Raw genomic sequence first — 144,179 nt, 5'->3', positions numbered from 1 at the left:
ACTCCCCAAGGTCTCCCACGAGACTTGGCCATGACAAATGACCTCAAAAATGTTTTTTTGGTGTGCTAACCACTTGGCAAGACGGCCCCAATGCATTGCTAACTGCTAGGCCCAGCCAAAACTGTCGACAAACTAGTTACCTGAAGAGATATTGTCTCACATTGAAAAAAAATGAGGGGAGGTCAGTCTCTCCCATGTTCTTCCACAGAAACAGCCTCGCATCTTCTATACCTGATGGCCAGACTGCCTCTACATATCGTGCCATGGAACTCACAGGAGCTTGGGTGAGACAGCTGTCTAGATGGTAGACTGAGCAGTCATCTCTCTCAGTTTAATTGATACTGAAATTCATCTAGATTATCTTTCTCAAGTCTCTGATCACATTGACAGCAAGCTAATGGGAGCTTGACAGCTAGAAGACAAATAAGTCCACTGCTAGTTCATTAGTAAATCCATCAGCTAGTTTAAACTATTAGGTACTAAGTTTACATAAATCTAAATATATACATTTTAAGTTATAAAAATCTGAAAAACGTCTACAGAAGATCTAAAAAGATGTGTTAAGGTTGGTAAATATTATTAGTTAAATTATCTAAAGGGTCTAAATAAGATGTTTTAAAATGTATAAAATATTAACATTAATCAATAAAGTTCAGATAAGCTGGTAAAACACTGACCATTTATTATTCAGTCACCAACTCAAGGTTTTCATTTCCCTTTGGTTGTTTTCTGAATATAGACTTGTGTTTCTCATTACTGGGTCTCAAAGACATGACTCTACTGCTGCTGTGTTCAAGACACCTGTTAACTGCTTTTTTCTAAAAACTGGGTCCACCTACCACAGATCAAATAAACTCTAGATAAGTATACCTGATTCTAAAAATACAATTTTTTCCTGGTCTTAAGATTCTTTAACTTCCCTTTTTTTATTTTTTGTTAATTTATTCATATTACATCTCAATTGTTAGCCGATCCTTTGTATCCTCCCATTCCTCCCTCCCTCCCACTTCTCCCCCTAGTCCCCTCCCCTACGGCTGTGACTGAGAGGGACCTCCTCCCCCTCTATATGCTCATAGGGTATCAAGTCTCTCCTTGGTGACCTATTACCCTTCCTCTGAGTGTCACCAGGCCTCCCCATCCAAGGGACATGGTCCAATATGGGGCACCAGAGTTTGTGTGAAAGTCAGATCTCCTTCTCCACTTAACGGTGGAGAATGTCCTGTCCATCGGCTAGACTGGGTAGGGGTTTGAAGTTTACCACCTATATTTTCCTTGGCTAGTGCCATAATTTGAGGAGGACCCCAGGGCCCAGACCCGCCTGTAGTTTTCCAGGACCCTCTGGATCCTTCCCCAAATTACTAAAAAAAATATACTTTAATTCTGTCCCTAGTATATATTTGTCCCAACAGATTTTCACTTAGCTGACAGACTCAATCCAAATATCACATGAAGACTACAAGCTGCTAAGCTCTGGACTTTCTAAAAGCTGATGTTAACCAGTCCAGGCGATGTGATTGCTCCATGTCGCTCAACTAGATTATCAAAGCAGATGCTTCTGATAAGTGCCCCATTGCCCACCCTTTGACTTGCATTTTTGGCCTTACTTGGCCCCTGATAACAAAGTCCTAATGTCAGCTGGAAGAAACTACAGAAGAGGGGCTGGAGAGATGGCTCAGAGGTTAAGAGCACTGACTGTTCTCCCAGAGGTCCTGAGTTCAATTCCCAGCAACCACATGGTGGCTCACAACCATCCATAGTGAGATCTGGTGCCCTCTTCTGGCCTGCAGGTATACATGCAGGCAGAGCACAGTATACATAATAGTACATAAATAAATCTTTAAAAAAATACAGAAGAGACTATGGCACCCATTATCCCACCTAATAGGCTGAAACGCTATGTCAAAACAAAACAAAACAACACTCTCCAACATGAAGGACAAATGGGCCCTTAGTCCTGTTTATCCTGGTTACATCAACTCTGCTGTACCCACCAGGAAATCTAAATCAAGGATTTGATTTAGGTACAACTTCAAAGGGGGGAAATGAAGGAACCTAACCCCAGGGACCACAGGGACTCCAAACCCACCAAAAACCTCAATTGCTTGACTAGACCAATTCCTTGACAGGCTTCAGGTTTTCACTCTGCCTAACGAGGCCAAGTTTCTAACAATTTCTGGGGGGAAAAAAAACACAAATTATGGCTAGTTCATGGACAGCTCTTGGGCAGCTAATCAGCTTATAGAACAAAATGAACAGATATCATGTTTTTATAACTCCATGGCCTTGGTAAAGAACACAGCTGGCCCCACCCAATCAAAATAAAAGCCAACTCCTGAGTAAGAGCCAAAACTTCAGTGACTCAAAAGTCTCCAATAACCAAACAGCCAGTCCTGAATCCCCTCGTACACTCTGACTCAGTTCTGTCATCACAGATCCCTCCAACTGTCTACACATTGAGCCTGCATGCTCATTTCGGGGTCGCCCTCTAGAGGAGAGAGGCAGCCCTAGCATGCTAGAATAAAAACACTCTCGGTTTTGGCATACTTACTGCCTTCGAGTCTTTCTTCAGCAGATAACCCAACCCCTAGCAGTACATACATTGACCACTGACACACCCATCCTCAATGGAGACGCTTCTTCTCATTAAAACATGGAAACACAATTTGCAAGAAAGTTTCCCTTCTATAAAGATACTAAGCAAATTTTGACAAGAGCTGTGAGTCCCCTGACCATGACTTCTTGTCGCACCCAAACAGTCTCAGGATGCAGAGGAGTTGGGGACCAGGGGAGCAGACTGTGGTGACCATGATTGGTATGATTGACCCGGGAGACTTTTTTGGAGGACATCACATTTATCGACGTAATGAGGCTAGCTTATGTAGCTGGATTCATGGAGGAGAGCGGGACAAAGGAGCAATGTTTTGCCTTGGAGGTGAGTGTTCAAGGAGAACAAGAATTTTTGTTTCCCTTTAGGAGGTCAAGAGACTGTAGGGGTTTTTGTGAGTTTAGGCAGCCACAGCCAGACACAGTTGAGGTTTCCAAACAAACTTAGAGATATTGAGATTTGGAATTTGCAGGTTGTTAGAAGAAATTTATGAGGATGGACTGAGGTTAAAGAAGTTTCTGTATTCCCAAGAAGGTGCTGGAGGAGAGGATGAGTTGTATCTTATTCAGGGATATTTTGAATTATATTTTTGTTATAGTGGGGACAAGTAGCATTTCAAGTCATGGGGTGAAGTTTTTTATCTCCTCAGGCTGAGATATCATCCATAGGCTCACAAATGTGTACCCCCTTTTCTAAATATGGATTCACAGTGGCAGCAACTGCTTCCTGGAATATCATGGAGGAGGACTCCATATTCTCATTTAGAGGCTGGCCCAACCCTGTTAATTAAAGAACTGAAAATGCAAAGATGACAATATTTGGAGTCGAGAGGGATAGAAAAATATCTGTATATATATATATGGCCTATAGTGGAATGTTGGATGGTAAAATAGAGACATGGGCAAAGCCATTCAGGAGGGGAGGGGTGGTGGGCCTGACAGATCTTCTTGAAGGTCTTCTTGTTGGCCCATAGGTCTTATAATAGATGATATCCTCTAGGAATCTTTTTAATTGCAAAGATGGATGTATTGCATGGTCTTCAGTATGGGAAGATATGTTGGAGTTGTTATTCTAAAGGCCATCGTTCAACCCAGACAAGCTCATCTGAGCCCCAGTCAAAGTATAGGAGATTCTAATAAACAGTTGCTCTTAGAGGTCAGATGACACCTGTGAGCATGTTTTCTCTAGGTCCTTTATCCATATTACTGTCACGAACCACAACTAGGGCTTTTAAAATCTCTCCACAAACAGCTTGGTGGCCCTGTAGTCAATATGAAGACTGAGAAGGCCAATGGCACCATCAGGATGGTCCTCACATTTGAAGGCCTCTTTTGTGATATACACCCAAGTGGAGTTTCATACGCCCATTGTTTTGACTGAGGTATTAGTTTCCTGAGCTGTGAGACTTCAGATAATTTTAAAGTAGTTCTTTCTCCTCTGGTATAAATTGGGCATTTAAGAGTGAGTGTGTGCTATGGAATACTACTCAGCTATTAAAAATAAGGAATTTCTGAAATTTGTGGACTAATGGATTGAACTAGAAATGATCATAATAGGTGAGTTAACCCAGAAGCAGAAAGACTCAAATGTTATATACTCACATATATCTGGACACTAGCCCAAGGGGCATGTCCTATGAAAGTCTTCACTTACCAAGAAAGTGGGACAGTGGGGAGGATATCCTATTGGGTCTCTAGGTGAGAGAAGCATGGGAGAATGGGGAAATAGAAGGATCCAGAGTGTCCTAGAAACCTGCAAGAAGACCAATATGATGGGCAGATCTGGGCCCAGGGGTCGTGTTCAAATTATGGCACCAGCCAAGGACAATACATGCAGTAAACTTTGAACCCCTACCTAGATCTACCAAATAGACAGGACATTCTTCACAGTTGAGTGGAGGGTGGTATCTGACTTTCACACAAACTCTGTTGCCCCACATTGCCACGACCCCTGGATGGGGAGGCCTGGTGGCACTCAGAGGAAGGATAGCAGGCTACCAAGAAGAGACTTGATACCCTATGAGCATAGACAGAGGGAAGAGGTCCCCCTCAGTCACAGTCATAGGGGAGGGGAGTAAGGGGGAAATGGGAGGGAGGGAGGAATGGGAGGATACAAGGGATGGGATAAAAATTTAGATGTAATATGAATAAATTACTAAAATAAATTCAAAAAAGAGTGACGGAATGAGGGTGTGTGAGAGAGAGAGAGAGAGAGGAGGGGAGAGAGCATAGGAGCTGGCCTGGTGGAGCAGTGTGTTGAAATATGCCCAAACCCAAAATATCTCATCCTCAGACCAGAAGCAGTGGAAAGTCTATTGTTCCATGTTCTGAGTATGCAGGCTCCAGTGGTCCATATCTCCCTCCTCTGCCATATCTAAGGCAGTTATTTAGTCTATGGCCAAATGACAGTTTCAAATTACTCTCTCCTGATATGAACCTGGCTGGAAAGCATCTGGAATTCCTTCTTTATGCAAATGAAGCAGAAAGATAAAGCACCTTATCCCCAGACAATAATGTATGTCCACCCTAAAAACCCCTACACTTTCCCCAATGTCTGTATGGCCCTTGTTCACCTCAAATAAAAATGAGCTGGCTCTTTAAAAGCTGACTCCTGGAAGTCTCTCCACCATACTCACAGCCATCCAAACCCTGATGCCACTGCTTATGTTCCTGTCACCCTCACAGGCTTCTGCAAAATGACTCCCAAGGAAGAGGAGAACCCCCAATTTTCCCCTATTTTTATATTGAGTTTGAGGTGTGAGTATTTAAAAATGGTACTGAGGCAAAGCATTTTTGAGTTTCCCTCTTATTATCAGTGCTGGCAATATCATCTGTGGAACAACAACCCTTTTCAGTGAAATCCCTTATGAATCTGAGATAGGCTCACGTCTCAATAATTTCTATGTGTAAAAATGTGACAAGACATTCTCCCACACCATGCATATACAGAGCTCTAATGTGTAACATAAATCTTAATATGGTAAATGTAGGCTTTTATCCCAGACCAGGGGAGGCAGAGGGAGGTAAAGTCTCTGTGCACTGAGTCCGTACTCTTCTACACAGTATGTTCCAGGACATAAGGGGCTACACAGTAAATCCTTGCCTTAAAACATTAAAAAAAAAAGAACAGGAAAAAAGGCAACATATGAAGACATATTTTTGAATGCTCTATTTACATTACAGATTGCATTTATCTTATAGAAAATTAGGGCTGGAGAGATGGATTCAAAATATATTTTGAATCCTCTTCTCAGAGCACAGGCACCATTATTTCAGCAAAGAAGATGGACAGCAAGAGCTCTGGGATAACATTCTGGTGGGGAAATTATGGCCGAGTTTGAAGTAAGAAACTCTTCACAACTTTGGCTGATGAAAACATTCTACTTCAGAGGTGGCCAGTGTAGGTGAACTGAAAAAGGGCTAAAAGTCCCCATGCCATGCACACACAGGAAAAATAAGGTGGACTATTCTTTAAACCACATCAACTGATGGAATCAACCCTTCCTACTGACTCTGAGTGTTTCTGAATTTTTATATGATACATAAATCTGTATCTGCAACACATTATGATGTCTTCACCCGACAGAATAAGCTTCTTTCCCACTTTGAATGTCCCAATACAGAAATCTTTCTACTAATAAAAAGATAATTTTAAATACATGAAAAACCCAGGTAACACGTCTTCTCCAAAATTTCAAATCCCATGGAAGTGAATCCCTAGTAAATGACATGCAAGACATTAAAAACAAAGAAGTCAAAACAATGACTATAAATATGGTCAAAGTACTTGAAGAACACTAATACAAAGAAAATTCTATAGGGAAATCTCTCCAGGACATGAAAATAGAGTTTGAGTTTTTTAAGAAAACCCAAACTGTAACAATAGTGGATAGGAAAATGCAATAAAGCAAATATAACCCTTAGCCTAAGGCCACACTAACAGCATTGAGAATTGAGGATAGAAGACTAACTTGGAAATTTAGGTCTCTCACAAGAAAAGAAATTCTCCATGCACTATTATAGTTAAAACATTAGAGACTCAAAGATTTTAAAAGATATTGAAAGATGCCTTGAGAAATGTCAAGTAACTTAAAAGACCAAGCCAAATACTATAACAGGTCACTGTTTGACAGAAAATTTAAGCTCTCAAGGAAAGACAAAGATGTACTCTAACCTCTGAATCATCATAACATATTTTAGGCTGTAAGAGTCAGAAAATGTATGTATTAAAACTGAAGGCAGAATACGCTTTTATGGAAAAAACATATTAAAAGAGTTTACGTGTGCAAAAACAGTTCTCCAGAGAAATATAGAATAACTTCAATCTGAAGAGGAGAATAAACACATCTAAGATGCCACAAGGTACTAATAAACATTGCAAGTACAATGTTTGTTTATTAAGATAGATTCAAGAAAACAGCATGAAATCAAAAAAATGACAAGAATCAACACGAATCTTTCACTAATCACTACATTACTTGTCTCAATCTCTCAATGGGAACACACAGAGTACCACACTGAATAAGAAAGGTGGTTCATGTGTTTCCTGAAACTAACAAGCTCCCATCAACATCAAACATAGACACTTGCTTGTGGGATTAGCTTCAAGTGGATTCCAAGAATATAGAACCAGATATTTACCATGTGTATAGATATTCTGATGGCTAACAAAATATACTTCAAGCCAGAAGCTGTCAGTAGATTGAAGGGGAGACTCTTCCTAATTACCAAGAAAATTCCACCAACAAGAAATTACTAACCTAAGATTACACCTACCAAACAGAACTGCACGCAGCTTCATAAAAGAAACAAAATTAGATATGAAACAACAGATTTACCTCCAACATAGTGATCATCAATAATCCACTTCTGCCAATAAAAAGGTTATCTGGAAATAAACTAACCTGAGGAAAACTGGAGTTAAAAGACATCATAAGTCAAAAGTACCTAACAGATACAAGAAAAACATTTAGACACTGGAGAAAACTGAAGATGGAAAGACTACATATACTAATGGATTGACAGGAACAACCACGTGAAAATGTATTCTCTACCAAGATCTAGCTATATATTTGAAGCAATATCTACCAAATTTCCAAAACCATTTCTCAAAGAAACAAAATATGTTGATGAAGTCCGTATTTAAATAGAAAATGCCCTGAACCCCAAAAACTATCCTTAATGACAAAAATGACTCTGGAGATATCTCAATTCCATTTCTCAAGTTATATTATGGAGCTAAATTTATTAAACAGTATGATACTGGCTTAACAATGGGTTCACTGAATATTGGAATAGAACTGAAGTCCCACACACAAAACTGCATTCCTTACAGATGTATGAGCTTTGAAAAATAAGCTGGTGTATTAAAGACAGCCTCTTTAATAATACTTGCTAAACTACACACATACACATAAAAATGAAAATACATCTGTATCTCTCAAATTCACAAAACTCAACTCCAGAAGTATCAAAGAATAATTTCAATTTAAATTTTTATTATGATTTATTCATATTACATCCCTATTGTTATCCCCTCACTTGAGTCTTCCCATTCAAACCCTCCCCTTCCTCTCTCTCCCTCGTGTCTTATTCCCCTATCCTAGACCTTTCTCTTGGATCCCTTCTTCCTCACAATCTTACCACATCCTATCAGGTTTCATCCAGATAGTCTACTTCCCCTTCCTCTATGTGACCCCATGCCCCCCCCCAATCAATGGGAAGTTATCAATCAAGAGCACCAAAGTCATGTCAGAGGCAGTCCCCACTACCTGCACAGTGATGGAGAATGACTGTACATTGGTTATATCTGAACAGGGGGTCTAGATTCAGTGCATGCACTGTCCTCGGTTGATGCAACAATTTGTGCAGGGCTGTCTCTTGTTCCATCTGTGCTCCATTGCGTGGAGCATCTGAAGCCTCTGGGAGCTGCCATACTCCCATTCTTCCATACCACTCTCAGCACTCCACACAGATTCCTGCAGCATGTCCCAACATTTGTTCAAATCCTAGGATGAGTAGAGTCACTCAGAAGACATCTGTCTTGGACTAGTATCCACTTATAAGTGAGGGTCTACCATGCATAACTTTATGGGTCTGGGTTAACTCGCTCAGGATGAACATTTCCAGTTCCATCCATTTTCCTGCAAATTTCAGGTTTTCCATGTGTTTAATGGCTGACTTGTATTCCATTTTATAAATCTCCCATAGTTCTTTATCCTTTCTTCAATTTAAAGATGTCTAGGTTGTTTCCAGGTTCTAGCATTTACAAATAAAGTTGTCTTTGTTGTATGGTGGAGTATCTTTCAGGCACATGCCCAAGAGTGGTAGCTGGGTCTTGTGTTGACACTATTCCCAGTTTTCTGAGAAAGCACCCAATTGATTTCCAAAGTGGTTGTACAAATTTGCACTGCCACCAGCAGTAGAGGAGTGTTTCCCTTTTTCCACATCCTTGCCAGTGTGTGCTGTCACTAGAATTTTTAATCTTAACCATTCTGGTATGTGTAAGATGGAATCTAAGAGTCCTTTTCATTTGCATTTCCCTGAACATTTCTTCAAGGATTTCCTGACCACTTGCTATTTTTCTGTTTAACTCTGTACATCATTTTTTAATTTGATAATTTTCTTTGATGTTGTTTAATTTCTTGAGTTCTTTATATATTTTGCATATTAGTCCTTTGTTAGATGTAGGCCTAGTGAATACCTTTCCCCAGGCTATAGGCTGTTGCTTTGTTCTGTTGACAGTGTCCTTTACCTTGCAGAAGATTTTAGGGTTTCTGAGGTCCAGTTTATTGATTGCTGATCTTATTGCCTGATCTACTGGTGTTCTGTTCAGGAAGTTGCCTCCTGTGCCAATGAGATCTAAATTACACCCCACCTTTTTCTTCTAACAGATTTAATGGTTTTATGGTAAGGTCTTTAATCGACTTGGAATCTAGTTTTGTGCAGGGTGACAAATATGGCTTTATTTGCATTTACCTACATGTAGACATCCACATAGAACAGCCAGCACCATGTAAGAGAATGATTGGTATGAAAAAACTAAAAGACTCTGAAGAAATAAATAGAAGATTTCAAAAGATGGAAAATCTCCAATGCTCTGGATTGGGAACATCAACATAGTAAAAATGTCTATTTTACCAAAAGAAATCTACAGAATCATTGCAATCACTATCAAGATACCTAAAAAATTCTTTACAGACCTTGAAAGATCAATTCTCAAGCTCAAATTTTAAAAAAATTGTTGTAGTTAGTCACTTTGGGTTGGAGTTTTCCTTCTAGTAACATCTGTAGGGATGGATTTGTGGTTAGCTACTGTTTGAATTTGTTTCATCATGGAATATCTTGTTTTCTTCATCTATGCTTATCCAAAGTTTTGCTGGGTATAGTAGTCTGGACATGCATCTGCGGTCTCTTAGGGCTTGCAAGACCTCTGCCTACTCTCTTCTGCCTTTTATTGTCTCTGCTGAACTGTCAGGCATGGCTCTGATATGTTACATGGCATTTTCCTTTTTTGGATTTAATATTTTTCTTAATATTTGTTCTGTACAGTTTTTGTTTTATTATTGTCAGGAAGATTTTTTTCTGGTCTATTCTATTTGGTGTTCTGTGGGGCTCTTCTATGGCTTGCCTATGGTTCTCAAGCTCTTTGGATGCATCTTCCTGTGTTTATTTTAATTTTTTCTCAATTGCCATTTTCATTATGAAATATAAGAGGTCATTTTCTTGTACTTTAGTGGTGTTTAAACATCCAGAGTTGATTGCTTTGGGATACATGGGTGCTGATTTGCCATCGTATTTTGACTGTTGTTTGTATTTTTTATGCTGGCCTTAAGTCATCGTGTTGGTTCAGAAGTTGGATGGTTGTTTCTGGTGTCCTTCACAGGCCATTAAGAGCAGTTCGTAACTGAGTGACTAGAGGATGAGAAACCTCACCTCTGGGGATCAGGGAACTCTTCCCTGGATCATTAAAGAGACGTGCATTCAGGTCTGGGTGACTTTGCTCCACACCCTGGGCTCCCCACTGGAACAGCATACACTGATGCTGGTGCTATGCAGTCCAGTGTTCAGGCCAAGAGAGTGTAGGTACAGCCTGCTATCCTGCATTTGGCTGAGTTTTGGATACCCTGCCCATGACTACCAGGGCCTGTGGGCCTTGGTTCAGTCCTCAAGATAGTGCTGGTACAGTGTGCTATGACGCAGTGTTTGGCTGGCCTTTGGAGACCATGTCCACCCTTACCTGGGTCCTGGGTTCCATGGTAGACAGGCAGAGAGATCTGAAGTCTCCTCTATCCAATATCCATACTCTGGGCTCCCTCTCCTGGGCTAGCAGACACAGAACTCTAGCCCGCAGTTCTGTCAGAGTGCAGGTACATCCCAATTAGCCTGCATTTGCCTGGGCTTTGGTGAGCTTGCCTGTGTCTGCACAGGACTTGGGGTTTTTATAGACTGTTGCATGGGCTGAGATCATATCTACCCATTCTCCAGAGTTCTCCCCTGGGACACCAGATCCAGATACTGGGACTTTACCAGCCAAAGTCCAAACCAGATACAGAGTCTGATATATAGAGCTCAAGTGCAGCTCAAAGGCAGGTATGCATCCAGACTCTAGAGACTGGGCACCCGTCATCCTGGGCCAGTTAGATGGCCAGAGGCCACACCCACCTGTGCTTTACACTATGTGGACTCCTCTCACCAACATTTCCTCAGGACTTGTTGTTGTAGCTCTCACCCCAGTCCCTAGACTCTGTCCTGCCAATCACATGCAGTACGTGGTCAGCACTACCATTTGGATCCTTCAGGAGATAACTTTTTCAACAGATCATCAACAGCCTAGGCTATAAAATCAACAACTAATAAATGGGACCTCATGAAACTGAAAAGCTTCTATTAAAAAAGGACACTGGCAATAGAACAAAATAAAACACACTAGGAAAAGTTGTAACAAACTGTATATTCTCCTTTTGTTTCGTTTTTTGTTTTTCGAGACAAGGTTTCTCTGGGTAGCCCTGCCTGTCCGGGAAGTCACTAGTAGACCAGGCTGGCCTCGAATTCTGGTCAATCTGCCTGCATCTGCATCCCAAGTGCTGGGATAAAACGCATGCACCACCACACCCAGTACCAACCAAACATTCTCAAGAAAGCGAATATCAAAACTCATGAAACTTAACACCACAAAACCACATAATCCCATTAAAATGGGGTACAGAGCTAAAAAGGCAATCCTCAACAACAGGAATATCAAATAGTGGAGAAATACTGAAGGAAATGATCAATGTCCTTAGTCGTCAAGGAATTGCAATTCCAAACAACTCTGAGAGTCTATCTTACTCCTGTCAGAATGGCTAAGATTAAGACTCAAGTGACAGCATATGCTGGTGAGGATGTGGAGAAAGGGAAACACTTCTCCGCTTCAGCAGGGAATGTAACCTGGAAATCAATCTGGCACCTTCTCAGAACACTGGGAATAGATCTGCCTCAATACCTAGCTGTACCACTCATTGGTATGTATGAAGAAGACACTCTACCATACAAAAAGGACATTGGCTGAACTATGTTCATACCTATTTTATCCATAATAGCCAGCATTTAGAAACAACCAAGATGTCCCTCAACCAAAGGATGATGAAGAAATTATGGTAAACTTATACATAACTCTTCCATGATAAAGACGGAATCTTGAAATTTGCAGGCGAATGCATAGAACTAGAAAAGATCATCCTGAGTGTTGTAACCCCTGAACCAGTAAGACAAATATTTTACATACTTACATATGGACAGAATATATATATATCTGTGATACAATCCAAAGATCTAAATAAACTAACGAACAAGAATTCCTCCTAGGGAAGCTACTTGATTCACATTTATAAGGGCAAATAGAGTAGAGACAGTAAGAGGTTGAAGAGAGTGAATAAGATGGGACTCTAACATAGATGTCTTCTGCAAGATTCCACCCAGCAGTGCATCAATGAAGATGCTGACTCACAGCAGAGCAATGGGCATTATATGAAAGAGTGGAAGGAACCAAAAAGGAATGGAAGCTTCTTAAGGAGACCAACAAAGACAAAAATTCTGCATTCAAGGTGCCTTCAGAGACTGATGCACCAACCAAAAGGAATGCATGGTGAGAAATTTGAACCCTGTTCAGATGTAGCCAATGGGCAGCTCTGTCTCTATGAGGCTTCCCTAGTAAGAGGTACAGAGTCTATTTCTGAGATGGACCCTGGTGCCCAATGTTTGATCACTTCCTCTGGTACAGCAGCCTTGCAAGGCCATAAAGAAAGAGGATAAAGGTTGTACTAAGGAGACTTGATAGGCTGCAATCAGATGGTAGGGGAACAAAGACTTTGAAGAGCCTCCACCTGCTTGATGACCCACAAGATCCAGTACCCACAGGACTAGGAGGCCATCCATGCCTTGATGACCATCAAAACTCTGTCAAATTGAATGTGAGCATGAGAGTTGGGCCTGTTCTAATGATACTGGAGCAGGGAAGGCAGTCCTGCTCTCAGAACATGGGAGTTGCAGAGCAAACCCTGCCATGATGACACCAGATTGGGAGAGTGGGCCCTGCCCTGAAGAGTCTGGAGCAGGAGAGCCATCCATCCTTGCCCTGGGAAAACCAAATCCTGCCCTGAAGACATGGGGGCCGGTCAGCTGGCCCGGCACGGAGGACACAGGAACAGGAGAGCAGGATAGGCCCTGAGGACAAGGGATCAGACCCTGCTCCAGACTTCTAAGTCATCCTCACAAGAACATCTACCTCATGGATGACCTGCTGGAATACATTAAGGGGCCAGATCTGTAGATTCAAAGATTAAGAATCTCTTTGACAAGACAACAACAGGATATCCTAGAGAGTCTCAGTGAGGATCTGGTAATGATAGTGTAGGACTCAAATCAGACCCATGATTCATAGGAATGTACACTTGAAAGTAAACATATGTGAACAAAAGGCTATGTTGCATGATGTTCTATAGCTTCTGTGATACGATGTTTGTTTGTTTCTTTGTTTTATTTTACTGGAGAGAGGTTGCCCTAGCAGAGGGTGGATATGAGGGGATGGGCAGAGGAGAGGGATTTTGGTGCATGACATATAAATCATAGACATTCAATAAAAGTATAGAAAATAAAAATAAATAATTTTAGTTAATTACAATGATGAACAAAACCTCAATATAATTCTTATGTTGCATTTTAATAACTCCATCTTCCATAATATCTTTGTTCACACTGTGTGCTTCTGCTTCAATGCATTGTGCTCATAACAAGTCATGAACTACCTGAATAATCACATCCCACTTCTGAGTTCAGTATATCTAAAAGCTACTAGTTACAAATCAGGCATCCAATGTAAAACAACAAAATAAGAGACTTCATTGTTTTTGGCATGTAATAAATAATGAAATTTGAAAACAAGAGATTCTACATTCTTTCAGAATCATGAATTTTCTTCTCAAAATCATTGAAAACCAAGAGCATTAAAACTGATGCGTGAGAAACAATCTGCTGCCGTAAATTTCAATTTACATGGTAGAACATAACAGAATCTTCTGGTGTTCAAAAATAAAAAAGTAACTTACATGAAATTTAATGGGTTTTAATCAATGAAGGATCACATGAATACAACATGTCTAAACATGATGGTACATTTTAAGTACAGCACTCTGTGGGCAGGGAAAGGCAGATATCAATGAGTTTATTCTACAGTGTTATAATAAAGATGCTGAAGGCTAACAAACTATACATAGTGAAATTCTACTACTGAGGAAAGGATAACCTGGATATTATATATGAAAATAATAATGGTCCCAGTGCAAAGGGACTTTAGTACGATTGAATGAGGACTTATGAAACCTCATACTCTTATCCAAATACACCTAAATAACAGAAATATAATGGTGTGGCACTGGTTTCAACCATTGTCTTTAAATTATCAACATAAATTAATATTAATTTTAACTAAAGTTTAAATGGCTATTATTTCTTGAATGGATTTTATGCCTGATGTCAACACAGGAGTTCTTATCTGGCCTTAACAAAATGATGTAGCACTTGGGGACAAAAATCAATCCAAGGAGTGCTGAACTGGAAGCCAAGATAGAGAAAACCTCCATAGCCACCATGACCTTCCCCTTCGTGCTGTGGTAGACAGGGAGGAAGGTGATCCAGACACAAAAGAACACCTGCATACTGAATGACAGAAACTTGGCTTCATTGAATGTATCAGGCAGATTCCTGAACAAGAAGGCCATGGTGTAGCTCCCAAGTGCCAAGAAGCACAGATACCCCAGGACAGAGTGGAAGGCGACTGCTGAACCCTTGTTGCACAGAAGAATGATGTGGCCACGTTCCGCATGAGCATCTTGATCAATGAAGGGTGGAGAGGTAAGCAGCCAGATCCCACAGAGAACAAGTTCAATCAGAGTGCATACGGGAATAATAAAATTAGGGGCCCTTGATACCATTAGCCACCTCACCATTCTAGCTGGAACAGTGACCCTGAATGCAATAACCACTGTAATAGCTTTGGCCAACACTGTGGAGAGAGCCACAGTGAACAAAATTCCAAATGTTGTCTCCTGCAGGATGCACGAAACTGTGTTGGGCTTTCCAATGAAGAGCAAGGAACTGAGAAAACAGATGATGAGTGTCAATAACAGGGTGTAGCTGAGGGTCCTATTATTGGCCTTGACAATGGGTGTGTCTCTGTGCTTTACAAAGACTGCAAGAACCACAGCTGTGAGAACAGAGAAACACAGCGCTGTGATGGTGAGAGCCATACCTAAGGGGTCATCAAAGGCCAAAAAGCTCACAGATTTCTGGAGGCAATGGTTCTTCTTCAAGTTTGCATAGTGACTTTCTGGACACTTCACACACTGATCCATATCTGTTCAGAAATGAAGGTGACTGTGAATCAATCCTCAGGATTTGTCCTTCACTATAAGTTGTTACACAGCCCTAGCTTGTTGAAATACTTTTTCACTCGCCTTTTTTTATTGTTTCAGAAATTTTTAAATAGTCTGTGAATAATTTCAAATCTATGCAGCCATCATTGTCTATGTTAACAAATATGGAAGCAACCCAATGTTTTTTTTCCTTATCTTTGGATCCCTTCCCTGAATTTGCATCTATTTTATAAATCATAAGGTCAGAGAATAATATGGTATAAACATGATTTCACTCAAACATTACCTTATTAAAATCATGAATTTTTGTACATATATAGTTATTTGTGTATGTATTACAATATAGACAATAATATTTGAAATTCATTTCTTATATGGTGTTCTATGCCTAGGGTCACATATTTACTTCTTTACATATAATTCTTTGTGTACACTAGTTTGCTTCATACTATGAATGATTTTGAAATAAATGCCATTACATCCTTGAATCTAAGTCATTCACTAGTAGTTTGTTGATATATATATTATGTTTTAACAGATAGGGAGAGAATTCTTGAAATATTTTTAGGTATTAAAAAGAATACCCAAATATTCTACTCTTAACATTTGCGTCTTGGCCCTGTTTTCCTGTTATTTTCTAATGAGAGATAGAGAAGGAGTTGATATGGGTCAGAGAGGATGTGGGGAGGACTAGGGAGACAGAGGGAGGGGAAAATTGATTCAGATTATATAGTGTGATAAAAGTCTGTGTTCAAAAAAAAAAGGAGAGACAACATCTTTAGTGATCAGAAAAATGCAAATAAAAATGACTCTGAGATTCCATCTTACACACATCAGAAGGGCTAAGATCACAAATTCAAGTGACACCACATGCTGGTGAGGATGGAGAGAAAGAGGAACACTCCTTCATGGCTGGTGGGAATGCAAACTAGTACAACCACTTTGGAAACCTATCCGATGATATCTCAGAAAACACGAAATGGGGTATCCTCAAGACCCAGCTATTCCACTCCTCAGATATACCCAGAAGATGCTCCAGCACACAACAAGGACATATGTCCATAGTGGCCTTATTCATAATAGCAAGAACATAGAAACACCCTATGTGTCCCTCAGTAGAAGAATGGATAAAGAAACTGTGGTACATTTACAGTATGGAATATTACTCAGTTATTAAAAACACAGCATCCCCAAAATTTGTGGACAAATAGATTGAACTAGGGATGATCATAGTGAGTGAGTCGACCCAGAAGCAGAAAGAGTCAAATGGTATATACTCACTTTTAACTGGACATTATCCCAAGGGGAATGTCTCATTAAAGTCTTCAATTAGAAGGAAAATTGGATAGAGGTGAAGACATCCTTTTGAGACTCTAAGGGAGAGAAATAGAGGTGATAGGGAAATAGATGGAACCTGAGGATCCTAGAAACCTACAAGAAGAACACTATGATGGGTGGATCTGGGCCCAGGGGTTCTGCTCAATCTATGGCACCAACCAAGGGCAATACGTGCAGTCATCATCAAACCTCTACCATGATCTAACCAATGGACAGGACATTCTCCACAGTTAAGTAGAGACTGGGGACTGTCTTTCACATGATCTCAGGTGCCCCATAATTGTCCATGTCCCCTTGATGGGGAGGCATGATGGCACTCAGGAGAAGGATAGCTGACTACCAAGAAGAGACTTGCTACCCTAGCATCATATTCAGGGGGATGAGGTCCCCCTCAGTCCCAGTCATAAGGAAGGGGAATGGGGTGAAAGAGAGAGGGAGAGAGGAATATGAGGATGCATGGAATGGGATAGCAAATGAGATGCAACATGAATGATTTTATTTTTCAATAAAGAATAAAAAATTAATAAAAAACAAGGAATTCACAAAAATTGTGGAAAAATGGATTGAACTAGAAATGATCATAATGAGTGATTTAACCAACAAACTGAAAGACTCAAATGATATATACTCACTTATAACTAGACACTAGCCCCAGGGACATGTCCCATGAAAGTCTGAACCTACCAGGAAACTGGGATAGATGTGAGGACATACTTTGGGGACTCTAGGTGAGGGAAGTATGGGAGAATGGGGAAATAGAAGGACCAGGGGGTCTTAGAAACCTACAGGTATAACATTATGATGGACAGATCTGAACCCAGGCATTCAGCACAGACTATGTCACCAATCAAAGACAATACATGCAGTAAACATTGAACCTCTAGCCAAATCTAGCCAAAGGACAGGTCATTCTCTAAGATGAGTGAAGAGTTGGGACTGACTTTCACACGAACTCTTGTGCCCAATATTTGACCAGGTCCCCTTGATGGGGAAGACCGATGGCACTCAGGAGAAGGATAGCAGGCTACCAAGAAAAGACTTTATACCCTCTGAGCATATACAGAGGGAGAAGGTCCCCCTCAGTCAGAGTCAGAGGGGAGGGGAATAGGGTGAAAGCAGGAGAGAGGGAGGAATGAGAGGATAGAAAAGAAGGGATAACAATTGAGATCTAATATGAATGAATTAATAAATAAGTAACTTTTAGAATAACAAAAACAAAAAAGGGAGAGAAAGATGATTAATTATATTAATTAATATATTTTCTGTTAAACAAAAGAAACTTAATCAGTAAAGATATAATATACATGTACTGAAGATATCAAACAAACTCTCCAGTCAAATGCTGTATTAAACAAAGAAAGAAAGAAAAAAAGAAAATCTTTTATCAGGAGTAATCATGAAAAAGATGTGAGAATTCCAAACTTTAAGTGAATCCTACATTTGACTGAGCATGCCTTGAAAATACAAAAAAAAAGGTGCTCAACATACTGCGCTTATGGTGAAATGAAACAGTCTGTCCATTCATGGACAAGGTGGATCTCTTGAGGGATCAATGCCTGCATTGCAACAACACTGTAAATCCTACTTCTCTCAAGTCTCATTCCATTTTCTTAGGTATCGCTGACTCCTGCAGATGGGTTAGAAAGTTGTCAGTACTCCTGTAATTACCTGTCTCATTGGATATCTCGTTTTCTGCACAAGGAATGCAATCAAAGCAGCAGGCAGCCTTGCCTTCCTGGGCAGCTTTCCGGAATCCAAGTCTACAGCTCTCACTGCACACCGACTGAGGAATCTAAGAGACATGAAAGCTGTTAGAAAATGTATGAACTATTGTGAAAAATCTGAGTAAATGGAGTATTTCTGAGTATAATTGAATGTTGGTTTGGATATGCTTACACTTTCAATTAATATAATATGTTTTGGTATTGCTAATTTTGGCAGCTTTGGGGCTTACATTACACACATGTTTAACTACTAGTCCAATACATGAAGCCACTGTTAAGAATAGGTGGTTAAAGTAGTGTTCTAGAAGGCCATGGTATGACTTCAGATTCAATCTACCTCTATACTTACTGGCTACTAGGCAGAGCTTTTATATTAATGAACTTGAGAATGTTGATTGATAACTTTACAGGTCTTGGATTCATTATGGAAACAAATCTCTGGGCATTTCTATACAGAATTTTATATTAACATTTATAAGAAGATGGGAAACCTCATCCAATGGAGTCAGTATTTCATTGTTTATTGTCACAGAAATCATGGAAAGTAGATAGAAGGTAAACAAACACACTGTTTGATTCTGTTTCTGGTCTGGGAACATGATGTCATCACTTCTTTAGGCTCCTGAAACATTTTTTCAACCATGATATACAGTATGGTCACAGTATTACTCAAAGAAGAAAAGCAAGTATACACACACACACACACACACACACATGCACACACACACACACACACACACACACACACACACACACACACACCTGTCATGCTATTCTACCTTTTCAGAGGCTGACAAAATAGGAAATCTCACCTTACGTTTCTCTGACTTTCTTAGGATCGGTAAAAAAAAAAAAAATAAACATATCATTGTTTTGCATCAGTGAGAAAAACCTAACAGACACTCGATGCATAAGAAATATATGTTCAAGGTAATTCCTAGCCCACCTAAGAAAGACAGTCCATGACACTATTGATGATGTTCTCCTATGATTGCCTACAAAAACCTACCATGACTGTTTCTGAGAAGATCTGACTAACAATAGATTGAAACACAAACTAAGAGTCACAAGGAAACATTGTACAGAGCTAAGGGAGCCTTGTCAAAGAGTGAGGTGAGATAAAACAGATAGGAGGGGAAAAGAACTCTACAAGAAGACCAACAGCCCCAAATAATCTGGGCCCAGAAAGGCTACAAGAGACTGATGCACCAACAAAGGACCAGGAATGGATGAGACCTAAACTTTCTATACTTATATAAGGAATAGGAACCTCAGACTCCATGTGGGTCCCCCACAAATGGGATGGGGGCTGTCTCTGATATGGTCCCAGTTGGATACCTTTCAGTCCCTTCACTGTGATATGGCTTTCTTGATAGGACACTGTTTAAGAGGATCTACACAGTTCTGCTGAGACTTAAAAACGTTGTACCAGATCTGTAGGGTGAGGTTTTCCCTTTTCAGAGGGGGAGGGGGAAGGGGGAACAGGGAGATGATGGAAGGACAAGAGGAGGGACTTAAAGGAGAGAGACGAGCGGCTACAACTGAGATGTAAAGTGAATAACTAAATAAAATTTAAAGACAAAACAAAAGAAATGTATGAGCACCAATAAAATGTGAAAATAAGCTTTTCCATTGATCAATCAGAGAATAAGAAAATAGTCTGTGTTGGCTGATTTTATGTGAAGATCCCTATCAGTAGCTGAATATTGGCTGGTACAGAGTGAGTGTCCAAGGATCATTACATCTTGAAAATTGTCTTTGTTTTTATGAAGTGTCAAAGTATAGAGATAAGTCTCTACTCACCTCTGTAAACCTTGTAGGCCATTGAATCATCTGCTCAGATAAAGAGAGCTGTTGTCCAAAGGGATCAGATGGAGAAAAGGTTCCTACTTTCACATTTAATCCAAGACCCTTTGGGAAATTCCAAAAGTTGAAAATGTCATACTGTGAATCTAAGTTTTTTCTCCCATCCATAGCTATGTGACCTCTAACATGAGTGTTCAGTAGGGTGTCCTTGAGGAAAGGAAGGAACTGAAAGAGATGTAGGAACAGAGTACAACTAGAATAAGAAAAAGAAACGGTTTTTAGTAATAAAAAAGACTCAGTGTTTTTAGCCTAACATAATGAATACCCTCTCTAAAAGAGGCATCAATGTGGCTGGGTAAATAAAGACTCTTAGATTAAAATGAACTAAAATTTCAAAATCTCATTCTATTCAAGAGAAATCATTGACCTAAACACAGCTAAGTCAGCAAGACAAGTTATGGTGATTCCGCTGACTCAAATTTCTTTGAAAATCTAGCCAGTCCTAGAACATTTGGATTATATATGAGACTTCCATTCTTAATATGAGAGCCCTGAAGTCTCATGTAAACTTTAAAGTGATCCCTCGTAACCCTGCAGTATGGCTTAGAAACATTCTAACCCTTAAGTATCTACTGTTCCTTCCTCTGCTTTGAAAAGTGTATCTTTGCTTATTGGTAAGAGATTTTTAGACCTATGATGTTCAATTTGAATATCTTGGAAAAATAAGATATAAAATGATATATCACATTGCTGAAATTAAAACACATAAGAAAGGCTATTACCTGCCAGGGATGAAATTCCACTCCTCCTTGACCATTTGGCTGTATCTCTACCTGTTGAAGATTCATCTTGTGGAGACTGTAGGCCACAGCATAAACAGCATTATATATACTGTAACCTTCTTCACTCATAGATGGGTCAAAAAGGTGTCTGGGCAGTAACTCCAAAGAAGCATTGGGTTGGCAGTTCTCCAAAAGTTGACAATCAACCTCAGAAAATGAGCACTTGAAAAACAAATACCAAAACTTGGGAAGATAAGTGTCTGCCGGGTACTTGTAGGGATTAACTGTTTGGATAAAATTTGTAAAGTCAACCATCTCTTTATGGTGCTGTGAAAACATGAGACTCCCATGAAACGACTCTACCATGAAAGAATCAGAATTGTTATCAACATCCCACCGAGAGTTCAAGATCCACACTTTCCATGTCACTAATAGTTGCAGAATGTGTCGCATTAAACCTTGTAAAGAAGCAACGTCCCCATAAATAACTATTACATTTGCTGATGATTCCTGAATATTCACCAGATTTTTCCATACTGCACTAGAAAATGAATTCCAGGTGCCAGGGATCATTTTCAAAAAGGCTATGCAGATGTTCTTACTCTCTATAGCTTCTCTCATCTTTGAGAGAAACTGAATCCCTCTGTGGTCATCTGGGAGGATCACACCAACCCAGGACCAGTTAAAATGAAACATCAAAGAAACTATGGCAAGTGACAGAGATGTGTCTTTGTGGGACATCTGGTAGAGGAATTTAAACTGATCTAGGGTGTTTAAGGCAGGATCAAATGGCCCAAAAGTGAGCTGTAGGGGGGGAAAATGGAAACAAGAGGAAGAGCATTGGCAGCACTTGCATGAAACACAATATCACTCCTGAATAAACAAATATCAACAGTCAGGATGAAGATAGTTTTGTCATATTTAAAAAATCAAACACAATATAGAATTTTCCAAAATAAAATTACTGACATGCATCCAGTTTCAGTGACCTAGCTGGCCTCATCTACCTCTCCTTCCTTTCTATTTCAAATATTTTAAATATGGATCTATCAAGTACTGTCATGCTTTCCGTTGGTAGATGATTTCTCCAGTTGTCCCTATTTAACATTTTATGACATCCAATAATGTCAAAAAAGGATAATTGACTCCTATTTTCCAAACCTGAGTCCTCACCTGAGGTACTTTGTAAAGTTGTAACAGATTCCCTATTTGGGCAGATACTGTCATTGATGTTCCTGTGAGTGCAGCAGGTGACATTCTCTTCCTTACACAGTTGTAATTAAGTAAGGCTTGCCTCATCCTTGTAAGCCAAAAAATGGGAGGAATAAGGATCGTCAATTCAGAAGATGCAACGTTATAGAGATCAAAGCCCAGAGTTGTGTTGGGTAGAAGATGAAGGTTTCTGTTGACCTCCTCAATGGCAAATACCAAGGCCAGAACAAACTGGTAGTTCTTAAACTTATACCTGCACAGATTTCATAGGTTATACAGGAAGGAAGACAAAGACCATAAACCATCACATTTGGTGAAATAGCTATTATAATTCAAATGCCAATGTTCCTATGAAATAATTATTTCATCATCTTCTCATGAATGACTTGAATTAGCATGGGTATTTTAACTAGATAGGATTACAATATCTACAGTATTAATACTAATTAGTTATGGTGTCAGTAATTTAATTTGCTATCATATTACTTTATTTATATTTTATACGTGGAAAAATAAACTGTCCAAAAATAAGGAATTATACTCTGACAAAACATCGGAAAAATTGGTGTCTGTATCTTGGCCCTTCAACCTGCACAGTTTTGAAACATCATTATATCTTGATCCAATCAACCAGTTTTTTGTGATAATATCCTGTGTTAAAAACAGCACAAAGTTAATTCAAATCACTTATTGCCACAACTGTAATTTCTATTATATTTTTAGTAAGGTGGCTTCAAAGACACTTTGGAGACCAGGCTTTCCTTCAATTCATCAGGATATTTTTTACTCTCCCTGTCAGTTGCTGAGATTGATTTATATGACTCCATATCCATTTTGTAACATTCTGTGTATTGATGAGCTGTGTACATCATGTATATGGGAATGAGTCTCAGTGCAGGGTTAGGTACATGGATGTCAAAAGCTTGAGTGCAAGACAGTGAAGGATATCTAGGGTCAGTCCAAGATGTACACATTATTTCACACAGTGTCTCCTAATCTTTTGTTTAGTTACTTCTCAATTTTAGTCATGTTCTTTTTATTTTGTTCTTCATTACTTGTTTGCATCTCTGATTCTTTGTGCTTTCCTACACCTTTTTGAAAACTTTTTCCCATTGAGTAAATGGTGGTGTGACATAACTGACATGCATGCTGGCTGAAACAACATTAAAATGTTTCCTTCCGTCCTCTGTACCCCTTTTCCTGGAAGCTACATAGGTTTTAAATTTGCATGCTCTGAGGTTGTGCCTCTTTTAAACTTAATGGATTTGTCTAGAAACCTATGTGAAATAAAACAAAACAAAAGATACTGCATATGACATAATTTAAAGCTAAAAAATAAGGATGCACTTGTACTGGCCAAAGTGAAATCATGAAAACCACAATATTTAGCAACAGTGTGACAGGCTACAAAGACTAAAGTAGGAATGCAGAGACTAGCAATACAAATATTTTAGGTAAAAAAAATCTTTTATACAGAATTCTCATATCAAAAACACCAGGATCCAAAATTAACCAGACCACAAGCCTGTACATCTTTGTGAACTTGTATCCAATAAGAATAACCATCAGACTCACATATCATATATATCTTTCCTATTCCGTCTCTAGAATATATATCAGGAAGGGACAAGATTGGAACCTGCAGAACTTGGTGGTAAAACTGCATTACTCCAGATTCTAGAAATTTGAATTATTAAACTCGGAGAAATCAAGCCATCACACATCTGGAAGCCTGATATTTCCTGTCTACATTTCATAGTTCTGAAAGGAGGTGCTTGGCATAGTGAGGAAACTTGGGAAGAAAGGGTTTATTTGGTGTCTTTATTAAGGTTAAAATTGTGTCATAAAATACCGTGAAAAAAATGAGGATGAAAATGTTTATTAGGCCTATACTTCCACCTCATAGTCCATCACTGAAAGAAGTAAGTACAGAAACTCAAACAGGGCTAAAATATAGAGGTGAGAGGTGATGTATTTTAATTACATAAACAAAAAAAAACAATTTTTTGTGTAAACTAAGAAAAATGTTTGTGATTAAGAGATTGTTAATCTCTCATAGTAAAAACATTGTTTTTCTTTTGTGAACTACTTAGATATTATTGCTGGCTTTATAAAATGTTGAATAATACTTATAGAACACAGGCCTTTCATTCATCAAGAGCAAGAAAGACATTGATAGCTCATAAGGAAATGAAGGTGTGATTTCACATATGGGCATGTTGCTTCATATAAAGAAAATACAGATACACAACGGTGCCTGCGCTGCTAAAAGTAAAGACAAAAAAAGAGAGTAACAGACACATCAGCTATGAGGAACTAAGAAGAGCACCACCCAGCATCCAAACTTCCCACTCTGCTAGGCTTATGAGACAAATTTGTGATCTTATTTGACATGAAATATGATCCTCAAGAAAGTGTATCTGCCTTGAATTACTACCGTGAAGTACAGATTATTGCATCTAGATATAAAATTTTGGATTTTTGGACATCAATACTATGCTAGTTTCAAATGATGACTTAGTGTAATGATTATTTTAAATGTGTTGTCACCCACAAATATCTGATTTTCTTTTACATCTGAACATATTTCTACCCCCACTGTTCCTGAATTTTTACTTTACACCTCATTAAGGTATTAACAAATACACAGTAATGTCACTTAGAGTACACTTCACCTTCATAACTATATTTTCCTACTACCTTTCAACCAAATTTTCCTATGTTAATATATTTCCAGGTCCTGTTACATTGTCTCAGGGACATTCTAATTGATCCACAGAGTTCTGGGATGTCTGTACTGGACCAAAACACTTTATTTCCTCTATAAAGACACACACTTGAACATTTGTTATTAATTTGTCTAAGGAAATCAGAATTTTCTGTTGTTATTACTTAACCTTGCATATGTCAGAAAAGCTAAAAACAGCCTTATGTGTCCACTATCACATAAAAGGCGTATTAACATGTGCATCCATATAAATAAGGAAAAACAATGAAGCCTGTAACGTTTATAAAATCTATCTGACAATAAATATAGATTAGCTAGAAATACTAAGATGCAAATAAATGAGTTAGAAAAATATATATGTAAAGAAGAAAGTGCCTCCAAAATTTAATGGTGATAGACCTCTTGTGAAATCAGCTGTATGTAACATAGCTACTATTCATCACTATAGCTACATTCTAGGCACTTAGGAGACTTGTGATTCAGGGGCATCCTGTCTTCTGACAAGAGCACATTGGACTTGAAGAAAGCCTCAGAAGTACCACTAACTTATCCATGCTCTGAAATAATAACACTGAAAATATTCAAATTTTCTGGCATTACAAGCATGACAAAAGAAGATCCTGATGTTCCAATAATATGTGGGGAAAGCAAAATGAACAACACGAAAATGATCACGTTTCCTTTGAAAGAAGACACATTTGATAATGTACTTGACTGTACTTGAGAACAGAAAGTGATTGTGGAAAACAGTTTCAATTCTTATATCATTGAAGTTAGAAGAATTCTGAACCATTACAATGAATAATTCTACTTACTGTATAAGAACATCCTGGAAATACTCTATTCGTGTGGTAACAGGAATATTTTTCCTTGTGTAGTAAATATGAAGGGGGAAAAATGCACCAAGTTTCACATCTCCTTCACGGGAAAATCCATCCTTGATTGTTACGTAGCAGTCATTGTCAGTAAAGGCACCAACAATATAGGGAAAATACAGGAGCCCAAAGGTCAAAACCCAGAACATATTATCAACACAAGTATATGCCCAGCCAGGAGAATGGTGTGTTACAGTTATCTTTATAAAACTGTGCTTTTGGGGAGTAGATACAGATCTAACAATGCCCAGCAGGGATCTATTCAGCCCAAATGTTTGCGAACATGTGTGCTTCAACTTTGTTAATGAGTGCAGCAGTTATGATAATCACCCCAAGTTCCTTCTGGCACTTCCTCCAATATCATGGAGAGTTCTGAAACTCTTTGTTCCCTTAGGCTCTGCATCTGAGGCCCTGTGTTCTGCTTTAAAAACACGTTGGAAAATATGTTTTGAATCTTCTTCTCTGGGCATAGGCACCATTATTTCGGCAATGAAGATGGACAGCAAGAGCTCAGGGATCAACATTCTGGTTGGGCAATTATGGCCGAGTTTGAAGTAAGAAACTTTTCACAACTTTGGCTGATGAAAATATTCTACTTCAGAGGTGGCCACTGTAGGTGAATTGGGAGAAGGGCTGAAAGTACCCATGCCATGCACACACAGGAAGAATAAGGTGGATTATTCTTTTCCAAACCACGTCAACTCATGGAATCAACTCTTCCTACTGACTCTGAGTGTTTCTGGATTTTTATATGATACATAAGTCTGTATCTGCAACACATTATGATGTCTTTATCCAACAGAATCAGCTTATTTCCGACATTGAAAAAGCCAATATAGTCATGATGGTTTCCTCACGACTTAATTTCAGAGCAAATATCAGTTTATGCTTTATAGTCTGAGATCTGAACTTCTCAACATATACTCTTTTCTTTTATCCTGTTTTAGTTTTTGTGTAGACATGCCTTTATGATCTGTCCCTGAATCTAGAGCAGTATTCACCTAATATATTGAAAGGAGTTATTCTGAGCAAGGATCTGCTTCCTAGCCACCAGGAGTTTAGGGAAATGAAGGGACTGTGTATTGCATTATGGTAATGAAAGGATGCCTGCTAAATTAATACACTCCACTAAGAAAGGATGGGTGAGTAGAGTGAACAAAAATCAGATGAAACAACAACAAAAAGTATCAATGATAAGATGTGTTAAGAGGTCAGACTATAGATTGGTGGGACTTTTTTGTTCAGAATAACAAGATGAAAAGAGATCATCATAGCCAGATCCTGTCTATTATAAGACTGTAGGCAATGAAAAGTCAGAATGAAACCTGCTTCTCAGTAATTCACAGTTCAGTGCAATTGTTAGGAATACAGAAAATCTCCATGTCAATCAATTCAACGCTGCTCCTCCCTTAGACACATAGTATTAAATCTGCAGAAGAGGAAATCAGTTGAAAAATTCCTCCAGAAGATTCTTTGATTCAGGTTAACCATAGTATTTAAACATGTGTTATTGGGGAGTGTCCAAGTAAGAGCACTGGGTATTTATTAAATACTGTTGTTCTTGACTTTTTCTGACAAAAAAAATTGTTACAATGTCAGAAGTGAGTGAATCTGAAAATGAAATCTATTTCTGTTCCTGGATATCATAATGCAAGAAAAACATAAGAGACAGAAAACAATGTTCTCAGAATAATATAAGGATGAACATTGAAGAAAAATAAGTTAGTAAACAGATGGACTGTAATGTGAAAATGGGTTTGTCCATACTTTTAAGGTGTAATTGAGTAGCCCTGAGTCCCATGGCCTCATCTGTTACTATGACAGCAGACTATGATAAAACTATATATACTTTCACTGTGTCCGTTTCAGAGTTATGAGAATAAAGTTAAAATTTTAAATCTATTCTTCCTTTCAACCCATATTACTCTGGGTCTCACTCAAAACTTGTGCAACCACAGACCCTGCAGCAATGATAACTGGCAGAACCAAGAGATCTGTAGGCATCGCAAATGACCCAAAGGCACATATACCTGCAAGATGACTTACTAACATCCTTTAGTTTCCTTATACACATTGAAAGCCAGCACCACTCCACATTCATTGGGGCTTTTTTACCTAACTGCTGGAAACACTCTGCTGTAGCCATAATAAGGCCTGAGTCAAGAGTGTATTTTTAAATATTACACAGAGTAAGTCAAGTCATCAGCATTGTTGCTAGAGAGCTGATTTTATCATTTAAAGTCACTGGCTGCTCTTCCAAAAGACTTGTTATATACTCACAGCACTTATAAGTGGCTCACAACTTTTTATAAATACCAGTCCATGGAATCCCATGCTATTTCTGGCCTCTTCAGATAACAGGCATTCATGTTGTGTACAGCCATACATGTGGGAAAACACAAATACACATAAAAATAGTAAAAGCATATTTCCCCATTCTGAACACTGAATATTTCTGGTGAAAGATCAAAGGTGATTTGAAAAAAAATGTTTCCAGCAAACCAGCTGGCAATGGGAAAGTACCAACGCAGAAATCTTTCTACTAATAAAAAGATAATTTTAAATACATGAAAAACCCAGGTAACATGTCTTCTCCAAAATTTCAAATCCCATGGGAGTGAACCCCTAGTAAATGACATGCAAGACATTAAAAACAAAGAAGTCAAAACAATGACTATAAATATGGTCAAAGTACTTGAAGAAAACTACTATAAAGAAAATTCAATAGGGAAATCTCTCCAGGACATGAAAATAGAGTTTGAATTTTTTAAGAAACCCAAACTGTAACAGTAGTGGAAAGGAAAATGCAATAAAGCAAATACAACCCTTAGCCTAAGGCCACACTAACAGCATTGACAACTGAGGATAAAAGACTAAGTAGGAAATTTTAGTCTCTCACAAGAAAAGAAATTCTCCATGCACTATTACAGTTAAAATATTTGAAACTGAAAGATTTTAATAGATATTGAAAGTTGCCTTGAGAAATATCAAGTAACTTAAAAGACCAAGCCAATTACTATAACAGGAGACTGTTTGACATAACTTTAAGCTCTCAAGGAAAGACAAAGATGTACTCTAACCTCTGAATCATCATACCTTATTTTAGGCTGTAAGAGTCAGAAAATGTATGTATTAAAACTGAAGGCAGAATGAGCTTTTACGGAACACACATATTAAAAGAGTTTATGTGTGCAAAAACAGTTCTACAGAGAAATATAGAATGACTTCAATCTGAAGAGGAGAATAAACACATCTAAGATACCACAAGGTACTAATAAACGTTGCAAGTACAATGTTTGTTTATCAAGATAGATTCAAGAGGGGACGTATAAGTGAGTATATACCATTTAGCTCTTTTTACTTCTGTGTGAACTCACTCATTATGACAATTTCTAGTTCAATCCATTTGTCCACAAATTTTGGAAATTCCTTTTTTTTAATAGCTGAGTAGTATTCCATACGTCCCCATGAAAAACTGTACCTACCAGAATAATGGGTAAGAGGGGAAGACATCCTATTGAAACTTTAGGTGTGAGAAGCCTGGGAGAAAGAGGAAATGGAAGGATCCAGTGGGTCCTGGAAAACTACAGGCGAGTCTGGGCCCTGGGGTCCTCCGCAAACTGTGGCAACAGCCAAGGAAAAAATAGGCAGTAAAAACCTTGAACCCCTACCCGGACTAGCCGATGGACATTCTCCACTGTTGAGTGGAGAAGAAGATCTAACTCTCACACAAACTCTGGTGCCCCATATTTGATCATGTCCCTTGGAAGGAGATGCCTGGTGGCACTCAGAGGAAAGATAATAAGTCACCAAGGAGAGACTTGATACCGTATGAGCATATTCAGGGGGAGGAGATCCCCCTCAGACACAGACATAGAGGAGGGGAGTAGGGGGGGGAAGTGGGAGGAAGGGAGGGATGGGAGGATACATGGGATGGGCTAACAACTGAGATGTAATATGTATAAATTAATAAAAATGTATTAAAAAAATAAAAATAAAAATAAAATAAAAAAAAAAAAGATAGATTCAAGAAAACAGCACGAAAACAAGAAAATGCCAAAAATCAACACGAATCTTTCAATAATCACTACATTACTTGTCTCAATGTCTCAATGGGAACATACAGAGTACCAGATTGAATAAGAAAGATGGTTCATATGTTTCCTAACTCTAACAAGTTCCCATCAACATCAAACATAGACACTTGCTTGTGGGATTAGCTTCAAGTGGATTCCAAGAATATAGAAACAGAAAATTACCATGTATATAGGTATTCTGATGTCTAACAAAATATACTTCAAGCCAAATCTGTCAGTAGATTGAAGAGGAGACTCTTCCTAATTACCAAGAAAATTCCACCAACAAGGTATTACAAACCTAATAGCACACGTACCAAACAGAACTGCACGCAGCTTCATAAAAGAAACAAAATTAGATATGAAACAACAGATTTACCTCCAACATAGTGATAATTAATAATCCACTTCTGCCAATAAAAAGGTAATCTGGTAATAAACTAACCTGAGGAACCCTGGAGTTAAAAAAAAAACATCCTAAGTCAAAAGTACCTAACAGATACAAGAAATACATTTAGACATTGGAGAAAAACAGAAAATGGAAAGACTACATACCAAAAATTATTAAGAAAGCCAACATCAAAACTCATGAATCATAACATCACAACACCACATAATCCCATTAAAATGGGGTACAGAGCTAAAAAGGCACTCCTCAACAACAGGAATATCAAATAGTGGAGAAATAGTGAAGGAAATGATCAATGTCCTTAGTCGTCAAGGAAATGCAAATCCAAACAACTCTGAGAGTCTATCTTACTCCTGTCAGAATGGCTAAGATTAAGACTCAAGTGACAGCATATGCTGGTGAGGATGTGGAGAAGGGGAAACACTCCTCCACTTCAGCTGGGAATGTAACCTGGAAATCAATCTGGCATCTTCTCAGAACACTGGGAATAGATCTGCCTCAATACCTAGCTGTACCACTCATTGGTATGTATGAAGAAGACACTCTACCATACAAAAAGACATTGGCTGAACTATGTTCATACCTATTTTATCCATAATAGCCTGCATTTAAAAACAATCAAGATGTCCCTCAAACAAAGGATGATGAAGAAATTATGATAAACTTACACATAACTCTTCCATGATAAAGAATGAATCTTGAAATTTGCAGGCCAATGCAAAGAACTAGAAAAGATCATCCTGAGTGTTGTAACCCCTGAACCAGTAAGACAAATATTTTACATACTTACATATGGACAGAATACATATATATATCTGTGATACAATCCAAAGATCTAAAGAAACTAACATACAAGAATTCCTCCTGGGGAATTTACTTGATTCACAATTTAAAGGGCAAATAGAGTAGAGACAGTAAGAGGTTGAAGAGCGTCAATAGGATGGTACTCTAACATAGATGTCCTCTGAAAGATTCCACGCAGCAGTGCATCAATGAAGATGCTGACTCACAGCAGAGCAATGGGCATTATATGAAAGGGTGGAAGGAACCAAAAAGGGATGGAAGCTTCTTAAGGAGACCAACAAAGACAAAAATTCTGCATTCAAGGTGCCTTCGGAGACTGATGAAACAATAAAAGGAATGCATGGTGAGAATTTTGAAACCTCTTCACATGTATCCAATGGGCAGCTCTGTCTCCATGAGGCTTCCCTAATAACAGGTACAGAGGCTATTTCTGACATGGACCCTGGTATCCGTATTTGATCACTTCCCCAGGCAGGGCAGCCTTGCTAGGCCATAAAGAAAGAGGATACAGGTGTACTAAGAAGACCTGATAGTCTGGAATCAGATGGTAGGGGAACAATGACTTTGAGGAGCCTCCACTTGCCACCTGTTTGATGACCCACAAGATCCAGTACCCACAGGAGTAGGAAGCCATCCATGCCTTGATGACCATCAAAATTTTGTCAAATTGAATGTGAGTATGAGAGTTGGGCCTGTTCTAATGATACAGGAGCAGGAAAGGCAGTCCTGCTCTGAGAACACAGAAGTGGGAGAGCAAACCCTGCCATGAGGACACCAGATTGGGAGAGTGGGCCCTGCACTGAGGACTGGGGAACAGGAGAGCCAGACCTGCCATGGCAACACCAAGCCCTGCCCTGATGACATAGGAGCAGGTGAGCTGGCCCTGCCCTGTGGATGCAGGAGCAGGAGAGCACGACAGGCCCTGAGGACGAGGGATCGGACTCTGCTCCAGGGTTGTAAGTCATCCTCACCAGAACATCTACCCCATGTATGACCTGCTGGAACACAGAAAGGGGCCGGACTCGCAGATTCAAAGATTAAAAATCTCCTTGACAAAACAACAACAGAATATCCTAAAGCAGTCTCAGTGAGGATCCTGTAATGATACTGTAGCACCCAAATCAGACCCATGGTTCAGAGCAATCAACATTGGAAAGTAAAAATATGTGGACAAAAGGCTATACTGCATGATGCACTACAGCTTCTGTGTCAAGATGTTTGTTTGTTTGTTTGTTTGCTTGCTTGCTTGCTTGCTTTATTTTACTGGAGAGAAGTTGCCAGGGCAGAGGGCTGGAGTGAGGGGATGGGGAGAGGTGAGGGATTTTGGTACATGACATGTAAATTTTACACATTCACTAAAATCATGGAAAACAAAAGTAAGGAAATATCACTTATTACAATGATGAATAAAACCTCAATATAATTCTTCAATAGTATTTTAGTGACTCAGTCTTCCATAACATCTTTTGTTCACACTGTTTGCTTTTACTTCAATGCATTGTGCTCATAACAAGTCGTGAACTACCTGAATAATCACATCCAACTTCTGAGATCTGTATATATAAAAAAATACTAGTTACAAATCAGGCATACACTGTAGAACTACAAAATAAAATACTTCATTGTTTTGGGCATGTGACAAAATAATGAAATTTGAAAATAGGAGATCCTACATTCTTTTGGAACCATGAAATTTCTTCTCAAAATCACTGAAAACCAAGAGTCTTTAAAACTGATGTGTGAGAAACCAACTGCTGCTGTAAATTTCAATTAAAAGAGTAGAACATAACAGAATCTTCTGGAGTTCAAAAATAAACAAGTAAGTTACTAGAAATTTAATGGGTTTTAATCAATGAAGGATCCCACAAATACAACATGAGTAAACATGATGATACCTTTTAAGTACCAGCACTCTGTGGGCAGGGAAAGGCAGATATCCATGAGTTTATTCTACAGTGTTATAATTCAGATGCTGAAGGTGAACAACATATACATAGTGAAATTCTACTACAGAGGAAAGTATAACATGGATTTTAAATATGAAAATAATAATGATTCCAGTGCAAAGGGACTTTAGTACAATTGAATGAGGACTTATGAAACCTCATACTCTTATACAATTATACCTAAATAACAGATATAGAATGATGTGACTCGGGTTTCAACCATTGTCTTTAAATTATCAACATAGATTAATATTAATTTTAACTAAAGTGTAAATGATTATTTCTTCTTGAATGGATTTTATGCCTGATGTCAACACAGGAGTTCCTATCTGGCCTTAACAAAATAATGTAGCACTTAGGGGCAAAAATCAAGCCAAGGAGTGCTGAACTGGAAGCCAAGATAGAGAAAACTTCCATAGCCACCATGACCTTCCCCTTTGTGCTGTGATAAACAGGGAGGAAGGTGACCCAGACACAGAAGAATACCTGCATACTGAATGACAGAAACTTGGCTTCATTGAATGTATCAGGCAGATTCCTGGACAAGAAGGCCATGGTGTAGCTCCCAAGTGCCAAGAAGCACAGGTACCCTAGGACAGAGTGGAAGGCAACTGCTGAACCCTTGTTGCACAGAAGGATGATGTGGCCATGTTCAGCATGAGCATCTTAATCAATGAAGGGTGGAGAGGTAAGCAGCCAGATCCCACAGAGAACAAGTTCAATCAGAGTGCACACGGGAATGATAAAATTAGAGGCCCTTGATACCATTAGCCACCTCACCATTCTAGCTGGAACAGTGACCCTGAATGCAATAACCACTGTAATAGCTTTAGCCAACACTGTGGAGAGAGCCACAGTGAACAAAATTCCAAATGCTGTCTCCTGCAGGATGCACGAGGCTTTGTTGGGCTTTCCAATGAAGAGCAAGGAACTGAGGAAACAGACGATGAGTGTCAGTAACAGGGTGTAGCTGAGAGCCCGATTATTGGCCTTGACAATGGGTGTGTCTCTGTGCTTTACAAAGACTGCAAGAACCACAGCTGTGAGAACAGAGAAACACAGCGCTGTGATTGTGAGAGCCATACCTAAGGGGTCATCAAAGGCCAAAAAGCTCACAGATTTCTGGAGGCAGTGGTTCTTCTCCAAGTTTGCATAGTGACTTTCTGGACACTTGACACACTGATCCATATCTGTTCAGAAATGAAGGTGATTGTGAGTCAATCTTCAGGACTTGTCTTTCCCAACAAATTCTTACTCCACCCTAACCTGTTGAAATACTTTCTGACTCATCTTCTTTTATTGTTTCTGAAAAATTTAAATACTCTGTGAATAATTTAAAATCTATGTAGTCATCTTTGGCTATGTTGACACAAATGGAAGAACCCTAGGGTTTTTTTCCTAATCTTTGTATCCTTTCCCTGAATTTGTAACGCTGTTGCATCTATTTGGTAAGTCATAAGATTAAAGAACAACATATATAAACATGATTTCACTCAAATACTACCTTATTAAAATCACTAATTTCTGTATAGATATTTGTGTGTATTAAAATATAGACAATAATATTTGAAAATCATTTCTTATATGCTGTTGTAAGCATTGGTCACATATTTCTTTATTTTCATAAACTCCTTTGTGTACATTACTTTGGTTCATTGTATGAATGGTTTCGAAATAATCTATGCCATTACACCTTGAATTTCAAATCATTCACTAGTAGTATGTTGATACAAGTAGTAATAGCATTATATTTTAACATATAGGGAGAGAATTCTTGTAATATTTATATGTATTAAAAAAGAATACTTGAATATTATGCTCTTAACATTTGTTAATTTTATCTTGAATTTTAAAAACCAATACTTCATAGGGCGTGGTTGTGCATGCCTTAAATCTGAGCACTTGGGAGTCAGAGGTAGATGGATCAATCTGAGTTCCAGGTCAGCTTGGTCTACAAAGGGAGTCCCAGACAGCAAAAGCTACACAGAAAAACCCTATCTTGAAGAAAAAACAAAAATGATACAAAGAAAAAACAAAAAGAAACACATACACCATGGTATACAACAAAATGTTTCTGTTGCATTAAATCATTGTGTATCTGAGAACTATCACCTCATCAAAGAAGTTTCTCTGTTTTACAATATGCACTGAATGTTTATCAACTTTCCTGTCAGGTGAATCAAGTGTCTATTCTGATAGATTGGTTTGTTTCTCTCTAGTGATTATGGAACCCTAATAATTTTTCTCAAGATACATTCTCAAGCTAATCACACACAGCTTATTTCATTGCTTCTATTATGAGTGTTTTGTTGTAACTTTTTTGTTGTACAATGTGTGCTTTAAGTGGACAATTCCAACTCTGACTTAATTTAGGTCCGTGATATATGTTTCATTAACTAATTTTTATATGAATAACATTTCTTTATTAAAAATACATTTTACTTACTCCATAATATTGAATCACTGATATTTTCAAATTTTAATTTTGATCACATATATGTGGTCAGCCTATTTTGACTTACATATGGTTTCAAAATATAGTCACTAACACAAAACTGTGTAGGTTATTGTATTCATGACTGTGGTATTCAAACTGGGTATATTGAATGAATTTACGGACTTAGCATATAGCTAAAGTGCAGGGGACTGATATTTATCAAAAGATTATTGCTATGAACACACTTGAAATTTCATGGTCTGAGTGGAGCATATCACATAATGAAAAATTTGATGCTCAAATTTAGCTTCATCTGCTTACTCTAAAACCACATTGTAAATGGTTTTATTTTTACATTAAAACTCAAAGAACCCTCTCTTTATGGTGATCTGTGATGATCTAAGAATCTGTCGATGATCCTAAGTATAAGTGATGCTTGAATCCCCATCCATAAAGGACATATAAAACATCTATTTCAACACTCAAGAAATATAATGGAAGCCTGCTACCAAGAAGAGATTTGATACACTATGAGCATATACAGGGGAAGGAGGTCCCCCTCAGTCACAGTCATAGGGGAGGGGAGTAAGGGGAAAATGGGAGGGAGGGAGGAATGGGAGGATACAAGGAAGGGGATAACCATTGAGATGTAATATGAATAAATTAATAAAATAAAATATAAAAAAGAAATATAATGGAAATAAAGGCAAAATGGTTGCAGGGTGAAAGCTTCCAATTGTTTCCTTCTGGAAAACATGTGCATGTCACTGAGGGACTCTCAATAACTGTGCATAAGTTCACTGGTTGGTTCTGATTGAGGATGAGATGAAGAAGAATGAGGGAATTATCTTCTCCTTCCCTGCTAAACTATATTCCGCTTGAATAACAACTGATGAGTATATCCAGCTCCAAGATACAATCCGAGTTCAACAAACGAGAAAATGTCAGTGATTGAACAAAATATGTCCCCCAGAGAAGTGAAAACAATCAGGAAACTTGTAAAGAGATAATTAAGGATGAGATGAGTTTTAAAGTTCGCGAAGGAGGGAGCATAGTTCAGATATATATCTAGGACATTTGGAAAAATACAAAACAGTGAACTGGACAAAAATAAACAAAGTAGAGGTCATGTCTGCTAGAAAGCCAGGTGCCCTGCCAGGACACCATCTCCTCTCTCAGTTCTTCCAGATCCTATCCCATAATATCACCCTTAGTGCCACAACAGAACATCAAATACAGCCTCCCTGTGTCCCTGCCCAAATTTTTGGATCTCACAGATCATCCTCTCCTACTCTTACTTTTGCACTCATCACTGTGTCCTAGGTTCCAACTCAAGCAGGCAACCCCTTCTACATCACAGGTCACACCTACCATAAAACCAGGTAGGCTGCCTACAGACACTTTCCTTTCTCTGTTTTCCTTGAATGAATGCCTGCTAATTTTTAACTATAGCAAGCAACATATAAAATGTAGGGAAACTTAAAGTAATTTCGTTAAACTTGGGATCAAAACCAGAAACAGAAGGTGGCTAGAAAGCCACAGTCACCCTGACACCGAAACAAAAGAAAATCCCAACAGGGAAGAAAATTTCAGACCAGTTGACCTTATGAACACTGGCACAAACATAGGCAATAAAATGTCACAAACACAATGGCATTTCAAAAATATCATGCACCATGATCAAGTAGGCTTCATTTTAGGCTTGTAGGCATAATTCAACATACAAAATCCCTTCAATTTGTTCTGTCATAAGCAAACTGAAAGAAAACTGTTACATGAAGATTCTAATAGATGCTGAAAAGCTTTTGACAAATTCCAGCACTCCTTTGTGTTAAAAGTCTTAGTATGATCATGGATACAAGGTGCATAAATAAGCACAACAAAGGTACTATACAGCAAGCCAATAGCCAACATAAAATGAATGGAGAGAAACAGAAATGAATTTCACTAAATTCTGAGACAAGACAAAGCAGTCCACTTTCTCAGGATCTACTCAATGTAGTACTTGAAATTTTATCTACAGCAATAAGACCACTAACAGATATCAAGGGGATATACAGTGGAAGGAAGGAAGTCAAAGTATCCCTGTTTGCAGTGAATATGATAGTGTATATAAGTAATCCCCAAAATTATGCAAGAGAACTCCTATGGCATATAAACACCATCAGGAACGTGGCTCACTATAAAATAATTCAAAAATTAGTAATGCCACTTTATACAAATGAGAAAAAAGCTGAGAAACAAATTAGGGATGCAATACCCTTCACAATATCCACAGGTAATATAAAGTGTCTTGGAGTACCTCTAACCTAGTAAATGCATGACATATATGACAAGAACATCAACTTTCTGAAGGAAATTTTAAAGAAAACCTCAGAAGATGGAAAGATATCCCATGCTGGTGCATGAGCGGGATTAACATAATAAAAATTGCCACCTTACCAGCAGCAATCGACAGATTCAATGCAATTATCATCAGCATCAAGCACAATTTTTTACATAACTTGAAAGATAAAATCTCCACTTTCCATTGAAATATGAAAATCTCAGGATAGCTAAAGCAATTCTTTACAACAAAAGTATTTCTGCGATGTCACCATCTCAGAGATGACTCAGTTTTCTTTGAGTAGAGAGTTGCTCAGTTTCAAGGTGTATTTTGGATTTTTCTTATTTCTGTTATCATTTAAGTCCAGCTTTAGTTCATAGTGATACGATAAGGGATTATTTCAATTGTCTCATATCTGTTTATTCTTGATATGTGACCATTTATATTGACAATTTTGTAGAAGGTTCCAGGAGATGCCTAGGAGCATATATAGTCTTTGGTGTTTTGGTGAAAAGTTCTGTAGGTGTCTGTTAGGTCCGTTTGATTCACGATATCTGTTAGTTTCATTATTTCTCCAGAATGTTTTTGTCTCAATGATCTGTCCTTTGTGAAAGTGGAATGTTGAAGTCACTCATACTAATGCATGGACTTCAATGAGTGATTTTAGCTTTAATAATGTTCCTTTTACAAATGTAGGTGCTCTTTTCTTTGGGGTGTCGATGGTCAGAATTCAGATGTCATTCGGTGGAATTTTTCATTGATCAGGATGAAGTTTCCTGTCTCCTCTCTTTTGATTAATTTTAGTTGAATGTCTATTTTATTGTATATTAGAATGGCTACTCTAGCTTGCCTCTTAGACCTGTTTTCCAGTTACTTTTCTAATGAGAAATATGATAGGAGTCGATATGGGTGGGCGGGGATATGGGGAGGATTTGGGATACATAAAGGGAGGGGAAAATTGATTCAGATTATATCATATGATAAAAGAGTCTATATTCAAAAAAAGGGAGAGAAATATTTAAAAAGAAGTAATTATTTTATTTTTTTCCTCCTTTATTAATTTATTCTTGTTACATCTCAGTGGTTATCCCATCCCTTGTATCCTCCCATTCTTCCCTCCCTCCCAATTTCCCCTTATTCCCCTCCCCTATGACTGTTCCTGAGGGGGATTACCTCCCCCTCTATATGATCATAGGGTATCAAGTCTCTTCTTGGTAACTTGCTGTCCTTCCTCTGATTGCCACCAGGTCTCCCCGTCCAGGGGACATGGTCAAAGGTGAGGCACCAGAGTATGTGATTATTTTAAATAACATTTCTTTAACATACTTTCAGTTAAACAAAAGAAACATAATCCTGAAAGATATAAATATATATGTGTACTGGAGATATCAAACACAATCTACCGTCACATGCTGGATTAAACAAACAAAAGACAATCTTGTCTTGGGAATGATCATAAACATGATGTGAGATATCGAAACTTTAAATAAATCCTATATGTGACTGAGCATGGTCTGAAAAAATGAAATGGTGTTCAACACACTGTGTTCATGGTGAAAGGAAACAGTCTGTTAAATTATGGGCAAGGTGGTCTCTTCTGGGATCAATGCCTGCAACAGACAATTGCTGTAATTCTTATCCCTCCAGTCTCATTCCATTTTCTTAGGCATCGCTGACTCCTGTAGATAGGTTAGAAAGTTGGCTGTATTCCTGTATTTACCTGTCTCGTTGGAAATCTCGTTGTCTGCACAAGGAATGCAATCAAAGCAGCAGGCAGCCTTGCCTTCCTGGGCAGCTTTCCGGAATCCAAGTCTACAGCTCTCACTGCACACAGACTGAGGAATCTAAGAGAAGTGAAAGCTGTTAGCAAATGTTTGCATTTTTGTGAAACATCAGAGTAAAGGGAGTATTTCTGAGTATAATTGAATATTGGTTTGAATAGGCTTTCACTTACAATTAAAATAATATGTTTTGGTATTGCTACTTTTGGCAGCTTTGGGGCTTATGTAACACACATGTTTAAATATTACGCCAATATATGAAGCCATTGTTAAGAATAGGTCGTTAATGTAGTATTCTAGAAGGTCAATTTATGGCTTCAGATTCAATCTATCTCTATACTGCTATGCTGTATACTCTGAGATTTTATCTAAATGAAGTTGAGAATGGTGATTGACAACTTCACAGGTCTTGGATTCATTATGGAAACAAGTCTTTGGGCATTTCTATGCAGAATTCTATAGAAACATTTATAAGAGAAGAAAATCACAAAATGGAGTCAGTATTTCATTGTTTGCCGTCATAGAAATAATGGAAAGTAGATAGAAGGTAAACAAACACATTTTTTGATCTCTTATTCTGCTCTGTGAATATGACAACATCACCTTCTCTGGCTCCTGAAATGTTTTTTTCTTTGTACCATCTTACAGAGCATGGTCACAGTGTCAGCCAAGACAAGCCTGTCCTCCTGTGAGTGGCTTCTGTTGACTATTTACTCAAAGGAGAAAAGCAAGTATAACACACACACAAAACATACACATGCACATGCACACACAAACACACACACACACACACACACACACACAAAGACACAAACACATCTGTCATGCCATCCTACCTTTTTAGAGGCTGACAAAATAGGAAATCTAACCTTACATTTCTCTGACATTTCTTAGGATTTGTAAACAAAAAAAATCATTGTTTTGTATCAGTGACAATAACATAACAGACACACAATGCATAAAAAACATGTGTTCAGGGTAATACCTGGACCACCTAAGAACTACTCCAATGTAGAGAGAGAAGACATGACACTGTTGACAATGCTCTTTTGTGATTGCATACAGGAACCTAGCATGGCTGCCTCTGAGAGGATCTGACTATCAATAGACAGAAAAATGAACTGAGACTCACAACCAAACATTAGGCAGAGCCAAAGGAGTCTTAACAAAGAGTGGTGTAAGATAGAACAGTCATGATGGTAAAAGAACTCTACAAGAAGACCAATAGACCCAAATAATCTGGGCCAAGAGTGGCTAAAGGAGACTGAAGCAACAACAAAGGACCAGGCATGGACTACGCATAAACTTTCTATACTTATATAGGCATAGGAAGCTTAGACTCCATGCGAATCCCTGACAAATGAGACAGGGGCTGTATCTGATAAGTTACCAATTGGATGCCTTTCAATCACTTCACTGTGATGTGGCTATCTCACTAGGACACTGCATAAGAGGACAGACAGACTCCTGCTAAGTGTTGTAACAGATATCTAGGGTGTGGTTTTCCCTTTTCTTAGGGGCAGAGGAAGGAGATTGGAAGATGATGGAAGGACAGAGGGGAGGGAAATAAAGAGAGGAATTAGCAGCTACAATTGAGATATAAAGTGAATAATTAAGTAAAATTTTAAAACAAAACAAAAGAAATATGTGATCATCACTGTGAAAATAAACTTTTCCATTGATCAAGCAGAGAAGAAAAATAGTGTGTGTTGTCAGTTTTTATGTGAAGACTATATCTGTAGCTGAATATAGGCTGGCAGTAAGTGAGTGTCCAAAGATCATTACATCCTCAAAATTGTTTTTTGTTTTTATGAACAGTCAAAGTATAGAGGTAAGCCTCTACATACCTCTGTAAACCTTGTAGGCCATTGAATCATCTGCTCAGATAAAGAGAGCTGTTGTCCAAGGGGAGCACTTGGAGAAAAAGTTCCGACTTTTATGTTTAATCCAAGACCCTTTGGGAAATTCCAAAAGTTGAGGATGTCATACTGTGAATCTAAGTTTTTCCTCCCATATATTACTGTGTGACCTCTCATGTGACTGTTCAGTAGGGTGTTCTTGAGGAAAGGAAGGAACTGGAAAATATGTAGGAACAGACGTTGAGGTACAACGGGAATACTAAAAACATTTTTAAATAATACAAAGAATCTAAATGTTTTTAGCCCCTTATAATGATAACCTTCTGTGAAACAGGAATCAATGAGGCTTATTAAATGAAAGATTCTTGGATTAAAATGCATTAAAATTTGAAAATCACATTCCATTCAAGATAAATCATTGAACTAAACACAACTAAGTCATCAAGACAGCAAGTGATCTGGATTCAGCTGATTCAAAGTCCTTGGGAAACGAGCGACTCTCAGAAACATTTGGAATATATTTAGCCCTTCCACTCTCAACATGAGGGCCCAGAACTGTAATGTTAACTTTAAAGTGATCCTTCATAACCCTGTAGTAGTGCTCAGAAACATTTTTACCCTTAAGTATCTACTGCTCCTACCTCTGCTCTGAAGAGTACATCCTTGCTTATTGGCAAGAGATTCTAAAAGTTATGATGCCGAAAATGAATGCCTTAGGAAATAAAAAGATATGTAATAAGATATCATATTGCTGATATTACAATACATAAGAAAGGATATTACCTGCCAGGAGGAAAATTCCATTCCTTCTCCTTTAGCATTTGGTTGTATCTCTACTTGTTGAAGATTCATCTCATGGAGACTGTAGGCCACAGCATACACAGCATTATATATATTATACCCCTCTTCGCTCATGGTTGTGTCAAAAAGGTGTCTGGGCAGTAACTCCAAAGAAGCATTGGGTTGGCAGTTCTCCAAAAGTTGACAATCAACCTCAGAAAATGAGCAGTTGAAGAACAAATACCAAAGCTTAGGAAGGTAAATGTCTTCAGGGTACCTGTAGGGATTAACTGTTTGAACAAAATTCGTAAAGTCAACCATCTCCTTATGGTGGTGTGAAACTATGAGACTTGCATGAAACGAATCTAACATGAAATAATCATGATTGATATCAACATCCCACGGAGAGTTCAAGATCCAGATTTTCCATGTCACTAACTGTTGCAGAATGTGTCGCATTAGACCTTGTAAAGAAGCAACATCCCCATAAATAACTATTACATTTGCTGTTGATTCCTGAATATTCACCAGATTTTTCCATAATGCACTAGAAAATGAATTCCAGGTGACAAGGATCATTTTCAAAAAGGCTATGCAGATGTTCTTACTCTCCATAGCGTCTCTCAAACCTGAGAGAAACTCAGTCCCTCTGTGGTCATCTGGGAGGATCACACCAACCCAGGACCAGTTAAAATGAAGCATCAAAGAGACTATAGCAAGTGGCAGAGAAGTGTCTTTGGGAGCCATCTGGTAGAGGAATTTAAACTGATCTGGGTCATTTAAGACAGGATCAAACGGCCCAAAAGTGAGCTGTTGGGGGGGAAAATGGAAACAAGAGGAAAAGCATTGGCAGCACTGCCGTCAAACACAATATCACTGCTCAATAAACAAGGGTAAATAGTCAGAATTAACATGATTTCTCATATTTTAAAAACAAAACAGTACAGAATTTTCTAAAAATAAAATTACTGACATGCCTCCAGTTTCAGTGGCCTACCTGGCCTCATCTACTTCTCCTGCCTTTCTATTTCAAATACTGTAAATATGGATCCATCAAGTACTTCTATGCTTTCCTTTGATAGGTGATTTCTCTAATTGTCCCTATTTAACATTTTAAGACATCCAATAATGTTAGAAAAGGATACTTGATTCCTATTTTCCACACCCCAGTCCTCACCTGAGGTACTTTGTAAAGTTGTAACAGATTCCCTATTCGTGCAGATATGGTCATTGATGTTCCTGTGAGTGCAGCAGGTGACATTCTCTTCCTTACACAGTTGTAATTTAGTAGGGGATTCCTCATCCTGGTAAGCCAAAAAATGGGGGGAATAAGGGTACTCATTTCATAAGGTGTAGCATTGTAGAGATCAAAGCCCAGAGTTGTGTTTGGTAGAAGATGAGGGTTTCTGTTGACCTCCTCAATGGCAAACACCAGGGCCAGAACAAACAGGTAGTTCTTCAATTTATACCTGCACACATTTCATAAAAGTATACAGAAGGAAGACAAACACATGAACCTTAATATTGGTGAAATGGCCATTACAATTCAAGTGCCAATGTTCCTGTAATACAATTATTTTAACATTGTCTCATGAATGACTTGAATTAGCATGGACCTTTTAAGTAGATATGATTAATTATTAGCACTAATTAATTATGGTCTGAGCCACTCTACTCAGCTGGTAGGCAACTCTTGATCTGTCTAATTATAATGTGTTGAGGAAGGAGCACGCACTCTGTAGGATGCCAAAAGACCACTACACAAAGAATAGCATTTCATTTTAGTGTCAGGTGTGCTGTTCATAAAACAGTTTCCTTAAAGTTACATGTATTAAATTTTTCTTCAACTGGATATAAAATGCTTCATAGTAAAACTTCTACAGGATTTTCAGGAAAAGCAATGTAATTATTTTATATTATAGAAAGATCTATAGAGAAAGAAATTAATTCTACATTAAGCATACTAGAAAACAATACAAAAATTTATCTTTAAATATAGAATTTTTCTGCTGTGTTCTGAACTTTTAGTCACATTGGGTTTTTTTATGGTTTGCTTTGTTTTTTCTTCATTAATTATTTGCATCTCTAATTCTTTGTGCTTTCTTACTCATTTTTAACAACTTTTTCCCCTTTGAGTAACTGGTGCTGTGACATATCTGACATGCATGCTGGCTCAAACAACATTATATTGTTTCCTTCTCTCCTCTATGTCCCTTCTTTTGGAAGGTACTGAAGCTTTCAATTTGCATGCTCTGAGCTTGGGTTTCTTTTGACCTTAACGGATTTGTCTAGAATCTTCACATTATATAAAACAAAAGATGCTGCATATGTCATAATTGAAAGGTAATAAGTAAGGATGCAATTGTACTGAGCAGAGTGAAATCATGAAAAAACACAAAATGTAGGAGCAGTCTGACAGGCTACAAAGACTAAAATAGTAATGCTGATAGTAGCAATACAAATATCTTAAGTAAAAATCTATTATAAAGATGTCTCAATTCAAAAACACCGGGCTGCAAAATTAATCAGACAAGAATTTTGTACACCTTTGTGAACTTGTGTACAATTAGAATAACCATCTGAGTCACGTTAAGAAGGCCAAATGATCTGTGTGTGTGTGTGTGTGTGTGTGTGTGTGTGTGTGTGTGTGTCTACTTCATATTCATTGTCTAGCATATATATCAGGAAGGGACAAGATTGGATCCTGCAGAACTTGATGGTAAGACTCCATTACTCTGGATACTACAGACTTGAATTATAAAACATGGAGAACTCAAGCCATTACTCATCTGGATGCCTTATATTTCCTGTCTACATCTCATAGTTTTGAAAGGAGGTGGTTGGCATAGTGAGGGAACTTGGGAAGAAAGGGTTTATTTGGTGTCTTTATTATGGTTAAAATTGTGTCATAAAATACCGTGAAAAAAAAGAAAATGATGAGGAAAATGTTTATTAGGCTTATGCTTCCACATCATAGCCCATCTCTGAAAGAAGAAAGTACAAGAACTCAAACAGGGCCAAAATATGGAGGTGAGAGGTAATGTATTTTAAGTCCATAAACAAAATAACACAAATTTGCTTGTATAAACTTAGAATAATGTTTCAGATTAAGAGATTGTTAATCTTTCATAGTAAAAATACTATTTTCCTTTCATGAACTACATAGCTATTGTTTTTGGCTATAGAAAGTACATATAAAAGACAATGCTTTCATTCATCAAGGACAAGAAAGACAGTCATCACTCATAAGAAACTGAAAGTGTGATTTTTTCACATATGGGGTTGTTGCTTGATACAGAGAAAATACAGATTACATGGGTGCCTAAGCTGATGAGAGTGAAGAGCAAGGAAAAGGAGAGTAACTGACACATCAGCTATGATGAAATAAAAGGGGCTCCACCCACCATTCAAAGTCCCCCACTCTGTTAGGGCTATGAGATGAATTTGTTATCTTATTTGAAATAAAATATGATCCTCAAGAAACAGAATCTGCCTTGATTTACTGCACTGAAGAATAGATTTTTGCATTTACATATAAAATTTTGGATTTTCTGATATCTATACAATGCTGGATTCAAATTATTACCCAGTTTAACAATTAGTTTAAATGTGTTGTCATCCTCAAATATCTGATTTTCTTGTACACTTGAACATATTTCTTCCACCACAGTTCCTGAATTTTCACTTTACACCCCACCAAGTTATAAACAAGTATGCAGTCATGTCCCTAAGAGAACAGTTCACTTTCATAATTATATTTTCCTCCTATCTTTCTACCAAATTGTCATGTGTTAATATATTTTCACATTCTATTGCTTTGTCTCAGGGACATTTTAATTGATCCTTAGATATGTGGGATGTCTCTGTTGGACCAGGACACTTCATCTCCTCTATAAAGAGACACACTTGAACATTTGTTATTAATTTGTGTAAGAAAATAGGCTTTTCTGATGTTATTCTTTAACCTTGCATATTACAGAAAAGCTAAAAACAGTCTTATATGTCCACTCTCACATAAAAGGAATATTATATTGTGCATCCATATAAACAAGGGAAAAAATGAAACTTGTAAATATTTATAAAATCTATCTGACAATGAACATGGATTACCAAAGAAATACTGAGGTGCAAATAAATGAGATGGAAAATATATATGTGTAAACATGAAAGTGGTCCCAAAATTTAGTGGTGATAGATCTCTTCTGAAATCAGCTGTATGTAACATAGCTACTATTCTTCACTTCAGCAACATTCTAGGCACTTAGGAGTCTTTTGTTTCAGTGGCATCCTGTCTTCTGACAAGAGCACATTGGACTTGAAGAAAACCCCAGAAGTATCACTAACATATCCATGCTCTCAAATAATAACACGGAAAATATTCAAATTATCTGGCATGACAAGCATGACAAATGAAGATCGTGATCTTCAATAACATGTATGAAAGCAAAATGAATAACATGAAAATGATCACGTTTCCTTTGAAGAGGAAACACTTGATAATATACTTGACTATACCTGAGAATGGAAAGTTACTGTGGAAAACAGTTTTCATTGTTATATCATTGAAGTTAGAGGAATTCTGAATCATTACAATGAATAATTGTACTTACTGTGTAAAAACATCCTGGTAATACTGTGTTTCCTTTATAACAGGAATGTTGTTGCTAGTGTAGAAAGTATGAAGAGGGAAAAATGCACCAACTGTCACATCTCCTTCACGGGAAAATCCATCCTTGATTATTACATAGCAGTCATTGTCAGTAAAGGCACCAACAATATAGGGAACATACAGGAGCCCAAAGGTCAAAATCCAGAACATGCTATCAACACAAGTACATGCCCAGCCATGAGAATGGTGTGTTACAGTTACCTTTATAAAACTGTGTCTGTTTTGGTAGATACAGATCTAACAATGCCCACCAGGAATATACTCAGCCCAAGTGCTTGAGAACATGTGTGCCTCAACTTTGTTAATGAGTGCAACAGTTACAATAATCACCCCAAGTTCTTCCTGGCACTTCCTCCACTTTCGTGGTGAGTCATGAAACTCTTTGTTCCCTTAGGCTCTGCATCTGAGGCCCTGTGTTCTGCCTAAAAACAAGTTGGAAAATATGTTTTGAATCTTCTTCTCTGAACACAGGCACCATTATTTCAGCAAAGAAGATGGACAACAAGAGCTCAGGGATCAACATTCTAGTTGGGCAATTATGGCCGAGTTTGAAGTAAGAAACTTTTCACAACTTTGGCTGATGAAAACATTCTACTTCAGAGGTGGCCACTGTAGGTAAATTGGGAGAAGAGCTAAAAAGTCCCCATGCCATGCACACACGGGAAAAATAAGGTGGACCATGCTTTTCCAAACCAAGTCAACTGGTGGGATCAACTCTTCCTACTGACTCTGAGTGTTTCTGGATTTTTATATGATACATAAGTCTGTATCTCCAACACATTATGATGTCTTCATGCAACAGAATCAGCTTATTTTCCACTTTGAAAAAGCCAACAGTCCTGATGCTTCCCTCACGACTTAATTTCAGAGCAATCACCAATTCCCTGCTTTATAGTCTGAGATTTAAACTCCTCAACTTCTACTCTTTTCTTTTATCTTGTGTGAGTCTTTGTGTAGACATGCCTTTATTATCCATTCCTGAATCTGGAGCAGTCCTTTCACCTAATATACTGAAAGGAGTTATTCTGAGCAAGGATCTGCTTCCTAGCCACCAGGAGTTTAGGGAAATGAAGGGACTGTGTATTGTGTTATGGTAATGAAAGGATGCTTGCTAAATTAATACACTCCACTAAGAAAGGATGGGTGAGTACAGTGAACAAAAATCAGGGAAAACAACAACATAAAGTATGAATGATAAGATGTGTTAAGAGGTCAGACTATAGATTAGTGGGACTTTTTTTGTTCAGATTAACAAGATGAAACGAGCTCATCATAGCCAGATCCTGTCTATTATATGATAGTAGGCAATGAAAAGTCAGAGTGAAACCTGCTTCTCAGTAATTCAAGTTCAGTTCAATTGTTGGGAATATGGAAAATCTCCATGTCAATCAGCTAAACGCTGCTCCTCCCTTAGACACATAGTATTAAATCTGAGGAAGAGGAAATCAGTTGAAAAATTCCTCCAGAAGATTCTTTGATTCATGATAACCATGGGATTTAAACATGTGCTATTGGGGAACGTCCTAGTAAGAGGACTGGGCATTTATTAAATATTGTTGTTCTTGACACGTTTTCTGACAAAAAAATAATTGTTACAATATCTAAAGTGAGTGATTCTGAAAGTGAAATCTTTTTGTTTCTGGACATCATTATGCAAAAAACCGTAAGAGACAGAAAACCATGTTCTCAGAATAATATAAGGATGAACATTGAAGAAAAATAAGTTAGTAAACAGATGGACTGTAATGTGAAAATGGGTTCGTCGATGTTTTTAAGGTGTAACTGAGTAGCCCTGAGTCCTATGGCCTCATCTGTTACTAGGACAGCAGACTATGATAAAACTATATATACTTTCACTGTGTCAGTTTCAGAGTTATGAGAATAAATTTAAATTTTAAATCTATTCTTCCATTCAACCCATATTACTCTGGGTCTCACTCAAAACTTGTGCAACCACAGACCCTGCAGCAATGGTAACTGGCAGAACCAAGAGATCTATAGGCAACACAAATGACCCAAAGGCACATATACCTGCAAGATGACTTACTAAAATCCGTTAGTTTCCTTATACACATTGAAAGCCAGCACCACTCCACATTCATTGGGGCTTTTTTCACCTAATGATTGGAAACACTCTGCTGTAGCCATAATAAGGCCTGAGTCAAGGTTGTATTTTCAAATATTACACAGAGTAAATCAAGTCATCAGCATTGTTGCTAGAGAGCTGATTTCATCATTTAAAGTCACTGGCTGCTCTTCCAAAAGACTTGTTATATACTCACAGCACTTATAAGTGGCTCACAACTTTTTATAAGTACCAGTCCATTGAATCCCATGCTATTTCTGGCCTCTTCAGATAACAGGCATTCATGTTGTGTACAGCCATACATGTGGGAAAACACAAATACACATAAAAATAGTAAAAGCATATTGCCCCATTCTGAACACTGAATATTTCTGGTGAAAGATCAAAGGTGATTTGAAGAAAAATGTTTCCAGCAAACCAGCTGGCAAGGGGAAAGTACCAACGCAGAAATTTTTCTACTAATAAAAAGATAATTTTAAATACATGAAAAGCCCAGGTAACATGTCTTCTCCAAAATTTCAAATCCCATGGGAGTGAACCCCTAGTAAATGACATGCAAGACATTAAAAACAAAGAAGTCAAAACAATGACTATAAATATGGTCAAAGTCCTTAAAGAAAACTACTATAAAGAAAATTCAATAGGGAAATCTCTCCAGGACATGAAAATAGAGTTTGAATTTTTTAAGAAAACCCAAACTGTAACAGTAGTGGAAATAAAAATGCAATGAAGCAAATACAACCCTTAGCCTAAGGCCACACTAACAGCATTGACAACTGAGGATAAAAGACTAAGTAGGAAATTTTAGTCTCTCACAAGAAAAGAAATTCTCCATGCACTATTACAGTTAAAATATTAGAGACCAAAAGATTTTAATAGATATTGAAAGTTGCCTTGAGATATATCAAGTAACTTAAAAGACCAAGCCAATTACTATAACAGGAGACTGTTTGACAGAAACTTTAAGCTCTCAAGGAAAGACAAAGATGTACTCTAACCTCTGAATCATCATAACTTATTTTAGGCTGTAAGAGTCAGAAAATGTATGTATTAAAACTGAAGGCAGAATGAGCTTTTACGGAACACACATTAAAAGAGTTTATGTGTGCAAAAACAGTTCTACAGAGAAATATAGAATGATTTCAATCTGAAGAGGAGAATAAACACATCTAAGATGCCACAAGGTACTAATAAACGTTGCAAGTACAATGTTTGTTTATCAAGATAGATTCAAGAAAACAGCATGAAAACAAGAAAATGCCAACAATCAACACGAATCTTTCAATAATCACTACATTACTTGTCTCAATTTCTCAATGGGAACACACAGAGTACCAGATTGAATAAGAAAGATGGTTCATATGTTTCCTAACTCTAACAAGTTCCAATCAACATCAAACATAAACACTTGCTTGTGGGATTAGCTTCAAGTGGATTCTAAGAATATAGAAACAGAAAATTACCATGTATATAGGTATTCTGATGTCTAACAAATATACTTCAAGCCAAATCTGTCAGTAGATTGAAGGGGAGACTCTTCCTAATTACCAAGAAAATTCCACCAACAAGGAATTACAAACCTAATAGCACACGTACCAAACAGAACTGCACGCAGCTTCATAAAAGAAACAAAATTAGATATAAAACAACAGATTTACCTCCAACATAGTGATAATCAATAATCCACTTCTGCCAATAAAAAGGTAATCTGGAATTAAACTAACCTGAGGAACCCTGGAGTTAAAAAAAACATCCTAAGTCAAAAGTACCTAACAGATACAAGAAATACATTTAGACATTGGAGAAAAACAGAAGATGGAAAGACTACATACCAAACATTCTTAAGAAAGCCAACATCAAAACTCATGAATCATAACATCACAAAACCACATAATCCCATTAAAATGGGGTACAGAGCTAAAAAGGCAATCCTCAACAACAGGAATATCAAATAGTGGAGAAATAGTGAAGGAAATGATCAATGTCCTTAGTCGTCAAGGAAATGCAAATCCAAACAACTCTGAGAGTCTATCTTACTCCTGTCAGAATGGCTAAGATTAAGACTCAAGTGACAGCATATGCTGGTGAGGATGTGGAGAAGGGGAAACACTCCTCCACTTCAGCTGGGAATGTAACCTGGAAATCAGTCTGGCATCTTCTCAGAACACTGGGAATAGATCTGCTTCACTACCTAGCTGTACCACTCATTGGTATGTATGAAGAAGACACTCTACCATACAAAAAGGACATTGGCTGAACTATGTTCATACCTATTTTATCCATAATAGCCTGCATTTAAAAACAATCAAGATGTCCCTCAAACAAAGGATGATGAAGAAATTATGATAAACTTACACATAACTCTTCCATGATAAAGAAGGAATCTTGAAATTTGCAGGCCAATGCAAAGAACTAGAAAATATCATCCTGAGTGTTGTAACCCCTGAACCAGTAAGACAAATATTTTACATACTTACATATGGACAGATTTTATATATATATATATATATATATATATATATATATATATATATATATATCTGTGATACAATCCAAAGATCTAAAGAAACTAACTAACAAGGATTCCTCCTGGGGAAGTTACTTGATTCCCAATTAGAAGGGCAAATAGAGTAGAGACAGTAAGAGGTTGAAGAGCGTGAATAGGATGGTACTCTAACATAGATGTCCTCTGAAAGATTCCACGCAGCAGTGCATCAATGATGATGCTGAGTCACGGCAGATCAATAGGCATTATATGAAAGGGTGGAAGGAACCAAAAAGGGATGGAAGCTTCTTAAGGAGACCAACAAAGACAAAAATTCTGCATTCAAGGTACCTTCGGAGACTGATGAACCAATAAAAGGAATGCATGGTGAGAATTTTGAACCCACTTCACATGTAGTCAATGGGCAGCTCTGTCTCCATGAGGCTTCCCTAGTAACAGGTACAGAGGCTATTTCTGACATGGACCTTGGTATCCATATTTGATCACTTCCCCAGGCAGGGCAGCCTTCCTAGGCCATAAAGAAAGAGGATACAGGTGTACTAAGGAGACCTGATAGTCTGGAATCAGATGGTAGGGGAACAATGACTTTGAGGAGCCTCCACTTGCCACCTGTTTGATGACCCACAAGATCCAGTACCCACAGGAGTAGGAGGCCATCCATGCCTTGATGACCATCAAAACGTTGTCAAATTGAATGTGAGTATGAGAGTTGGGCCTGTTCTAATGATACAGGAGCAGGAAAGGCAGTCCTGCTCTGAGAAAACAGGAGTGGGAGAGCAGGCCCTGCCATGATGACACCAGATTGGGAGAGTGGGCCCTGCGCTGAGGACTAGGGAACAGGAGAGCCAGCCCTGCCATGGCAACACCAAGCCCTGCCCTGATGACATGGGAGCAGGTGAGCTGGCCCTGCCCTGTGGATGCAGGAGCAGGAGAGCAGGACAGGCCCTGAGGACAAGGGATCAAACTATGCTCCAGGCCTCTAAGTCATCCTCACCAGAACATCTACCCCATGTATGACCTGCTGGAACACAGAAAGGGGCCGGACTCTCAGATTCAAAGATTAAGAATCTCCTTGACAAAACAACAACAGAATATCCCACAGCAGTCTCAGTGAGGATGCTGTAATGATAGTGTGGCACCCAAATCAGAACCATGATTCATAGCAATCAACATTGGAAAGTAAAAATATGTGGACAAAAGGCTATACTGCATGATGCACTACAGCTTCTGTGTCAAAATGTTTGTTGGTTTGTTTGCTTGCTTGCTTGCTTTATTTTACTAGAGAGAGGTTGCCAGGGCAGAGGGCTGGAGTGAGAGGATGGAGAGGGGTCAGGGATTTTGGAACATGACATGTAAATCGTACACATTCACTAAAATCATGGAAAACAAAAGTAAGGAAATATCACTTATTACAATGATGAATAAAACCTCAATATAATTCTTCAATAGTATTTTAGTGACTCAGTCTTCCATAACATCTTTTGTTCACAGTTTGCTTTTACTTCAATGCATTGTGCTCATAACAACTCATGAACTACCTGAATAAACACATCCCATTTCTGACACTTGTATACCTAAAAAACTACTAGTTAAAATCAGGCATACACTGTAGAACTACAAAATGACAGACTTCATTGTTTTGGACATGTAACAAAATAATGAAATTTGAAAATAGGAGATCCTACATTCTTTCAGAATCATGAAATTTCTTCTCAAAATCATTGAAAACCAAGAGCCTTTAAAACTGATGTGTGAGAAACCATCTGCTGACATAAATTTCAATTTAAACAGTAGAACATAACAGAATCTTCTGGTGTTAAAAAATAAACAAAGTAAGTTACTTGAAATTTAATGGGTTTTAATCAATGAAGGATCACATAAATACAACATGTCTAAACATGATGCTACATTTTAAGTACCAGCACTTTGTGGCAGGGAAAGGAAGATATCCATGAATTTATTCTACATTGTTATAAATAAGATGCTGAAGGCGAACAACGTATATATAGTGAAATCTATTACAGAGGAAAGGATAACATGGATTTTAAATATGAAAATAATAATGATTCCAGTGTAAAGGGACTTTAGTACAATTGAATGAGGACTTATGAAACCTCATACTCTTATCCAATTATACCTAAATAGCAGATATAGAATGATGTGGCACCGATCTCAACCATTGTCTTTAATTTAGCAACATAGATTAATATTGATTTTAACTAGAGTTTAAATGGCTATTTCTTCTTGAATGGACTTTATGCCTGATGTCAACACAGGAGTTCTTATCTGGCCTTAACAAAATGATGTAGCACTTGGGGACAAAAATCAAGCCAAGGAGTGCTGAACTGGAAGCCAAGATAGAGAAAACTTCCATAGCCACCATGACCTTCCCTTTCATGCTGTGGTAGACAGGGAGGAAGGTGACCCAGACACAGAAGAATACCTGCATAATGAATGACAGAAACTTGGTTTCATTGAATGTATCAGGCAGATTCCTGGACAAGAAAGCCATGGTGTAGCTTCCAAGTGCCAAGAAGCACAGGTACCCCAGGACAGAGTGGAAGGCAACTGCTGAACCCTTGTTGCACAGAAGGATGATGTGGCCATGTTCAGCATGAGCATCTTGATCAATGAAGGGTGGAGAGGTAAGCAGCCAGATCCCACAGAGAACAAGTTCAATCAGAGTGCACACAGGAATGATCAAGTTAGGGGCCCTTGATACCATTAGCCACCTCACCATTCTAGCTGGAACAGTGACCCTGAAGGCAATCACCACTGTAATAGCTTTGGCCAACACTGTGGAGAGAGCTACAGTGAACAAAACTCCAAATGCTGTCTCCTGCAAAATGCATGAGGCTGTGTTGGGCTTTCCAATGAAGAGCAAGGCACTGAGGAAACAGACGATGAGTGTCAATAACAGGGTGTAGCTGAGAGCCTGATTATTGGCCTTGACAATGGGTGTTTCTCTGTGCTTTACAAAAACTGCAAGAACCACAGCTGTGAGAACAGAGAAACACAGCGCTATGATGGTGAGAGTCATACCTAAGGGGTCATCAAAGGCTAAAAAGCTCACAGATTTCTGAAGGCAGTGGTTCTTCTGCAAGTTTGCATAGTGACTTTCTGGACACTTGACACACTGATCCATATCTGTTCAGAAATGAAGGTGACTTTGAATCAGTCCTCAGGATTTGTCCTTCGCTATAAGTTGTTACACAGCCTTAGCTTATTGAATAGTATTTGACTCGCCTTTATTTATTGTTTCAGAAAATTTTAAGTAGTCTGTGATGACGTTCAAATCTATGCAGCCATCATTGTCTACATTAACAAAAATGGAAGCAACCCAGTGTTTTTTTCCTTATCTTTGGATCCTTCCCCTGAATTTGCATCTATTTTATAAATCATAAGGTTAGAGAATAATATTGTAGAAACATGATTTCTTTCAAAAATTACCTTACTAAAATCATGAATTTCTGTACATATATAGTTATTTGTGTATGTATTACAATATACACAATAATATTTGAAACTCATTTCTTATATGGTGTTCTGTACATAGGGTCTCATATTTACTTATTTTCATATAATTCTTTGTGTACACCACTATGAATGATTTTGAAATAAAAAATGCCATTACATCCTTGAATTTTAAGTCATTCACTAGTAGTTTGTTGATACATATAGATATAGCATGTTTTAACATATAGGGAGAGAATTCTTGAAATATTTCTAGGTATTAAAAAAGAACACCCAAATATTCTACCCTTAACATTTGCTTCTTGGATCTGTTTTCCTGTTATTTTCTAATGACATATAGATAAGGAGTCGATATGGGTCAGAAAGGATGTGGGGAGGATTAAGGAGACAGAGGGAGGGGAATTCAGATTATATAGTGTGATAAAAGTGTGTGTTCACAAAAGGGAGAGACAAAGTCTTTAGTCATCAGAAAAATGCAAATCAAAATGACTCTGAGATTCCATTTTACACCCATCAGCATGGCTAAGATCACAAATTCAAGTAACACCACATGCTGGTGAAGATGTGAAGAAAGAGGAACACTCCTTCATTGCCAGTGGGATGCAAACTAGTACAACCACTTTGGAAATCTATCTGATGATATATCAGAAAACAGAAAATAGGATATCCTCAAGACCCAGCTATTCCACTCCTCGGAATATACCCAGAAGATGCTCCAGATCACAACAAGGACATATGCTCAACTATGTTCATAGCAGCCTTATTCATAAGAGCTAGAACGTGGAAGCAGCCTAAGTGTCCCTCAGTAGAAGAATGGATAAAGAAATGGTGGTACTTTTAAACTATGGAAAACTACTCAGCTATTAAAAACAAGGAATTCCCGAAATTTGTGGACAAATGGATTGAACTAGGAATGATCATGAGTGAGTCAACCCAGAAGCAGAACGAGTCAAATGATATATAACCACTTCTAACTGGACACTATCCCAAGGGGAATGTCTCATCAAAGTCTTCAATTACAAGGAAAATGGGATAGAGGTGAGGACATCCTATTGGGACTGTAACTGAGAAAAATATAGGAGATAGGGAAATAGATGGAACCAGAGGGTCCTAGAAACCTACAAGAAGAACACTACGATGGGTGGATCTGGGTCCAAGGGTTCTACACAATCTATGGCACCAAGCAAGGACAATACCTGCAGTCATCATCAAACCCCTACCCAGATCTAGCCAATGGACAGGACATTCTCCACAGTTAAGTAAAGACTAGGAACTGGCATTCACATGATCTCTGGTGCCCCATATTTGCCCATATCCCCTGATGGGGAGGCCTAATGGCACTCAGGAGAAGGATAGCACACTACCAAGAAGCGACTTGATACCCTTGCATCATATTCAGTGGGATGAGGTCCCCCTCAGTCACAGTCATAGGAAAGGGGAATGGGGTGAAAGCGAGAGGGAGAGAGGGATGGGAGGATGCATGAACCGGATAGCAAATGAGATGTAATATGAATAATTTTACTCTTCAATAAAAATTTAAAAATTAATAAAAAAACAAGGAATTCCCAAAAATTTTGGACAAATGGATTGAACTAGAAATGATCATAATGAGTGAGTTAACCCACAAACTGAAAGATTCAAATGGTATATACTCACTTATAACTAGGCACTAGCCAAAGGGACATGTCCCATGAAAGTCTGAACCTACCAAGATAGTAGGATAGATTTGAGGACATACTTTTGTGACTCTAGGTGAGAGAAGTATGGGAGAATGGGGAAATAGAAGGATCCAAGGGCCCTAGAAATCTGCAGTTAGAATATTATGATGGGCAGATCTGGACCCTGGGGTTCTGCACAGACTATGACACCAACCAAGGACAATATATGCAGTAAACACTGAACCACTACCCATATGTAGACATAGAACAGGTCATTCTGTAAGATGAGTGAAGAGTTGGGACTGACTTTCACAAGAACTCTGGGGCCTCATATTTGACCAGGTCCCCTTGATGGGGAGGACTGATGGCACTCAGGAGAAGGATAGCAGGATACCAAGAAGAGACTTTATACCCTATGAGCATATACAGAGAGAGGAGGTCCCCCTCAGTCACAGTCATAGGGAAGGGGAATAGGGAGGGATAGCAATTGAGATCTAATATGAATGAATTAATAAATAAATAAATTTTAGAAAAACAAAAACAAAAAAGGGAGAGAAAGATTTAAAAAGAAGAAATTATATTAATTAATATATTTTCTGTTAAACAAAAGAAACTTAATCAGGAAAGATATAAAATACATGTACTGAAAATATCAAACAAACTCTCCAGTCAAATGCTGTATTAAAACAAAGGAAGGAAGAAAAAAAAGAAAATCTTTTATCGGGAGCAATCATGAACAAGATGTGAGAATTCCAAACTTTAAGTGAATCCTACATGTGACTGAGCATGATTTGACAATACAAAAAACATGGCGCTCAACATACTGTGCTCATGGTGAAATGAAACAGTCTGTCCATTCATGGACAAGGTGGATCTTTTGAGGGATCAATGGCTGCAATGCAACAACACTGTAAATCCTACTTCTCTCGAGTCTCGTTCCATTTTCTTAGGTATCGCTGACTCCTGCACATGGGTTAGAAAGTTGTCAGTATTCCTGTAATTACCTGTCTCATTGGAAATCTCGTTTTCTGCACAAGGAATGCAATCGAAGCAGCAGGCAGCCTTGCCTTCCTGGGCAGCTTTCCGGAATCCAAGTCTACAGCTCTCACTGCACACTGACTGAGGAATCTAAGAGACATGAAAACTGTTAGCAAATGTTTGAGCTTTTGTGAAAAATCTGAGTAAATGGAGTATTTCTGAGGATAACTGAATATTGGTTTGGATAGGCTTACACTTACAACTGAAATAATATGTTTTGGTATTGCTAATTTTGGCAGCTTTGTGGCTTACATAACACATGTGTTTAAATATTAATCCAATACATGAAGCTACTGTTAGGAATAGGTGGCTAAAATTGTGTTCTCGAAGGTCACGGTATAGCATCAGATTCAATCTATCTCTATACTTTACTGGCCATCAGGCAGAGCTTTTATATTAATGAAGTTGAGAATGTTGATTGACAACTTCACATGTCTTGGATTCATCATGGAAACAATTCTTGGGGCATTTCTATGCAGAATTTTAAATAAATATTTGTAAGAAATGGGAAAAAACATCACAAAATGGGGACAGTATTTCATTGTTTACTGTCATGGAAATATGGAAAGGAGACAGAAAGTACACAATCATATTCTTTGATCTCTGATTCTGGTCTGTGAACATGACATCATCATCCCCTCTGGCTCCTGAAACATTTTTTCAACCATGATATACAGCATGGTCACAGTGCCAGGCAAGACAAACCTGTCCTCCTCTGAGTGGATTTTGTTGACTATTTACTCAAACTAGAAAAGCAAGTATAAAACACACACACACATACACACACACACACACACACACACACACACACACACACACACAACACACACACACAACTGTCATTCTATCCTACCTTTTCAGAGGCTGACAAATTAAAAATGTCACATTACATTTCTTAGGCTAGGTGATAAATTAAACATATCATTGTTTTGCATCAGTGAGGAAACCCTAACAGACAGTCTATTCATAAGAAATATGTTCAAGGTAATTTCTGGAACAACCTAAGACCCACTCCATGGGAGAGAGCAAATCCATAACACTATTGATGATGCTGTACTGTATTTGCATACAGAAACCTAGCATGGCTGCCTCTGAGAGGATCTGCCTAGCAATAGATTGAAACATAATCCTTAACTCACAACCAAACATTGGGCAGAGCAATGGGACCCTTGTCATCAAGTGAAGTAAGATAGAGCAGACAGAAGATGAAAAGAACTCTACAAGAAAACAAACAGCCGCAAATAATCAGGGCCCTAAGTGACTTGAAAGACTGAAGCACCACCAAAGGACCAGGCATGGAATAGACCTAGGCTTTCTACATGCATATAACCAATTGGAAGCTTAGACTCCATGCTGGTCTCCCACAGAAGGGATGGGGCTGTCTCTGATATGGTCTCAGTTGCATGCCTTTCAATCACTTCTCTCTGGTGTGGCTTCCTTGCCTGGACACTGTGTAAGAGGATGTACACAGTCCTGAGAAGACTTGAAGGGCTGTACTAGACCTTTAGAGTGTGGTTTTCCCTTTTCTGAGGGGCATGGGAGGAGGGATAGGAAGATGATGGAAGGACAGTGGGGAAGGACATAAAAGAGGTGCTGTAAAGTGAATAACTAAATAAATTTTGAATACAAAACAAAAGAAATATGTGAGCATCAATATAATGTAGGAAGAAACTTTTCCATGGATCAGCCAGAGAATGAGAAAATAGCCTATGTTGACTGTTTTTGTTTGTTTGTTTGTTTGTTTGTTTTTTGTGAAGATCCTTATGAGTAGCTGAATATTGGGTGGTACTGAATGAGTGTCCAAGGATCTTTACATCCTGAAAATTGTTTTTGTTTTTTTAATGAACAGTCAAAGCACAGAGATAAGTCACTACTTACATCTGTAAATGAGGTAGGCCATTGAATCATCTGCTCAGATAAAGAAAGCTGTTGTCCAAGGGGAGCATATGGAGAAAAGGTTCCTATTTTCACATTTAATCCTAGACCCTTAGGGAAATTCCAAAAGTTGAGAATTTCATACTCTGGATCTAAGTTTTTTCTCTCATCCATTACAATGCGACTTCTCACATGATTTTTAAGTAGGTTGTCCTTGAGGAAAGGAATGACCTGAAAGAGATGTACAAACACACGTTTAAGTACAACTGGAATAGTAAAAACATTTTTTAAGTAAAACAAAAATCTCAGTGGTTTTAGCCCATCCTAATGAAAGCCTTCTCTGAAAGAGGCATCACTGTGGCTGAGTAAATGAAAGATTATTGGATTAAAATTCATTAAAATTTGAAAATCATATTCTGTTCAAATGAAATCACTGAACTAAATTCAACTAAGTCTGCAAGAAACCAAGTTACGTGGATTCCGCTGATTCAAAGTTCTTTGCAAACCTAGACACTCCTAGAAACTTTTGAACTATATTTAGGCCTTCCATTCTTAACATGAATGCCCTGAAGTGTAACGCTAACTTTAAAGTGATCCCTCATAACCTTGCAGTAGTGCTCAGAAGCATTTTTGCCCTTAAGTATCTACTGCCCCTAACTCTACTCTGAAGAATACATCCTTGTTTATTGCCAAGAGATTGTGGGGACCTCAAGATGGTGGTGAGCAGTGTGGACTGTGTTTAGAAGCTCTAGTAAATGGTTCAGGGAATTGCACAGAATTCTTCACCAGAAGCAGAAAGAGTCAAATGGTATTTATTCGCTTATATCTGGACACGAGCCCAAGGGGCATGTCCCACAGTAGTCTTCACATACCAGGAAAGTGGAACAGAGGGGAGGACATCCTTTTGAGATGGTGAGAGAAGCATGGTAGAATGGGGAAATAGAAGGATCCAGAGGGACCTTGAAACCAACTAGAACATTATGATGGGCAGATCTGGGCCCAGGGGTCCTGATCAAACTATGACACCACCCAAAGACAATACATGCAGTAAACTCTGAGGCCCTACTCAGATCTAGACAATGGGCAGGATATTCCCCACAGTTGAGTGGAGAGTGGAGACTGACTTTCATACAAATTCTGGTGCCACATATTTGACCATGTCTCCCGAATGAGGAGTCCTGGTAGCACTAAGAGGAAAGATAGCCGACTATCAAGAAAAGATGTGATATTCTATGAGCATATACAGGGTGAGGAGGTCTCCGTCAGTCACAGTCATAGGGGAGCAGAATAGGGGGAAGTGGTAGGGAGAGGGAAATGGGAAAATACAAGGGATGGGATAACAACTGAGATGTAATATGAATAATTTGAATATATAAATATATATATAGTTAAATTTTATAAAGAGATTCAAAACCTATGATGCTAAATTTGAATGCCTTGAGAAATAATAAGATATCACATTGCTAATATTACAATACATAAGAAAGGATATGACCTGCCAGGGGGAAAGTTCCATTCCTTCTCCTTTAACATTTGGTTTTATCTGTATTTGTTGAAGAATCATTTCATGGAGACTGTATGCCACAGCATAAACAGCATTATATATATTGTAACCTTCTTCACTCATAGATGAGTCAAAAAGGTGTCTGGGCAGTAACTCCAAAGAAGCATTGGGTTGGCAGTTCTCCAAAAGTTGACAATCAACCTCAGAAAATGAGCACTTGAAGAACAAATACCAAAGCTTAGGAAGATAAATGTCTTCTGGGAACTTGTAGGGATTAACTGTTTGAACAAAATTTGTAAAGTCAACCATCTCCTTATGGTGCTGTGAAAACACAAGGCTTCCATGAAACGAATCTAACATGAAATAATCATGATTGATATCAACATCCCACCGAGAGTTCAAGATCCAGATGTTCCATGTCACTAACTGTTGCAGAATGTGTCGCATTAGACCTTGTAAAGAAGCAACGTCCCCATAAATAACTATTACATTTGCTGTTGATTCCTGAATATTCACCAGATTTTTCCATAATGCACTGGAAAATGAATTCCAGGTGCCAAGGATCATTTTCACAAAGGCTATGCAGATTTTCTTACTCTCCATAGCTTCTCTCAACCCTGTGAGAAACTGAGTCCCTCTGTGGTCATCTGGGAGGATCACACCAACCCAGGACCAGTTAAAATGATGCATCAAAGAAACTATGGCAAGTGGCAGAGAAGTGTCTTTGGGGCCATCTGGTAGAGGAATTTAAACTGATCTGGGTCATTTAAGACAGGATCAAATGGCCCAAAAGTGAGCTGTAGGGGACAAATGGAAACCAGAGGAAAAGCATTGGCAGCACTGGCATCAAACACAATATCAGTTCTGAATATCTTACACCTATCAGACTGGCTAAGATCAAAAATTCAAGCGACACCACATGCTGGTGAGGATGTGGAGAGAGACGAACACTCTTTCATTGCTGGTGGGAATGCAAACTGGTACAGCCACTTTGGAAATCTATCTGGCACTGTCTTAGAAAACTGCGAATAAGGCTTCCTCAAGACCCAGCTATTCCGCTCCTTGGAATATACCCAGAAGATGCTCCAGCACACAACAAGAAAATTTGCTCAACCATGTTCATAGCAGCCTTATTCATAATAGCCAGAACATGGAAACAGCCTAAGTGTCCAGCAGTAGAAGAACGGATAAAGAAACTGTGGTACATATACACTATGGAATACTACTCAGCTATTAAAAACAAAGAATTCCCAAAATTTGTTGACAAATGGATTGAACTAGAAATGATCATAATGAGTGAGTTAATCCAGAAGGAGAAAGACTCAAATGGTGTATACTCACTTATATCTGCATACTAGCCCAAGGGGCATGTCCCATGAAAGCCTTCACCTACTAGGAAACTGGGACAGAGGGGAGGACATCCTATTGGGACTCTAGATGAGAAAATCATGGGAGAAGAGCAAAGTAGAAGGATCCAGAGCGTCCTAGAAACCTACAAGTAGAACATTGTAATAGGCAGATTTGGGCCCAGGGGTCCCGCTCAAACTAAGGCACCAGCCAAGGACAATACAGGCAGTAAACTATAAACCCCTATCCAGATCTAGCCAATGGGCAGGGCATTCTCCACAGTTGAGTGGAGAGTGGGGTATGACTTTCACATAAACTCTGGTGCTTCATATTTTACCATGTCCTTTGGAGGGGGCACCTGGTAGCACTCAGACGAAGGATAGCAGGTTACCCAGAAGAGACTTGATACCCTATGAGCATATACAGGGGGAGGATATCCCCCTCAAGAACAGTCATAGGGGAGGGGAATAAGGGGAAAATGGGAGGGAGGGAGGAATGGGAGGATACAAGTGATGGGATAACCATTGAGATGTACCAAGAATAAATTAATTTAAAAAATGAAGATATTTTTCTCACATTTTAAAATTCAACACAGTATAGAATTATCCAAAATAAAATTACTGACATACTTTCAGTGACCTAGATGGTCTCATCTACTTCTCCATCGTTTGTATTTCAAGTACCGGAAGTAAGAATCTATCAAGTACTGTCAGACTTTCCTTTGATAGATGATGTCTCCAGGTGTCCCTATTTAACATTTTAAGACATCCAATAATGTCAAAAAAGTATACTTGACTCCTATTTTCCAACCCGAGTCCTCACCTGAGGGACTTTGTAAAGTTGTAACAGTCTTCCTATTTGTGCTGAAACTGTCATTGATGTTCCTGTGAGTGCAGCAGGTGACATTCTCTTCCTTACACAGTTGTAATTAAATAGGGGTTGTGTCATCCCTGTAAGCCAAAAATTGGGAGGAAGAAGGATACTCATTTCATAAGGTGTACCACTGTAGAGATCAAAGCCCAGAGTTGTGTTGGGTAAAAGATGAGGGTTTCTGTTGACCTCCTCGATGGCAAACACCAGGGCCAGAACAAACCGGTAGTTCTTCAACTTATACCTGCACAGATTTCATAAAAGTATACAGGAGGAAGACAAAAACATAAACCTTAACATTGGTGAAATGGCTATTATAATTCAAGTGCCAATGTTCCTATAATATAATTATTTTAACATCATCTCATGAATGACTTGAATAAGCATGATGGACCTTTTGAGTAGATATGATTAATTATTACCACTAATTAATTATGGTCTGAGCCACTGCACTCAGCTGGTAGGCAACTCTTGATCTGTCTAATAATAATGTGTTGGGGAAAGAACATGCACTCTGTAGGATGCCAAAAGGCCCCTACACAAGGAATAGTTTTTCATTTTAGTGTCAGGTGTGCTGTTCCCAAAAGTTTCCTTAAAGTTACATGTATTAAATTGTACTTCAACTGGATATAAAATGCATAATAATAAAACTTTTATAGGATTTTACTGAAAAGTAATGAAATTATTTTATATTTTAGAAAGATCTATAGAAAAAGAAATTAATTCTACATTAAACGTACTAGAAAAGAATACAAAAATTTATCTTTAAATATAGAATTTTCCTGCTGTGTTTTGAACTTTTAGTCACATTGTTTTTTTTAATGATTTGCTTTGTTTTTTTTCTTAATTAATTATTTGTATCTCTAATTCTTTGTGCTTTCTTACTCATTTTTAAAAACTCTTTTCCCTTTGAGTAACTGCTGGTGTGACATATCTGACATGCACGCTGGCTCAAAAAACATTATATTATTTCCTTCCCTCCTGTATACTCCTTCTCCTGGAAGCTACTGGGGCTTTCAATTTGCATGCTCTGAGATTGGGTTTCTTTGGACCTTAATGGATTTGTCTAGAATCTTCACATGATACAAAACAAGAGATGCTGCATATGTCATAATTGAAAGCTAATAAGTAAGGATGCAATTGTACTGAGCAGAGTGAAATCATGAAAAAACACAAAATGTAGGAGCAGTCTGACAGGCTACAAAGACTAAAATAGGAATGCAGAAAGTAGCGATACAAAATCTTAAGTAAAAATCTATTATAAAGATGTCTCAAATCAAAAGCACCGGGCTGCAAAATTAATCAGATGAGAATTCTGTACATCTTTGTGAACTTGTGTACAATTAGAATAACCATCTGAGTCATGTTAAGAAAGCCAAATGCTGTGTGTGTGTGTGTGTGTGTGTGTGTGTGTGTGTGTGTGTGTGTGCACTTCATATTCATTCTCTTGCATATATATCAGGAAGGGACAAGGTTGTATCCTGCAGAACTTGATGGTAAGACTCCATTACTCTGAATACTACAAACTTGAATTATAAAACATGGAGAACTCAAGCCTTTACTCATCTGGATGCCTTATATTTCCTGTCTACATCTCATAGTTCTGAAAGGAGGTGGTTGGCATAGTGAGGGAACTTGAAAAGAAAAAGTTTACTTGGTGTCTTTATTATGGTTAAAATTGTGTCATGAAATACCGTGAAAAAAGAAAAAAGTGATGAGGAAAATGTTTATTAGGCTTATACTTCCACATCATAGTCCAACGCTGAAAGAAGTAAGTACAGGAACTCAAACAGGGCCAAAATATGGAGGTGAGAGGTAATGTATTTCAAGCCCATGAACAAAATAACACAAATTTGCTTCTATAAACTCAGAACAATATTTCAGATTAAGAGATAGTTAATCTCTCATAGAAAAATATTGTTTTAATTTCATGAACTACTTAGATATTATTTTTGACTATAGAAAATACTTATAGAACACAATCCTTTCATTCATCAAGACAAGAAAGACAGTCATCGCTCATAAGAAACTGAATGTGTGGTCTTTTCACATATGGGCTTGTTGCTTGATATAGAGAAAATACAGATGTACATCGGTGCCTGAGCTGCTGAGAGTAAAGGGCAAGGAAAAGGAGAGAAACTGACACATCAGCTATGATGAACTAAAAGGGGCTCCACCCACCTTCCAAAGTCCCCACTCTGCTAGGCCTATGAGACAGTTTGTGATCTTATTTGAAATGAAATATGATCCTCAAGAAACAGAATCTGCCTTGAATTACTGCACTGAAGTATAGATTATTGCATCTACATATAAAATTTTGGATTTTTGGACATCTATACAATACTAGTTTCAAATTATTACTTAGTTTAACAGTTAGTTTAAATGTGTTGTCATACTCAAAAATCTGATTTTCTTCTACATCTGAACATATTTCTTCCACCACAGTTCCTGAATTGTTCACTTTACACGCCACCAAGTTATAAAAAACCACACAGTAATGTCACTTAGAGACTATTCACTTTCATAACTATATTTTCCTCCTATCTTTCTAACAAATTTTCATGTGTTAATATATTTTTACATTCTATTGCTTTATCTCAGGAACATTTTAATTGATCCTTAGATATGTGGGATGTCTCTGTTGGACCAGGACACTTTACTTCCTCTATAAAGAGACACATTAAAACATTTATTATTAATTTGTCTAAGAAAATCAGGCTTTTCTGATGTTATTCTTTAACCTTGCATATATCAGAAAAGCTAAAAACTGGTCTAATGTGTCCAATCTCACATAAAAGGCATATGTTATTGTGCACCCATATAAATATGGAAAAACAATGAAATCTGTAAATGTTTATAAAATCTATCTGTCAAAAAACAAGGATTAGCAATGAAATACTGAGCTGCAAATGAATAAGATAGAAAAACATATGTGTAAATATGAAAGTGCTCCCAAAATTTAATGGTGATAGACCTCTTGTGAAATCAGCTGTATGTAACATAGCTACTATTCTTCACTTTAGCATCATTCTAGACACTTAGAAGATTTTTGATTCAGGGGCATCCTGTCTTCTGACAAGAGAACGTTGGACTTGAAGAAACCCCAGAAGTACCATTAACTTATCCATACTCTGAAATAATAACGCTGAAAAAATTCATATTATCTGGCATTACAAGCATCACGAATGAAGATCGTGATGTTCCAATAACATGTGGGGAATGCAAAATGAATAACATCAAAATGATCACGTTTCCTTTGAAGAGGACACACTTGATAATATACTTGTATATTTGAGAATGGAAAGAGATGGTGGAAAACAGTTTTAATTGTTATATCATTGACATTAGAAGAATTCTGAACCACTACACTAAATAATTGTACTTACTGTATAAAAACGTCATGGAAATAGTGTGTTGCCGTAAAAACAAAAACGTTTTTGCTTGTGTAGTAAGTATGAAGAGGGAAAAATGCACCAATTGTCACATCTCCTTCACGGGAAAATCCATCCTTGACTGTTACATAGCACTCATTGTCAGTAAAGGCACCAACAAAATTGGGAGCATACAGCAGCGCAAAAGTCAAAATCCAGAACATCCTATCAACACAAGTATATGCCCAGCCATGAGAATGGTGTGTTACAGTTATCTTTATAAAACTGTGTTTGTTTGGGTAGATACAGATCTAACAATGCCCAGCAGGAATATACTCAGCCCAAGTGTTTGTGAACATGTGTGTGCCTCAACTTTGTTAATGAGTGCAGCAGTTACGATAATCACCCCAAGTTCTTTCTGGCACTTCTGCCACTTTCATGGAGATTTCTGAAAACCTTTGTTCCCTTAGGCTCTGCATCTGAGGCCCTGTGTTATGCTTAAAAACAAGTTGGAAAATATGTTTTGAATCTTCTTCACTAGGCACGGGCACAATTATTTCTGCAAACATGATAGACAGCAAGAGCTCAGGGATCCAGATTCTGGTTGCGCTATTTTGGCCATGTTTGAAGTAAGAAACTTTTCACAACTTTGGCTGATGAAAAAAAGCCACATCAGAGGTTGCCATGGAAGGTGAATTGAGAAAAGGGCTGAAAATACCCATGCCATGCATACACAGGAAAAGTATGTGCAACACGCTTTTCCAAACCAAAGTCAATCAATGGAAACAACACTTCCTACTGATTCTGAGTGTTTCTGAATTTTCATATGATAAATAAACATGCATCTGAAGACAATATGATGTCTAAACACAACACAGTCGGCTTATTTCCAACTTTGGAAAAGCCAATTGTTCTGATACATTCCTCACTTACTTAATTTCAGTGTAGAATCAAGCTCCTCTTTATATTCCAAGATTTAAACTTCATTTCTACTCTTTTCCTTTATCCTCTCCTAGTCTTTGTGTAGACATGCCTGTGTGATCCATCCCTGCCATCTAGAGACGTCCTTGCACCGAGTATACAGAAGGAAGGTAACCAAAGCAGGAATCTGCTTCCTAGCCACCAGGAGTGTAGGGCAGTGAAGGTACAGTGTATTGTGATGTGGCAATGAAAGGATACCCACTAAAATAAATAGACTACACTAAGTAAGGATGGGTGACTAGAGTGAACAAACATTCAGGTGAAACAACAATAAAAAGCACCATGACAAGACGTGTTAACAGGACAGACTGTAGCTTGGTGGGACTTTTTTGTTCAGATTAACAATATGCAGTGAGTACATAGCAGCCAGATCCTGTCTATTATAAGAATGTAGGCAATGAAAAGGCACAGTCAAACCTGCTTCTCAGTAATTCACAGGTCAGTGCAATTGTTGGGAATAAGGACAACCTGAATTCCAATCAACTAAAAGCTGCTCCTCCTTTATACACAAGCATTAAATATGCAGAATAGGAAGTTAGTTGAAACATTCCTCCAGAAGATTCTTTTATTCAGGGTAACCATGAGATTTAAAACACATGCAATTGTCCCTAGTTTGTTCCTTGCCTACTATCATTCTCCCACTGTAGTGAGGTGAGACTTGGGGTTCCTGAATAAGAAATAAGTCCAATTTTCAGACTTGATTTCTATGGCTTCTAAACACGGTCCACACCGCTCACCACCACCTTGGAACATCAAAAGGCTAAGAAACAGTTAAAGAAATGCTCAACCTCCCTACTCATCATGGAAATGCAAATCAAAATGACCTTGAGATTCCATCTTACACCTATCTGATTAGTGAAGATCAATTACTCAAATGACAACACACGCTGGCGGGGATGTGGTAAAAGGAGAACACCTCTCCACTGCTGGTGAGAGTGCAAACTTTTTCAACCACTCTGGAAAGGAGTATGGCACTTTCTAAGAATATTGGGATTAGCTCTACTCCAAGCTATACCACTCCTGGGCATATACCTGAAAGATGCCCCTCCATGCAACAAAGACATTTGTGCAACTATGCTCATAGCAGCCTTATTCATAATAGCCAGAACCTGGAAAAGACCAAGATGTCCCTCAATTGAAGAATGGATTAAAAAAACTGTGGCCATCTACACAATGGAATACTATTCAGCTATTAAGAACAAGCAAATCTTGAGTCTTGCTGGCAAATGGATGGAATTAGCAATGATCATCCTAAGCAAGATAACCCAGACCCAAAAAAGACATGCATGGCATATACTCACTCATATGTGGATTTTAACCCAACATAGACAGCCTAGGAGAGCCTCCACCCAGCAGGATATACGGTCAGTTACAGTTATTTAAAGCTAGACATTGAACAGAGTCCCGAGAGTGTAGGTTGGCTCTGTCAGGCCACAGAGGAAGAGGTCATATGTAGTACAGGGGATAGTAGATAAACTAAGGTCAGATGTTAGGTGAGGAGAGCTCTCCTATCTAAGGACTAAGGGAGGGAGGGAAAGGAAATGAGAGAGGGCATGGGATCAGGGGCAGATGAGTGAGGGGGTTGGGTCAGGAGGGGATGAGAGAGGGGGCTGCAATTGAGATGTAAAGAACTCAAACTACAGAACAAGTAGGTAATTTATATTCCTGATCCCACTACATGGGCATAGTTCTGAACCTGCAGAGGTATGAATGTAAAGACATAGAGAGACCTCATGTTGACCACAGATTCTCTGTGACTTAGTATTAGAGGCCACTACTAGTAAAGCATGAAAGAAGATTTGCAAATGCCTTACGTCGGCCAATACAATGACAAGAAAATTACCTTTAATTGTTCTGTGCATCCTGCACACCTCATACAATTATACTATTGGAACTGTATAATGCTTGAGAGAAATTATGTTTTCAGAACAAAAGAACCAGCTGGATCAGACCTGACAACAATCATTTCTCTCAGCACAATGGACACTGACATCCTGCATCTCCTAGTTCCATCCTCTGATGATTCTGTGGCTGTTACCCATCAGATTTGGACAGCTTCCCAAAGATTGTTGGAGAAAACCTCTGACCCAATTTAGACCATGATTTCAATCTCCTACTAAGCCTGGAATCTCTCAACATTTAAAAACTGAACCACAAATGCAATCACTAGATTGCTTACGTATTCTCTCCAATTTTGGGGGGCCCATTCCTAGGTATTATTCACCCCAATTCAACCTGAAGAAACCTTAAGAGAGTGATGCCACATTCCCTCTAGGGGAGGGGTTGTATTGTTTTTTGTTTCTTCGCTTGATCTACAAATGCTTATTCTCATCGGGAGGTGGTCATAAGTCATTATTGGCATTATACAGAGAAAAGTTAGGGGGAAAGCAGGAATATTTCTCTTTGCCTTTATCTTGCATATGTAGGCAAGGAGATGGGAGTTGAAAGGGAAGGAAGGGAGATTTAGCAACATAGAAGGTGAATAGAACAAAAGCTAGATGTTTGAACCTACGCTTTAATTCAAGGCCTTAATTGCTACTTATAATGAAGGTTATGTCTAAGTCATCACTATAGAACTCAGTATATTGATACAAAACATGGGCATGTCAGATACTTGGCAGATTTTAACACAAGAATATATATCCTAAGTCTAACAGATAGTTATGATTCTATCAATACATGTGGTAAAATAGTTGAATAAGTTCTACAAAAGCCTAAGAAACACACAGAATATAGCATTTAAACTTGTTCTTCCAATCCAAAATTTCTTCGACAACAAAACAACGTAACTCCTGACAACACCCAACTGACCTCAAAGAAGATGATGAGCCTCATTATCGACATGGTTTCATAGGTGGCAAACCAGCCACTGAGCAAAATGTCCTTGTTCCTGCCACGAATAGAATCTGCCTAAAAATGGGCAATTTAGTTGCAGGCAGAGTCGACAGCCACACTCTGTCAACACTGGGTAAGCAAGTCCTCAATAGTTCCTGCCCTGCGAACCAGTCTGGCAGAGATATGAAGCCAGAAAACTGAAGATGAGGCTCTTACATTATATAGTGTATTGGGTGACTGGTCAGGCATTAAATGTTCTTTAGTCAATTTGTACATTTTGGAAGCTGCTAACTCGCACTGCTGGTTCACTTAGGAATTTAATTCCTTCTTAAGTCTCTGAGGGGCACTGAAGACAAGATAGTATAGTTTTACAACCAAGTTTAGGTCATTAGGGGACAAGGTCATTTTAGATCAAGATGAAGAAGTTAAGCTATTAGAGTTGAGATAGGACAGAGACTGAATTTCATTCAGAAATTTAGACTCAACAAGACAGGAGAGACACTCACTTCAAACAGGACGAATGCAGATGAGCAATTCACTATGAATGTAACATGTATAGAACTCATTAGTCTCATGATTGTCTCATGGTTCTCCCTGCTATTGTAGTGTATTTTTCTTTTGTACATGTGTAATAAAATAAATGTATCATAAAAATGCAATTGGAGAATGTCCAGGAAAGAGGACTGGGCATTTACTATGTATTGCTGTCCTTGACTTTTTCTGACAAAAAAAAATCACTGTTATAATGTCTGAAGCAAGTGATTCTAAAAATGTAATCTATTGCTGATACAGGATATCATAATTCAAGAAAAACATAAGAGACAGCAAAATAGGTTCTCACAATAATATAAGAATGAACATTGAAGAAAAATAAGTTAGTCAATAAAAAGATGGAATTGACTGTGAAAAATGGGTTTGCCCCTGCATTTAAGGTGTAACTGAGTAGCCGAGTCCCATGGCCTCATCTGTTGCTAGGAGAGCAGACTATGTTGAAACTGTGCTTACTTTCACTCTGTTCGTTTCAGAGTTAGGAGAGCAAAGTTATTATTTTAAATCTATACTTTCCTTCAATCTGTATTACTCTGGGTCTCAATTAAAACCTTATACAAAAACAGACGCTGCAGCTATGATAACTGATTCCCTAATTTTTTTTATTTTTTCTATGATGAAGTCGTCATTGAGTAGAGTTCTTCAGTATCCATGTGTGAGTAGTCTTTTTGCTGCTTCTGTTGTTGTGGTTGTGGTTGTGGTTCTGGTTGTGGTTGTTGTTGGTGATGTTGATGTCCAGCTTTAGTCCTCGGTGACCTGACAGGATACAATGTATTATTTCAATCTTCTTGTATTTCTTGAGGGTTGCTTTGTGACCTACTATATGATCACTTTTGAAGAAGGTTCCATGAGCAGCTAAGAAGAAGGTAGAACCTTTTGTGTTTCTGTGAAGAAGTCTGCAGATATCTCTGAGATCTACTTGATTCATGACATAGGTTAGGGTCATGATGTCTCACTTAAGCTTCTGTCTCACTCACCTATTCTTTGGTGTAAGGGGATGTTGAAGCCTCCCACTAATAATGCATGGGTAATGAAGTGTGGTATAAGATACATTAATATTTCTTTTACATATGTGGTTTAACTTGCAATTGGTACATAGATGCTCAGAATTATGATGTTATCTGGGTTGAATTTTACTTTGATGTATATGAAGTGTCCTTCCTCATCTCTTCTGATTAATTTTGGTTGAAAGTCTATTTTAATGCATATAAGATTGACTACAGCAGATTACTTCTTGTGTCTGTTCTCTTAGAAGAACTTTTTCCACCCTTTTACCCTGAGGTAATGTCTATCATAGTGACTGATTTGTGTTTCTTGAATGCATCTGAATGTTGAGTTTATTTGTTCATCCATTCAGTCAATCTATATATTTTATTGGAGAGTTGAGGCAGTTGATGTTGAGAGAGATTAATGACCAGTGACTATTAATGTCCCTTGATTTTGATGTTGCTTGGAGTAGTGTATTTGTGTGTTTGTATGGTTTTTGTTTTGCTGAAGTGAAGTTATATATTTCTTGTGTTATCCTTGTTGTAGTTAGCCACTTTGGGTTGGAGTTTTCCTTCAAGTAACTTCTCTAGGGGTGTATTTGTGGATAGGTACTGTTTGAATTTGTTTTTGTCATGGAATATATTATTTTCTCCATCAATGCTTACTGGAAGGTTTACTGGGAATAGTAATCTGGACTTATATCTGTGGTCTCTTAGGCTTTGCAAGACCTCTGCCTAGGGTCTTCTGTCTTTAATGGTGTCTTCTAAGAATTCGTGTGTCACTCTTATATGCTACTTTGTCTTTTTCCTTTTCTGGTATTAATATTTTCTTTGTTCTCTACATTTTTTTTGCTTGATTGTGTGTCAGGAGGATGTTTCCTGGTCTGTTCTATTTGTTGTTCTGTAGGCCTCTTGTTTGGCTACTCTAAAGTCCTCAGTCTATTTAGATGCATCTTCCTGTATTTATTTCATTTATTTCCTCAAATATCATCTTCATTATTAAATATATGAGGTCATGTTCCTGGGCTTCAATTGTGTGTGAATTTCCAGAGTTTATTGCTTTGGGATAACTGGGATCTGGAAATGCCATAGCATTTTCACTGTTTTTGTGGGGGTTTTTTGTTTGTTTGTTTGTTTCTTTGTTTGTTTGTTTGCTTTTGCTGACCTTTAATCATCTTGCTGTTTTTAATTTTGGATAATAGTTTCTGGTGTCCTTCACTAACCAATGAAAGCAGATCAAGAGTGAGTGGCTATAAGATGACAACCCTCAACTGTGGGGATCAGATGACTCCTCCCTGGATCAGAAAGTTGACGTAGGTTTAGGGCTGGGTGACTTTTTTCCACACCCTGAGTTCCCCACTGGGACAGCACACACTGATGCTGGCCCTCTGCACTCCACTGTTCAGTCCAAACGAGTGTAGGTACAGCCTGCTATCCTGAATTTGTCCGAGTTTTAGACACCCTGCCCATGGCCGCCAGCATCCGTGGGCCTTGGTTCAGTCTTCAAGAGAGCACTGCTGGTACAGTGTGCTAGTCTGCAGGTTTGGCTCGGCTTTGGAGACCGTGTCCCCACCCGCGTGGGTCCTGGGTCCCTTTGTGATCCAAAGTCAGATCTATCCCACATACACACTGCGTTCTCTCCCCCCAACTGTGTCAGTGGACACTAATACTGGTGCTCTGGAGCCCACAATTCTGTCGGAGAGAAAGAGTGTGCAGGAACAGTCCATTAGGGGGTGTTAGCCCACCGCACTGGGGCCCTTTGTTCTTGTTCTGTCTGCCATAGAGTGCACTACTGTGCCATAGCCTGTGGCATTTGGCTGAGCTTTGGAGAACATGTCCAGAGCTGCCTGAGTCCCTGCCTGGGGCCTCCGTCCTGCGGTGAACCAGCAAGGTGATCCAAAAGTCAGATCTATCCCATAGCCACACTCTGGGATCACTCCTGGGCCAGCAGACACTGACACTGGTGCTCTAGCATAGCATAGCCCGCCATTCTGTCAAGGACAAGGCAGGTACATCCCACTTAGCCTGCAGGTCTCTGGGCTTTGGTGAGCTTGTCTGTGTCTGCACATGTCCTGAGTTTCTCTATGGACTGTCTGGTGGTCTAATATCAAATCTACCCATTCATCTGGAGTCTAGCCTGAGCCAGCAGATCCAGATACTGACACTTCACCACACACAGTCCAGAACCACTTACAGATTTTGAGATGTACAGCTCAAATGCTGCTCATTTACATGTCAGCATCCATACTCTGGGGACTGGCCATCTATCATCCAGGGGCCAGTTAGATGGCTGGAGGCCAGACCCACCTGTGCTCTGCACCTTGTGGACTGCTCTCACCAATGGCTCCTCGAGTCTTGTAGTTTGTAGTTCCCAGCCCAGTCCCTAGGCTCTGCCCTACCAATCAGATGCAGTCAGTACCATCATCTTCGATCCCTCAGGTGACATTTTTCAACAGATCATCAATAGCCCTGGCTATAAAATCAAGGAGTAATAAATGGGACTTCATGAAACTTAAAAGCTTCTATTAAGAAAAGGAAACTCTAAATAGAAAAAAACAACACCTAAACACATGCAAAAGTCATGACCAACCATACATACTAAAGAAAGCTAATATCTGAACCCATGAAACTGAACACCACCAAACATAATCACATTAAAATGGGATACATAGTTATGAAGAGAATTCTCAACAAAAGGAATGTAAAATAGTAGAGAAACAGTGAAAGAAATGATCAATGTCCTCATTCATCAAGGAAGTGCAAATCCAAACAACTCTGAGAGTCTATCTTACTCCTGTCAGAATGGCTAAGATTAAAACTCAAGTGACAGCATATACTGGTGAGGATGTGGAGAAAGGGGAACACACATCCATTGCAGATGGGAATGCAACTTTGCACTACAACAGTGGAAATCAATCTGGCATCTTCTCACAACATTGGGAATAACTGTACTTCAATACTTAGCTGTACCACTCCTTGGTATACATGCAGAAGACACTCTACCATACAACAAGGACATTTGCTGAGCTACATTCACACCTACTTTATTCATAATAGCCAGAATTTTTTAAAAACCAAGACATCCCTCAACCAAAGGATGGATAAAAAAACTATGGGAAATTTACTCATTACTCCTCCATCATTAAGAAAGAAATCTCGAAACTTGTAGGCAAATGCACAGAAGTAGAAAAAATCATCCTTAATGAGGTAACCATGAACCAGTAAGACACATGTTGTATATACTTCCATATAAGCAGTTAATATATATATATCACAGACTATCTGTGATACAATCTAAAGATCTACAGGAACTAAATAACAAGGAGGCCCCTAGGGATGTAGCTTGATTCATATTTAGAAAGACAAATGAAGTAGATACAGTAAGAGGTTGAAGACAGTGAACAGGGTGGGAGTCTAATACAGATGTTCTCTGAAAGATTCCACCCAGCAGTGCATCAATGCACATGCTAAGATGCACAATAGAGCACTGGGAATTATATGAGAGTTGTGGAGGGAACCAGGAGGGACAGGAGCTTCACAAGGAGACCAGCAAAGAAAAAAGATCTGCACTCAGGGCACCTTCAGAGACTGATGCACCACCCAAGGACAAGCCATGGTGAAAACATAGATTCCTGTTCAGATGTAGCCAATGGGCAGCTCTGTCTCCATGAGGCTTCCCAGTATGGGATGCAGAGCCTATTTCTGTCACAGACCCTGGTGCCCATATTTGATCGCTTCCACTGGCAGGGCAGCCTTGCCAGGCCACAAAATAAGATAATAAACATTGTACTAAGGAAACTTCATATGGTGGGGTCATACAGTAGTGAAACAAAGACTTTGAGGGGCCTCTACTTGCCACCTGTTTGATGAGCCTCATATCAAGTACACAGAGGAGGAGGAGGCCATCCATGCCTTGAAGGAAAGCAAAAATTCTGTCAAATGGAAAGGGAGCAGGAGAGCTGTCACTGCCCTGACATGGGAGCAAAAGAGCCAGCCCTGCCCTGATAATACGGGAGCTGTAGAGCCAGCCATGCCATGATACCAAGTGCCCCTTCCATGTTAACATGGGAATTGGAGACCTGGCCCTGCCCTGAGGATAGGGGATTGGGAGAATGGGCCCTGCCCTGATGACATGGGAGCAGGTGAGCTAGCCCTGCCCTGACAACATGGGAACAGGAGAGTGGTCCTTGCCCTGAAGAGAAGGAAGTGAGAGAGCAGGCCCTGCCATGATGACACAGGAGTATGTGTAGGCTCTGCCCTGAGGACAGGGAATCAGACTGTGCTCCGGGGCTCTGAGTCATCCTCACTCCAGCATCGATCCCATGTATGACCTGCTAGAACACATGAAGGAGATGGACTTGCATATTCAAAGATTAAGAATCTCCTTGACATGACACACAGCAACAATGAAATTTCTCACAGCAGTCCCACTGAGGATCCAGTAATGGTAGTGTAGGCCTGAAATCAGACCCATGACTCATAGCAATGAAGATTTGAAAGTAAAGATATGTGGACAAATGTCTATACTGCATGATACACTACAGCTTCTGTGACAAGATGTTTGTTTGTTTGTTTGTTGTTTGTTAGTTTGTTTGTTTTCTTTTACTGTGGAGAACATGCAAAGCAGAGGGAAGATATGAGGGGATGGGGAGAGCAGAGGGATTTTGGTGCATATGTGAAGATCATAGACATTCAATAAAAGAAAAAAGCAAAAATAAAAACACTCAGTTTATTACGTTGAAGAATAAATGCTCTTCTGCAGAATTTTAGTAATTCCATCTTCTGTAATGTCTTTTGCTCACACGGCATACCTCTGCTCCAATGCATTGTGCTCATAACAACTCATGAACTACCTGAACAATGACTCACATCCAATTTCTGATCTCCATATCTCTAAAAAATCTATGAGTTACAAATTATGCATCCACTATGGAACTGTAAAATAAGAGACTTCATTGTTCTCCTCATGTAACAAAATATTGAAATATGAAAATAGGAGATTCGAAATGCAATTTATATCATTAAATTTATTCTCAAAATCACTGACACAAAAGAATCCATACAATTGATGCTTGAGAAACAATTTGTTGTCATAATTTACAATTTAGGCAGTAGAGCATAACGGAACCTTCTGTTGCACAAAAATATTTTAAATTTATATGAAATTTAATATGTATTAATCAGTGAAGGATCAAATCAATATAACCTGTCTGAATGTCAGGACACATCTTAATTACCAGAACTTTGTAGGCAGGGAAAGGAACATACCCACAGTTTATTCCACACTGTTGTATTAAGGGACTGAAGGATAACAAAATATACATAGTAAAACTTTCTTCCAGAAAAAAGTAGAGCATGGATTTTAAATATAAAAAGAGTAACAGTACCAGTGAAAAGGGACATTAGTACAATTGAATGAGGACTAATGAAGCCTCATAGTCTGATCTCATTATACCTAAATAAGACATATAGAATGGTGTGGTACTTGTTTCAACCATTGTCTTTAATTTGTCAACATAGAATGATATTAATCTTTAACTAAAATTTAACTGACTCATTCTTTTTGAATGGATTTTATGCCTGATGTCAACACAGGAGTTCCTATCTGGCCTTAACAAAATAATGTAGCACTTGGGGACAAAAATCAAGCCAAGGAGTGCTGAACTGGAAGCCAAGATAGAGAAAACTTCCATAGCCACCATGACCTTCCCCTTCGTGCTGTGGTAGACAGGGAGGAAGGTGACCCAGACACAGAAGAATACCTGCATACTGAATGACAGAAACTTGGCTTCATTGAATGTATCAGGCAGATTCCTGGACAAGAAGGCCATGGTGTAGCTCCCAAGTGCCAAGAAGCACAGGTACCCTAGGACAGAGTGGAAGGTGATTGCTGAACCCTTGTTGCACAGAAGGATGATGTGGCCATGTTCAGCATGAGTATCTTGATCAATGAAGGGTGGAGAGGTAAGCAGCCAGATCCCACAGAGAACAAGTTCAGTCAGAGTGCACACAGGAATGATCAAGTTAGGGGCCCTTGATACCATTAGCCACCTCACCATTCTAGCTGGAACAGTGACCCTAAATGCAATAACCACTGTAATAGCTTTAGCCAACACTGTGGAGAGAGCCACAGTGAACAAAATTCCAAATGTTGTCTCCTGCAGGATGCACGAGCCTGTGTTGGGCTTTCCAATGAAGAGCAAGGAACTGAGAAAACAGATGATGAGTGTCAATAACAGGGTGTAGCTGAGGGTCCTATTATTGGCCTTGACAATGGGTGTGTCTCTGTGCTTTACAAAAACTGCAAGAACCACAGCTGTGAGAACAGAGAAACACAGCGCTGTGATGGTGAGAGCCATACCTAAGGGGTCATCAAAGGCCAAAAAGCTCACAGATTTCTGGAGGCAATGGTTCTTCTTTAAGTTTGCATAGTGACTTTCTGGACACTTCACACACTGATCCATATCTGTTCAGAAATGAAGATGACTGTGAATCAATCCTCAGGATTTGTCCTTCACTATAAGTTTTTACACAGCCCTAGCTTGTTGAAATACTTTTTCACTCGCCTTTTTTTTATTGTTTCAGAAATTGTTAAATAGTCTGTGAATAATTTCAAATCTATGCAGCCATCATTGTCTATGTTTACAAATATGGAAGCAACCCAATTTTTTTCCTTATATTTGGATCCCTCCCCTGAATTTGCATTTATTTTATAAATCATAAGGTCAGAGAATAATATGGTATAAACATGATTTCACTCAAACATTACCTTATTAAAATCATGAATTTTTGTACATATATAGTTATTTGTGTATGTATTACAATATAGACAATAATATTTGAAATTCATTTCTTATATGGTGTTCTATGCATAGGGTCACATATTTACTTATTTACATATAATTCTTTGTGTACACTACTTTGGTTCATACTATGAATGATTTTGAAATAACTGCCATTACATCCTTGAATCTAAGTCATTCACTAGTAGTTTGTTGATATATTATGTTTTAACAGATAGGGAGAGAATTCTTGAAATATTTTTAGGTATTAAAAAGAATACCCACATATTCTCCTCTTAACATTTGCGTCTTGGCCCTGTTTTCCTGTTATTTTCTAATGAGAGATAGATAAGGAGTCGATATGGGTCAGAGAGGATGTGGGGAGGATTAGGGAGACAGAGGGAGGGGAAAATTGATTCAGATTATATAGTGTGATAAAAGTCTGTGTTCAAAAAAAAAAAGGAGAGACAACGTCTTTAGTCAACAGAAAAATGCAAATAAAAATGACTCTAAGATTCCATCTTACACACATCAGAAGGGCTAAGATCACAAATTCAAGTGACACCACATGCTGGTGAGGATGTGGAGAAAGAGGAACACTCCTTCATGGCTGGTGGGAATGCAAACTAGTACAACCACTTTAGAAATCTATCTGATGATATCTCAGAAAACAGGAAATAAAGTATCCTCAAGACCCAGCTATTCCACTCCTTGGAATATACCCAGAAGGTGCTCCAGCACACAACAAGGACATATGTTCATAGTGGCCTTATTCATAATCGCCAGAACATTGAAACAGCCTATGTGTCCCTCAGTAGAAGAATGGATAAAGAAACTGTGGTACATTTACAGTATGGAATACTACTCAGCTATTAGAAACAAGGAATTCCCAAAATTTGTGGACAAATGGATTGAACTAGGAATGATCATAGTGAGTGAGTCAACCCAGAAACAGAAAGAGTCAAATGGTATATACTCACTTATAAGTGGACACTATCCCAAGGGGAATGTCTCATGAAGGTCTTCAATTACGAGGAAAATGGGATAGAGGGGAAGACATCCTCTTGGGACTCTAAGTGAGAGAAATATAGGAGATAGGGAAATAGATGGAACCTGAGGGTCCTAGAAACCTACAAGAAGAACACTATGATGGGTGGACTTGGGCCCAGGGATTCTGCTCAATCTATGGCACCAACCAAGAACAATACATACAGTCATCATCAACCCCTACCCCGATCTAACCAATGGATAGGACAATTTCCACAGTTAAGTAGAGACTGGGGGCTGACTTTCACATGATCTCAGGTGCCCCATATTTGCCCATGTCCCCTTGATGGGGAGGCCTGATGGCACTCAAGAGAAGGATAGCTGACTACCAAGAAGAGACTTGATACCCTAGCATCATATTCAGGGGGATGAGGTCCTCCTCAGTCACAGCCATAAGGGAGGGGACTGGGGTGAAAGCGAGAGTGAGAGAGGAATGGGAGGATGCATGGAATGGCATAGCAAATGAGATGTAACATGAATGATTTTATTTTCCAAAAAAAAATTAATAAAAAACAAGGAATTCACAAAAATTGTGGACAAATGGATTGAACTAGATATGACAATAATGAGTAAGTTAACCCACAAACTGAAAGACTCAAATGATATATACTCACTTATAACTAGACACTAGCCCCAGGGACATGTCCCATGAAAGTCTGAACCTACTAGGAAAGTGGGATAGATGTGAGGACATACATTTGGGACTCTAGGTGAGAGAAGTATGGGAGAATGGAGAAATAGAAGAACCAGGGGGTCTTAGAAACCTACAGGTAGATCGTTATGATGGGCAGATCTGCACCCAGGGGATCGTTACAGACTATGGCACCAACCAAGGACAATACATGCAGTAAACATTGAACCTCTAGCCAAATCTAGCCAAAGGACAGGTCATTCTCTAAAATGAGTGAAGAGTTGGGACTGACTTTCACACGAACCCTTTTGCCCCATAATTGACCAGGTCCCCTTGATGGGGAAGACCGATGGCACTCAGGAGACTGATAGCAGACTACCAAGAAAAGACTTTATACTCTAGGAGCATATACAGAGGGAGAAGGTCCCCCTCAGTCACAGTCATAGGGGAGGGGAATAGGGTGAAAGCAGGAGGGAGGGAGGAATGAGAGGATAAAAGAGAAGGGATAACAATTGAGATCTAATATGAATGAATAAATAAATAAATAACTTTTAGAAAAACAAAAACAAAAAAGGGAGAGAAAGATGATTAATTATATTAATTAATATATTTTCTGTTAAACAAAAGAAACTTAATCAGTAAAGATATAATATACATGTACTGAAGATATCAAACAAACTCTCCAGTCAAATGCTGTATTGAACAAAGAAAGAAAGAAAAAAAGAAAATCTTTTATCAGGAGTAATCATGAAAAAGATGTGAGAATTCCAAACTTTAAGTGAATCCTACATTTGACTGAGCATGCCTTGAAAATACAAAAAAAAAGGTGCTCAACATACTGCGCTTATGGTGAAATGAAACAGTCTGTCCATTCATGGACAAGGTGGATCTCTTGAGGGATCAATGCCTGCATTGCAACAACACTGTAAATCCTACTTCTCTCAAGTCTCATTCCATTTTCTTAGGTATCGCTGACTCCTGCACATGGGTTAGAAAGTTGTCAGTACTCCTGTAATTACCTGTCTCATTGGAAATCTCGTTTTCTGCACAAGGAATGCAATCAAAGCAGCAGGCAGCCTTGCCTTCCTGGGCAGCTTTCCGGAATCCAAGTCTACAGCTCTCACTGCACACCGACTGAGGAATCTAAGAGACATGAAAGCTGTTAGAAAATGTATGAACTATTGTGAAAAATCTGAGTAAATGGAGTATTTCTGAGTATAATTGAATGTTGGTTTGGATATGCTTACACTTTCAATTAATATAATATGTTTTGGTATTGCTAATTTTGGCAGCTTTGGGGCTTACATTACACACATGTTTAACTACTAGTCCAATACATGAAGCCACTGTTAAGAATAGGTGGTTAAAGTAGTGTTCTAGAAGGCCATGGTATGACTTCAGATTCAATCTACCTCTATACTTACTGGCTACTAGGCAGAGCTTTTATATTAATGAACTTGAGAATGTTGATTGATAACTTTACAGGTCTTGGATTCATTATGGAAACAAATCTCTGGGCATTTCTATACAGAATTTTATATTAACATTTATAAGAAGATGGGAAACTTCATCCAATGGAGTCAGTATTTCATTGTTTATTGTCACAGAAATAATGGAAAGTAGATAGAAGGTAAACAAACACACTGTTTGATTCTGTTTCTGGTCTGGGAACATGATGTCATCACTTCTTTAGGCTCCTGAAACATTTTTTCAACCATGATATACAGTATGGTCACAGTATTACTCAAAGAAGAAAAGCAAGTATACACACACACACACACACACACACATGCACACACACACACACACACACACACACACACACACACACACACCTGTCATGCTATTCTACCTTTTCAGAGGCTGACAAAATAGGAAATCTCACCTTACGTTTCTCTGACTTTCTTAGGATCGGTAAAAAAAAAAAAAATAAACATATCATTGTTTTGCATCAGTGAGAAAAACCTAACAGACACTCGATGCATAAGAAATATATGTTCAAGGTAATTCCTAGCCCACCTAAGAAAGACAGTCCATGACACTATTGATGATGTTCTCCTATGATTGCCTACAAAAACCTACCATGACTGTTTCTGAGAAGATCTGACTAGCAATAGATTGAAACACAAACTAAGAGTCACAAGGAAACATTGTACAGAGCTAAGGGAGCCTTGTCAAAGAGTGAGGTGAGATAAAACAGATAGGAGGGGAAAAGAACTCTACAGGAAGACCAACAGCCCCAAATAATCTGGGCCCAGAAAGGCTACAAGAGACTGATGCACCAACAAAGGACCAGGAATGGATGAGACCTAAACTTTCTATACTTATATAAGGAATAGGAACCTCAGACTTCATGTGGGTCCCCCACAAATGGGATGGGGGCTGTCTCTGATATGGTCCCAGTTGGATACCTTTCAGTCCCTTCACTGTGATATGGCTTTCTTGATAGGACACTGTTTAAGAGGATCTACACAGTTCTGCTGAGACTTAAAAACGTTGTACCAGATCTGTAGGGTGAGGTTTTCCCTTTTCAGAGGGGGAGGGGGAAGGGGGAACAGGGAGATGATGGAAGGACAAGAGGAGGGACTTAAAGGAGAGAGACGAGCGGCTACAACTGAGATGTAAAGTGAATAACTAAATAAAATTTAAAGACAAAACAAAAGAAATGTATGAGCACCAATAAAATGTGAAAATAAGCTTTTCCATTGATCAATCAGAGAATAAGAAAATAGTCTGTGTTGGCTGATTTTATGTGAAGATCCCTATCAGTAGCTGAATATTGGCTGGTACAGAGTGAGTGTCCAAGGATCATTACATCTTGAAAATTGTCTTTGTTTTTATGAAGTGTCAAAGTATAGAGATAAGTCTCTACTCACCTCTGTAAACCTTGTAGGCCATTGAATCATCTGCTCAGATAAAGAGAGCTGTTGTCCAAAGGGATCAGATGGAGAAAAGGTTCCTACTTTCACATTTAATCCAAGACCCTTTGGGAAATTCCAAAAGTTGAAAATGTCATACTGTGAATCTAAGTTTTTTCTCCCATCCATAGCTATGTGACCTCTAACATGAGTGTTCAGTAGGGTGTCCTTGAGGAAAGGAAGGAACTGAAAGAGATGTAGGAACAGAGTACAACTAGAATAAGAAAAAGAAACGGTTTTTAGTAATAAAAAAGACTCAGTGTTTTTAGCCCAACATAATGAATACCCTCTCTAAAAGAGGCATCAATGTGGCTGGGTAAATAAAGACTCTTAGATTAAAATGAACTAAAATTTCAAAATCTCATTCTATTCAAGAGAAATCATTGACCTAAACACAGCTAAGTCAGCAAGACAAGTTATGGTGATTCCGCTGACTCAAATTTCTTTGAAAATCTAGCCAGTCCTAGAACATTTGGATTATATATGAGACTTCCATTCTTAATATGAGAGCCCTGAAGTGTCATGTAAACTTTAAAGTGATCCCTCATAACCCTGCAGTATGGCTTAGAAACATTCTAACCCTTAAGTATCTACTGTTCCTTCCTCTGCTTTGAAAAGTGTATCTTTGCTTATTGGTAAGAGATTTTTAGACCTATGATGTTCAATTTGAATATCTTGGAAAAATAAGATATAAAATGATATATCACATTGCTGAAATTAAAACACATAAGAAAGGCTATTACCTGCCAGGGATGAAATTCCACTCCTCCTTGACCATTTGGCTGTATCTCTACCTGTTGAAGATTCATCTTGTGGAGACTGTAGGCCACAGCATAAACAGCATTATATATACTGTAACCTTCTTCACTCATAGATGGGTCAAAAAGGTGTCTGGGCAGTAACTCCAAAGAAGCATTGGGTTGGCAGTTCTCCAAAAGTTGACAATCAACCTCAGAAAATGAGCACTTGAAAAACAAATACCAAAACTTGGGAAGATAAGTGTCTGCCGGGTACTTGTAGGGATTAACTGTTTGGATAAAATTTGTAAAGTCAACCATCTCTTTATGGTGCTGTGAAAACATGAGACTCCCATGAAACGACTCTACCATGAAAGAATCAGAATTGTTATCAACATCCCACCGAGAGTTCAAGATCCACACTTTCCATGTCACTAATAGTTGCAGAATGTGTCGCATTAAACCTTGTAAAGAAGCAACGTCCCCATAAATAACTATTACATTTGCTGATGATTCCTGAATATTCACCAGATTTTTCCATACTGCACTAGAAAATGAATTCCAGGTGCCAGGGATCATTTTCAAAAAGGCTATGCAGATGTTCTTACTCTCTATAGCTTCTCTCATCTTTGAGAGAAACTGAATCCCTCTGTGGTCATCTGGGAGGATCACACCAACCCAGGACCAGTTAAAATGAAACATCAAAGAAACTATGGCAAGTGACAGAGATGTGTCTTTGTGGGACATCTGGTAGAGGAATTTAAACTGATCTAGGTTGTTTAAGGCAGGATCAAATGGCCCAAAAGTGAGCTGTAGGGGGGGAAAATGGAAACAAGAGGAAGAGCATTGGCAGCACTTGCATGAAACACAATATCACTCCTGAATAAACAAATATCAACAGTCAGGATGAAGATAGTTTTGTCATATTTAAAAAATCAAACACAATATAGAATTTTCCAAAATAAAATTACTGACATGCATCCAGTTTCAGTGACCTAGCTGGCCTCATCTACCTCTCCTTCCTTTCTATTTCAAATATTTTAAATATGGATCTATCAAGTACTTTCATGCTTTCCGTTGGTAGATGATTTCTCCAGTTGTCCCTATTTAACATTTTATGACATCCAATAATGTCAAAAAAGGATAATTGACTCCTATTTTCCAAACCTGAGTCCTCACCTGAGGTACTTTGTAAAGTTGTAACAGATTCCCTATTTGGGCAGATACTGTCATTGATGTTCCTGTGAGTGCAGCAGGTGACATTCTCTTCCTTACACAGTTGTAATTAAGTAAGGCTTGCCTCATCCTTGTAAGCCAAAAAATGGGAGGAATAAGGATCGTCAATTCAGAAGATGCAACGTTATAGAGATCAAAGCCCAGAGTTGTGTTGGGTAGAAGATGAAGGTTTCTGTTGACCTCCTCAATGGCAAATACCAAGGCCAGAACAAACTGGTAGTTCTTAAACTTATACCTGCACAGATTTCATAGGTTATATAGGAAGGAAGACAAAGACCATAAACCATCACATTTGGTGAAATAGCTATTATAATTCAAATGCCAATGTTCCTATGAAATAATTATTTCATCATCTTCTCATGAATGACTTGAATTAGCATGGGTATTTTAACTAGATAGGATTACAATATCTACAGTATTAATACTAATTAGTTATGGTGTCAGTAATTTAATTTGCTATCATATTACTTTATTTATATTTTATACGTGGAAAAATAAACTGTCCAAAAATAAGGAATTATACTCTGACAAAACATCGGAAAAATTGGTGTCTGTATCTTGGCCCTTCAACCTGCACAGTTTTGAAACATCGTTATATCTTGATCCAATCAACCAGTTTTTTGTGATAATATCCTGTGTTAAAAACAGCACAAAGTTAATTCAAATCACTTATTGCCACAACTGTAATTTCTATTATATTTTTAGTAAGGTGGCTTCAAAGACACTTTGGAGACCAGGCTTTCCTTCAATTCATCAGGATATTTTTTACTCTCCCTGTCAGTTGCTGAGATTGATTTATATGACTCCATATCCATTTTTTAACATTCTGTGTATTGATGAGCTGTGTACATCATGTATATGGGAATGAGTCTCAGTGCAGGGTTAGGTACATGGATGTCAAAAGCTTGAGTGCAAGACAATGAAGGATATCTAGGGTCAGTCCAAGATGTACACATTATTTCACACAGTGTCTCCTAATCTTTTGTTTAGTTACTTCTCAATTTTAGTCATGTTCTTTTTATTTTGTTCTTCATTACTTGTTTGCATCTCTGATTCTTTGTGCTTTCCTACACCTTTTTGAAAACTTTTTCCCATTGAGTAAATGGTGGTGTGACATAACTGACATGCATGCTGGCTGAAACAACATTAAAATGTTTCCTTCCGTCCTCTGTACCCCTTTTCCTGGAAGCTACATAGGTTTTAAATTTGCATGCTCTCAGGTTGTGCCTCTTTTAAACTTAATGGATTTGTCTAGAAACCTATGTGAAATAAAACAAAACAAAAGATACTGCATATGACATAATTTAAAGCTAAAAAATAAGGATGCACTTGTACTGGCCAAAGTGAAATCATGAAAACCACAATATTTAGCAACAGTGTGACAGGCTACAAAGACTAAAGTAGGAATGCAGAGACTAGCAATACAAATATTTTAGGTAAAAAAAATCTTTTATACAGAATTCTCATATCAAAAACACCAGGATCCAAAATTAACCAGACCACAAGCCTGTACATCTTTGTGAACTTGTATCCAATAAGAATAACCATCAGACTCACATTAAGAAGGTCAGATATCATATATATCTTTCCTATTCTGTCTCTAGAATATATATCAGGAAGGGACAAGATTGGATCCTGCAGAACTTGGTGGTAAAACTGCATTACTCCGGATTCTAGAAATTTGAATTATTAAACTCGGAGAAACCAAGCCATTACACATCTGGAAGCCTGATATTTCCTGTCTACATTTCATAGTTCTGAAAGGAGGTGCTTGGCATAGTGAGGAAACTTGGGAAGAAAGGGTTTATTTGGTGTCTTTATTAAGGTTAAAATTGTGTCATAAAATACCGTGAAAAAATTAGGATGAAAATGTTTATTAGGCCTATACTTCCACCTCATAGTCCATCACTGAAAGAAGTAAGTACAGAAACTCAAACAGGGCTAAAATATAGAGGTGAGAGGTGATGTATTTTAATTACATAAACAAAAAAAACAATTTTTTGTGTAAACTCAGAAAAATGTTTGTGATTAAGAGATTGTTAATCTCTCATAGTAAAAACATTGTTTTTCTTTTGTGAACTACTTAGATATTATTGCTGGCTTTATAAAATGTTGAATAATACTTATAGAACACAGGCCTTTCATTCATCAAGAGCAAGAAAGACATTGATAGCTCATAAGGAAATGAAGGTGTGATTTCACATATGGGCATGTTGCTTCATATAAAGAAAATACAGATACACAACGGTGCCTGCGCTGCTAAAAGTAAAGACAAAAAAAGAGAGTAACAGACACATCAGCTATGAGGAACTAAGAAGAGCACCACCCAGCATCCAAACTTTCCACTCTGCTAGGCTTATGAGACAAATTTGTGATCTTATTTGAAATGAAATATGATCCTCAAGAAAGTGTATCTGCCTTGAATTACTACCGTGAAGTACAGATTATTGCATCTAGATATAAAATTTTGGATTTTTGGACATCAATACTATGCTAGTTTCAAATGATGACTTAGTGTAATGATTATTTTAAATGTGTTGTCACCCACAAATATCTGATTTTCTTTTACATCTGAACATATTTCTACCCCCACTGTTCCTGAATTTTTACTTTACACCTCATTAAGGTATTAACAAATACACAGTAATGTCACTTAGAGTACACTTCACCTTCATAACTATATTTTCCTACTACCTTTCAACCAAATTTTCCTATGTTAATATATTTCCAGGTCCTGTTACATTGTCTCAGGGACATTCTAATTGATCCACAGAGTTCTGGGATGTCTGTACTGGACCAAAACACTTTATTTCCTCTATAAAGACACACACTTGAACATTTGTTATTAATTTGTCTAAGGAAATCAGAATTTTCTGTTGTTATTACTTAACCTTGCATATGTCAGAAAAGCTAAAAACAGCCTTATGTGTCCACTATCACATAAAAGGCGTATTAACATGTGCATCCATATAAATAAGGAAAAACAATGAAGCCTGTAACGTTTATAAAATCTATCTGACAATAAATATAGATTAGCTAGAAATACTAAGATGCAAATAAATGAGTTAGAAAAATATATATGTAAAGAAGAAAGTGCCTCCAAAATTTAATGGTGATAGACCTCTTGTGAAATCAGCTGTATGTAACATAGCTACTATTCATCACTATAGCTACATTCTAGGCACTTAGGAGACTTGTGATTCAGGGGCATCCTGTCTTCTGACAAGAGCACATTGGACTTGAAGAAAGCCTCAGAAGTACCACTAACTTATCCATGCTCTGAAATAATAACACTGAAAATATTCAAATTTTCTGGCATTACAAGCATGACAAAAGAAGATCCTGATGTTCCAATAATATGTGGGGAAAGCAAAATGAACAACACGAAAATGATCACGTTTCCTTTGAAAGAAGACACATTTGATAATGTACTTGACTGTACTTGAGAACAGAAAGTGATTGTGGAAAACAGTTTCAATTCTTATATCATTGAAGTTAGAAGAATTCTGAACCATTACAATGAATAATTCTACTTACTGTATAAGAACATCCTGGAAATACTCTATTCGTGTGGTAACAGGAATATTTTTCCTTGTGTAGTAAATATGAAGGGGGAAAAATGCACCAAGTTTCACATCTCCTTCACGGGAAAATCCATCCTTGATTGTTACGTAGCAGTCATTGTCAGTAAAGGCACCAACAATATAGGGAACATACAGGAGCCCAAAGGTCAAAACCCAGAACATATTATCAACACAAGTATATGCCCAGCCAGGAGAATGGTGTGTTACAGTTATCTTTATAAAACTGTGCTTTTGGGGAGTAGATACAGATCTAACAATGCCCAGCAGGGATCTATTCAGCCCAAATGTTTGCGAACATGTGTGCTTCAACTTTGTTAATGAGTGCAGCAGTTACGATAATCACCCCAAGTTCCTTCTGGCACTTCCTCCAATATCATGGAGAGTTCTGAAACTCTTTGTTCCCTTAGGCTCTGCATCTGAGGCCCTGTGTTCTGCTTTAAAAACACGTTGGAAAATATGTTTTGAATCTTCTTCTCTGGGCATAGGCACCATTATTTCGGCAATGAAGATGGACAGCAAGAGCTCAGGGATCAACATTCTGGTTGGGCAATTATGGCCGAGTTTGAAGTAAGAAACTTTTCACAACTTTGGCTGATGAAAATATTCTACTTCAGAGGTGGCCACTGTAGGTGAATTGGGAGAAGGGCTGAAAGTACCCATGCCATGCACACACAGGAAGAATAAGGTGGATTATTCTTTTCCAAACCACGTCAACTCATGGAATCAACTCTTCCTACTGACTCTGAGTGTTTCTGGATTTTTATATGATACATAAGTCTGTATCTGCAACACATTATGATGTCTTTATCCAACAGAATCAGCTTATTTCCCACATTGAAAAAGCCAATATAGGGGATCCAAGATGGCGGCGAGCAGTGTGGACCGTGTTTGAAAGCTCCAGCGAACAATTCAGGGAATTGCACAGATTTCTGAGCCAGGAACACCAAGGTCCCCACACCACGGCAGCAGAAGTGCTCCACGGTCCGGAGGGACCAGGGTGCGGAGGACCTGCCGGCCCCTGCACACAGGAGGAGCGAGGACTTTCTCGGATCAGAGCGGCGGCGGTGAGAACAACAGTGCCCACAGCGGCTCCGGCAGCGCCAGAGGCGGTGGCTGAGGTTTGCAGCTCAGAGCCTTCCAGTGGAGGCGATTAGTGCGGTGGACAGTGGGAGTTGCTGCGGGAGAGGGGACTCTGGACAGGATTTGGGTCGCGTGGTGCCTTGAGACCCAGGCTGGACTCAGCGGACGGTTCGGCCCCAGAATCCTGGGTGGGCTCAGTGAGCTGGGCTGTGGAGAGGCTGGCTCGGCTGCCCGAGGCGCAGCTCCCCTGCTGTGACGCAGGCGGGGCAGAGAGCCGGCTTCCACCCTGAGCTCCGGCTCCGCGCAGACGTGGTTTTCCTGCTGTGACGCGAGCGGGGCAGAGCGCTCAGTTATACCCGGGGAGCTTGCTCAAGCAGCCTTGGTTTTTCGGCTGTGACGCAAGCTGGGAGGTGAGCCGGCTTCCACCCTGGGCTCCGGCTCAGCGCAAGCTCAGCTTTCCTGCTGGGACACGAGCGGGGCGGAGCACTCAGTTATACCCTGGGTGCTTGCTCAGGCAGCCTGGGTTTTTCTGCTGTGACGCAAGCTGGGCGGTGAGCCGGCTTCCATCCTGCGCTCCGGCTCAGCGCAGACCTAATTATCCTGCTGTGACACGTGCAGGGAGGAGCGCTCAGTAATACTTTGGGTGCTTGCCCAGCTCAGCATTGGTTTTTCTACTACCACGCAAGCTGGGTGGAGCGCTCCCTTCTACCCTGGGTGCTTGCTCATCAAGGTCCCAGTTTCCCTGCTGGGACACAAGCCTGGAGAAGCGCTCACTTCTACCCTAGGTGAGTGCGCAGCACTGCCACAGTTTTCCTGCTGTGATGCGGGCTGGGCGGGGCACTCAGTTATACCCTGGGTGCTTGCTCAAGCAGCCTTGGTTTTCCTGCGGAGACACGGGGTGGGTGGAGCACTCACTTCCACCCGGGGTGATTGCTCAGTGCAATCGCAGTTCTCCTGCTGTGACAGACGGTTCAGGCCCTGAGAAACTAGCTGAGCTCGCCACGTGGCTCGGGCCCAGTATCTCTGGCGGGACTTGGCAAGGGACCCAAAAGGTTGTGATTACCTTGGCCTGACCCAACGATCACTCAGAGACCCAGAAAGATTGCAGGATCCACAGCAAAGGGGAGCTGAGGATCACTGGTGGTGAGAGCCCAAAACTACAGGGCTAACCTCCTGCCATCCACACCAGTGAAGTATCAGGGCTTCCAGCCTACGGAAATCGTGAGAAAACAAGTGAATCTATCATCAGACTCCATCCACTCAACTCTGGAAGTTACCCAACAAAAACAGAGACGGCAAGATGTCTAAGGGACAGCGTAAAAGCATTCGCAAAAAACCCCAAAACAACATGGAGTCTCCAGCTCCCAGCTATCCCAAAGAAAACAACACGGAGAACTCACATACAATGGAAACACAAGAAAATGACCTCAAAGCCTTGGTAATGAGGATGGTATCGGAGGAAACAAATAGAATTAGAAATCAGATGCACGAAGAAGCAGCGAAGCAGGTGCGAGACATAAAAGAAGCACATAGAGTGGAACTGGAAATTTTTCAGGAAAACATAAGCAACCAGATGAAAGAAATTAAAAAATCTGTTCAAGATATGAAGATGAAAATGGATTCAATGATAAACACACAGACAGAAGAAAAACGAGAACGTGAGGCCTCAGAGAAGAAGGTGAATGACTCAGTGCTGAGCTTTTCTAATAGAATCCAAGAGATGGAAGAGCGAATCTCAAGTCTAGAAGATACAATCACAGATCTTGAAGCAACCAATAAAGAAAATGCCAAATCTGGAAAACTCCTGACACAAAACATCCAAGAAATTAAGGACACCATGAAAAGAAGAAATCTGAGGATAATAGGCATTGAAGAAAGAGAAGATATCAGACTCCAAGGCCCAGAAACTCTTCTCAGCAAAATCATAGAAGAAAATTTCCCCAATCTAAAGAAAGAGGTGCCTATAAACATACAAGAGGCATACAGAACACCTAATAGAATTGACCAGAAAAGAAAAACTGCCCGTCACATAATAATCAAAACACAAAACATACAGAACAAAGAAAAAATATTAAAAGCTGCAAGGGAAAAGGGCCAAATAACATTTAATGGCAAACCTATCAGAATTACACCCGACTTCTCAGCAGAGACCATCAAAGCCAGAAGGGCCTGGACAGAGATCCTGCAAACCCTAAGAGACCACAGATGCCAGGCCAGACTACTTTACCCAGCAAAACTATCAATAACCATTGATGGAGAAAACAAAATATTCCATGACAAAACCAAATTCAAACAGTACCTATCCACAAATCCAGCTTTACAGAAGGTACTAGAAGGAAAACTCCATCCCAAAGGGTCAAGCTACAACCAAAACTACTCAGGAAATAGATAACTATACCATGGCAAAAAGACAACTACACAAACGCTCAACTGAAAACAACATCAAAATTAAGACTCTTAATAGTAACTGGTCGTTAATATCTCTCAACATCAATGGTCTCAATTCTCCAATAAAAAGACACAGACTAACTGAATGGGTGCATAAACAGGATCCAACATTCTTATGCATCCAAGAAACACATCTCACCCATAATGATAGGCATCACCTCAGGATAAAAGGTTGGAAAAAAATATTCCAAGCAAATGGACACAAGAAGCAAGCAGGCGTAGCCATTTTAATATCGAACAAAATAGATTTTCAACCAAGATTAATCAAAAGGGATGAGAATGGACACTTCTTACTCATCAAAGGTAAAGTAAACCAAGATGACATCACAATTCTGAACATCTATGCTCCCAATACAAGGGCACCCACATTTGTAAAAGATCTGTTAAAAAGGCTTACACCACACATCAAGCCCCACACAATAATAGTGGGAGATTTCAACACCCCACTCTCACTGAAGGACAAGTCATCAAAACAGAAACTAAGCCAAGAAATAACATCACTAACCAATGCCATGGGTCAAATGGACCTAACAGATATCTATAGAACCTTGCACCCAAACAAGAAAGAATACACCTTCTTCTCTGCACCCCATGGAACCTTCTCCAAAATTGATCACATCGTAGTTCACAAAGAAAGCCTCAACAGATACAAGAGGATTGAAATCATACCTTGTATCCTATCAGATCATCATGGGCTTAGGTTGCAATTCAACAACAACAGAAATAACAAAAAGCCTACACGTATGTGGAAACTAAACAACTCTCTGCTAAATGACACCTGGGTCAGGGAAGAAATAAAGAAAGAAATCAAGGAGTTTCTGAAATTCAATGAAAATGAAGGAACAACATACCCAAATCTGTGGGATACACTGAAAGCAGTGCTAAGAGGAAAATTCATAGCACTAAGTGCCTTTAAAAAGAAATTGGAAGCATCGCACATAAACACCTTAATGACACAACTGGAAGCCCTAGAAAAAAAAGAAGCAGAAACACCCAAAAGGAGTAGACGCCTGGAAATAATCAAACTCAGGGGTGAAATTAACAAATTAGAAACTAAAAAAACAGTCCAAAGAATCAACAAAACCAAGAGCTGGTTCTTTGAGAAAGTCAACAAGATAGACAGACCTTTAGCCAAACTAACTAAAAGGCAGAGAGACAGTATTGAAATCAACAAAATCAGGAATGAAAAGGGAGACATAACAACAGACACTGAAGAAATACAAAGAATCATAAGATCCTACTTTGAAGGCATATATGCCACAAAATTTGAAAATCTAAGGGAAATGGACGATTTTCTTGATCAATTTCACTTGCCAAAGTTGAATGAAGAACAGATAAACAAGCTAAATAGTCCCATTTCCCCTACAGAAATTGAAGTAATCATTGATAGTCTCCCAACCAAAAAAAGCCCAGGGCCAGATGGCTTCAGTGCTGAATTCTACCAGACCTTCAAGGGCGAGTTAATACCGATACTCTTCAAACTACTCCAAAAGATAGAAAGGGATGGAACATTACCAAACTCATTCTATGAGGCCATAGTCTCATTGATACCTAAACCTCACAAAGACTCAACAAAGAAAGAGAATTTCAGACCAATTTCTCTGATGAACATCGATGCAAAAATACTAAATAAAATACTTGCAAAACGAATACAAGAGCACATCAGAGATATCATTCATCATGACCAAGTAGGCTTCATTCCAGGCATGCAGGGATGGTTTAATATACGGAAATCCATCAATGTAATCCACCACATAAACAAACTGAAAACAAAAAACCACATGATCATCTCTTTGGATGCAGAGAAAGCATTTGATAAAATCCAACACCCATTCATGTTTAAAGTTTTAGAGAGATCGGGAATACAAGGCACTTTCCTCAACATAATAAAGGCTATATATAGGAAGCCAATAGCCAAAATCAAAGTAAATGGTGAGATACTCAAGGAAATTCCTCTAAAATCAGGAACAAGGCAAGGCTGCCCACTCTCTCCATATCTCTTCAATATAGTACTCGAAGTTCTAGCCAGAGCAATAAGACAACATAAGGAGATCAAAGGTATTCAAATGGGAAAGGAGGAAGTCAAATTATCCCTATTTGCAGATGATATGATAGTCTACATAAGTGACCCTCAAAATTCCACCAGAGAACTCCTACAGCTGATAAACACCTTCAGCAAATTGGCTGGATACAAAATTAACTCAAAAAAGTCTGTAGCCTTCCTATACACAAATGACAAGCTTGCAGAGGAAGAAATTAGGAAAACTACACCCTTCTCATTAGCCACAAGTAATATAAAGTACTTAGGAGTTACTCTTACTAAACAAGTGAAGGACCTGTTTGAAAAAAATTTCAAATCCCTAAAGAAAGAGATTGAAGATGACATGAGAAGATGGAAGGATCTACCTTGCTCATGGATAGGGAGAATTAACATAATAAAAATGGCCATCCTACCAAAAGCAATCTACAGATTCAATGCAATCCCTATCAAAATACCTACACAATTTTTTAAAGACATTGAAAGTTCAATTCTGAACTTCATATGGAAAAACAAAAAACCCAGAATAGCTAAAACAATCCTGTACAATAAAAGGTTCTCTGGAGGAATCTCCATACCTGATCTCAAATTGTACTATAAAGCAATAGTAATTAAAACTGCATGGTACTGGCACAGCAACAGGCTGGTTGATCAGTGGAATCGAATCGAAGACCCAGATATGAATCCACACACATATGGTCATTTGATTTTTGACAAAGAAGCCAAATCCATTCGATGGAAAAGGGATAGCATCTTCAACAAATGGTGCTGGTCTAACTGGATGTCTATGTGTAAAAAAATGCACCTGGACCCCTATCTGTCACCTTGTACAAAACTCAAATCTAAGTGGATTAAAGACCTCAACATAAAACCAGAGACACTAAATCACTTAGAAGAAAAAGTGGGGAAGAGCCTGGAACATATTGGCACAGGAGACAACTTCCTGAACAGAACACCAACAGCCCAGGCATTAATGTCAACAATTAATAAATGGGACCTCATGAGGCTGAAAAGCTTCTGTAAGGCAGATGACACCGTAAAGAGTACAAAGCGACAGTCTACAGACTGGGAAAAGATCTTCACTAACCCCACATCTGACAAAGGTCTAATATCCAAAATATATAAAGAACTCAAGAAATTAAATACCACCAAACCAAATAACCCAATCGAGAAATGGGGCATGGAACTAAACAGAGAATTCTCAACAGAGGAATATCAAATGGCTGAGAAACACTTAAAGAAATGCTCAACCTCCTTAATCATCAGGGAAATGCAAATCAAAACAACGCTGAGATTCCATCTTACACCCATCAGAATGGCTAAGATCAAAAATTCAAGCGACACCACATGCTGGCGAGGATGTGGGGAGAGAGGAACACTCCTTCATTGCTGGTGGGAATGCAAACTAGTACAACCACTTTGGAAATCTATCTGGTGCTATCTCAGAAAAATGGGAATAGGGCTTCCTCAGGACCCAGCTATTCCACTCCTTGGAATATACCCAGAAGATGCTCCAGCACACAGCAAGAAAATTTGCTCAACCATGTTCATAGCAGCCCTATTCATAATAGCCAGAACATGGAAACAGCCTAAGTGTCCCTCAGTAGAAGAATGGATAAAGAAACTGTGGTACATATACACTATGGAATACTATTCAGCTATTAAAAACAAGGAATTCCCAAAATTTGTGGATAAATGGATTGAGCTAGAAATGATCATAATGAGTGAGTTAACTCAGAAGCAGAAAGACTCAAATGGTATATACTCACTTATATCTGCATATTAGCCCAACGGGCATGTCCCACGAAAGCCTTCACTTACCAGGAAACAGAGACAGAGGAGAGGACATTCTAGTGGGACTCTAGATGTGAGATTCATGAGAGAAAGGCAAAGTAGAAGGACCCAGAGGGTCCTAGGAGCCTACAAGTAGAACATTATGATAGGCAGATTTGGGCACAGGGGTCCCACTCAAACTAGGCACCAGACAAGGACAATACAGGCGGTAAACCTTAAACCCCTACCCAGATCTAGACAATGGACAGAACACTCTCCACAGTAAAGTGGAGAGTGGGATATTACGTTCTCACACACTCTGGTGCCACACCTCTGACCATGTCCCCTGGATGGGGAGACCTGATGGCACTCAGAGGAAGGACAGCAGGTTACCAAGAAGAGACTTGATACCCTATGATCATATAGAGGGGGAGGTAATCCCCCTCAGGAACTGTCATAGGGGAGGGGAATAAGGGGAAAATGGGAGGGAGGGAAGAATGGGAGGATACAAGGGACGGGATAACCATTGAGATGTAACAAGAATAAATTAATTAAAAAAAAAAAAGAAAAAGAAAAAAAAAAAAAGAAAAAGCCAATATAGTCCTGATGGTTTCCTCACGACTTAATTTCAGAGCAAATATCAGTTTATGCTTTATAGTCTGAGATCTGAACTTCTCAACATATACTCTTTTCTTTTATCCTGTTTTAGTTTTTGTGTAGACATGCCTTTATGATCTGTCCCTGAATCTAGAGCAGTATTCACCTAATATATTGAAAGGAGTTATTCTGAGCAAGGATCTGCTTCCTAGCCACCAGGAGTTTAGGGAAATGAAGGGACTGTGTATTGCATTATGGTAATGAAAGGATGCCTGCTAAATTAATACACTCCACTAAGAAAGGATGGGTGAGTAGAGTGAACAAAAATCAGATGAAACAACAACAAAAAGTATCAATGATAAGATGTGTTAAGAGGTCAGACTATAGATTGGTGGGACTTTTTTGTTCAGAATAACAAGATGAAAAGAGATCATCATAGCCAGATCCTGTCTATTATAAGACTGTAGGCAATGAAAAGTCAGAATGAAACATGCTTCTCAGTAATTCACAGTTCAGTGCAATTGTTAGGAATACAGAAAATCTCCATGTCAATCAATTCAACGCTGCTCCTCCCTTAGACACATAGTATTAAATCTGCAGAAGAGGAAATCAGTTGAAAAATTCCTCCAGAAGATTCTTTGATTCAGGTTAACCATAGTATTTAAACATGTGTTATTGGGGAGTGTCCAAGTAAGAGCACTGGGTATTTATTAAATACTGTTGTTCTTGACTTTTTCTGACAAAAAAAATTGTTACAATGTCGGAAGTGAGTGAATCTGAAAATGAAATCTATTTCTGTTCCTGGATATCATAATGCAAGAAAAACATAAGAGACAGAAAACAATGTTCTCAGAATAATATAAGGATGAACATTGAAGAAAAATAAGTTAGTAAACAGATGGACTGTAATGTGAAAATGGGTTTGTCCATACTTTTAAGGTGTAATTGAGTAGCCCTGAGTCCCATGGCCACATCTGTTACTATGACAGCAGACTATGATCAAACTATATATACTTTCACTGTGTCCATTTCAGAGTTATGAGAATAAAGTTAAAATTCTAAATCTATTCTTCCTTTCAACCCATATTACTCTGGGTCTCACTCAAAACTTGTGCAACCACAGACCCTGCAGCAATGATAACTGGCAGAACCAAGAGATCTGGAGGCATCGCAAATGACCCAAAGGCACATATACCTGCAAGATGACTTACTAACATCCTTTAGTTTCCTTATACACATTGAAAGCCAGCACCACTCCACATTCATTGGGGCTTTTTTACCTAACTGCTGGAAACACTCTGCTGTAGCCATAATAAGGCCTGAGTCAAGAGTGTATTTTTAAATATTACACAGAGTAAGTCAAGTCATCAGCATTGTTGCTAGAGAGCTGATTTTATCATTTAAAGTCACTGGCTGCTCTTCCAAAAGACTTGTTATATACTCACAGCACTTATAAGTGGCTCACAACTTTTTATAAATACCAGTCCATGGAATCCCATGCTATTTCTGGCCTCTTCAGATAACAGGCATTCATGTTGTGTACAGCCATACATGTGGGAAAACACAAATACACATAAAAATAGTAAAAGCATATTTCCCCATTCTGAACACTGAATATTTCTGGTGAAAGATCAAAGGTGATTTGAAAAAAAATGTTTCCAGCAAACCAGCTGGCAATGGGAAAGTACCAACGCAGAAATCTTTCTACTAATAAAAAGATAATTTTAAATACATGAAAAACCCAGGTAACATGTCTTCTCCAAAATTTCAAATCCCATGGGAGTGAACCCCTAGTAAATGACATGCAAGACATTAAAAACAAAGAAGTCAAAACAATGACTATAAATATGGTCAAAGTACTTGAAGAAAACTACTATAAAGAAAATTCAATAGGGAAATCTCTCCAGGACATGAAAATAGAGTTTGAATTTTTTAAGAAACCCAAACTGTAACAGTAGTGGAAAGAAAAATGCAATAAAGCAAATACAACCCTTAGCCTAACGCCACACTAACAGCATTGACAACTGAGGATAAAAGACTAAGTAGGAAATTTTAGTCTCTCACAAGAAAAGAAATTCTCCATGCACTATTACAGTTAAAATATTTGAGACTCAAAGATTTTAATAGATATTGAAAGTTGCCTTGAGAAATATCAAGTAACTTAAAAGACCAAGCCAATTACTATAACAGGAGACTGTTTGACATAACTTTAAGCTCTCAAGGAAAGACAAAGATGTACTCTAACCTCTGAATCATCATACCTTATTTTAGGCTGTAAGAGTCAGAAAATGTATGTATTAAAACTGAAGGCAGAATGAGCTTTTACGGAACACACATATTAAAAGAGTTTATGTGTGCAAAAACAGTTCTACAGAGAAATATAGAATGACTTCAATCTGAAGAGGAGAAAAAACACATCTAAGACACCACAAGGTACTAATAAACGTTGCAAGTACAATGTTTGTTTATCAAGATAGACTCAAGAAAACAGCACGAAAACAAGAAAATGCCAAAAATCAACACGAATCTTTCAATAATCACTACATTACTTGTCTCAATGTCTCAATGGGAACATACAGAGTACCAGATTGAATAAGAAAGATGGTTCATATGTTTCCTAACTCTAACAAGTTCCCATCAACATCAAACATAGACACTTGCTTGTGGGATTAGCTTCAAGTGGATTCCAAGAATATAGAAACAGAAAATTACCATGTATATAGGTATTCTGATGTCTAACAAAATATACTTCAAGCCAAATCTGTCAGTAGATTGAAGAGGAGACTCTTCCTAATTACCAAGAAAATTCCACCAACAAGGTATTACAAACCTAATAGCACACGTACCAAACAGAACTGCACGCAGCTTCATAAAAGAAACAAAATTAGATATGAAACAACAGATTTACCTCCAACATAGTGATAATTAATAATCCACTTCTGCCAATAAAAAGGTAATCTGGTAATAAACTAACCTGAGGAACCCTGGAGTTAAAAAAAAACATCCTAAGTCAAAAGTGCCTAACAGATACAAGAAATACATTTAGACATTGGAGAAAAACAGAAAATGGAAAGACTACATACCAAAAATTCTTAAGAAAGCCAACATCAAAACTCATGAATCATAACATCACAACACCACATAATCCCATTAAAATGGGGTACAGAGCTAAAAAGGCACTCCTCAACAACAGGAATATCAAATAGTGGAGAAATAGTGAAGGAAATGATCAATGTCCTTAGTCGTCAAGGAATTGCAATTCCAAACAACTCTGAGAGTCTATCTTACTCCTGTCAGAATGGCTAAGATTAAGACTCAAGTGACAGCATATGCTGGTGAGGATGTGGAGAAGGGGAAACACTCCTCCACTTCAGCTGGGAATGTAACCTGGAAATCAATCTGGCACCTTCTCAGAACACTGGGAATAGATCTGCCTCAATACCTAGCTGTACCACTCATTGGTATATATGAAGAAGACACTCTACCATACAAAAAGACATTGGCTGAACTATGTTCATACCTATTTTATCCATAATAGCCTGCATTTAAAAACAATCAAGATGTCCCTCAAACAAAGGATGATGAAGAAATTATGATAAACTTACACATAACTCTTCCATGATAAAGAATGAATCTTGAAATTTGCAGGCCAATGCAAAGAACTAGAAAAGATCATCCTGAGTGTTGTAACCCCTGAACCAGTAAGATAAATATTTTACATACTTACATATGGACAGAATACATATATATATCTGTGATACAATCCAAAGATCTAAAGAAACTAACTAACAAGGATTCCTCCTGGGGAAGTTACTTGATTCACAATTAAAAGGGCAAATAGAGTAGAGACAGTAAGAGGTTGAAGAGCGTCAATAGGATGGTACTCTAACATAGATGTCCTCTGAAAGATTCCACCCAGCAGTGCATCAATGAAGATGCTGACTCACAGCAGAGCAATGGGCATTATATGAAAGGGTGGAAGGAACCAAAAAGGGATGGAAGCTTCTTAAGGAGACCAACAAAGAAAAAAATTGTGCATTCAAGGTGCCTTCGGAGACTGATGAAACAATAAAAGGAATGCATGGTGAGAATTTTGAAACCTCTTCACATGTAGCCAATGGGCAGCTCTGTCTCCATGAGGCTTCCCTAATAACAGGTACAGAGGCTATTTCTGACATGGACCCTGGTATCCGTATTTGATCACTTCCCCAGGCAGGGCAGCCTTGCTAGGCCATAAAGAAAGAGGATACAGGTGTACTAAGAAGACCTGATAGTCTGGAATCAGATGGTAGGGGAACAATGACTTTGAGGAGCCTCCACTTGCCACCTGTTTGATGACCCACAAGATCCAGTACCCACAGGAGTAGGAAGCCATCCATGCCTTGATGACCATCAAAATTTTGTCAAATTGAATGTGAGTATGAGAGTTGGGCCTGTTCTAATGATACAGGAGCAGGAAAGGCAGTCCTGCTCTGAGAACACAGAAGTGGGAGAGCAAACCCTGCCATGAGGACACCAGACTGGGAGAGTGGGCCCTGCACTGAGGACTGGGGAACAGGAGAGCCAGACCTGCCATGGCAACACCAAGCCCTGCCCTGATGACATAGGAGCAGGTGAGCTGGCCCTGCCCTGTGGATGCAGGAGCAGGAGAGCAGGACAGGCCCTGAGGACGAGGGATCGGACTCTGCTCCAGGGTTGTAAGTCATCCTCACCAGAACATCTACCCCATGTATGACCTGCTGGAACACAGAAAGGGGCCAGACTCGCAGATTCAAAGATTAAAAATCTCCTTGACAAAACAACAACAGAATATCCCAAAGCAGTCTCAGTGAGGATCCTGTAATGATACTGTAGCACCCAAATCAGACCCATGGTTCAGAGCAATCAACATTGGAAAGTAAAAATATGTGGACAAAAGGCTATACTGCATGATGCACTACAGCTTCTGTGTCAAGATGTTTGTTTGTTTGTTTGCTTGCTTGCTTGCTTGCTTGCTTTATTTTACTGGAGAGAAGTTGCCAGGGCAGAGGGCTGGAGTGAGGGGATGGGGAGAGGTGAGGGATTTTGGTACATGACATGTAAATTTTACACATTCACTAAAATCATGGAAAACAAAAGTAAGGAAATATCACTTATTACAATGATGAATAAAACCTCAATATAATTCTTCAATAGTATTTTAGTGACTCAGTCTTCCATAACATCTTTTGTTCACACTGTTTGCTTTTACTTCAATGCATTGTGCTCATAACAAGTCGTGAACTACCTGAATAATCACATCCAACTTCTGAGATCTGTATATATAAAAAAATACTAGTTACAAATCAGGCATACACTGTAGAACTACAAAATAAAATACTTCATTGTTTTGGGCATGTAACAAAATAATGAAATTTGAAAATAGGAGATCCTACATTCTTTTGGAACCATGAAATTTCTTCTCAAAATCACTGAAAACCAAGAGTCTTTAAAACTGATGTGTGAGAAACCAACTGCTGCTGTAAATTTCAATTAAAAGAGTAGAACATAACAGAATCTTCTGGAGTTCAAAAATAAACAAGTAAGTTACTAGAAATTTAATGGGTTTTAATCAATGAAGGATCCCACAAATACAACATGAGTAAACATGATGATACCTTTTAAGTACCAGCACTCTGTGGGCAGGGAAAGGCAGATATCCATGAGTTTATTCTACAGTGTTATAATTCAGATGCTGAAGGTGAACAACATATACATAGTGAAATTCTACTACAGAGGAAAGTATAACATGGATTTTAAATATGAAAATAATAATGATTCCAGTGCAAAGGGACTTTAGTACAATTGAATGAGGACTTATGAAACCTCATACTCTTATCCAATTATACCTAAATAACAGATATAGAATGATGTGACTCGGGTTTCAACCATTGTCTTTAAATTATCAACATAGATTAATATTAATTTTAACTAAAGTGTAAATGATTATTTCTTCTTGAATGGATTTTATGCCTGATGTCAACACAGGAGTTCCTATCTGGCCTTAACAAAATAATGTAGCACTTAGGGGCAAAAATCAAGCCAAGGAGTGCTGAACTGGAAGCCAAGATAGAGAAAACTTCCATAGCCACCATGACCTTCCCTTTCGTGCTGTGGTAGACAGGGAGGAAGGTGACCCAGACACAGAAGAATACCTGCATACTGAATGACAGAAACTTGGCTTCATTGAATGTATCAGGCAGATTCCTGGACAAGAAGGCCATGGTGTAGCTCCCAAGTGCCAAGAAGCACAGGTACCCTAGGACAGAGTGGAAGGCAACTGCTGAACCCTTGTTGCACAGAAGGATGATGTGGCCATGTTCAGCATGAGCATCTTGATCAATGAAGGGTGGAGAGGTAAGCAGCCAGATCCCACAGAGAACAAGTTCAATCAGAGTGCACACGGGAATGATAAAATTAGGGGCCCTTGATACCATTAGCCACCTCACCATTCTAGCTGGAACAGTGACCCTGAATGCAATAACCACTGTAATAGCTTTAGCCAACACTGTGGAGAGAGCCACAGTGAACAAAATTCCAAATGCTGTCTCCTGCAGGATGCACGAGGCTTTGTTGGGCTTTCCAATGAAGAGCAAGGAACTGAGGAAACAGACGATGAGTGTCAGTAACAGGGTGTAGCTGAGAGCCCGATTATTGGCCTTGACAATGGGTGTGTCTCTGTGCTTTACAAAGACTGCAAGAACCACAGCTGTGAGAACAGAGAAACACAGCGCTGTGATTGTGAGAGCCATACCTAAGGGGTCATCAAAGGCCAAAAAGCTCACAGATTTCTGGAGGCAGTGGTTCTTCTCCAAGTTTGCATAGTGACTTTCTGGACACTTGACACACTGATCCATATCTGTTCAGAAATGAAGGTGATTGTGAGTCAATCTTCAGGACTTGTCTTTCCCAACAAATTCTTACTCCACCCTAACCTGTTGAAATACTTTCTGACTCATCTTCTTTTATTGTTTCTGAAAAATTTAAATACTCTGTGAATAATTTAAAATCTATGCAGTCATCTTTGGCTATGTTGACACAAATGGAAGAACCCTAGGGTTTTTTTCCTAATCTTTGTATCCTTTCCCTGAATTATTAACGCTGTTGCATCTATTTGGTAAGTCATAAGATTAAAGAACAACATATATAAACATGATTACACTCAGATACTACCTTATTAAAATCACTAATTTCTGTATAGATATTTGTGTGTATTAAAATATAGACAATAATATTTGAAAATCATTTCTTATATGCTGTTGTAAGCATTGGTCACATATTTCTTTATTTTCATAAACTCCTTTGTGTACATTACTTTGGTTCATTGTATGAATGGTTTCGAAATAATCTATGCCATTACACCTTGAATTTCAAATCATTCACTAGTAGTATGTTGATACAAGTAGTAATAGCATTATATTTTAACATATAGGGAGAGAATTCTTGTAATATTTATATGTATTAAAAAAGAATACTTGAATATTATGCTCTTAACATTTGTTAATTTTATCTTGAATTTTAAAAACCAATACTTCATAGGGCGTGGTTGTGCATGCCTTAAATCTGAGCACTTGGGAGTCAGAGGTAGATGGATCAATCTGAGTTCCAGGTCAGCTTGGTCTACAAAGGGAGTCCCAGACAGCAAAAGCTACACAGAAAAACCCTATCTTGAAGAAAAAACAAAAATGATACAAAGAAAAAACAAAAAGAAACACATACACCATGGTATACAACAAAATGTTTCTGTTGCATTAAATCATTGTGTATCTGAGAACTATCACCTCATCAAAGAAGTTTCTCTGTTTTACAATATGCACTGAATGTTTATCAACTTTCCTGTCAGGTGAATCAAGTGTCTATTCTGATAGATTGGTTTGTTTCTCTCTAGTGATTATGGAACCCTAATAATTTTTCTCAAGATACATTCTCAAGCTAATCACACACAGCTTATTTCATTGCTTCTATTATGAGTGTTTTGTTGTAACTTTTTTGTTGTACAATGTGTGCTTTAAGTGGACAATTCCAACTCTGACTTAATTTAGGTCCGTGATATATGTTTCATTAACTAATTTTTATATGAATAACATTTCTTTATTAAAAATACATTTTACTTACTCCATAATATTGAATCACTGATATTTTCAAATTTTAATTTTGATCACATATATGTGGTCAGCCTATTTTGACTTACATATGGTTTCAAAATATAGTCACTAACACAAAACTGTGTAGGTTATTGTATTCATGACTGTGGTATTCAAACTGGGTATATTGAATGAATTTACGGACTTAGCATATAGCTAAAGTGCAGGGGACTGATATTTATCAAAAGATTATTGCTATGAACACACTTGAAATTTCATGGTCTGAGTGGAGCATATCACATAATGAAAAATTTGATGCTCAAATTTAGCTTCATCTGCTTACTCTAAAACCACATTGTAAATGGTTTTATTTTTACATTAAAACTCAAAGAACCCTCTCTTTATGGTGATCTGTGATGATCTAAGAATCTGTCGATGATCCTAAGTATAAGTGATGCTTGAATCCCCATCCATAAAGGACGTATAAAACATCTATTTCAACACTCAAGAAATATAATGGAAGCCTGCTACCAAGAAGAGATTTGATACACTATGAGCATATACAGGGGAAGGAGGTCCCCCTCAGTCACAGTCATAGGGGAGGGGAGTAAGGGGAAAATGGGAGGGAGGGAGGAATGGGAGGATACAAGGAAGGGGATAACCATTGAGATGTAATATGAATAAATTAATAAAATAAAATATAAAAAAGAAATATAATGGAAATAAAGGCAAAATGGTTGCAGGGTGAAAGCTTCAAATTGTTTCCTTCTGGAAAACATGTGCATGTCACTGAGGGACTCTCAATAACTGTGCATAAGTTCACTGGTTGGTTCTGATTGAGGATGAGATGAAGAAGAATGAGGGAATTATCTTCTCCTTCCCTGCTAAACTATATTCCGCTTGAATAACAACTGATGAGTATATCCAGCTCCAAGATACAATCCGAGTTCAACAAACGAGAAAATGTCAGTGATTGAACAAAATATGTCCCCCAGAGAAGTGAAAACAATCAGGAAACTTGTAAAGAGATAATTAAGGATGAGATGAGTTTTAAAGTTCGCGAAGGAGGGAGCATAGTTCGGATATATATCTAGGACATTTGGAAAAATACAAAACAGTGAACTGGACAAAAATAAACAAAGTAGAGGTCATGTCTGCTAGAAAGCCAGGTGCCCTGCCAGGACACCATCTCCTCTCTCAGTTCTTCCAGATCCTATCCCATAATATCACCCTTAGTGCCACAACAGAACATCAAATACAGCCTCCCTGTGTCCCTGCCCAAATTTTTGGATCTCACAGATCATCCTCTCCTACTCTTACTTTTGCACTCATCACTGTGTCCTAGGTTCCAACTCAAGCAGGCAACCCCTTCTACATCACAGGTCACACCTACCATAAAACCAGGTAGGCTGCCTACAGACACTTTCCTTTCTCTGTTTTCCTTGAATGAATGCCTGCTAATTTTTAACTATAGCAAGCAACATATAAAATGTAGGGAAACTTAAAATAATTTCGTTAAACTTGGGATCAAAACCAGAAACAGAAGGTGGCTAGAAAGCCACAGTCACCCTGACACCGAAACAAAAGAAAATCCCAACAGGGAAGAAAATTTCAGACCAGTTGACCTTATGAACACTGGCACAAACATAGGCAATAAAATGTCACAAACACAATGGCATTTCAAAAATATCATGCACCATGATCAAGCAGGCTTCATTTTAGGCTTGTAGGCATAATTCAACATACAAAATCCCTTCAATTTGTTCTGTCATAAGCAAACTGAAAGAAAACTGTTACATGAAGATCCTAATAGATGCTGAAAAGCTTTTGACAAATTCCAGCACTCCTTTGTGTTAAAAGTCTTAGTATGATCATGGATACAAGGTGCATAAATAAGCACAACAAAGGTACTATACAGCAAGCCAATAGCCAACATAAAATGAATGGAGAGAAACAGAAATGAATTTCACTAAATTCTGAGACAAGACAAAGCAGTCCACTTTCTCAGGATCTACTCAATGTAGTACTTGAAATTTTATCTACAGCAATAAGACCACTAACAGATATCAAGGGGATATACAGTGGAAGGAAGGAAGTCAAAGTATCCCTGTTTGCAGTGAATATGATAGTGTATATAAGTAATCCCCAAAATTATGCAAGAGAACTCCTATGGCATATAAACACCATCAGGAACGTGGCTCACTATAAAATAATTCAAAAATTAGTAATGCCACTTTATACAAATGAGAAAAAAGCTGAGAAACAAATTAGGGATGCAATACCCTTGACAGTATCCACAGGTAATATAAAGTGTCTTGGAGTACCTCTAACCTAGTAAATGCATGACATATATGACAAGAACATCAACTTTCTGAAGGAAATTTTAAAGAAAACCTCAGAAGATGGAAAGATATCCCATGCTGGTGCATGAGCAGGATTAACATAATAAAAATTGCCACCTTACCAGCAGCAATCGACAGATTCAATGCAATTATCATCAGCATCAAGCACAATTTTTTACATAACTTGAAAGATAAAATCTCCACTTTCCATTGAAATATGAAAATCTCAGGATAGCTAAAGCAATTCTTTACAACAAAAGTATTTCTGCGATGTCACCATCTCAGAGATGACTCAGTTTTCTTTGAGTAGAGAGTTGCTCAGTTTCAAGGTGTATTTTGGCTTTTTCTTATTTCTGTTATCATTTAAGTCCAGCTTTAGTTCATAGTGATACGATAAGGGATTATTTCAATTGTCTCATATCTGTTTAGGCTTGATATGTGACCATTTATATTGACAATTTTGTAGAAGGTTCCAGGAGATGCCTAGGAGCATATATAGTCTTTGGTGTTTTGGTGAAAAGTTCTGTAGGTGTCTGTTAGGTCCGTTTGATTCACGATATCTGTTAGTTTCATTATTTCTCCAGAATGTTTTTGTCTCAATGATCTGTCCTTTGTGAAAGTGGAATGTTGAAGTCACTCATACTAATGCATGGACTTCAATGAGTGATTTTAGCTTTAATAATGTTCCTTTTACAAATGTAGGTGCTCTTTTCTTTGGGGTGTCGATGGTCAGAATTCAGATGTCATTCGGTGGGATTTTTCATTGATCAGGATGAAGTTTCCTGTCTCCTCTCTTTTGATTAATTTTAGTTGAATGTCTATTTTATTGTATATTAGAATGGCTACTCTAGCTTGCCTCTTAGACCTGTTTTCCAGTTACTTTTCTAATGAGAAATATGATAGGAGTCGATATGGGTGGGCGGGGATATGGGGAGGATTTGGGATACATAAAGGGAGGGGAAAATTGATTCAGATTATATCATATGATAAAAGAGTCTATATTCAAAAAAAGGGAGAGAAATACTTTAAAAGAAGTACTTATTTTAAATAACTTTTCTTTAACATATTTTCAGTTAAGCAAAAGAAACATAGTCATGAAAGATATAAATATATATGTACTGAAGATACCAAACACAATCTACCGTCACATGCTGGATTAAACAAGCAAAAGACAATCTTGTCTTGGGAATGATCATAAACATGATGTGAGATATCTAAACTTTAAATAATTCCTATATGTGACTGAGCATGGTCTGAAAAAATGAAATGGTGTTCAACACACTGTGTTCATGGTGAAAGGAAACAGTCTGTTAAATTATGGGCAAGGTGGTCTCTTCTGGGATCAATGCCTGCAACAGACCATTGCTGTAATTCTTAACCCTCCAGTCTCATTCCATTTTCTGAGGAATTGCTGACTCCTGTAGATAGGTTAGAAAGTTGGCTGTATTCCTGTATTTACCTGTCTCATTGGAAATCTCATTTTCTGCACAAGGAATGCAATCAAAGCAGCAGGCAGCCTTGCCTTCCTGGGCAGCTTTCCGGAATCCAAGTCTACAGCTCTTACTGCACACAGACTGAGGAATCTAAGAGAAGTGAAAGCTGTTAGCAAATGTTTGCATTTTTGTGAAACATCTGAGTAAAGGGAGTATTTCTGAGTATAATTGAATATTGGTTTGAATAGGCTTTCACTTACAATTAAAATAATATGTTTTGGTATTGCTACTTTTGGCAGCTTTGGGGCTTATGTAACACACATGTTTAAATACTACGCCAATATATGAAGCCATTGTTAAGAATAGTTCGTTAATATAGTATTCTAGAAGATCAATTTATAACTTCAGATTCAATCTATATCTATACTTATGCGCTGCTACTCTGAGGTTTTATCTTAATGAAGTTAAGAATGGTTGTTGACAACTTCACAGGTTTTGGATTCACTATGGAAACAACTCTTTGAGCATTTCTATGCAGAATTCTATAGAAACATTTATAAGAAGAGGAAAATCACAAAATGGAGTCAGTATTTCATTGTTTGCTGTCACAGAAATAATGGAAAGTAGATAGAAGGTAAACAAACACATTTTTTGATCTCTGATTCTGCTCTGTGAATATGACATCATCACCTCCTCTGGCTCCTGAAAAGTTTTTTTTTCTACCATCTTATAGAGCATGGTCACAATGTCAGCCAAGACAAACCTGTCCTCCTGTGAGTGACTTTTGTTGACTATTTACTCAAAGTAGAAAAGCAAGTATAACACACACACACACAAAACAAACACATGCACATGCACGTGCACACACATACACACACACACACAGACACACACACACACAAACACATCTGCCATACCATCCTACCTTTTTAGAGGTTGACAAAATAGAAAATCTAACCTTACATTTCTCTGACATTTCTTAGGATTTGTAAACAAAAAAATCATTGTTTTGTATCAGTGACAATAACATAACAGACACTCAATGCATAAAAAACATGTGTTCAGGATAATGCCTGGACCACCTAAGAACCACTCCATGGTAGAGAGAGAACCCATGACACTATTGAAAATGCTCTTCTGTGATTGCATACAGAAGCCTAGCATGGCTGCCTCTGAGAGGATCTGACCAGCAATAGACAGAAAAAGTAAACGAGATTCACAGCCAAACATTAGGCAGAGCAAAGGGAGCCTTGTCAAAGAGTGATGTGAGATAGAACAGTCATGATGGGAAAAGAACTCTACAAGAAGACCAATAGATCCAAATAATCTGGGCCAAGAGTGGCTAAAGGAGACTAAAGCAACAACAAAGGACCAGGCATGGACTAGGCCTAAACTTTCTTTACTTATATAGGCATAGGAACCTTAGACTCCATGTGAGTCCCCGACAAATGGGACGGGGGCTATATCTAATAAGTTCTCAGTTGGATGCCTTTCAATCACTTCACTGTGATGAGGCTTCCTCACTAGGACACTGCATAAGAGGATGTGTAGAGTCCTGCTAAGTGTTGTAACAGATCTCTAGGGTGTGGTTTTCCCTTTTCTGAAAGGCAGAGGAGGGAGATGGGAAGATGATGGAAGGACAGAGGGGAGGGAAATAAAGAGAGGAATTAGCAGCTGCACTAGAGATATAAAGTGAATAATTAAGTAAAATTTTAAAACAAAACAAAAGAAATATGTGATCATCAATAAAATGTGAAAGTAAATTTTTCCATTCACCAACCAGAGAATAAAAAATAGTGTGTGTTGTCTGTTGTTATGTGAAGAATTTATCTGTAGCTGAAGATTGGCTGGTAATGAATGAGTGTCCAAAGATCACTACATCCTCAAAATTGTTTTTGTTTTTATGAACAGTCAAAGTATAGCGGTAAGCCTCTACATACCTCTGTAAACCTTGTAGGCCATTGAATCATCTGCTCAGATAAAGAGAGCTGTTGTCCACAGGGAGTACCTGGAGAAAAACTTCCTACTTTCACATTTAATCCAAGACCCTTTGGGAAACCCCAAAAGTTGAGGATGTCATACTGTGAATCTAAGTTTCTCCTCTCGTCCACTACTATGGGACCTCTCATGTGACTGTTCAGTAGGGTGTTCTTGAGGAAAGGAAGGAACTGGAAGAGATGTAGGAACAGACGTTGAGGTACAACAGGAATACTAAAAATATTTTTAAATAATACAAAGTATCTAAATGTTTTTAGCCCCTTATACTGAATACCTTCTCTAAGAGAGGAATCAATGAGGCTGATTAAATGAAAGATTCTTGGATTAAAATGCATTAAAATTTGAAAATCACTTTCTGTTCAAGATAAATCATTGAACTAAACACAGCTAAGTCATCAAGACCGCAAGTTGTCTGGATTCAGCTGATTCAAAATTCTTGGAAAACTAGAGAATCTCACAAACATTTGGAATTTATTTAGCCCTTCCACAGTCAACATGAGGGTCCTGAAGTGTTATGTTAATTTGAAAGTGATCCTTCATAACCCTGCAGTAGTGCCCAGAAACATGTTTACCCTTAAGTATCTACTGCTCCTGCCTCTGCTCTGAAGAGTACATCCTTGCTTATTGGCCAGAGAATCTAAAAGCTATATGCCCAAAATGAATTACAGAGAGAATAAAAAGCTATATAATAAGATATCATATTGCTGATATTACAATACATAAGAAAGGATATTACCTGCCAGGGGGAAAATTCCATTCCTTTTCCTTTAGCATTTTGTTGTATCTCTACTTGTTGAAGATTCATCTCATGGAGACTGTAGGCCACAGCATACACAGCATTATATATATTATAACCCTCTTCACTCATGGTTGTGTCAAAAAGGTGTCTGGGCAGTAACTCCAAAGAAGCATTGGGTTGGCAGTTCTCCAAAAGTTGACAATCAACCTCAGAAAATGAGCACTTGAAGAACAAATGCCAAAGCTTAGGAAGATAAAAGTCTTCTGGGTATTTGTAGGGATTAACTGTTTGAACAAAATTTGTAAAGTCAACCATCTCTTTATGGTGGTGTGAAAACATGAGACTTCCATGAAATGAATCTATCATGAAATAATCATGGTTGTTATCAACATCCCACTGAGAGTTCAAGATCCAGACTTTCCATGTCACTAACAGTTGCAAAATGTGTCGCATTAAACCTTGTAAAGAAGCAACGTCCCCATAAATAACTATAACATTGGCTGTTGATTCCTGAATATTCACCAGATTTTTCCATAATGCACTGGAAAATGAATTCCAGGTGGCAGGGATCATTTTCACAAAGGCTATGCAGATGTTCTTACTCTCCATAGCTTCTCTCAACCCTGAGAAAAACAGAGTCCCTCTGTGGTCATCTGGGAGGATCACACCAACCCAGGACCAGTTGAAATGAAACATCAAAGAAGCTATAGCAAGTGGCAGGGAAGTGTCTTTGGGGGCCATCTGGTAGAGGAATTTAAACTGATCTGGGTTGTTTAAGGCAGGATCAAATGGCCCAAAAGTGAGCTGTAGGAAAAAAATGGAAACCAGAGGAAGAGCATTGGCATCAAACACAATATCAGTTCTGAATAAACAAGTGTCAACAGTCAGGATTAAGACAAAAAATATTTTGTCATATTTTAAAAATCAAACACAATATAGAATTTTCCAAAATGAAATTACTGACATGTATTCGGTTTCAGTGACTAGATGGTCTCATCTACTTCTCCTTCCTTTCTCTTTCAAGTACTGTAAATGTGGATTCATCAAGTACTTCACACTTTCCTTTGATAGTTGATTTCTCCAAATGTCTCTATTTTATATTTTAAGACAGCCAATAATGTAAAAAAAAAAAAAAGGATACTTGATTCCTATTTTCCACACCTGAGTTCTCACCTGAGGTACTTTGTAAACTTGTAACAGATTCCCTATTCGTGCAGATATGGTCATTGATGTTCCTGTGAGTGCAGCAGGTGACATTCTCTTCCTTACACATTTGTAATTAAATAGGGGTTTCTCATCCTGGTAAGCCAAACAAAGGGAGGAATAAGGGTACTCATTTCATAAGGCGTAGCATTGTAGAGATCAAAGCCCAGAGTTGTGTTGGGTAGAAGATGAGGGTTTCTGTTGACCTCCTCAATGGCAAACACCAAGGCCAGAACAAAACGGTAGTTCTTCAATTTATACCTGCACAGATTTCATAAAAGTATACAGGAGGAAGACAAAGAACATAAACCTTAACATTGGTGAAATGGCTATTATAATTCAAGTGCCAATGTTCCTGTAATATAATTACTTTAACATAATATCATGAGTGACTTGAATTAGCAGGAACATTTTAAGTAGATAGGATCAGGTAAGATCTACAGTATTAACACTAATGTATTACGGTCTCGGCCTCTGCACTCAGATGGTAGGCAACTCTTCATTTGTCTAACAATAACATGGTGAGGAAAGAACATGCACTCTGTAGGATGCTAAAAGACACCTACACAAACAATCGCATTTCATTTTAGTGTCAAGTGTGTTGTTCAGAAAACAGTTTCCTTAAAGTTGTATGTATTAACTTGTTCTTCAGGTGGATATAAAAATGCTTCATACAAAGAGTTTTTCAGGATTTTATTGAATCACAATGAATTTATATTTAGGAAAGAGCTATAGAGAAAGAAATTAATTCTACATTAAACATACTTGAAAAGAACAGAAAATTTTATCTTTAAATACAGAATTTTTCTGCTGCATTCTGAACTTTTAATCACATTGCTTTCTATTTTGGTTTGGTTTGGGTTTTTTCCTCATTACTTATTTGCATCTCTGATTCATTGTGCTCTCATATTCCTTTTTTAAAACTTTTTCCCATAGAGTAACTGGTGGTGTGACATATCTGGCTTGCACGATGGCTAAAGGAACATTGCGATGTTTCCTTCCCTCCCCTATACCCCTTTTCCCAGAGGCTACTGAGGCTTTCAATTTGCATGCTTGAAGGCTGTGTTTCTTTTAACCTTAATGGATTTGTCTAGAAACTTCACATGAAAGAAAACAAAACAATAGATGCTGCATAAGTCATAACTTAAAGTTAATAAGTAAGGATGCAATTGTACTGAGCAAAGTGAAATCAAGAAAAACACAACATTTAGGAGCAGTGTGACAGGCTACAAAGACTAAAACAGGAATGCAGAGACTAGCAATACAAATATTTTACATAAAAAATCTGTTACAAAGAATGCTCAAATCAAAAATACCAGGCTACAAAATTGACCAGATATCGAGTCGAGTCTGTACATCTTTGTGAACTTGTATACATTTAGATTAACCATCTGAGTCACATTAAGAAAGTCAAATATCATATATATCTTTCATATTCATTCTCTAGAATATATATCAGAAAGGGAAAGGATGCTACAAACTTGAATTACAAACCACGGAGACATCAAGCTGTTACTCAGCTGGATGCTTTATATTTCCTGTCTGCATCCCAGTCCTGAAAGGAAGTGTTTGGCATAGTGTGTGAACTTGGGAAGAAAGGGTTTATTTGGTGTCTTTATTATGGTTACAATTGCTTTGATGAAATGCCATGGGGAAAAAAACAAAATGAGGAGCTCCATCACTGAAAGAAGTAAGTACAGAAACTGAAACAGGGACAAAATATCGAGTCGAGCGGTAATGTATTTTTATTCCAGAAAAAAATATAGCACAAATTTGTTTGTGTATGTTCAGAAAAATGTTTGGTGTTAAGAGATTGTTAATCTCTCATAGTAAAAACATTGTTTTCCCTTCATGGACTATTTAGATTTTATTTTTGGCTATATAAAATGTTGAATAATACTTATAGAATACAATCCTTTCATTCATCTAGGACAAGAAAGAGAGTCATCGCTCATGGGAAACTGAAAGTGTGGTCTTTTCACATATGGGCTTGTTGCTTGATATAGAGAAAATACAGATGCACATCGGTGCCTGAGCTGCTGAGAGTGAAGAGCAAGGAAAAGGAGAGTAACTGACACATCAGCTATGATGAACTAAAAGGGGCTCCACCCAGCATCCAAAGTCCCCACTCTGCTAGGCCTATGAGACAAGTTTGTGATCTTATTTGCAATAAAATATGATCCTCAAGAAACACAATCTGTCTTGAGTTACTGCACTGAATTACAGATTATTTGCATTTACATATAAAATTTTGGATTTGGGGACATCTATACTATGTTAGTTTCAAAATAGTATTTAGTCTAACAATTGGTTTAAATGTGTCATCACCAACAAATATCAGATTTTCTTTTACATCTGAACATATTTCTTCCACCACAGTTCCTGAATTTTCACTTTACACCCCACCAAAGTTTTAACAAATACACGGTTATGTCACTCAGAGTACAATTCACCTTCATAACTATATTTTCCTACTATTTTTATACCAATTTTTCATGTGTCAATATATTTCCAAGTCCAATTGCTCTATCTCAGGGAGTTTTTAATTTATCCCTAGAGATATGGGACGTCTGTATTGGACCAGCACACTTTATTTCCTCTATAAAGAGACACACTTGAACATTTGTTATTAATGTTCTTTTCTATGGAAATCATAATTTTCTGATGTTATTCCTTAAATTTGCATATTTCAGAGAAGCTAAAATAAGTATTAAGGGTCCATTCTCCTATAAAAGGCATATTAATATATGCATCAATATACCCAAGGAAACACAATGAAACTTATAACCATTTATAAAATCTGTCTGACAATGCACAAGGATTAGCAAAGAAATACTGAGATGCAAATAAATGAGATAGAAAACTATATGTGTAAAGAAGAACGTGTCCCCAAAATTTAATGATGATAGGCCTCTTGTGAAATCAGCTGTATGTAACATAGCTACTATTCTTCACGTTAGCACCATTCTGGGCACTTAGGAGACTTTTGATTCAGGGGCATCCTGTCTTCTGACAAGATCACATTGGATTTGAAGAAAGCCCCAAAAGTACCACTCACTTATCCATGCTCTGAAATAATAACATGAAAATATTCAAATTATCTGGCACTACAAGCATGAAAAATGAAGATCATGATGTTCCAATAACATGTATAGAAAGCAAAATGAATAACATGAAAATGATCACTTTTGCTTTGAAAGAGGACACATTTGGTAATATACCCGACTATACTTGAGAATGGAAAGTGACTGTGGAAAACAGTTTTAATTTTTATATCATTGAAGTTAGAAGAATTCTGAGCCATTACAATGAATAATTGTACTTACTGAATAAGAACGTCCTGGAAATAGTGTGTTGCTGTCATAACAAGAACGTTTTTGCTTGTGTAGTAAGTATGAAGAGGGAAAAATGCACCAACTGTCACATCTCCTTCACGGGAAAATCCATCCTTGACTGTTACATAGCACTCATTGTCAGTAAAGGAACCAACAAAATTGGGAACATATAGCAGCACAAAGGTCAAAATCCAGAACATCCTATCAACACAAGTATATGCCCAGCCATGAGAATGGTGTGTTACAGTTATCTTTATAAAACTGTGTCTGTTTTGGTAGATACAGATCTAACAATGCCCACCAGGAATATATTCAGCCCAAGTGCTTGTGAACATGTGTGTGCCTCAACATTGTTAATGAGTGCAGCAGTTACGATAATCACACCAAGTTCCTTCTGGTACTTCATCCACTTCCATGGAGAGTTCTGAAACTCTTTGTTCCCTTAGGCTCTGCATCTGAGGCCCTGTGTTCTGCCTAAAAACAAGTGGGAAAATATGTTTTGAATCTTCTTCCCTAGGCACAAGCACCATTATTTCAGCAAAGAAGAGGGACAACAAGAGCTAAGGGATCAAGATTCTGGTTGGGCTATTTTGGCAGAGTTTGAAGTAAGAAACTTCACAACTTTGGCTGATGAAAACAAGCCACATCGGAGGTTGCCATGGTAGGTGATTGGGGAAAAGACTGAAAGTACCCATGCCATGCATACACAGGAAAAATAAGTGGAACATGCTTTTCCAAACCAAAGTCAATCAGGGGAATTAACTCTTCCTATTGACTATGAGTGTTTCAGAATTTTTATGATACATAAATCTGTATCTGCAAAACAGTATGATGTCTTCACCCCATAGAATCAGCTTATTTCTCACTTTGGAAAAACCAATTGTCCTGATGTCCTCCTCATTTACTTAATTTCAGACAAAAAAAATAAAGTTCCCTTCTTTATATTCTGAGGCTTGAACTCCACTTCTAATCTTTTCTTTCATATTGAGTTAGTCTTTGAGTAGAGGTGCCTTGTGATCCATCCCTGTATCTAGAGTAGTGTGTTCACCCACTGCTTACCCTGCTCTGAAAACACTAGAGTGTGTGAGAAATCCTTTTCAGTTCTGAAAAAAATACATAATAATTTACAGGCATCACAGTGTATGCCTTCACCTAATATACTAAGGAAAGCTATTCTCATCAGGGATCTGCTTCCTAGACACCAGGAGTTTATGGCAATGAATGGACTGTATATTGTGAAATGGTAATGAAAGGATGACCTCAAAATAAACAGAGTCCCCTAAGAAAAAGATGGATGAGCAAAGTGAACAAAATTCAGGTGAAACAACAATAAAAAGGATTATGATCTTCTTCGGTTGGAGTTTTCCTTCTAGTATCTTCTGTATGGCTGTATTTGTGGGTAGGTACTATTTAAATTTGTTCTTGTTGTGAAATATCTTGTTTTCTCCATCTATGGTTATTAAAATTTTTTGCTGGGTACAGTAGACTGGACTGGCATCTGTGGACTCTCCAGGTTTGGAAAACATCTGCCTCGGCTTTTCTGGCTTTTATGGTCTATGCTGAAAAGTTGGGTGTGATTCTGATAAGTTTGGCATTATGTGTTACTTGGTCTTTTTCTTGGCCTCTTACAATTTTTTTGTTCTGTACATTTAGAAATTTGATAATTATGTGGTGGGCGTTTTATCTTTTCTGATCTACTCTACTTGGTATTCTGAGGCCTCTTGTATATTTATAGGCATCTATTTCTTTAAATTGGGGAAAAACATTCTATGGTTTTGTGCATATTAGCCCAAGGGGCATGTCCCACGGAAGCCTTCACTTACCAGGAAACCGAGACAGAGGGGAGGACATTCTAGTGGGACTCTAGATGAGAGAAGCATGGGAGAATGGCAAAGTAGAAGAATCCAGAGGGTCCTAGAAGCCTACAAGTAGAACATTATGATAGGCAGATTTGGGCACAGGGGTCCCGCTCAAACTAAGGCACCAGCCAAGGACAATATAGGCGTTAAACCTTAAACCCCTACCCAGTCTAGCCAATGGACAGAACACTCTCCACAGTAGAGTGGAGAGTGGGATATTACTTTCTCACATACTCTGGTGCATCACCTTTGACCATGTCCCCTGGAGGGGGAGACCTGGTGGCACTCAGAGGAAGGACAGCAGGTTACCAAGAAGAGACTTGATACCCTATGAACATATACAGGGGGAGGTAATCCCCCTCAGGAACAGTCATAGGGGAGGGGAATAAGGGTAAAATGGGAGGGAGGGAAGAATGGGAGGATACAAGGGATGGGATAACCATTGAGATGTAACAAGAATAAATTAATAAAGAAAAAGAAGAAAATATTTTGAGGCCTTGGTGCGGGCATCTTCTCTTTCCTCATTGGCTTCTGCAAGATTTCCTGAGCCTGTCTTTTCTATCACACTTATTCGGATTGCCTGGACCTTCATTCTCATGCACCTGCCCCTGAAGACTGACCTGCTGGTCTAGGTGAAAATCAACATCCTGGAAGAAATAAAGAATAGAAGAGCCAGAGTTCGAAGCCAAAAAAAAGAAATGCAGTGAAAAATCCTCTGGACATGACTGTGCCTTTATCTTCCTCTGTACACCACCTCATGAGATTGGGGTCCAGGGATGTGTGCTGAGTGTCCACTGGCATCTCACAGTCCAATAAGTTTCTTCCCACCCCTGCTCAGGCGTTAAAGTCTAGTTAAATTTAGAAGCTCCCACTCAAAGGAAAGACATGAAATGAGGAGGACTGATGTTTTCATTTCTGCACTTGCCTTCTGAAACACCTCTATGGAAGTTACTGAGTCAGAATAAGATTCAGCATGGCAGGATCACAATTCCTTCCTCTCTGTACCAGGCTCCCTGATGAAGATGCATAGAGTTCATACCCCATATGGTTTACACTTTCATCCGCAGATCAGATTTATTTCACCAGTTAATTCTTTTGTGTTGCAGGATACTTGATGCCGGTGTGATCCCTGAGATTGTGAACTGTAAAGACAGAAGGGTCTTTTGTTTGGTGCAGTTCAGTTGAGCCCTAATAAACACCTTTCTGTACAGAGGAGTTAAAGTTAGTCCTAGGTAGAGAGGATGAAGAAATAAAACCACCTGACAGGGATTAAAGACTAAGAGGGACTTTGAGTTGAAAGGTATTTAAGACAAGGTGTGGACATAGAGGGAGCTTTTAGGCTTTTAGATTTTAGCTCAATAGCTCTGGAGCTTTTTCACCTCCTTGGTCTTTGGCTTTTGTGAGGGGGGGGGGGCTTTTGAGCTTTTAGCTAGCAAGATTTTGGCCTTCGATGGACAGGACATTCTCCACAGTTGAGTGGAGAGTGGGGTATGATTTTCACATGAACTCGGGTGACTCGTATTTGACCACGTCCCCTGGATGGTGAGACCTGGTGGCACTCAGAGGAAGGATAGCAGGCTACCAAGAAGAGACTTGATACCTTATGAGCATATAGAGGGGGAGGAGGTGGCACTCAGAGGAAGGATAGCAGGCTACCAAGAAGAGACTTGATACCCCATGAGCATATACAGGGGGAGGAGGTCCCCCTCAGTCACAGTCATAGGGCAGGGGAGTAAGTGGGAAATGGGAGGGAGGGAGGAATGGCAGGATACAAGGGAGGGGATAACCATTGAGATGTAACAAGAATAAATTAATAAAAAATTAAAAAAGATAAAAGCCTAAACAAAAATCATGGAAGTTTATATTTCAAATATATTAAATGTAATCTTGTAATGAAAAAAAAAAGAGTTTACCTCAGCTTCTGAAGTTAAAAATACGTTCCAACAACCTCTTTCCTTTGTCTCAGGAAAACTTTTGGTCTGTTATTATCAAATTAAAAATAAATCTAAAAAAATATATATGCTTATCTTGATTCTTGCCATTCCAGTTATCACCTGAGGACTGAAAATGCCCTACATGCCAAAATCTCTAGACTTTCTTTCTGAAAAATTAGCTCATGGAGGGCCACCATGATGCTGTAAATATTAACTACAACAACTTTGGCCTACAATCCTTTCTTGGCCCTAATGACAATTTACACTCTGACTATTAAAAGTTGATAATATAACACCAGCCTGAGAACAGGTTGTAACACTTTGACGAAAGTGTCCTTAACACTACATGACTGTTACAAATTCGGATTAAATATTGATGAAGACATAGTTAAAAATAAATGAATAAAAGTTACAAATTCATAAATTCTATTCAAACTAAGAAAAATTTAAAGATTATATATATATATATATATATATATATATATATCCTCCTGTTTTACTAACAATATTTAAAAATAACCATTTTTAAACTAAAACATACACAAAACTATTGTGTTCTATAGTGATATGCCATGAAAAGAAAAGGTCAAGAAAGTTCCTAGTCTCTTTGTTTAAGGATCTTGATGCTAAAGCAGCTTCAGTTAGTGGCTATTATGTATTATAGACTATTAAAATATAAGTAAGACTTGCAGATTGTTGGTTGCCTCATACATGATTATATTCTTTAAAATATCCATAACCGTGCTTATAGTCATGACTAGTTGCCAAGATGGGCTTTATTTGGCTTCCTATATTTGTTTTCAAAATTAAACAAAAATAAATAAATAAATAAATTATTACAAATTTAAAGATAACTAAATAAAATACAAACTGATGGTCAATCAAACTAATAGTTTTATTAGGTGCTAGTTCAGTCAACAATGAGCATTTTCTAAACTAATCTGTTATTCTGGTTTATGCTTCAAAATAGCTAAAAACAGGCACAGATTGGGCTAAAATATGTTGGCACTCAAGCTTGTCAGAGATCTGCTGAACGTGGCATTAAATACATATAAACTTGTTACGACACAGACTTCCCAAATCCTAACAGTAACTCCCCAAGGTCTCCCAGAAGATTTGGCCATGACAAATGACTTCAAAAACGGGGTTTTTTTTTTTGGTGTGCTAACCACTGGCAAAGACTGCATTGCTCACTGCTATGCCCAGCCAAAACTGTGGACAAACTAGATACCTGAAGAGATATTGTCTCACATTGAAAAAAAATGAGGTGAGGTCAGTCTCTCACATGTTCTTCCACAGAAACAGCCTCGCATCTTCTATACCTGATGGCCAGATTGCCTCTACATATGGTGCCATGGAAACCACAGGAGCTTGGGTGAGACTGCTGTCTAGATGGTAGACTGGCCAGTCATCTCTGTCAGTTTAATTGATACTTAAATTCATCTAGGTTATCTTTCTCAGGTCTCTGATCACATTGACAGCAAGCTAATGGGAGCTTGACAGCTAGAAGACAAATAAGTCCGCTGCTAGTTCATTAGTAAATCCATCAGCTAGTTTAAACTATTAGGTAATAACTCTCTTATTTAAGGAAAAAAACCATAAAGTTTACATAAATCTAAATATATACATTTTAAGTTATAAAAATCTGAAAAACGTCTACTGAAGATCTAAAAAGATGTGTTAAGGTTGGTAAATATTATTAGTTAAATTATCTAAAGGGTCTAAAAAAGATGTTTTAAATTGTATAAAATATTAACATTAATCAATAAAGTTCAGATAAGCTGGGAAAACTCTGACCACATATTATTCAGTCACCAACTCTAGATTTTCATTTCCCTTTGGTTGTTTTCTGAATATAGACTTGTGTTTCTCATTACTGGGTCTCAAAGACATGGCTTTACTGCTGCTGTGTTCAAGACACCTGGTAACTGCTTTTTTCTAAAAACTGGATCCACCTACTACAGATCAAATAAATTCCAGATAAGTATACCTGCTTCTAAAAATACAAATTTTTCCTGGTCTTAAGATTCTTTAACTTCCCTTTTTTGTATTTTTATTAATTTATTCATATTACATCTCAATTGTTAGCCGATCCTTTGTATCCTTCCAATCCTCCCTCCCTCCCACTTCTCCCCCTTACTCCCCTCCCCTATGACTGTGACTGAGAGGGACCTCCTCCCTCTGTATATGCTCATAGGGTATCAAGTCTCTCCTTGGTGACCTATTATCCTTCCTCTGAGTGTCACCAGGCCTCCCCATCCAAGGGACATGGTCCAATATGGGGCACCAGAGTTGGTGTGAAAGTCAGATCTCCTTCTCCACTTAATGGTGGAGAATGTCCTGTCCATCGGCTAGACTGGGTAGGGGTTAGAAGTTTACCGTCTATATTTTCCTTGGCTGGTGCCATAATCTGAAGAGGACCCTAGAGCCCAGACATGCCTGTAGTTTTCCAGGACCCTCTGGATCATTCCCCAAATTACTAAAAAAAAATTATAATTTAATTCTGTCCCTAGTATATATTTGTCCCAACAGATTTTCACTTAGCTAACAGACTCAATCCAAATATCACCTGAAGACTACAAGCTGCGAAGCTATGGACTTTCTAAAAGCTGATGTTAACCAGTCCAGGCGATGTGATTGCTCCATGTCGCTCAACTAGATTATCAAAGCATATGCTTCTGATAAATGCCCCATTGCCCACCCTTTGACTTGCATTTTTGGCCTTACTTGGCCCCTGATAACAATGTCCTAATGTCAGCTGGAAGAAACTACAGAAGAGGGGCTGGAGAGATGGCTCAGAGGTTGAGCACTGACTGTTCTCCCAGAGGTCCTGAGTTCAATTCCCAGCAACCACATGGTGGCTCACAACCATCTATAGTGAGATCTGGTGCCCTCTTCTGGCCTGCAGGTGTACATGCAGGCAGAGCACTGTATACATAATAGTAAATAAATAAATCTTAAAAAAAAATACAGAAGAGACTATGGCGCCCATTATCCCACCTAATAGGCTGAAACGCTATGTCAAAACTAAACAAAACAACACTCTCTAACATGAAGGACAAATGGGCCCTTAGTCCTGTTTATCCTGGTTACATCAACTCTGCTGTACCCACCAGGAAATCAAAATCAAAGATTTGATTTAGGTACAACTTCAAAGGGGGGAATGAAGGAACCTAATCCCAGGGACCCCAGGGACTCCAGGGACTCCAAACCCACCAAAAACCTCAATTGCTTGACTAGACCAATTCCTTGACAGGCTTCAGGTTTTCACTCTGCCTAACTAGGCCAAGTTTCTAACAATTTCTGTGGGAAAAAACACAAAAGTTATGGCTAGTTCATGGACAGCTCTTGGGCAGCTAATCAGCTTATAGAACAAAATGACCAGATACCATGTTTTTATAACTCCATGGCCTTGGTAAAGAACACAGCTGGCCCCACCCAATCAAATTAAAAGCCAACTCCTGAGTAAGAGCCAAAACTTCAGTGGCTCAAAAGTCCCCAATAACCAAACAGCCAGTCCTGAATCCCCTCGTACACTCTGACTCAATTCTGTCATCACAGATCCCTCCAACTGTCTACACATTGAGCCTGCATGCTCATTTCGGGGTCGCCCTCTAGAGGAGAGAGGCGGCCCTAGCATGCTAGAATAAAAACACTCTCGGTTTTGGCATACTTACTGCCTTGGAGTCTTTCTTCAGCAGATAACCCAACCCCTAGCTGTACATACATTGACCACTGACACACCCATCCTCAATGGAGACGCTTCTTCTCATTAAAACATGGAAACACAATTTGCAAGAAAGTTTCCCTTCTATAAAGATACTAAGCAAATTTTGACAAGAGCTGTGAGTCCCCTGACCATGACTTCTTGTCGCACCCAAACATTCTCAGGATGCAGAGGAGTTGGGGACCAGGGGAGCAGCCTGTGGTGACCATGATTGGTATGAGTGACCCGGGAGACTGTTTTGGAGGACATCACATTTACCGATGTAATGAGGCTAGCTTATGTAGCTGGATTCAGGGAGGAGAGCGGGACAAAGGAGCAATGTTTTGCCTTGGAGGTGAGTGTTCAAGGAGAACAAGAATTTTTGTTTCCCTTTAGGAGGTCAAGAGACTGTAGGGGTTTTTGTCAGTTTAGGCAGCCACAGCCAGACACAGTTGAGGTTTCCAAACAAACTTAGAGATATTGAGATTTGGAATTTGCAGGTTGTTAGAAGAAATTTATGAGGATGGACTGAGGTTAAAGAAGTTTCTGTATTCCCAAGAAGGTGCTGGAGGAGAGGATGAGTTGTATCTTATTCAGGGATATTTTGAATTATATTTTTGTTATAGTGGGGACAAGTAGCATTTCAAGTCATGGGGTGAAGGTTTTTATCTCCTCAGGCTGAGATATCATCCATATGCTCACAAATGTGTACCCCCTTTTCTAAATATGGATTCACAGTGGCAGCAACTGCTTCCTGGAATATCGTGGGGGAGGACTCCATATTCTCATTTAGAGGCAGGCCCAACCCTGTTAACTAAAGAACTGAAAAGGCAAAGATGACAATATTCGGAGTCGAGAGGGATAGAAAAATATCTGTATATATATGGCCTGTAGTGGAATGTTGGATGGTAAAGTAGAGACATGGGAAAAGCCATTCAGGAGGGGAGGGGTGGTGGGGTTGACAGATCTTCTTGAAGGTCTCCTTGTTGGCCCATAGGTCTTATAATAGATGATATCCTCTAGGAATCTTTTTAATTGCAAAGATGGATGTATTGCATGGTCTTCAAGATGGGAAGATATGTTGGAGTTGGAGTTGTTCTTTTAAAGGCCATTGTTCAACCCAGACAGGCTCATCTGAGACCCTGTCAAAGTATAGGACATCCAGTCTGCTAGATGCTCAGCCTTGCACCTCAGAGAAGATGTGGTTCTCCCCACTGTACTACCCACTAGTACTTTTGAAAGGCTGCACCACATGATACCCTGCAGTCATGGCATTTCCCATCCCTGAAAGATCCCATCTCTACTCTGTTTTCTGTTCTGATTGTGACAACTGGAGAGGCTTCCCGGTCCATGTAACCTGGCTCCTGTAATTGGGGCTCCACCATGATCTTCCATTAAGGCTGCTGAAATTTCCATGCTGACGTAGCTTCTACTTTATTTTTTTTTTCCATCACTCTTCTGATAAGGAGATCATCTGATCCCAAAGATCCCCATCCATCTCACTCTCAGGTTGCTTTCCACACACCTCCAGGTGTTAAGCTTCCCTGGACCTGCTCCACACAGACACACACACACACACACACACACACACACACACACACACACACACGGTTGCTGCCATCATAGACAAAGAACTGTGTTTATACATTGGGTACAGAATGGGAATAATATTGTGATGGGAACTAAGGTAATATCCCTTGTGACTGACTGTGCCGTTTACAAATTTACCACACCACTGGAAAATTATGATGTATTAAGATGTAGATCTAAAAGTCAACAAACAGAAGCGCCTCAATTCACAGAACACCTAAAATTGTCAAGCCCGTTCCAGCTGCTTGCAGTCACCATATTGTTAAGGGCTTAGCCGAGAAACCAAAGTTTCCACCGGCTCCTTTCTCAGGTCCCTCAGCCCTAATACAAAAGCAATTGATAGGAATATGAACAGGAATATGAACATTTGGAATCTGCAGCCAAAATTTACTCTAGATTATACTAACCATTTGAGTTCATCTCCCCTCTTACACTGACATCCATGGAGCATTAATATAAACAAATAGGTCTGTTCTCAGGCAACACACTTCTCTGTGTCATGTCTAAAATTTCTGTCTTGAAGCTGGGCGGTGGTGGCGCACGCCTTTAATCCCAGCACTTGGGAGGCAGAGGCAGGCGGATCGCTGTGAGTTCGAGGCCACCCTGGTGTACAAAGTGAGTCTAGGATAAGTCAAAGCTACACAGAGGAACCCTGTCTCGAAAAAAAAAATCTGTCTTGCTATTTTTAGTACTTATGTTCTAAGATAATGCTCTAGGGCTAGAATAACTACTTCTCTATCTTTTTTAAATATCTGGAAAATGATGTTCCAAGACTCTGGGGTCTCTAAGCTGTGCATGAGCATGTGGATGCTGTGTGGTTCGTGAATTGTTTTAAGATATCATATTTTCTAATTTGTTCAGATTGATTTGCACATGAAGCCAAGCTAAATGTAAGTCCTCATTCAAGCATTTCCTTGGGTTTTATTTCATGGTGAATTTTGATCATATACAATATTAGCATTGTGCGAAGGATGCAAGAAAATGGATTTACATTCAATGTATTTCTTGGCGCTTTAAGGGTGGAATTTCTAAGGTACAACAAAAGAAGAGTGAGAAGCATTCCCCCATGGGAAGCATGGAGAAGCTTTCAATCTGAGGCTCCCCAAGCCTCTACTTTCTCTTTATGTGGAGCCTTTATAACTTAACTAAGTACTGCTATGGCAGTAAGCCTGGAACACTGAATACAATCTTCCCTAATTCAGTAGTAAATAAAGCGTTAATACAGCTCAAAGCACTCCTGTGTGCACAGATCCCCCACCCTCCAGGAGACAGGGTGATGTCTCAGAGCCTAAGACCATCAGAAATATATTTTTCTACACTCATGTGAATGTCATTCTACCCCCAAAGGAGCTGCTACCTACAGGTTGAAAAGCCGCTGCTCTAGTACCAAGTTTCTGTTTGCGAAAACATTTAAGGGTTCAAAACATGGGACATATTTCCTGGGGAGATGTGTCATATATATTCACCTAATCACCCTAAGTGGGAGCTGAAAATATAACCAAGCACAACTTGTTGAACCAATGGTTTTTATTGAAGTTACCGACAGATGTATGGGAATGAGTTGCTTACCAGAGGACAGAGGATTCAATCAGTTGCTTCCATGAAACTTGGAAACAGCATGAGACAGCATTTGAACGTTGAGCCCCAGAAACACATGGCATCCGGTAGGCATTAGCTACACGTTAAAGTGCATCCTATCTTGTTAGCTTTGTTTATCTAATCCACTTGAAACAGGTACCATGTGTCCAAGTTTCTTCATTTGAGTTAAGCACACTCAATCCTGTCAGTTACAAGGACCTCTTAAAGCAACTTTGAGGGGTGTACTTCCTGCCTTAATCAGCTTTTCTTCAGCTTTTTTGTATCCTGAAAAGTGTCAAATAACATAGTCTTTTGCCTCAGTGTTGTTCTCGTTATCAAGTAGTTATGCGTGAACAGATACAAAGTTCTGTTGAAAAATTCCTACACTGTCACATCTTCAAATTTTTCCTCAGCATAAATACTTGATACTTTCTAAGATTTGAGAATTACTTAAAGGTTTACACAAGTTTCTCACGTACATAATAACGCTCCACTGTGGAGTCTCAGGTGTCACAAAGACAGCTTGAATAAAGCACATACCACATAATTTGCTGTGGAAACTTTCCTTCTCGTGAATTTTCCAATTATTTCTTACATGTAGAGTTTCTGTCCTTTATGTATTTCTGATGAATTCTAAGATGGCCTTTCTCGGTAAAAGATTTGTATCATTCATTGCATTTGTAAGGATTTTGTCACGTATGAATTCTTTGATGAGATCTAAGATGCCCTTTCTGGGTAAAGGATCTGTCACATTCCATACATTTGTAGAGTTTCTCTCCTGTATGGATTCTCTGATGAAATGTTAGACTGCCTTTCCGGTTAAAGGATTTCTCACATTCCACACATTTATAAGGTTTCTCACCTGTATGAATTCTCTGATGAATTCTAAAACTGCATTTCTTGGTAAAAATTTTGTCACATTCTCTACATTTGTAAGGTTTCTCCCCTGTATAGATTTTCTGATGAATCCTAAGATTGTATTCCTGGGTAAAGGACTTGTCACATTCCATACACTTATAAGGCTTCTCCCCTGTATGAATTCTCTGGTGAATTCTAAGACTGCTCTTCTGGGTAAAGGTTTTGCCACATTCCATACATTCATAAGGCTTCTCACCTGTATGAATTCTGAGGTGAACCCGAAGAGTGCTTTTTTGGGTAAAAGATTTGTTACATTCCATACACTTGTAAGGTTCCTCTTCTGTATGAAGTCTTTCGTGAACTCTAAGACTGCATTTCTGGGTGAAGGATTTGTCACATTCCATACATTTATAAAGCTTCTCACCTGTATGGATTCTCTGATGAACCCTAAGGCTGCCTTTCAGGGTAAAGGATTTGTCACACTCCATACATCTGTAAGGCTTCTCCCCTGTATGAAATATCTGATGAGTTCTAAGGTGGCCTTTCTGGGTAAAGGATTTGTCACATTCCAAGCATTTGTAAGGTTTCTCTCCTGTATGAATTCTCTGATGAATCCTAAGACTGCCTTTCTTGATAAACGATTTGACACATTCTGTGCATTTATAAGGCTTGTCGCCTGTGCGAATATTCTGACGCGCGCTAAGATGGCCTTTCTGTGTAAAAGATTTGTCACATTCTCTAGATTTGTAAAGTTTCTCTCCAGTATGAATCCTCTGATGAGTTCTAAGATCGCATTTCTTGATAAAGGATTTGTCACATTCGCTACATTTGTAAGGGTTCTCTCCTATATAATTTCTCTGATGAATTTTAAGATAGCCTTTCCTGGTAAAGGATTTGGCACTTTCATGACATTTGTAAGACTTCTTTCTTGTATAAATTCTCTGATGAGTTTCCTGACCGCCTTTACTGGTAAAACAATGTTCACTTTCATTCCACCTGTGAGATGCACTCCTTGTGTGAATTCTCTGACGTGTTGAAAGACCAGATGATGCAGAAAGGGGTTTGCCGCAGTCATTGTATCTGTAAAATTTCTCTCCTGTGTAGGTTCTGTAATGGTGCTGATGGCAAGACAGTGTACAGAACGGCCCAGTACCTTGGCTGCATTCATAACGTCTCTCTCCTCTATGAATCTTCTGATGTTTTCTAAGACCTGAGCAGCAGAGAAAGGATTTACCACAACCACTACATTTGTAAGTCTTCTCACCAGAGTAGATCCTGTAATGTCTTTCGAAGTCTGACGCGTGATAAAAGCACTTACCACACTCTGTACATTTGTAGGGATAGTCTCCATAATGGCTTCTGTGATGTACTTTGAGTTGAAACAACTGCAGAAAGAATTTACTGCATTTTATGCATTTATAAGATTTCTCCCTAGTATGAGCTCCCTGATGTCCACTGAGGCTTGAGGACCTCCGGACACATTTGGCGTATTTCTTGCATTTCTGTAGGTTTTTGCCACTACTGGTTCGCTTCAGCATGAGTTTATATTTAGGGTGAAATCCTCGTTCGTACCCTGTATCATTTTGTTCTTTGTTTCCTATGTGAATTCTTTGATTTCGACCTACGATGGAACGCGTACCTAAACAGTTTACATAGTCTGTAATTTTGCAGGTGTTTTCTCCAGTCTTCCCAATCGTATGGCTGTTTAGGTTTAGTGATTCAACAGAGGCATCTCTGTGGTTAGTTTTATAGAGGGTATCTTGCGAGATTTCATCAATCATTTGGTGAAGCTCATTGCATTTATAAGACTTTTCTTGGATATTGTCATGCTCATGGACAAGATACCTTGTGCCTTGATTCAAGACCTTCTTGTATTTACAATATGAGCGATGATTCTCTGGAAAAAAAAAAGTGCAAGTAATGATTACTGCACTTATAAGAGACTCAATAAGTGATGTTCCTAAAATTTTCGAAGAAAGGTAAATTAGCAATTCTCAATGATAAGAGTTTAACAGAGGGGTTTCCTGTTTTACAATCTTCATATGGATACTTAGACGAGCCTCACATCTGATCTCTATCAAACGACATGAACTGATAATAGCCTTCTTATTATTTAAATACCGTACCTTACGGAAGGTAAAGAACTTTGAAAAGGAAGTCTCTGAAGGAGCATATTAAGTAATGTTTCTCTACTTCTTATTCATGTTTTGTGACAGAGTGACACTGCGTAAGGTTTGGTCAGGCAGGAATTCATTATGTAACACGCACTGTCATGGAACTCACCATGTGCCCTGGCTTCCCCATCCAAAGTGCTAGGTCCCAGTACTAAACATAGACACCACATGTCAAAAAGCAAAGCCTTCTGCATTTTTAAAATTCAAAATAGGTGAAATTTTTAATGCAATAGTAAAACTAAAGCATTCCGATTATTACGTGCATGGCAATAATTTTCTATTGGTATGAATTTGCAATTTTCCTTGAATTTTGAAGTTTTCATCAAAAAACTAGGTAGGAGGGTTGGAAAGATTACACAGCCCTGCTTGCACTTTCAGAAAATATAAACAAATGTAAAGGAAACATCATAAAAAAAAAAAAGTTATACTGGTAACCAAAGTTTCACTTATTCTGGTAGTCTCTAGACATACCAGAAAGTTTACATATAAACTAAATAGGTAAATTCAAAGGATGAGTCAGGAATTCCATTAAGAAGAGTACTCCTACCCACAAATAACAGATTGTTGTAATTCTCCACCATCACAGCCATGTACAATTCCCTCTGAGCAAAGCTGAGACATTCCCATTCCTCCTGTGAGAAGTCCACAGCCACATCGCTGAAGGTTAACAGAGCCTGTAAATAGAAAAATTACCTATTTACCATGTGCTGCTAGACTAAAAAATAAATAAAATAAAATAAAATAAAATAAAATAAAAAAGCTTCCCTAGTTAAGAAAGACCTAACAATAAGAGATATTTTGTGATATAGATGAGTCATGGCAAATATACAAGGACAAATGTTTTCTAGAAGGGCTACAAAGATGCGTCAGAAGTTAAGCATGGATGCTCTTCCACAGAAAATGCATGGAATGACGTTCATAAGGTCTCCCCTTCACGTTTTTGCTAATGTTTTCTTAGACATGAGTAGCAGGTAAAGGATTTCCCATCATCACTACATTTGAAAATTATGTCTGCAGATTGGATTCTGTTTTTGGTCTTTTTTGGGGATGGGGGTTGTTTTTGGTTTTTTTGATGGATTGTTTTGTTTTGTTTTGTTTTGTTTTGTTTTGTTGAGACAGCGTTTCTCTATGTAGCCTTGGTTGTCCTGGACTCACTCTGTAGATCAGGCTGGCCTCGAACTCACAGCGATCCATCTACCTCTGTCTTCCTAGTGCTGGGATTAAAGGCGTGCGCCACCACGCCTGGCTCTGCACTTTGGATTCTGTAATGCATTGTAAAGTCCTCTAATACGTAATTTCTTTCTCAGCCATCTCATGGCACTACAGAACAGATTTTCAAACCCAGTCCAAAGAGATCCAGTGCTCTTTTTTGAAATCTACAGGGAGAAGGGATATATAGCACATATTCATACATTCAGGCAAATGTTTCAACATGTATAAAATAAAGCTAAACTTTAATTTTAAGAAAAGATGCTTCATAATATAGTCATAGTCTTTGTTATATTTTCTTTTATATATTTTATTAATTTATCCATATTACTCCTTAATTCTTATCCCATCCCTTGTATCCTCCCATTCCTCCCTCCCTCTCATTTCCCCCTACTCCCCTCCCCTATGTCTGTGACTGAGGGGGACCTCCTCCTCCTGTATATGCTCATAGGGTATCAAGTCTCTTCCTGGTATCCTGCTATCCTTCCTCTGAGTGCCACCAGGCCTCCCGATCCAGGGGACATGGTCAAATATGGGGCACCAGAGTTCGTGTGAAAGTCAGATCCTACTCTCCACTCAATTGTAGAGAATGTCCTCTCCATTGGCTCGATCTGGGTAGGGGTTCAAAGTTTACTGCACATATTGTCCTTGGCTGATAACATAGTTTGAGCAGGACCCCTGAGCCCAGATTTTGTTGTATTTTCAATCTCTGTGAAACAAGATGACATAATTGTCTTACAATCAGCAATCTTTAGGGAATATAATAGACACATCTGAAGTCGAGATGCAGGAATGTACCTTTATTAAATATGGGATGCTATCAAACAGAATCCTAATGTGAAATCACAGATGATCAAGGTGTGATGAGCAAAACTTCAGCGTCGACCTTCTTCAAATACAGCCACCAGCTCACTCCTGTCTGCTGCTGGGTTTAACCTGATTCTATTCTAATATGCTAAGTGGACATCCTGAGGCCCAGATACAATGACTCACACTTTGTAGAACAAAGAGGTAGACTATGCAATGCAGAATTGTTGGATGAGTTAAAAGTACTTTTCTTTAAACGGTAAAGGATTGTAACATTAGTGCATGCATTCAGCAGTTCAAACTACACACTGAATAAACCGGCTTGTGAAGTTACTTTATGGTAACATATTCACAACAATAAAATAAAACACAAAAATCAGCAACGGCCAGCATTAAAAGTATTTAAAGTCTTCTACAAGTTGACATAAGCAATATAGATGGTAATAATTTCATAAATACTCTATGGTCTTTTGTTACAGAATTAGATATGTATGCATAAATAAATGGCGCGGGGGACAATGCATTCAGCTGAAATAGAAACATTCTTGTGCGCGTGTGTGTGTGTGTGTGTGTGTGTGTGTGTGTGTGTGTGTGTATGTGTGTGTGTGTGTGGTTTTTCAAGACAAGGTTTCTCTGTGTACCCTTGGCTGTGCTAGACTCACTTTGTAGACCAGGCTGGCCTCAAAATCATAGTGATCCACGTGCCTCTGCCTCTGCCTCTGCCTCCCGAGTGCTGGGATTAAAGGCATGTGCCACCATGCCACGATAGAAACATTGTCTTGAATTAAATCACATTTTTAAATTGAGAAAAGATACTCTTTATAAAAGTTTAATACTCTTTTTGCTCATGAGATTCATTGAAATACGAAATTTGCATTTTCTAATTTCACTTTCTTTTCTTCAGTGTTTCAGCTCATTTTCTAACAGGACATTAGGTTGCCTAGATATCATCTATATATTTTCTTTCACTTTTAAAAAGTTGTAATACACAAGATTATATCCTGTCTCTGTAACAATCTGCATCAGACATGTAAACCTGGGGCCTGGAAAAATGGCTCAGAGGCAAAAGTACTTGCTGTTTCTTCTATAATTCTCTCTACACACATGGCAGCTCATTACAATGTCTAAATTCTGTCCCAAAGTTTTGGTCCTCAGGAATCCAGGGGCATAATACATCATGCACTTTATACAAAAATGTGCAGATGAACACTCATAAATATTATTCTAAGGAAAAATAGAAACAGCAACGCAACTCTTCAGAATCCTTCTTTATGTAATACGTAGCTTCAGGGAGAGGAAAAATACAGGGTGGAAAGCATATTCATCCTCCTAAGGACATGAGGATAAAGGAGGAGGAGGTACGTTCATTTATGCTTGAAACGGATGGCACATGCACAGCACCAAGTCAAGAGTCTTTGAAAACTCTGAACTAGTATATTCTACACAACGCAATACAATATGGAGACAATAATGCTAATGCCACTTCTGAAAAATGAGGGGAAAGGGAAAGAGAAATAATTTTCTGTATTTTAACTTAGCACACAGAGCCTTGGGCAGATTTCCCCCAAGAGACAAATGGATTTCAGGTGTCAACACACCCATGATCAATGTGTGACCTGAAATGCTTAAAAGAGATACCAGAATTCTGTGATCTGCATCTCCTCACAGACACATCGCTGTTCTGGACGACCAAGCCAGACATTCCTTCTGTCCTCTGTGCCTCTAGCTTAGTGATGTCAGTGTCCACATGTTTACACCTAAACACACACCTAAGCCTGCTTCTGGAAACACGGCCATTCCTGAAATGCAGTAAGTCCCAGGAAATAGATACCTTGTAGAGCATTGCCAGTGTAGAGAAGTAAAGTCTTCAATAATTTCAATAATAAAAGGAATTTTCAAAGAAACGTGGACACGACACTGACCTGGGGACCACTTACCAGAGAAGCATTCATTCTTCTTGATGCTCTTCTCCAACTCTCTCGACTCGGAAACAAAAGGCTGGAAATCCTGTTGAAATTTCACAGCAAGGTACCAGAAACAGAAAGCTAAAATTAATACAAGTTCCCCAAAACCATAACGACAGGAGAAATTTTGTCAACATTCCTGTAGACAGGAGAGCATGGAATGATTGAACGCATGATTGATTGGATGGATTGATGATTGATGAAACGAATAACTACTGTATAGCAAGGAAAATGCCTACAGTCTGCGGCCTGCCTCTCACGTCAGCAGGCCCCGGGAGCAAACAGAGAGCACACGCACGCCAGCTGCGCAGCACTACTACTCAGGGTTATCGCTGGGAACTTATCTCCCAGTAATTGGAGTCATAAACAAGTAGCTAGTGAGGGGGGTGGGGCTGGGGGTGGGGGGGGCCTCCAAATTGGATGGCTCCTCCTTTCAACATGGACCTGCTTTTCTAAGTGGCATATACATCTCTGTGTGAGAACACCGATCACCTGAAGTCTACGTGAATGCATTTTATTCAAACATTACAATTCAGGCCACACATGTTCCAAGACAGTGGTTCTCCGCCTTTCTAATGCTGCGGCCTTTTAATAAGGTTCCGGGAGCTCCTAAGTGGATGTATCTGCATGTGGCAGCCCCACCTGGAGATCGTTACAGATGTACGCTGAGAAGTAAGCAGACCACTCACTGACTGTAAAAAGGTCTTTGGTATGTTGCTATAGCTTTCAACCCGCTAAAAGGGGTTTGTAGACTTCTGGGCAAGAAGAATCATCAGTGGCTGACCCCAGATGACGACCCTTTGTGTTGTAATACCAACCTGTCAGACTAGGTATGCCCACCCATGTAACAGTGCCAAGGCTACTTTGTTTGACTGAGGCCAGGCAACAAAGGAAACACACAGATGGCCCTGGAAGCTGGCCAAAGACAGTGACTAAAACGATCCCAGGTCCCTGAGAAGAATGAATTTATGCCCGCTATACTGCTACATGAAGAAATAAAAGATTCTGCTTATTATCATAGCCTGGTGCTGCGTTCAGACTAGGTCCAAATATCATTGTTTGCCACAGGAAATTGTTGTTTCGGAGACGGCTGCGTGCAGGGGCAGGGCTGTAAGACAGGAGAGCATGGAATGATTGAACGAATGATTGATTGGATGGATTGATGATTGATGAAACGAATAACTACTGTATAGCAAGGAAAATGCCTACAGTCTGCGGCATTTTCTACAGTCTGCCTACAGGCTGGGGCAAGGAGACTGAGTTACAAAAAACAACAACAACAACAAAAAAAAACCACTGGTCATATACCATGGCTGTTGGAATTATGAAAACATGACAGCCTGAGTACCCACCCAAAACCTGCCTCAAAACATACAGAAGATACGAGGGAGAAGACGGGGACGAAAATAAGGATAACGAAGAACATGACTAAGGATAATGAGAGTATAACTGTACGAGCTCTCTTTGGAGATCCAGGTGGAAAGGCCACTCTCTTGAAAATGAAAGTGATTTAAAAAAAAAAAAAGGGACGTTAGATAGCATGGATGAAAGTAAACTCCAGGAGTTTTGTAATAATCACAATGGTAAAGAAAACAGATAATGCAAATATTCTACCAGAATCTGCCTCTATAAATATTCTAACGACCATAATGAGTAAGAATAAGCAGGATATCTTTGCATGGCGTATCTCTTCAAGATTCTTGCCTGTGACACACAGTCTGAGTAATGTTGTCAACTCTACCAGAAACAAATCACCAATTTCTACTCCCGTAACATATGCTGTGTTGTTATTTCAACAGTAATAAAGATGAGAAAAGAGGCCGGGCGTGGTGGCGCACGCCTTTAATCCCAGCACTCGGGAGGCAGAGGCAGGCGGATCGTGGTGAGTTCGAGGCCAGCCTGGTCTACAAAGTGAGTCCAGGACAGCCAAGGCTACACAGAGAAACTCTGTCTCAAAAAAAAAAAAAAAAAAGAGAAAAGAATGTGTCCCCTGAAATAATTCTGTCCATGTCTTTAACTGGAAAAGTCTAGCACATCCCAAAACAACACACACGAAAAAAGAGAGAGAGCTTCATTAAAATGTTCGCTGTCCTTTGAGAACTCCCACATGGATTACAACACACGCACAGCAGTTTGAAAAGGAATCCTGAGGCCGAATACAAAAGCTGGACATGGTGGCTCAGGCTTGTACTCCCTGCACTCTGGAGGCAGAGGCAGACCAATCTCTGCACACTATGGCCAGCATGGACTTCATAATGAGTTTTAGCACAGGTAGGGCTGTGTGGAAAGACCCTGCAGGACTCAGAAAATAAGGAAAAAATGAAAACAGATGCTCCACTGACAATATAATGTGTATACATCACAGATAGAGTATTACTGGTAAGATGTTAATGACTATAGCCATACTTGTGGAGGTTGCAAATGTCTATGTAGTGACCCAATCAAATCTTCAGTCATTCCTTACATGATTAATAACTAAAAAGCTTTTTAGGATGAGAATTCACAGGCTCTAAATGCCAATCTCTCGAATAAGTTACTGTTAGAAACACGGAAGTGTGAAAGGGTGGATTAAATTAAATTACAAAAGGGTTGTTGTATCCAAAATGGAAAAGAGAACACTGTTTCTAACGTCAATAAAAAATTCCATGCTAGTAGCAGAGAAACTGATCACACCCCTGACCCACTGCTGCCTGTCTACCAGCCCTGCGGCACATCTGACCTCACAGGTTCTAAAGCCACGATTCCGCACTTATCACCTCTGCACTGATGACTGGTGACTTTCCCAGGACATGGCACATGGCTCCTATAGCTGTGGGAAGTTGACAAGTCTTTGCAAGGCACAGGTGTGTTCGCTCTGCCCCTAAATCTACACCATGAGGACACTGGAGCTCCCTCGGGAGAGGTCCGTTATCAGTCCCTCGGGGCTTAGGGTCCTTGGGGCCTCCCTAAGACCAACCCACAATGCCTAAGCCTAAGGTTCTATTTCAGCTCTAACACTGGCCAGGTTAGGCACTTCCTCTACCCCTAACCAATTTTCCACTCCGTTTCCTGCTCTATCTCTCCTACTCTGTCTCAGACACACTTGCACATAGCTGGCAGGATGCCTGGCTTTGCTCTACAGAGTCGCAGCCACCTCACATGCTTGCTACCAGCCTAGATCTAGCAGGATGCTCAGGATGCTGGACTCTGATTCCTGGCCCCCATCCTAGATTCTCAACCCTTACCTATAGCATCTCACATTGAAATATCCGCCTCCTGACCTAAAGCCACAGAGCAAAAGACGCCAGACAGGTTGGAACCAAAGCAACACGGCAAGCCTTGATGGAATGTCCTTACTCCGAATCACTGAAGCAACACCGGTGCTGCCTGCAAGATGCAACTTGAACAAAGTTCAAGAGACAGAACTCAAAATACAATCTGAAGAGTGTTCAACGAGGTCAAAGGACATAAAGAGGAAACAGGAACAATCTGACTGAAGGACGAAGGACTCCAGCAAATGGCTGAGGAAACAATGAGCATAAAAACAGGACGTGAACATCACAATTAATAGCCACCGAAATCTGTGGAATCCTCCACCTGAAATTAAACAAGACTTGAGGAAACTAAACAAGACTGTAAGCCTGAGAGTAACTCAGTGGAGAGCCCATCCCGCACGTAGAAGCAAACATCAGGGCTTCACTGCAAGGCGAAGGAGCCGGATCACCCAATCAAAGAAATCACAGGTGAAACAAATGAGCAAAATTATGCTGTTTTCCAGCAGCAATATAAAAAGAGAACAGTGTATTTCAAGCCAGGAACACTGGGGTAAATCTTTCACCCCAGCCCTCAGGAGGCTCACATAGGCAGATCTATATGAGCTGGAAGCCAGCCTGGCATCTCTGTAGGATACAGGCCAGTCAGGGATACAGAATGAGACTCTGTTCAGAAACAAAAATGAAGCAGGGTGGTGGTGGCGCACGCCTTTAATCCAAGCACTCCAGAGGCAGAGGTAGGTGAACGGCTGTGAGTTCGAGGCCAGCCTGGTCTACAAAGTGAGTCCAGGATAGCCAAGGTTACACAGAGAGAAACCCTGTCTCAAAGAAAAAAAAAAAAAAGAAGAAACAAAAAAAGACGTCCAGAAACAAAATGAAAAAACCAAACAAAAAAATTAAAGGTATACTTTCTACACTCATATTAAACCTCTCTAAAATATGCCTTTTAGCACAATTACAGGAAGAATATTAGAGGACTGATTGTTCCGGTTTGCATGAGAATGTCTCCCACTGGCTTCTGTACTTCGAGTTAAGTCCCCACTTGGTCTTTTGCCACATGACAGCGGGCACAGGATGATCTCCAGCTCTCGGCTCCTAAACACAAACAACTTCATCATACGTGGGAATCACTCCCAAGTCTTCCAATGCCGATACGACGTGCCCACTGTCCTGTCACATAGCCAGGCTCTGTCACATTTACAGTGACACCTCTCTGTTCCTTCCTGTACTATTTTCTCGAATCGTTATGCAACATCTCCTGATCACATTTATAGTTTCTGCTTTTTTTCTTCTTCTTCTTCTTCTTCTTCTTCTTCTTCTTCTTCTTCTTCTTCTTCTTCTTCTTCTTCTTCTTCTTCTTTTTTTAAAATACAGCTTACTTATTTTAACTTGATTTAGAAGGGTACCTTTTCCGGCATGTAGGTCTGCGCACTTCATACATACAGAGCCTACAGCAGCCAGAAGAGGGCGACAGATCCTCTGGAATTTGAGTCTGGGAGGATGTAAAGCCCCCAGGGCAGGTACAGGAAACTGAACATGGAACCTGCAAGAACAAATGCCCTTAACTGTTTGAGCCACACCCCCCTTTAATTGTTCCTTAATTAGCTACTGTGGAGATTTAAACCAGGGAACAGTGAGACAGAATTCATGGAGCACCGAGGACACGCTCTTCAAGTGCCAAGGTGAGGACCAGCTCAGAAAAGACAATCACGCAGAAGTAGGGGGACAAAGACACACTGGTAAGTTTGGAAGGAGGAGGCAGCGGCCGTGAAAGACATTTGTTCAGTATTATGTGTCTGGGGGCTTACAAGAATGAAAACAGGTTGACCTGAAATATTATGTAGAAAGATATTAATAGGGTTAGATAGAATTTCATGAAACAAGGACTCAAAGACAATACAATGTTTCAACACAAACAGACTTGTTTCTGTGCAGAGACTAAGTACATCTAGTCTAAACTAAAAGAGTGAACCTATATGTGTCAGGACTGGAGATAAAGGGGACACTTTGCTGTATGACAATGATGTCACTGTTACCTTGTGCAGTGCTGTGCAAAGTCACACACACACACACACACACAAACCAGCACTGAAGAAGACGTGATGAGTTCCTAGAAACAAGTGACTAAATCAGCCTCCTCCATTGAACTACAACACACGGGGGCAAGCAGCTGCTGAGACTGGAACAGAAAGAGTTTCCGCCAACGGTGTCTGAGGACTGGACAGATTAGCATGGAATTCTCCCTTGCACAGACAAACCTTATTCCAAAGCCAAAAGGAGAACACTGCATAAAACACAAAGAAGAGGACCACTAGAAAGTCCTCACGCAAAGCTGGCATTACCTCGACACACAAAGCAGGTGAGCCCAAACAAATATACTCAAGGAAAAAAAAAAAATCACAGACCAGTTACCACCAGGATCTACACAAACACAGAGATTGTCTCAAAATAGAGAAATGACAAGAAAGCTGAGCTCACGATACGAGTGCGAGACTGTTTCAACAGTTACAAACTGATCCATGTAAGACACCAACTATGTACACTCAGAGAGAGGATGAAAATGCCTGTGTCAATAGGGACATGAAAGCCCAGTGACAAAATATGACATCTGCTCAGTATAAAAGCTCTCAACAACGTGAGAGCAGAAAGAACAGCCCTCAGAAGAGTAAAGACAAACAAAACAGACACAAAGCTAAGGCCAACAGTATAAAACAGGAAAACTGTAGCCAATTCCTGCTCTAGTCACGACTAACTCAACACAGTGCATCAGCGAATCACAAGCCGAGGTCTTGTTGAGAAAAGAAGAAAATTCAGATCAGGCCACTCACACACTGTCTACAAATACCTTGGACTCCAGTGTGGCGCCATTTACAATGTCAAAAAGTATTATGCAGACTAAGGCAGGGGGGCAGAGTTATCAATGCCCATTCCCAGATTTGGAGTCTATGTGCTACAATCCTAATCTTCCTGGCAAGGCAATGACCACTGGTGCCATGCTGGCAAGGCTATTTTGTGGGTAGCAGAAGGTTTTCTGGCTCAGCCTGAGGCTAGTTCCACAGGGATGATGATGATGATGTTGATGATGGTGATGATGATGATGATGGTGGTGGTGATGATGATGGTGGTGGTGGTGATGATGATGATGATGATGATGATAATAATAATAATAATAATAATAATAATAATACATGGGTTACATGGGAACCTGGACCAAGTACCTAGAAAGGAATCCACTACTGACATGTGTTACCATACGAATGGGTCGGTTCACAACCCATAGCTTAATGCTGCTTTCAGTCTAGGTCAAAGACACTTTGTTTTCAGTGGGCAACAGTCATTTCAGAGACTCAAAACTAATCAAATACAGAGTACAATTGGATCCTTACCGTACAACCTATAATGGGGAAAATCCCTTTTACCACATCTAACATTCTCAGTGAAATTTTCCAGAATCATTACTGAAACAGAATCTTGCAAAATCGATTTCACGCCCCGTTTCTACTGTCTCTTGAGCCCACACCTTGCTCAGCGCCTCTCACGTACCTGGGTCCTTTGCTACTGTCTACTCTGTCTTCACCATCTCGGGCTCTTAGTGGTCACTCACAGGTGAGCAGATCTGGCTGAGCAGTTGGGGAGACCTGCACACGGGAAAGAGATGCTTCAGGGAGATCCTGGAACTTTTCATGGAACAAAGCTGAAAGATGCAAACACCTGCAAAAAAGGATAAACATGAAGGAAAAAGAAAATATCACAAAAAAATGTGTTGTTGTTTTTTTTAAGATTTACTTACTTAGTATTTATACCGTGTTCTGCCCACTTGTACCCCTGCAGGCCAGAAGAGGGCACCAGATATCACTATAGATGGTTTTGAGCCACCATGTGGGTGCTGGGAATTGAACTCAGGACCTTTGGAAGAGCAGACAGTGCTCTTAACCTCTGAGCCATCTCTCCAGCCCCCAAAATGTTTTTTAATAGAGATTTCATTTTACTCTAAGAAACGTGAGACTCATTCACACACAGTTCACACACATGCAGAGTCATTTTCCTAGGTAGCCTGAGAAGCAAGAAAACTATTCTGATCCACAGAATCCAGACTGCTGCACTGCTACAATAGGAGGTCTCTGGGGGGTTAAAATCCCCTGAGATCAGGGTCCAGGCATCCCCATAGCTGCTAGAAGTCCACAGTCACAGAAATCAGTGCTAACAAACCATGAAGTAAGAAACAAGAGAGCAGCCACACGTGCGTGGGCACAGTGATTTTCTTGAACCAAGGAGACATTTTTTTTTCCGATCTTTTCTTTTAATGACTTTTTTCCTCTATGACCACACAGAAAAGTTATTGTGAAGAACGACCAGACAGATCCGGAAGCTGCCCATCCTGGTCTTGCCAATACCATGCGTGGAACCTCACCCTGATTGGCTCTTCGATGTAGGAGATGGGGCCCCCTCTACCTCTACACCCGGAACCCATGGAATCCCAGGTGGGAAGTGGGCACTGCTGGTCAACTTTACTGTCAATTCAACACCAGGTATATCCAGTGAGCACAATTAATACCTACAGAAAAAATATATCTCAATTACCCAACATGTAGAGAAAGGGGAAGTAAAAAGAGGAAACTGAGCGTTCCTGCAAGGTCGCTGGCTCCTTGATGTCACTCAACCTGGCTGCTTCGAGACTGCTGGCTGTGTGCCCTTCCTAGGACGAGCTCACAACTGCCACTACTGACAGCTTCTCTCGCAATCGTGCCAAATAACACTACCTCACCTCAACTGCCTTGACTGTGGTGTTGCCATGACTCTCGCTCTTTTTCACATCACCCTCTTTGGCATAGCAAACTGTGTCAAGGCGTCCAGGGACACATTCTGTAGGGGGTGTTACATTCCCTAGACGGCAACAAAACCAAAACCCTTGAAACCTCATCCCAGGCCCAATGCCCTACAGTCCATGAAACCTCAGTTCTTTGTGGGACCCAAGTCTGCACTGCCTAATTTTGTTTTTAATCTATAGTGAGTTTTCTACCTATAAAAAAAAAATCGCACAGCCTGATACCATCTTCTCACAGCATGCATACCGGGCTGGCCTGGACTTTGTTAGGTCCAGGACAAGTGGGTAACGGAAGTGCCTGTTAACATAATCATAAGCAGACATCTTTAGCTAAGTGCTTCCTTCCTTCCTTCCTGGTTCCTCTGCTGGATTTCTCCTCTCTCTTCCCTTCTGCCTCTCTCCACCGGCCCCGGCCCCCATAGCCAGGATCAGTCTGACCCTTCCACGTGCACCTGTTTCCTCCCTCTTACTATAAAGCCCTAAATTACCCTGTAAGTATCACCTGCCCAAGAATCGGATGAAGTTCCTGGGAATTGTGGGAGTTGTAGTCCTTGGAAAAATAGCAAGGCCTCATGAGAAAACATGGCAGCCTATAGGTTTGTCGTTGTAAACCCCTGGTCAGTATTTGATTTTTTTTTTCTTTTTTAGTATTTGATATTTATAATAATGCTTGTGCAAATGGTGGAAGTGGATTTTCCTCCCACAAATCTCAAGATTAACACAAAAAGCCTCGCCAACCATACCCTGGATCAGTCACATCCTCAGTTCTCATCAGACCCAACATATAAACATTAATAACTAAGCATTTGAAGACACGTTTCTGAATACTGTATTTACATCCAAGAGTGACTACATCTCAGATGGAAAGTTACTAGGGAGTAAAACTTTGATCATTAAATGTTAATGTTTATAACTATAACTATGGTGCTTTATAAAGTATATTAACTTAGTCAATCAAATCTGCACTGGCTCCTCATCTGGCTAATACCTACAAATCTCTCTGGGGATGCCTATTCCCTGGGGCCACTCTCTTGAATAGGCAAACAGTGGAACAGGGAAGTTAAGAGAACATGGATGAATTTTAATCCGAGGAGCTTTGTAACTGCTGCAGCAGAGAAGCCCGGGTGCACACTCCAAACACTCTAGGAAATTATTTTAGGAAAATATTCTTGGAACTGAAAAAAAAAAAAAATTTTTTTTTAATCACGTTAAATCTCAGCTCATAGGATCTCAACCTTCCCAACAATGGTAAGATATCCGCAACAGAATCTAAGAGCGGCGTCCTTAAGAGCAACCCCACCCCTGCTCCGCTCCCTCCGGTTTCCCAGCCCGCAGCCCCTCTGACCTGGGAGCGTCCAGGGCCGCCGGGGCCGCGGTTCCCGCCGCCGCTGCACTGCTGACTGCTGACTCTCCTAGGCCGGCAGCCAGGAAACTGCGTTTCCCTGCGTTTTCGGGTTTGCAGACAGATCCGGGCCCGCGTAACCTGCACAAGGTTAGGGTCCACGTGGCTCCCTGGGGACCAAAAGGAAATGGTGGGTTTTCCTCCAACTCCGGCCTGGATCTTTGCAGCAGCTCCCTCAGGCCCCGCCCACTACGCCGGGTTCCAGTCACGTGGTTCCACCAAACCATTTCAAACCCAAGAGTCCACCCTGGGTTTTGTTTGTTTGTTTGTTTGTTTGTTTTGTTTTGTTTTGTTCTGCCGATCGACACTCTCCTGGTCCTGCGAGTATCCTCGCCCCACGGAAAAAACCCACGCCTGCTCCGCTCCTCCCGTTTCTCATCCCGCAGCCCCTCTGACCTGGGAGGGTCCAGGGCGGCCACTGCGCTGCTGACTGCTGATTCTCCCAGGCCTGCAGCCAGCAAACTGCATCTGAGGATAGTTTTTGGGGTTCACTGGGCCGTGGATATGGAGCACGTGCTATCTACCCCCACGTACCCAGCGGAATGGTGCACACTGTCCCGGAGACCTGCTGAATACGCCCCCCTCCCCACCCCCCGCCGCCCCCGGTTCTGGACACGTGGTTCCCCTACACCCTATCAAGCCCATGGCTTTCTCTTCCTTAATTAGTTTTGTGGAATCCAACCAGCTGTTTGCTCTCCCTCTTCGCATTCCTGAGCCTCCAATTACCTACACCCTGGGGGAACCAGACCCTTCAGTCAGGGCTGCCCTGAACCCACTCTGCAAAGCCTCCCCCACATGCTTGCTGCCGGCCAAGACCAAAACTGGATATGTTAAGACGTTGCACCCCGATAG

General features: G+C 39.0%; 3 protein-coding genes and 2 pseudogenes across 9 annotated transcripts; all 5 read right to left on the bottom strand.

The window, feature by feature from the left end:
* Window positions 1–14,564: 14,564 nt before the first annotated feature.
* On the bottom strand, window positions 14,565–47,217 carry LOC311590834 (vomeronasal type-2 receptor 116-like; the record flags this gene model as incomplete). The annotated part of the gene is made up of 6 exons (XM_084770095.1): window positions 14,565–15,496; window positions 18,522–18,645; window positions 20,381–20,608; window positions 21,166–21,969; window positions 22,339–22,630; window positions 47,009–47,217. 6 exons carry the CDS (start codon window positions 47,215–47,217, stop codon window positions 14,565–14,567), a joined length of 2,589 nt encoding a protein of 862 aa, XP_084626221.1.
* Window positions 33,474–46,750, bottom strand: LOC311590748 (vomeronasal type-2 receptor 116-like; annotated as a pseudogene). The gene is made up of 6 exons: window positions 46,743–46,750; window positions 43,576–43,867; window positions 42,402–43,208; window positions 41,607–41,834; window positions 39,699–39,822; window positions 33,474–34,405 (listed from the first exon to the last, which is right to left on the bottom strand). The product of its transcript is annotated as a vomeronasal type-2 receptor 116-like (transcript).
* Window positions 47,218–53,874: 6,657 nt separating the features above from the next.
* On the bottom strand, window positions 53,875–67,020 carry LOC311590833 (vomeronasal type-2 receptor 116-like; annotated as a pseudogene). The gene is made up of 6 exons: window positions 66,812–67,020; window positions 63,378–63,669; window positions 61,200–62,005; window positions 59,708–59,935; window positions 57,796–57,919; window positions 53,875–54,806 (listed from the first exon to the last, which is right to left on the bottom strand). The product of its transcript is annotated as a vomeronasal type-2 receptor 116-like (transcript).
* A 10,661-nt stretch (window positions 67,021–77,681) lies between these two features.
* Window positions 77,682–116,370, bottom strand: LOC311590832 (uncharacterized protein; the record flags this gene model as incomplete). The annotated part of the gene is given in 14 exon segments (XM_084770094.1): window positions 77,682–78,613; window positions 81,627–81,750; window positions 83,484–83,711; window positions 84,269–85,072; window positions 85,442–85,733; window positions 89,036–89,332; window positions 99,993–100,002; window positions 102,969–103,895; window positions 108,922–109,045; window positions 110,836–111,063; window positions 111,630–112,436; window positions 112,806–112,921; window positions 112,924–113,096; window positions 116,162–116,370. Coding segments are annotated over 14 exon segments (5,271 nt in total).
* Window positions 116,371–126,768: 10,398 nt separating this feature from the next.
* LOC311591150 (uncharacterized protein) lies at window positions 126,769–143,526 on the bottom strand. Of its 5 annotated transcripts, XM_084770516.1 has the most exons (6): window positions 143,271–143,526; window positions 141,512–141,655; window positions 140,644–140,811; window positions 133,823–133,892; window positions 130,417–130,543; window positions 126,769–129,592 (listed from the first exon to the last, which is right to left on the bottom strand). In XM_084770516.1, exons 4-6 carry the CDS (start codon window positions 133,835–133,837, stop codon window positions 127,530–127,532), a joined length of 2,205 nt encoding a protein of 734 aa, XP_084626642.1. In that variant the 5' UTR covers window positions 133,838–133,892; window positions 140,644–140,811; window positions 141,512–141,655; window positions 143,271–143,526; the 3' UTR covers window positions 126,769–127,529. The 5 variants fall into 5 exon arrangements, with proteins under 5 accessions (XP_084626642.1, XP_084626641.1, XP_084626643.1 ...); XM_084770515.1 differs by lacking the exon at window positions 141,512–141,655; XM_084770517.1 differs by lacking the exons at window positions 141,512–141,655; window positions 143,271–143,526 and adding an exon at window positions 141,866–141,886.
* Window positions 143,527–144,179: the final 653 nt, after the last annotated feature.

This window comes from Acomys minous, assembly GCF_964271855.1.
Source record: "Acomys minous genome assembly, chromosome: 20".
NCBI classification, from domain to species: Eukaryota; Metazoa; Chordata; class Mammalia; order Rodentia; family Muridae; genus Acomys; species Acomys minous.
Note: the sequence above shows the minus strand (reverse complement) of the source record. Positions and strands in the feature narration are given on the sequence as shown.

Bases quoted from the DNA above. Each gene is read 5' to 3' on its own strand.
- LOC311591150 (XM_084770514.1), bottom strand. From the start codon at position 131,063: ATGGATCGCTGTGAGTTCGAGGCCAGCCTGATCTACAGA. The intron at 130,544-131,024 runs GTGAGTCCAGGA...TTCTATTTACAG, and splicing joins AGGCCAGCCTGATCTACAGA to GCTCTGTTAACCTTCAGCGA. The intron at 129,593-130,416 runs GTAGGAGTACTC...TTTTTTTTCCAG, and splicing joins CAACAATCTGTTATTTGTGG to AGAATCATCGCTCATATTGT.